The sequence below is a fragment of the Hyperolius riggenbachi genome, chromosome 9 (assembly GCF_040937935.1).
Source record: "Hyperolius riggenbachi isolate aHypRig1 chromosome 9, aHypRig1.pri, whole genome shotgun sequence".
NCBI classification, from domain to species: domain Eukaryota; kingdom Metazoa; phylum Chordata; class Amphibia; order Anura; family Hyperoliidae; genus Hyperolius; species Hyperolius riggenbachi.
The window spans coordinates 195,342,771-195,486,949 of NC_090654.1; the positions used below are offsets into that span (position 1 = coordinate 195,342,771).

At 45.2% G+C, this 144,179-nt stretch overlaps 1 protein-coding gene and 6 long non-coding RNA genes across 9 annotated transcripts; 1 reads left to right on the plus strand and 6 right to left on the minus strand.

Moving 5' to 3' along the window:
* Positions 1-2,676: 2,676 nt before the first annotated feature.
* Positions 2,677-4,152, plus strand: LOC137533587 (piggyBac transposable element-derived protein 4-like). The gene has a single exon (XM_068254943.1). The coding sequence runs from the start codon at positions 2,677-2,679 to the stop codon at positions 4,150-4,152; it is 1,476 nt and encodes a 491-aa protein (XP_068111044.1).
* A 4,458-nt stretch (positions 4,153-8,610) lies between these two features.
* LOC137531808 (uncharacterized) lies at positions 8,611-16,930 on the minus strand. The gene is made up of 2 exons (XR_011023766.1): positions 16,706-16,930; positions 8,611-8,841 (listed from the first exon to the last, which is right to left on the minus strand). It is a non-coding gene; the product is annotated as an uncharacterized lncRNA (long non-coding RNA).
* Positions 16,931-21,354: 4,424 nt separating this feature from the next.
* On the minus strand, positions 21,355-30,266 carry LOC137531809 (uncharacterized). Its single transcript, XR_011023767.1, has 2 exons — positions 30,059-30,266; positions 21,355-21,585 (listed from the first exon to the last, which is right to left on the minus strand). It is a non-coding gene; the product is annotated as an uncharacterized lncRNA (long non-coding RNA).
* Positions 30,267-34,662: 4,396 nt separating this feature from the next.
* On the minus strand, positions 34,663-44,046 carry LOC137531810 (uncharacterized). The gene is made up of 2 exons (XR_011023768.1): positions 43,892-44,046; positions 34,663-34,893 (listed from the first exon to the last, which is right to left on the minus strand). It is a non-coding gene; the product is annotated as an uncharacterized lncRNA (long non-coding RNA).
* Positions 44,047-56,828: 12,782 nt separating this feature from the next.
* On the minus strand, positions 56,829-65,295 carry LOC137532867 (uncharacterized). The gene is made up of 2 exons (XR_011024047.1): positions 64,869-65,295; positions 56,829-57,058 (listed from the first exon to the last, which is right to left on the minus strand). It is a non-coding gene; the product is annotated as an uncharacterized lncRNA (long non-coding RNA).
* Positions 65,296-69,393: 4,098 nt separating this feature from the next.
* On the minus strand, positions 69,394-91,065 carry LOC137532866 (uncharacterized). Of its 3 annotated transcripts, XR_011024045.1 has the most exons (3): positions 90,761-91,065; positions 82,816-82,976; positions 69,394-69,623 (listed from the first exon to the last, which is right to left on the minus strand). It is a non-coding gene; the product is annotated as an uncharacterized lncRNA (long non-coding RNA). The 3 variants fall into 3 exon arrangements; XR_011024044.1 differs by lacking the exon at positions 90,761-91,065 and having other exon boundaries at positions 82,816-83,080; XR_011024046.1 differs by lacking the exons at positions 82,816-82,976; positions 90,761-91,065 and adding an exon at positions 77,401-77,641.
* Positions 91,066-100,739: 9,674 nt separating this feature from the next.
* On the minus strand, positions 100,740-109,030 carry LOC137531811 (uncharacterized). Its single transcript, XR_011023769.1, has 2 exons — positions 108,783-109,030; positions 100,740-100,969 (listed from the first exon to the last, which is right to left on the minus strand). It is a non-coding gene; the product is annotated as an uncharacterized lncRNA (long non-coding RNA).
* Between the last annotated feature and the right edge of the window lie 35,149 nt (positions 109,031-144,179).

A 144,179-nucleotide genomic window follows, 5' to 3' on the forward strand; every position in this document is an offset into this window, starting at 1 on the left:
CGCGGAGGATGTGTTTCCGGCCGGGTAGCTGCCATGCTGTGGATGCCTCGAGCTGGTGACATATGGACACGTGCAGCCTTCTGTGCTGCTCACTGTGGCTCTCACTATTCATGTCAGTTCTCCTATAACTATGCTGCTGACAGTCTAGGATTGTTATATTACTGTATGTAAACACGTATATAGGGCTTGGATTCTCTTGATGCACTTGTTTTATACTGACCGACCACGGCGCTCATAATAAAGTTATTTATAATAGACTGGCACGGCGGGGTAACTTCTTTTTGGACAGTGCAGTGTATCCTGAGAACAACAGTTGTGCATTATATATTAGGGAATTAATTTTATGATTTCTATGCCAGGCATCAATATATATACAATACAATACAATAACATTTCTATAGCGCTTTTCTCCCATAGGACTCAAAGCGCTTAGGCTCTCTCAGATTCAGTAATTAGTAGGATGAAGTATTCACACAACAAAAGTTATATTTCTGCAAATGCCAGACTGAACAGGTGGGTTTTCAGTCTGGATTTAAACACATCCAGGGATGGGGCTGTCCTGATCTGTTGAGGTAAGTAGTTCCAAAACGTAGGGGCAGCATGACAGAAGGCTCTGGGACCAAAAGTTTCTAAGTGGACTCTGGGTATGACTAGATTATTAGAACCTGTGGATCTGAGAATGCGGGGATTGCTTCGCAGCTGTAACATATCTTTCATGTATCCAGGGCCTAGATTATTCAGGGATTTAAATGTCAGTAGGCCGATCTTGAATAGGACCCTCCATTCTATAGGTAGCCAGTGAAGGGAATGCAGGACTGGCGTTATGTGGCAGTGACGGGGTTGGTTGGTTAGCAGTCTGGCAGCAGTATTCTGTATCAGCTGTAGCCGGTACAAGGCCTTTTTTGGAAGGCCAGTGTAGAGAGCATTGCAGTAGTCCAGTCGGGATGTGATGAAGGCGTGGACTAAGGTTGGCAGATCTTCTGGGGGTATGAGGTGCTTGATTTTTGCAATGTTCTTCAGGTGAAAATATATATATTCTCCCATCTGGTTAAATCTAGAGATCCTGTAGCCACACCTTGATTTGTATTGTACTGTAGGTTTTTGAAATAAAGTAAAGTTTTGCTCAAGATACATCATATACAGTATATAATTACTGAATCTCTTGTTCATTAAGTAGGGATATTGTCCCTGCGTACACTGCCTCAGTGTCTCTGGGTTTGTGCTTCTGCGCATGTGTGCAGCACTGACCGTTGGGACAGGAGGACGGGGCCAGTCAGCGGGCGGCTGTGTGCACGGGCGGACTGCTGCGCGAATGCTCATGCGGCGGTTGCAAGCGCATGCGACGGTAATACACTAGAGCCCGTTTTTAAACGGGCTAAGGTGGCTAGTATATTATAGAACACATTTATTGGATATGATTTATTTGCTCCTTTTTTTTCCTTTAATTTCTTAGCTTAATTTGCGTGAAAACACACTTTTTAAATAAGTGTGCTAAGGGTAAAAACAGACACTTACCTGGGGCTTCTATCAGCCCCCTGTAGCAGTAATGTCCCCCGCTGTCCTCCGATCTGCCGTTCCCTGCCGCCGGCACCGGGCAATTGTTCGTCTAACACAGACGAACAATGCGTGCTCCCGTTTGCGTCATCGGAAGCTTACTGCGCAGTACGGAGGTTTCTTGTACTGCTCCTGCACAGTACGCTTCTGATGACGCGAGCGGAAGCTACAGGTGCATGGATGCGCAGCCGCAGTTGGAAAGCATGCCGCGCTAGACCGGAGAACAGCGGATCTGAGGAGGGTGGCGTGGGACATGACTGCTACAGGGGGCTGATAGAAGTCCTAGGTAAGTGTCTGTTTTTACCCTCAGCACCCACACACAGAACCCCTTTAACCCCCCTGGCGGTAACCCCGTCTCAGAGACGGGGTGGAAAGCCACAGCAAATAACGGCTCACCTCTCTCTGCCCAGCAGTGATCGGCGCTCCCCCCGCTGGCTCAATCTCCCGCAGGAGACATCAGCTGCAGCTCTGGCAGCTTCCCGTCCGTCCTCTCCCCGTTATGTCCCCGTTTTCTGCCCCCCCCCCCCCCCCTGCATGGGGTAGCAATGCGCTCACCTCCCTGGCTGGGGTAGCAATGCGCTCACCTCCCTGGCTGGCAGTGATCGGCGATCGGCGCTCCCCTCTCCCGCAGGAGACATCAGCGGCTGCTTCCCCTCCTCTCCCCATCTGCTGGCCGGTCTCCCCCGGTCTGATTGCCGCTCCTCCCTCCGATCGTGTGCCCCTGCCCCGCCGCGCATTGACGTCATCGGCGTGATGACGTCATCAGTGCCTGATCGGCACTTGTAACAAAAAAAAAAAAAATCAATAAAGAAAAAAAAAAAAAAGTTATATGAAAAAATGTAAATAAAATAAAAAAAATGTAAATAAAATAAACACCCCCCCCCCACCCCACCCACATACACACACATATATAAAATAAAGTAACACACACACACACACACACACACACACAAATAAAGCTACATACTTTCAATACAAAAAAAAAAAAAATGACCACACACACACAAAAAAAAACAATGTACACATAAATAAAGTTACATACAAGCTACACTTGTTACAAACTTACCTCAGAGAGATTTCAGAGATTTGATTTGATTCTCTCTGCTTCATTGATCTGCGTCCATGGCGTCCAAGCGTGCGTCCAGCGCAAAAGCTGTTCTTCAGCTGCAGGAAAGTGACAGCGAACTTGACGCACTTGATGCAAGCGATAGCGAATCCTGGCAAAGTTCGTCGTCTGATGCTGAAAGCGACAGCGGTGAGGATTCGTCGCTTGATGTCCGAGATGTGCGCACCTGGTGCGCAATTGATTGCAGTACGCCTCAAGCTCCGCCGCCGAGATTCCCATTCACTGGTTCATCAGGTTTGAAGGTGGAGGTGGAAGGCAGCGACCCCTTGACGTACCTGAAATTGTTTCTGACAGCTGACGTCATCGACAAAATTGTTTCTGAGACAAACAGGTACGCAGAGCAGCAAATGGCGACTTCACATCTGAGGTGTTCCAGAGTCAGAGCATGGGAACCGGTGACCTCAGATGTCATTTGGCAGTTCCTGTGCCTAATCATCTTACAAGGAGTTGTGGGGAAACCAATGCAGAAAATGTATTGGTCCACCAATCATTTACTGGCTACTCCTTTCTTTGGATGCGTCATGTCGGAATATAAATTTTCTTTGATTATGAAGTTCCTACATTTTACAAATAACGAGGAATATGACGAAAACACACATCCGGCACCGAAACTTCGTAAAATTTGGGATGTAAGCCAACTTATACTGAGGAACTTCAAGCAGACCTATGTGCCTGAGCGAGACATCAGCATCGATGAAAGCCTCATGGCATATAAAGGACGGCTCAGCTGGATACAATATATTGCGTCTAAAAGGGCACGATTTGGGATAAAATCTTATCGCCTGTGTGAATCCAGCTCTGGATATATATGGAATGCCGTTATCTACACAGGAAAGGGGACAACATTTAGCGAGACTTTCCGCAGCTATGGTCTGGCCACGTCCTCTGTCCTGACACTTCTCGAGCCACTTCTAAATCAGGGCTACTGTGTCACAACCGACAATTTTTATACCTCTCCTGAGCTAATTGAGGTCCTTTTGCATAACCGAACTGATTGCTATGGCACAGTTAGGCCTAACAGGCGCGACATGCCAACGTCATTTGGCGCCAAAAAGCTTAAGCCTGGAGACATTGTGGCCTGGCAAAAAGGCAAAATTCTGGCGCTGAGATGGCGGGACAAAAAAGACGTGTGTCTGATGAGCACCGTGCACAATACCGCCACAGTGACAGTCCACACAAGAGGTGGGAAAGAGGTCGTCAAACCACAGCTTGTGTTGGATTACAACAACACTATGGGAGGCGTGGACAAATCTGACCAGGAGACCACCTTCTATCCAGCGATGCGGAAACAACAAAAAAAATATTATAAGAAAATTTTTCGGCATCTTCTGGAGCAGTGTCTTTGGAACTCCTATGTGCTCTTCAAATTCATGCTGACTTTATTTGGAAAGTTGTGGAGTCCATATTTGTTACACACCAAAGTTCACCCACAGCGGCGAGGAGACCTGGACGTCATGGTGCTGGAGTGGTAAATCCAGAACGCCTAACTGCACGTCACTTTGTGGAATACGTCCCGCCGACAGAAAAAAAGGCAACACCAAGTCGGATGTGTGTCGTTTGCTGCTCAAAGAAGGACAGCAGTGGCAAAAAAATAAGAAAAGAAACCAGGTTCCACTGTCCTGACTGTGACGTGGGTCTTTGTGCAGTCCCATGTTTCAAAATTTACCATACCCGGGAGCTTTATTAGTTTTTTTTTTTTCTGATTAGCATTACATTCATTACATTGTATTATTTTATTTGTATTATTTTTTCATGCAAAAAAGTATGAATTTATTTGCATTACTCTTTCATGCTAAATTATCTGTGGGGATGTGCAGATATATTATATCCGGGAGCTTTATTAGCTTTTTTTCTGATTTGCATTATTTTTTCATGCAAAAAAGTATGAGTTTATTTTTATTACCCTTTCATGGTAAATTAACTGCAGTACTGTGTTTATGATCTTGTTATTTATTAATATGTCTGATTTTTATGTTGTGCATTTTTTGAAATGTAAGGTAGTTTATAAATCCTTGCATTGAAAAAAAAAGTAGTTGCGTCTGTCTATTTATTTATTTATATAAATTCTTAGCACTAGTTAAAATTAGATATGAGTAGGTTATTGCTATTTGCTAACAATTACAGGTCAAAAGAAAACTACACATTTCCATCACAAAAATTGTACCGCTTTTAGGAAGTAATTCCAGCAGTAATCATACCGCCAAGGAGGTTAAATTGTGTCGCATTGTAGTGATTGTGATTTCTATTGGATGGGAGGGGGGGCATTTTACTGTCATTAGCATTTTAAGGTGGCCACTAGCGTTACAATTTGCAGAACAATCGTTTACAAACAATTCTTTGTATGAATGATCGGAAATGATTGTTGGGACCACTAATGGACAAACCCCATACAAAGAATCTGATCAGATTGATGGGACCAATCCAAAAAACAGATGGATTTTACTAACCTGATTGGTTAGGAGATTTTTTCCTTCAGCGTACGTTTCCACTAGAGCAAATCTGCATGCGTTTCCTGCATGCAGATTCGCATAGACAATACAAGTGGATGGGACTGTTGCGGGATACTGTGTAGTTTGTCGTGGAGAAAAAATCTGCACGGCAGAACCATCAGAATTCGCACGCCGCACACCCGCACGCGATTCATTGGTAATGTAACTAAATAGGAAAACCGCAAGCATTTTAGTCTTGCGGTTTTCCCGCCGTTTCCGTGTGCGTTTCCTCTTAAAAACCCATGTCAATGCTTGCCAGCATTGACATGGTTAAAATCGCGTTGTGTAAACCGCGAGTGATTCCGCGTGAAAATCCGCATCGAAATGGCAACGAAACCACAATCACATGCGGATTCGTTGCCGCGATTTTCCCGTCGAAATCGCACAGCAGTAGTGGAAACGTACCCTCAGTAGTCACAAACGATCATTTCTAATCGCTCATAAAAGATCGTTCAGCAAATTGTATTGTTAGTGGCCACCTTTGCACTCTAATCACTCTCATGTCATCCTTAATGACAGGAGACAATGATTAAAGCGGCAATAAAGCATTAAAGGGTAAACTGGAGGAGGAGTACACTCCAAAGAACACAGTGTATCAGCCAAATTATAAATATATAAATTTTATTAGTGAAATCAACAATTTAAAAGGAAATAAATTCCAATAAAAGGCACTATGCCTGCACTGGGGCCGGCCGACCCTCCAACTCACCACATCCACCACTCATCCACACATGCAGCCGGGACAAAAATGGGAGGGACTCAAAAAAAGAGAGAGAAAAAGTACATCTGAAGTGATCACTAAACTCATATGTTCCCATGTAAGCCATGCAACTTCAATTTCTCCCGGCAAAAAACACGGTTAGTGTTCCTCATAAACCATGACGGCCACAGTAGTTGTTAGTAAAGCAACAGCAGTCCAAGCAATGCAGCAGAAGGAGGAAAAAGGCAGAGAAAGGCTCCAGTCGCAAGCCCAGTCAATAATGTACCTCGTAGAAGTAGCAACATAAGCGGCACAATGCACTATAAGTGGATATCATCATACTCTACCGGCTCCACGGTGTCAGCTTGGTGGAACAGTTCCAATGAAATTACTCCGTGCTGCAGATAATCCACATGAGGTTGCTGTGTAGCTGCGTAGCTGTCAATGAAAGCCTCCTGGCCGATGGTAATAAGTCCAGGAATTGCCGTGCTGTGGCTTAGGGATAGTGTTGGACCAAGCGCTTGTAGAGATCCAGCGGGTGCAGGGTGAAAGAGGTCCACACTGCAGTCCACAGTGCGGGAGGATGGAGGATGAGGAGTCCACGCTGCGCAGTGCAGCAAAGATGCAGTGAGGGTGTGTGGCGGCGGCGGCGGTGGAGGACGGCTCACCCCATGCAAGTCGTGCCAGAACGCCAGATACCCGACATGTTTCGCCGGTAGCTTCCGGCTTTCTCAAGGGGGCGTGTCAGTCAGCAAATTGTATTGTTAGTGGCCACCTTTGCACTCTAATCACTCTCATGTCATCCTTAATGACAGGAGACAATGATTAAAGCGGACCTGAACTCAAAACTCTGGTCTAAAAGAAACGCAACAGCATAATAGCCTTTATAGAAAAAACTTTCTTTGTTACAGCTGATAGAAATCCTAACATAAAACTGCACTGTTTCTACTTCCTGCTTTCATGGAAGCAGGCATTGTTAGCATCCTACACTTTCAAATGAGCTTATCTGCCTTTAGTAGTCAGCTGACACAGGGGAGAGGTCAAATTACAACTTGTGATTAGACACAGATAAGGGGGAATTAGGCTAAACTCTCTAAATAATGTACAGTGTGCATTTCTATGTTTTCCTTGTGTCCTGTGTAAGAGTTCAGGTCCACTTTAAGGTGTAATCACAAGCGCTGGAAAGCTCTCCTAGTGGGTCCCAGGCCTTATGAAGCAGGGATTGGACTGTAAGCTTTGGAGGTAAATGTTTGTGAATTGAAGGATTTAATGCGGAAATTAAAGCGGACCTGAACTCAGAACTTCTTCTCTGCTCTAAGAGATAGGCAACAGCATAATAACCTTTAAAGAAAAACATTTTTGTCACAGCTGATACAAATCCTGCAGTAAATCTGCAGTGTATCTACTTCCTGCTTTCATGGAAGTAAAGATATTGTTAACATCCTGTGATTTCAAATGGGCTTATCAACCGTGGTAGTCAGCTGACACAGGGGAGAGATCAAATTACAACATGTGATTTAGACACAGATGAGGGTGGAATTAGACAGCCTAAACTCTTTAAATACATACAGGGTGCATTTTTCCCTTCTGTCCTGTGCAAGAGTTCAGGTCCACTTTAAAGGTTGCCTAAACTGAAATGAATCTAGCCAGTTAAACTTACTTTGGGTGTCTCTCAGTCCGCTGTAGTCCTTCAGGTTCCTCATTGTCGTTGTGCTCTCATGCTTTTAGCAGCTGTGCCCCTCTGAAAGTTGGTCCACTGAGTAAGCACAGAACACCTCCAGCCACAGGAGCACGATCGATGGGGCACACTGCCCAGGGCCGTGCATGCAGGTTTTGGATGAGACAGCTGCTGAGTGGATCACAGGGAGGGACCAGCAGGACAACGGGGCTAGAAGAAATTCTAGGTAAGCTACATTGGCCAGATTTGTTTCACTTTAGTTTTCTTTTAGGATACTTTTACACTTGTGTGCTGTAGTAGTGGTGTGATTTGGAACAATCGCACTGCACCCAAAAAGTTGCACTGCGCGTTATAGCCATGGTGCAACCGATGATAAAATAACACAAATAACACAGCTCTTCAATGAGTCACAGCGTAACACACGGCAGCTTGTGCGTTACTTATGCGGTGCCCGGAACACTTTCATCGCATTTAGTCACACCGCAGGCAGTGTGTTATGCTTTATTGACTTAAATGGCCACTGGGGCGATCTGTGGTCAGGGAGAGTACGGGCACGTAATGTCAGGGCAGCCATCAGGGGGGACCACTGACACTGCAGTGAGGGGCCCAGGGCTTCTGGGGGCCCTGGGCCCCCCAAAGCACTGGAAGGGCCGCATGTGCTGGCTGCGGGCCTGTGGCTCACTAACCAGCACACCACGTTCCAGCACTGAGAGAAGAGTGACATCAATTATATATATGAAGTGGCCTAAGCTTTGAAACCTGCATTATGGCCTCTTTTTCATGGGCAGTTGAACTGTGTGCTCAGCAAGCAGTTGTCAGGTAGCAGGAAGCAGTTCTGAGAGTTTGAGAGACATTTCACTGCCTATCAACTGCCCATGGAAAAAAAGCCTTAAAGAGAATCTGTATTGTTAAAATCGCACAAAAGTAAACATACCAGTGCGTTAGGGGACATCTCCTATTACCCTCTGTCACAATTTCGCCGCTCCTCGCTGCATTAAAAGTGGTTAAAAACAGTTTTAAAAAGTTTGTTTATAAACAAACAAAATGGCCACCAAAACAGGAAGTAGGTTGATGTACTGTATGTCCACACATAGAAAATACAACCATACACAAGCAGGCTGTATACAGCCTACCTTTTGAATCTCAAGAGATCATTTGTGTGTTTCTTTCTCCCTGCAGTTCTCATGCACTGAAGTTTCAGGCTGCTCTTTTTTTCTCCTGCAAACAGCTTTGCCCTTGTCTGTAATTCTTCAGTATGTGAAAGCCCAGCCAGCTCAGAGGACGATTTATCCAGCTTGTAAAAGATAAGAGAGAAGAGAGAAGCTGCTCTAATCTAAATAATACACAGGCAGTGTGCATAGAGGGGCCTGGAAGGGGAAATTCATAGCAGAACCACAACACTGAAGAACTTGGCAGCCTTCCAGACACAGGCTGACAAGTCTGACAAGGGAAAGATACATTGATTTATTACAGAGACTGTGATAGCAGAAAGTGCTGCAGTAAGCCAGAACACATTAGAATAGCTTTTGGAACTTGTAGGATGATAAAAAACAGGATGCAATTTTTGTTACGGAGTCTCTTTAAGCCTGGTACACACCTTCAATTATGATTGACCAATCACTGACCAATTTTACCTCCTCCATGTAGTATGAGGATCAACAGATATTGAATAAGATGAGCAGATTTTAGTTAAACTCTCGTACTACATGGGGGTGGTAACATTGGTCAACGATTGGCCCATCATAATTGAAAGTGTGTATCAAGCTTTAGTCTGGTACACATTTTCAATTATGATTGACCAATCACTGACCAATTTTACCACCTCCATGTAGTATGAGGGCCTACCGACACAATCTGCTCATAGCATTTAACATCTGATGACCCTCATACTACATGGGAGTGGTGACATTGGTCAGTAATTGGCCAATCATAATCGAAAGTGTGTACCAGCCTGTAGGATTTAACCAAATTATGCAAATTGATCTCAGACAATGTTTTTTTTTTAAATGTAATTAACGGAATTAACGGAATCTATGTTACATTTTTAAGCTCAGAAAGAGCAAAAATATAATATAATTAAAGAGACTCTTTAACTTTAAAAAAAAACCTCTGGGGGATACTTACCTCAGGAGGGGGAAGCCTCAGGGTCTCAATGAGGTTTCCCCGACCACTGAAGACAGCAGGAATTCAGGCTGGCTTCCCCGAAACCCCCCACCCCCACAAGCTAAGATTTATTTACATCTCCGGGATCCAGCGCAGTCCCAGTAGCGACTCTTCCTTCAGGTGAGGCGGAAATAGCCAAACCCCATCGGATCCGCTCTACTACGCAGACGCAAAAGACTCGCGCCTGCTCAGTAGAGCGGATCCGATCTGGTTCAGCTATTTTCGCCTTCACCCAAACAGAAAGCCGCTAGTGCACCTGTGCAGGATCGCGGTAGGTAAATATTTACCTCTGGCCAAGTTGTACTCCAACTAGATGACCTAAACACACTGCTACTTGGTATGAATGTTGTATACTACCCCACCTCTTGTCCCCTCTCCCCCCATTTCCTTATATTGTAATCTCGCAAGGGCCGGGCTCTCTCACTCTTTTCTGTCTTGAAATTTGGTACACATTTATTTATATTAATTTTGACACTGTCATTACCAATTCTGTGTTTTGTACCAACTCTGTATTTCGTATATGCCTGTATACCGTTGTCTGTATTATTTTATACCCCATGATTGTTTCTTACTTTGTGCAACGCTATGGAATATGTTGGCGCTAAACGATTCAATGATAATAATAATAATAATAATCTATCTAAAATAATAATTCTGATGACTACAGCTTCCAGAGGTGCACCACAGCACAAAGACAGCTCCGGAGTAATCCTGGTGAAATCACAACATGGCATTGACTCTTCTAAGAGCGGTGCTCAAACTGCAGTGGTGCACCTGTGGGACCCCTGGAAGAGGTGATGTCCTCCACCCAGCTCCTCAATCACAGAGGGGTCTACAGAGGAGGTGGGCAGTCGAGGTAGCCTAACAGACGGTCACCTCTCCTCGCTGTAGGCCATCAGAGCAAAGTGGATGACTCCATATTTTTACTGCAGCAGTAAGCTCACACAGCTTTATTTGATTTCATTCAAACTAAATATATAAAAAACAATGACCAGTGCACCATGTATAGATGCAATCAAATATATTGTGATCAGCTTTCGTCAGCAAATTGTGAGAACAGAGAAGCGTACAGCATCAGGCTAATCAATATACAAAGCAATCGATATCATATAATAAAGCAACATAACGTACAGCTATATACAATGGTCTCATACAGTGGTGTATACAACATTAGATCACTCATAGATGTGGCTCATGAACATATATCTTCAAAGAGCAGCAGGATAATACGGTAGTCCTTATATTAGTACACAAGGAGCCAATGGGAACAAAGCATAAATGTCCAATCATGAACCAGGCAGAGTGATCAGTCAATAATGCAATCCAAGCACCCTGACAGCACTGTTTCGGATTACTACCTTTTTCAAAGGGTAAAGGATTCTCCTCTTTGGCTGCTGATTGGATTGCATTATTGACTGATCATTCTGCTTTGTTCATGATTGGACATTTGTGCTTTGTTCGCACTTGCTCCTTGTGTACTAATATAAGGACTTTTATCCAGCTTATCTTTGAAGATATATGTTCATGAGCCAAATCTATGAGTGATCTAATTTTATATACAGCACTGTATGAGACCATTGCATATAGCTGTACATTATGTTGCTGTAATATATGATATTGATTGCTTTGTATATTGATTAGCCTGTATATTGATTTGTACTCCTACTAGATAACCTAAACACACTGCTACTAGGTATGAATGTTGTATATACTACCCTACCTCTTGTCCCCCCTCCCCCCATTTCCTTATATTGTAAGCTCGCAATGGTCGGGCTCTCTCACCCTTTTCTGTCTTGAAATTTGGTACACATTTATTAACCACTTTACCCCCAGCGGTACGAATTTCTCCGTCCCTTTTTCCCCCCCTAAAAAAACAGGGACGGAGAAATCCGTACCTTCCGCGCTACCGCCGCTGTCTGCGCGCATCCGCCGCTCGCGCAAGCCGCCGCCCGCTCGCCCGGAGATCAATGAACGGGAAAATCTATTCCCGTTCGTTGATCTAGCCCCCGCAATGATCTGCTGCTTCTTTCAGAAACAGCGAGATCATTGTGAGTCTCCCAGCCTCCTACTGCTTCCTGTAAGCGTCCTTCCGGACGCTTACGGGTCGCATGTAAACAAACACTCTGTGGCCATCTTGTGGCCAAATAGTAAACTACACCCTAAAAGCATTTTACATATACAAACATTACATTTACACAATAAATTAACTCATTACCTCCCACACTCCCCAATTTTTATTTTTTTTTTGTAATTAAAAAAAAAAATACAATAAAAAAAAAACATAAAGTTACCTTAGGGACTGAACTTTTTAAATATTTATGTCAAGAGGGTATAACACTGTTACTTTATAAACTGCGGGCTTGTAATTAGGGATGGATGCAAAACTGAAAAAAATGCACCTTTATTTCCAAATAAAATATTGTCGCCAAACATTGTGATAGGGACATAATTTAAATGGTTTTATAACCGGGACAAATGGGTTAATACATTTCATGGGTTTTAATTACAGTAGCATGCTTTATTTAAAAACTATAATGGCCGAAAACTGAAAAATAATAATTTTTTCCCACATTTTTTCCTATTTCCCCATTAAAACACATTTAGAATAAAATAATTCTTGGCATAATGTCCCACCTAAAGAAAGCCTAATTGGTGGCGAAAAAAACAAGATATAGTTCATTTCATTGGGATAAGTAATAATAAAGTTATAGACGAATGAATGGAAGGAGCGCTGAAAGGTGAAAATTGCTCTGGTGGTCAGGGGGTAAAACCCCTCAGTGGTGAAGTGGTTAATATTAATTTTGACACTGTCATTACCAATTCTGTGTTTTGTACCAACTCTGTATTTCGTATATGGCTGTATACCGTTGTCTATATTATTTTTTGCCCCATGATTGTTTCTTACTTTGTGCAACGTTATGGAATATGTTGGCGCTAAATTATTAAATGATAATAATAATAATTATCTATCTAAAATAATAATTCTGATGGCTACAGCTTCCAAAGGTGCACCACAGCACAAAGACAGCTCCGGAGTAATCCTGGTGAAATCACAACATGGCATTGACTCTTCTAAGAGCGGTGCTCAAACTGCAGTGGTGCACCTGTGGGACCCCTGGAAGAGGTGATGTCCTCCACCCAGCTCCTCAATCACAGAGGGGTCTACAGAGGAGGTGGGCAGTCGAGGTAGCCTAACAGACGGTCACCTCTCCTCGCTGTAGGCCATCAGAGCAAAGTGGATGACTCCACATTTTTACTGCAGCAGGAAGCTCACACAGCTTTATTTGATTTCATTCAAACGAAATATATAAATGACCAGTGCACCATGTATAGATACAATCAATAATATTGTGATTAGCTTTCGTCAGCAAATTGTGAGAACAGAGAAGCGTACAGCATCAGGCTAATCTATATACAAAGCAATCGATATCATATAATAAAGCAACATAATGTACAGCTATATACAATGGTCTCATACAGTGGTGTATACAACATTAGATCAATCATAGATGTGGCTCATGAACATATATCTTCAAAGAGCAGCAGGATAATACGGTAGTCCTTATATTAGCACACAAGGAGCCAGTGTGAACAAAGCATAAATGTCCAATCATGAACCAGGCAGAGTGATCAGTCAATAATGCAATCCAAGTACCCTGACAGCACTGTTTCGGATTACTACCTTTTTCAAAGGGTGAAGGATTCTCCTCTGGCTGCTGATTGGATTGCATTATTGACTGATCATTCTGCTTTGTTCCTGATTGGACATTTATGCTTTGTGCTTTGTTCGCACTGGCTCCTTGTGTACTAATATAAGGACTATTATCCAGCTGCTCTTTGAAGATATATGTTCATGAGCCAAATCTATGAATGATCTAATTTTGTATACACCACTGTATGAGACCATTGCATATAGCTGTACATTATGTTGCTTTAATATATGATATTGATTGCTTTGTATATTGATTAGCCTGATGCTGTACGCTTCTCTGTTCTCACAATTTGCTGATGAAAGCTGATCACATTTTTTGCATCTATACATGGTGTGCTGGTCATTATTTTTTATATATTTCTGGCATACTAGGACCCTTGATGGTCCGGTTTACTAGATCAAGCACCCATTTTTGCTATTGTTCCTGTTGTTATTCCAGGTGTGCAGACTTTTTTTCTGATGGATTGCTATTCATTCAAACTAAACACATACATTGATTTAGCTTACTTTAAGTTACAAAGCTCTCCACAATCTCACTCCTTTTTACATCTCCTCACTAGTTTCCAGATACCAACCCAACCACAATCTCAGATCTGCACATGACCCTCTTTTTTTCTCCTCTAGAATCACCTCCTTGCATTCACATATACAAGATTTTTCACATGCTTTACCCCTCCTCTGGAATCCCCTGCCACAACACATCTGTCACTCTCCAACCTGTGATATCTTTAAACGTGCCCTCAAAACTAACTTTTTTCATCAAGTATACACTCTACCTTAGGCCAGTTCTCTTTTGACCTCTGGGCAAAATGTACTCCTACTAGATAACCTAAACACACTTCCACTAGGTATGAATGTTGTATTCCGCAAATCTGTTCTCAAGGCCCAGCAACAGTGCATGTTTTGTGGAAATCCACAGGTAAGTAATCAGCTCTGCTGAGACACTAATTACTCCACCTGTGCATGTTTGTGGTTTTCTGCAAAACATGTACTGTTGGTGGGCCTTGAGGACAGGCAGGGGTGCAGCTAAGGTTTTTGTGGCCCCAATCGGACTGCAGGAAGTGGCCTTATGGGCGTGGCTATTCCGCAGAAAGTGGGCATGGCCATGACATGTGGGTGGAGCGAAAGGGGGGGATGGAGGGTGTTTGAGGCGCGCGTAGTGTGCTGCGCCGAAAAATGGGCATGGCCATGACATTGTATGGGCGGAGCGTAACTGTAACCCCACATCAGCAAATATAGCCAACTATGACCATTAAATAATAAATGCAGCAACAGTTACCCCAGACACCAGAAAATAAGCGCAATGTGGGCAACATTTCACCAGAAAAAAAAACACAATTTGGGCAACATTTCAGCAGAAAACAAACGCAATTTGGGCAACATTTCAGCAGAAAATGCACGCAATTTGGGCCACATTTCAGCAAAAAAAAAACAAATGCAATTTGGGCAACATTTCAGCAGAAAATAAACGCAATTTGGGCCACATTTTAGCAGAAAACAAACGCAATTTGGGCCATATTTTAGCAGAAAACAAGCGCAATGTAGGCAAAATTTTAGCAGAAAACAAGCGCAATTTGGGCCACATTTTAGCAGAAAGCAAACACAATTTGGGCCACATTTTAGCAGAAAACAAACGCAATTTGGGCCACATTTCAGCAGAAAGCAAACACAATTTGGGCCACATTTTAGCAGAAAACAAATGCAATTTGGGCCACATTTTAGCAGAAAGCAAACGCAATTTGGGCCACATTTTAGCAGAAAACAAACGCAATTTGGGCCACATTTTAGGAGAAAACAAAAGCAATTTGGGCCACATTTCACCTGCAAAAAAGAATTTAATCAACTGACAGAAGTCCCCTCACCCGGCCGGCCTCTGAGGTGCAGCTGCCCAGACGATCCTCCTTCCTGCATATCTCCCGCGCTGAATTGCATAGCAGGGCTACGGGAAGATGGCGCCCGAAGCCCTGTACAAATAGTCTCCAGTACAGGGCTTCGGACGCCATCCTCCCGTAGCCCTGCTCTGCCTGCTGGAAGACCATGCAGGCAGGCTGGAGCGGGGCTGCGGCGCGGACAACAGTGTGACGTCACAATGACGTCATGGAGCCTATGAGGCCCCAAGTGGCTGCTTGGTCTGCTTGGTGCCTGGCGGCGCCCCTGGGAACAGGATTGGGGAGCTCTGTTGTATAATACCCAATAGGCCTGTACGATTTTAGGAAGAATTTAAATCGAGAGATTTCTGTATGAAATCACAATTTCAATTCACGATATCCTTCAAATAAAGCTGTTTTCCCTCTGTGCCTGTTTGTTCCCCCTTTGGGTTTCTCTGTCCCCCTGTCTCTCTTTGTGCACCCTCTGTCTCTCTTTGTGCACCCTCTGTCTCTTTTTGTGCCTCCTTTGTCTTTATCTGTGTCCCCTTTGTGTCTCTCTTTGTGCACCCTCTGTGTCTCTCTCTGTGCCCCTTCTGTGTCTCTCTTTGTGCCTGCTCTGTGCCCTCTCTGTGTCTCTCTAAGTGCCCGCTCTGTGTCTCCTCTCTACCTCTCTATGTGCCCCCTCTATGTCTCTCTGTACCCGCTCTGTGTCTCTCTATGTGCCCCCTCTGTCCCCCAAACGGCGGCAGTGCTGGACATACCATCCAGCACGTATCCAGCATTGCCCATCTATCCACTTTGTCTCCTGCATGCCCGGCATACCAGAAAGTATGTTGTGCACAAGATCCAGCAGATGGCGAGAGGACAGACAGGATAGCGTTTGACTTGTGTCAGAAGGTATGTTCAACACTGCCGATACTGCGGGACGCACACACCGGGGCTTGTGGGAAGTTTGACGCCACTTCTTCGAACTTCCCCATGCGGTAATGACGTCATAGCATAAATCGCCGCTTTGACGGTTATGAAATTGTGATCTTGGTGATAGTGATTTTGGTTTACATTCGATTTATCGTTCAGGCCAACTGTACAATCTTTATTAACTCCAAAATCAACAAGTAAAATAAAAATATTTGACAACAAAGCACCAGCAATGAATCCACGTGATTGTAATAATTAGGATCAATTCTGGTCACATATCAGGGGTAAGGGTGTCATAAATCCTGTGAAAAATACATAGCACCACAATCCATGTGGCAAAAACCAATAAGGTGCAGAAAAACAGGTGATGGCTATGAAGCAATGACAATACACGCCTTTAATATACATAAATAAAATATATCGCTAACTATCCCTAATTTGTATCTATTTTACGTGTAGGTAATGATATCTCATAATCCGCCGATAGGGGTGCCTACCTAATAATGTTTTTCACAGACGTGTCATATCTCTGACGGCCACAAGGTAGAGCTCCAGACACAGTTTCATGTCTGAGATGCGAGCTCATAGCTCTCTGCTCCGTGAGATGCCTGTAGGGAGTAGGCGGGGTCTTGCTGCTATACAGGAATGCCTGGGTAAGTCGGGACAGTGCGGAGACCCGTCCAGCTCTTGTGCTCAGCAATGTGCTGCCACCGCTGCTTGTCCTTCCACATAAATTGTTTACAGTTACCACAGCAACTGGGGTGACACGTGGCTGATGATGCAGTCAGGTGATGTACGGCATCCCATCCCCCGCGCCCAAAGTGCTGTATCTCACATTTTATATATATATATCTATTTCCCGATGCCGATTCTCTGCACCAGGCGGACGTCGACGTCGCTATGTATCTACACATTCAAAAAAAAAAAAACATAAACCACTTAGCACACAATAAGGTTTCTCTACCACGGCCACAAGGGGGTGCTGCGGACACAAGTAATGACGTCCTCTTGGCTAACAAACGGGCTGCTGGCTCCTCGATGCTGCGTGTGATGCTTTAATCGTCCCCGTCTTCTGCCCACAAATGTCGCCGGAGTAGAGACCAGACCAGAAACACGTTCATCACCTTCGCCCGCCTGTCGCTCGTGTGTCCGCGGAGGATGTGTTTCCGGCCGGGTAGCTGCCATGCTGTGGATGCCTCGAGCTGGTGACATATGGACACGTGCAGCCTTCTGTGCTGCTCACTGTGGCTCTCACTATTCATGTCAGTTCTCCTATAACTATGCTGCTGACAGTCTAGGATTGTTATATTACTGTATGTAAACACGTATATAGGGCTTGGATTCTCTTGATGCACTTGTTTTATACTGACCGACCACGACGCTCATAATAAAGTTATTTATAATAGACTGGCACGGCGGGGTAACCTCTTTTTGGACAGTGCCGTGTATCCTGAGAACAACAGTTGTGCATTATATATTAGGGAATTAATTTTATGATTTCTATGCCAGGCATCAATATATATTCTCCCATCTGGTTAAATCTAGAGATCCTGTAGCCACACCTTGATTTGTATTGTACTGTAGGTTTTTGAAATAAAGTAAAGTTTTGCTCAAGATACATCATATACAGTATATAATTACTGAATCTCTTGTTCATTAAGTAGGGATATTGTCCCTGCGTACACTGCCTCAGTGTCTCTGGGTTTGTGCTTCTGCGCATGTGTGCAGCACTGACCGTTGGGACAGGAGGACGGGGCCAGTCAGCGGGCGGCTGTGTGCACGGGCGGACTGCTGCGCGAATGCTCATGCGACGGTTGCAAGCGCATGCAACGGTAATACACTAGAGCCCGTTTTTAAACGGGCTAAGGTGGCTAGTATATTATAGAACACATTTATTGGATATGATTTATTTGCTCCTTTTTTTTCCTTTAATTTCTTAGCTTAATTTGCGTGAAAACACACTTTTTAAATAAGTGTGCTAAGGGTAAAAACAGACACTTACCTGGGGCTTCTATCAGCCCCCTGTAGCAGTAATGTCCCCCGCTGTCCTCCGATCTGCCGTTCCCTGCCGCCGGCACCGGGCAATTGTTCGTCTAACACAGACGAACAATGCGTGCTCCCGTTTGCGTCATCGGAAGCTTACTGCGCAGTACGGAGGTTTCTTGTACTGCTCCTGCACAGTACGCTTCTGATGACGCGAGCGGAAGCTACAGGTGCATGGATGCGCAGCCGCAGTTGGAAAGCATGCCGCGCTAGACCGGAGAACAGCGGATCTGAGGAGGGTGGCGTGGGACATGACTGCTACAGGGGGCTGATAGAAGTCCTAGGTAAGTGTCTGTTTTTACCCTCAGCACCCACACACAGAACCCCTTTAAATTGTGTCGCATTGTAGTGATTGTGATTTCTATTGGATGGGAGGGGGGGCATTTTACTGTCATTAGCATCTTAAGGTGGCCACTAGCGTTACAATTTGCAGAACAATCGTTTACAAACGATTCTTTGTATGAATGATCGGAAATGATTGTTGGGACCACTAATGGACAAACCCCATACAAAGAATCTGATCAGATTGATGGGACCAATCCAAAAAACAGATGGATTTTACTAACCTGATTGGTTAGGAGATTTTTTCCTTCAGCGTACGTTTCCACTAGAGCAAATCTGCATGCGTTTCCTGCATGCAGATTCGCATAGACAATACAAGTGGATGGGACTGTTGCGGGATACTGTGTAGTTTGTCGTGGAGAAAAAATCTGCACGGCAGAACCATCAGAATTCGCACGCCGCACACCCGCACGCGATTCATCGGTAATGTAACTAAATAGGAAAACCGCAAGCATTTTAGTCTTGCGGTTTTCCCGCCGTTTCCGTGTGCGTTTCCTCTTAAAAACCCATGTCAATGCTTGCCAGCATTGACATGGTTAAAATCGCGTTGTGTAAACCGCGAGTGATTCCGCGTGAAAATCCGCATCGAAATGGCAACGAAACCACAATCACATGCGGATTCGTTGCCGCGATTTTCCCGTCGAAATCGCACAGCAGTAGTGGAAACGTACCCTCAGTAGTCACAAACGATCATTTCTAATCGTTCATAAAAGATCGTTCAGCAAATTGTATTGTTAGTGGCCACCTTTGCACTCTAATCACTCTCATGTCATCCTTAATGACAGGAGACAATGATTAAAGCGGACCTGAACTCAAAACTCTGGTCTAAAAGAAACGCAACAGCATAATAGCCTTTATAGAAAAAACTTTCTTTGTTACAGCTGATAGAAATCCTAACATAAAACTGCACTGCTTCTACTTCCTGCTTTCATGGAAGCAGGCATTGTTAGCATCCTACACTTTCAAATGAGCTTATCTGCCTTTAGTAGTCAGCTGACACAGGGGAGAGGTCAAATTACAACTTGTGATTAGACACAGATAAGGGGGAATTAGGCTAAACTCTCTAAATAATGTACAGTGTGCATTTCTATGTTTTCCTTGTGTCCTGTGTAAGAGTTCAGGTCCACTTTAAGGTGTAATCACAAGCGCTGGAAAGCTCTCCTAGTGGGTCCCAGGCCTTATGAAGCAGGGATTGGACTGTAAGCTTTGGAGGTAAATGTTTGTGAATTGAAGGATTTAATGCGGAAATTAAAGCGGACCTGAACTCAGAACTTCTTCTCTGCTCTAAGAGATAGGCAACAGCATAATAACCTTTAAAGAAAAACATTTTTGTCACAGCTGATACAAATCCTGCAGTAAATCTGCAGTGTATCTATTTCCTGCTTTCATGGAAGTAAACATATTGTTAACATCCTGTGATTTCAAATGGGCTTATCAACCGTGGTAGTCAGCTGACACAGGGGAGAGATCAAATTACAACATGTGATTTAGACACAGATGAGGGTGGAATTAGACAGCCTAAACTCTTACATCCTAAACTCTTACAGCCTAAACTCTTACTCTTACAGCCTAAACTCTTACAATACATACAGGGTGCATTTTTCCCTTCTGTCCTGTGCAAGAGTTCAGGTCCACTTTAAAGGTTGCCTAAACTGAAATGAATCTAGCCAGTTAAACTTACTTTGGGTGTCTCTCAGTCCGCTGTAGTCCTTCAGGTTCCTCATTGTCGTTGTGCTCTCATCCTTTTAGCAGCTGTGCCCCTCTGAAAGTTGGTCCACTGAGTAAGCACAGAACACCTCCAGCCACAGGAGCACGATCGATGGGGCACACTGCCCAGGGCCGTGCATGCAGGTTTTGGATGAGACAGCTGCTGAGTGGATCACAGCGAGGGACCAGCAGGACAACGGGGCTAGAAGAAATTCTAGGTAAGCTACATTGGCCAGATTTGTTTCACTTTAGTTTTCTTTTAGGATACTTTTACACTTGTGTGCTGTAGTAGTGGTGTGATTTGGAACAATCGCACTGCACCCAAAAAGTTGCACTGCGCGTTATAGCCATGGTGCAACCGATGATAAAATAACACAAATAACACAGCTCTTCAATGAGTCACAGCGTAACACACGGCAGCTTGTGCGTTACTTATGCGGTGCCCGGAACACTTTCATCGCATTTAGTCACACCGCAGGCAGTGTGTTATGCTTTATTGACTTAAATGGCCACTGGGCGATCTGTGGTCAGGGAGAGTACGGGCACGTAATGTCAGGGCAGCCATCAGGGGGGACCACTGACACTGCAGTGAGGGGCCCAGGGCTTCTGGGGGCCCTGGGCCCCCCAAAGCACTGGAAGGGCCGCATGTGCTGGCTGCGGGCCTGTGGCTCACTAACCAGCACACCACGTTCCAGCACTGAGAGAAGAGTGACATCAATTATATATATGAAGTGGCCTAAGCTTTGAAACCTGCATTATGGCCTCTTTTTCATGGGCAGTTGAACTGTGTGCTCAGCAAGCAGTTGTCAGGTAGCAGGAAGCAGTTCTGAGAGTTTGAGAGACATTTCACTGCCTATCAACTGCCCATGGAAAAAAAGCCTTAAAGAGAATCTGTATTGTTAAAATCGCACAAAAGTAAACATACCAGTGCGTTAGGGGACATCTCCTATTACCCTCTGTCACAATTTCGCCGCTCCTCGCTGCATTAAAAGTGGTTAAAAACAGTTTTAAAAAGTTTGTTTATAAACAAACAAAATGGCCACCAAAACAGGAAGTAGGTTGATGTACTGTATGTCCACACATAGAAAATACAACCATACACAAGCAGGCTGTATACAGCCTACCTTTTGAATCTCAAGAGATCATTTGTGTGTTTCTTTCTCCCTGCAGTTCTCATGCACTGAAGTTTCAGGCTGCTCTTTTTTTCTCCTGCAAACAGCTTTGCCCTTGTCTGTAATTCTTCAGTATGTGAAAGCCCAGCCAGCTCAGAGGACGATTTATCCAGCTTGTAAAAGATAAGAGAGAAGAGAGAAGCTGCTCTAATCTAAATAATACACAGGCAGTGTGCATAGAGGGGCCTGGAAGGGGAAATTCATAGCAGAACCACAACACTGAAGAACTTGGCAGCCTTCCAGACACAGGCTGACAAGTCTGACAAGGGAAAGATACATTGATTTATTACAGAGACTGTGATAGCAGAAAGTGATGCAGTAAGCCAGAACACATTAGAATAGCTTTTGGAACTTGTAGGATGATAAAAAACAGGATGCAATTTTTGTTACGGAGTCTCTTTAAAGAGTAACTGTCAGGCTGCAGAAGCTAATTTAAACCTCTATTCTCCTGTGTTAAACAGTTTAGACAGAAGCCAAAAAGACATTACTAAAGATAAAGATCTCTCTTACATTTAATGTGTGCTTATCAGCACATCTAAGCTCCTAAGGAGGACGCAAGCCGCATTCCATACTGCAAAGCATTCTGGGGCCCTCCCCTCGGCTGCTAAGGAGAAGACGGGATCAAGTTTCAGCAGCTTCTAACGCAGTCCAGCCACAGCACAGATAAATCTCCGGGAAGATTACTTTGCAGGAGTCCGCTATTGTTCCTAGCCACATGGCTCATTAATATTCACTGCACACTGTGTTATTCTGTACTAGCTCCTCTGTGATCAGAAGCAGGCAGGACATGACGACACATTTGGCTTCACAAACATGGAACCTGCCATGGGCTGTCAGGAGCATCATTCTCTGCATATACTATATAAAAATTCTGTGAAATCCAAACGTGGACAGTGAAATGCATATGTAATGTAAGTACAGCCAATCTTTAGCTACTGATATATGTGTTTATTTTCTCTGAGACCTTATACCTAACAGCTCCTCTTTAAGCCTGGTACACACTTTCAATTATGATTGACCAATCACTGACCAATTTTACCTCCTCCATGTAGTATGAGGATCAACAGATATTGAATAAGATGAGCAGATTTTAGTTAAACTCTCGTACTACATGGGGGTGGTAACATTGGTCAACGATTGGCCCATCATAATTGAAAGTGTGTATCAAGCTTTAGTCTGGTACACATTTTCAATTATGATTGACCAATCACTGACCAATTTTACCACCTCCATGTAGTATGAGGGCCTACCGACACAATCTGCTCATAGCATTTAACATCTGATGACCCTCATACTACATGGGAGTGGTGACATTGGTCAGTAATTGGCCAATCATAATCGAAAGTGTGTACCAGCCTGTAGGATTTAACCAAATTATGCAAATTGATCTCAGACAATGTTTTTTTTTTAAATGGAATTAACGGAATTAACGGAATCTATGTTACATTTTTAAGCTCAGAAAGAGCAAAAATATAATATAATTAAAGAGACTCTTTAACATTAAAAAAAAACCTCTGGGGGATACTTACCTCAGGAGGGGGAAGCCTCAGGGTCTCAATGAGGTTTCCCCGACCACTGAAGACAGCAGGAATTCAGGCTGGCTTCCCCGAAACCCCCCACCCCCACAAGCTAAGATTTATTTACATCTCCGGGATCCAGCGCAGTCCCAGTAGCGACTCTTCCTTCAGGTGAGGCGGAAATAGCCAAACCCCATCGGATCCGCTCTACTACGCAGACGCAAAAGACTCGCGCCTGCTCAGTAGAGCGGATCCGATCTGGTTCAGCTATTTTCGCCTTCACCCAAACAGAAAGCCGCTAGTGCACCTGTGCAGGATCGCGGTAGGTAAATATTTACCTCTGGCCAAGTTGTACTCCAACTAGATGACCTAAACACACTGCTACTTGGTATGAATGTTGTATACTACCCCACCTCTTGTCCCCTCTCCCCCCATTTCCTTATATTGTAATCTCGCAAGGGCCGGGCTCTCTCACTCTTTTCTGTCTTGAAATTTGGTACACATTTATTTATATTAATTTTGACACTGTCATTACCAATTCTGTGTTTTGTACCAACTCTGTATTTCGTATATGCCTGTATACCGTTGTCTGTATTATTTTATACCCCATGATTGTTTCTTACTTTGTGCAACGCTATGGAATATGTTGGCGCTAAACGATTCAATGATAATAATAATAATAATAATCTATCTAAAATAATAATTCTGATGACTACAGCTTCCAGAGGTGCACCACAGCACAAAGACAGCTCCGGAGTAATCCTGGTGAAATCACAACATGGCATTGACTCTTCTAAGAGCGGTGCTCAAACTGCAGTGGTGCACCTGTGGGACCCCTGGAAGAGGTGATGTCCTCCACCCAGCTCCTCAATCACAGAGGGGTCTACAGAGGAGGTGGGCAGTCGAGGTAGCCTAACAGACGGTCACCTCTCCTCGCTGTAGGCCATCAGAGCAAAGTGGATGACTCCATATTTTTACTGCAGCAGTAAGCTCACACAGCTTTATTTGATTTCATTCAAACTAAATATATAAAAAACAATGACCAGTGCACCATGTATAGATGCAATCAAATATATTGTGATCAGCTTTCGTCAGCAAATTGTGAGAACAGAGAAGCGTACAGCATCAGGCTAATCAATATACAAAGCAATCGATATCATATAATAAAGCAACATAACGTACAGCTATATACAATGGTCTCATACAGTGGTGTATACAACATTAGATCACTCATAGATGTGGCTCATGAACATATATCTTCAAAGAGCAGCAGGATAATACGGTAGTCCTTATATTAGTACACAAGGAGCCAATGGGAACAAAGCATAAATGTCCAATCATGAACCAGGCAGAGTGATCAGTCAATAATGCAATCCAAGCACCCTGACAGCACTGTTTCGGATTACTACCTTTTTCAAAGGGTAAAGGATTCTCCTCTTTGGCTGCTGATTGGATTGCATTATTGACTGATCATTCTGCTTTGTTCATGATTGGACATTTGTGCTTTGTTCGCACTTGCTCCTTGTGTACTAATATAAGGACTTTTATCCAGCTTATCTTTGAAGATATATGTTCATGAGCCAAATCTATGAGTGATCTAATTTTATATACAGCACTGTATGAGACCATTGCATATAGCTGTACATTATGTTGCTGTAATATATGATATTGATTGCTTTGTATATTGATTAGCCTGTATATTGATTTGTACTCCTACTAGATAACCTAAACACACTGCTACTAGGTATGAATGTTGTATATACTACCCTACCTCTTGTCCCCCCTCCCCCCATTTCCTTATATTGTAAGCTCGCAATGGTCGGGCTCTCTCACCCTTTTCTGTCTTGAAATTTGGTACACATTTATTAACCACTTTACCCCCAGCGGTACGAATTTCTCCGTCCCTTTTTCCCCCCCTAAAAAAACAGGGACGGAGAAATCCGTACCTTCCGCGCTACCGCCGCTGTCTGCGCGCATCCGCCGCTCGCGCAAGCCGCCGCCCGCTCGCCCGGAGATCAATGAACGGGAAAATCCATTCCCGTTCGTTGATCTAGCCCCCGCAATGATCTGCTGCTTCTTTCAGAAACAGCGAGATCATTGTGAGTCTCCCAGCCTCCTACTGCTTCCTGTAAGCGTCCTTCCGGACGCTTACAGGTCGCATGTAAACAAACACTCTGTGGCCATCTTGTGGCCAAATAGTAAACTACACCCTAAAAGCATTTTACATATACAAACATTACATTTACACAATAAATTAACTCATTACCTCCCACACTCCCCAATTTTTATTTTTTTTTTGTAATTAAAAAAAACAATACAATAAAAAAAACATAAATAGTTACCTTAGGGACTGAACTTTTTAAATATTTATGTCAAGAGGGTATAACACTGTTACTTTATAAACTGCGGGCTTGTAATTAGGGATGGATGCAAAACTGAAAAAACTGCACCTTTATTTCCAAATAAAATATTGTCGCCAAACATTGTGATAGGGACATAATTTAAATGGTTTTATAACCGGGACAAATGGGTTAATACATTTCATGGGTTTTAATTACAGTAGCATGCTTTATTTAAAAACTATAATGGCCGAAAACTGAAAAATAATAATTTTTTCCCACATTTTTTCCTATTTCCCCATTAAAACACATTTAGAATAAAATAATTCTTGGCATAATGTCCCACCTAAAGAAAGCCTAATTGGTGGCGAAAAAAACAAGATATAGTTCATTTCATTGGGATAAGTAATAATAAAGTTATAGACGAATGAATGGAAGGAGCGCTGAAAGGTGAAAATTGCTCTGGTGGTCAGGGGGTAAAACCCCTCAGTGGTGAAGTGGTTAATATTAATTTTGACACTGTCATTACCAATTCTGTGTTTTGTACCAACTCTGTATTTCGTATATGGCTGTATACCGTTGTCTATATTATTTTTTGCCCCATGATTGTTTCTTACTTTGTGCAACGTTATGGAATATGTTGGCGCTAAATTATTAAATGATAATAATAATAATTATCTATCTAAAATAATAATTCTGATGGCTACAGCTTCCAAAGGTGCACCACAGCACAAAGACAGCTCCGGAGTAATCCTGGTGAAATCACAACATGGCATTGACTCTTCTAAGAGCGGTGCTCAAACTGCAGTGGTGCACCTGTGGGACCCCTGGAAGAGGTGATGTCCTCCACCCAGCTCCTCAATCACAGAGGGGTCTACAGAGGAGGTGGGCAGTCGAGGTAGCCTAACAGACGGTCACCTCTCCTCGCTGTAGGCCATCAGAGCAAAGTGGATGACTCCACATTTTTACTGCAGCAGGAAGCTCACACAGCTTTATTTGATTTCATTCAAACTAAATATATAAATGACCAGTGCACCATGTATAGATACAATCAATAATATTGTGATTAGCTTTCGTCAGCAAATTGTGAGAACAGAGAAGCGTACAGCATCAGGCTAATCTATATACAAAGCAATCGATATCATATAATAAAGCAACATAATGTACAGCTATATACAATGGTCTCATACAGTGGTGTTTACAACATTAGATCAATCATAGATGTGGCTCATGAACATATATCTTCAAAGAGCAGCAGGATAATACGGTAGTCCTTATATTAGCACACAAGGAGCCAGTGTGAACAAAGCATAAATGAACCAGGCAGAGTGATCAGTCAATAATGCAATCCAAGTACCCTGACAGCACTGTTTCGGATTACTACCTTTTTCAAAGGGTAAAGGATTCTCCTCTGGCTGCTGATTGGATTGCATTATTGACTGATCATTCTGCTTTGTTCCTGATTGGACATTTATGCTTTGTGCTTTGTTCGCACTGGCTCCTTGTGTACTAATATAAGGACTATTATCCAGCTGCTCTTTGAAGATATATGTTCATGAGCCAAATCTATGAATGATCTAATTTTGTATACACCACTGTATGAGACCATTGCATATAGCTGTACATTATGTTGCTTTAATATATGATATTGATTGCTTTGTATATTGATTAGCCTGATGCTGTACGCTTCTCTGTTCTCACAATTTGCTGATGAAAGCTGATCACATTTTTTGCATCTATACATGGTGTGCTGGTCATTATTTTTTATATATTTCTGGCATACTAGGACCCTTGATGGTCCGGTTTACTAGATCAAGCACCCATTTTTGCTATTGTTCCTGTTGTTATTCCAGGTGTGCAGACTTTTTTTCTGATGGATTGCTATTCATTCAAACTAAACACATACATTGATTTAGCTTACTTTAAGTTACAAAGCTCTCCACAATCTCACTCCTTTTTACATCTCCTCACTAGTTTCCAGATACCAACCCAACCACAATCTCAGATCTGCACATGACCCTCTTTTTTTCTCCTCTAGAATCACCTCCTTGCATTCACATATACAAGATTTTTCACATGCTTTACCCCTCCTCTGGAATCCCCTGCCACAACACATCTGTCACTCTCCAACCTGTGATATCTTTAAACGTGCCCTCAAAACTAACTTTTTTCATCAAGTATACACTCTACCTTAGGCCAGTTCTCTTTTGACCTCTGGGCAAAATGTACTCCTACTAGATAACCTAAACACACTTCCACTAGGTATGAATGTTGTATTCCGCAAATCTGTTCTCAAGGCCCAGCAACAGTGCATGTTTTGTGGAAATCCACAGGTAAGTAATCAGCTCTGCTGAGACACTAATTACTCCACCTGTGCATGTTTGTGGTTTTCTGCAAAACATGTACTGTTGGTGGGCCTTGAGGACAGGCAGGGGTGCAGCTAAGGTTTTTGTGGCCCCAAGCGGACTGCAGGAAGTGGCCTTATGGGCGTGGCTATTCCGCAGAAAGTGGGCATGGCCATGACATGTGGGTGGAGCGAAAGGGGGGGATGGAGGGTGTTTGAGGCGCGCGTAGTGTGCTGCGTCGAAAAATGGGCATGGCCATGACATTGTATGGGCGGAGCGTAACTGTAACCCCACATCAGCAAATATAGCCAACTATGACCATTAAATAATAAATGCAGCAACAGTTACCCCAGACACCAGAAAATAAGCGCAATGTGGGCAACATTTCACCAGAAAAAAAACACAATTTGGGCAACATTTCAGCAGAAAACAAACGCAATTTGGGCAACATTTCAGCAGAAAATGCACGCAATTTGGGCCACATTTCAGCAAAAAAAAAAACAAATGCAATTTGGGCAACATTTCAGCAGAAAATAAACGCAATTTGGGCCACATTTTAGCAGAAAACAAACGCAATTTGGGCCATATTTTAGCAGAAAACAAGCGCAATGTAGGCAAAATTTTAGCAGAAAACAAGCGCAATTTGGGCCACATTTTAGCAGAAAGCAAACACAATTTGGGCCACATTTTAGCAGAAAGCAAACACAATTTGGGCCACATTTTAGCAGAAAAGAAACGCAATTTGGGCCACATTTCAGCAGAAAGCAAACACAATTTGGGCCACATTTTAGCAGAAAACAAATGCAATTTGGGCCACATTTTAGCAGAAAGCAAACGCAATTTGGGCCACATTTTAGCAGAAAACAAACGCAATTTGGGCCACATTTTAGGAGAAAACAAAAGCAATTTGGGCCACATTTCACCTGCAAAAAAGAATTTAATCAACTGACAGAAGTCCCCTCACCCGGCCGGCCTCTGAGGTGCAGCTGCCCAGACGATCCTCCTTCCTGCATATCTCCCGCGCTGAATTGCATAGCAGGGCTACGGGAAGATGGCGCCCGAAGCCCTGTACAAATAGTCTCCAGTACAGGGCTTCGGACGCCATCCTCCCGTAGCCCTGCTCTGCCTGCTGGAAGACCATGCAGGCAGGCTGGAGCGGGGCTGCGGCGCGGACAACAGTGTGACGTCACAATGACGTCATGGAGCCTATGAGGCCCCAAGTGGCTGCTTGGTCTGCTTGGTGCCTGGCGGCGCCCCTGGGAACAGGATTGGGGAGCTCTGTTGTATAATACCCAATAGGCCTGTACGATTTTAGGAAGAATTTAAATCGAGAGATTTCTGTATGAAATCACAATTTCAATTCACGATATCCTTCAAATAAAGCTGTTTTCCCTCTGTGCCTGTTTGTTCCCCCTTTGGGTTTCTCTGTCCCCCTGTCTCTCTTTGTGCACCCTCTGTCTCTCTTTGTGCACCCTCTGTCTCTTTTTGTGCCTCCTTTGTCTTTATCTGTGTCCCCTTTGTGTCTCTCTTTGTGCACCCTCTGTGTCTCTCTCTGTGCCCCTTCTGTGTCTCTCTTTGTGCCTGCTCTGTGCCCTCTCTGTCTCTCTCTAAGTGCCCGCTCTGTGTCTCCTCTCTACCTCTCTATGTGCCCCCTCTATGTCTCTCTGTACCCGCTCTGTGTCTCTCTATGTGCCCCCTCTGTCCCCCAAACGGCGGCAGTGCTGGACATACCATCCAGCACGTATCCAGCATTGCCCATCTATCCACTTTGCCTCCTGCATGCCCGGCATACCAGAAAGTATGTCGTGCACAAGATCCAGCAGATGGCGAGAGGACAGACAGGATAGCGTTTGACTTGTGTCAGAAGGTATGTTCAACACTGCCGATACTGCGGGACGCACACACCGGGGCTTGTGGGAAGTTTGACGCCACTTCTTCAAACTTCCCCATGCGGTAATGACGTCATAGCATAAATCGCCGCTTTGACGGTTATGAAATTGTGATCTTGGTGATAGTGATTTTGGTTTACATTCGATTTATCGTTCAGGCCAACTGTACAATCTTTATTAACTCCAAAATCAACAAGTAAAATAAAAATATTTGACAACAAAGCACCAGCAATGAATCCACGTGATTGTAATAATTAGGATCAATTCTGGTCACATATCAGGGGTAAGGGTGTCATAAATCCTGTGAAAAATACATAGCACCACAATCCATGTGGCAAAAACCAATAAGGTGCAGAAAAACAGGTGATGGCTATGAAGCAATGACAATACACGCCTTTAATATACATAAATAAAATATATCGCTAACTATCCCTAATTTGTATCTATTTTACGTGTAGGTAATGATATCTCATAATCCGCCGATAGGGGTGCCTACCTAATAATGTTTTTCACAGACGTGTCATATCTCTGACGGCCACAAGGTAGAGCTCCAGACACAGTTTCATGTCTGAGATGCGAGCTCATAGCTCTCTGCTCCGTGAGATGCCTGTAGGGAGTAGGCGGGGTCTTGCTGCTATACAGGAATGCCTGGGTAAGTCGGGACAGTGCGGAGACCCGTCCAGCTCTTGTGCTCAGCAATGTGCTGCCGCCGCTGCTTGTCCTTCCACAGAAATTGTTTACAGTTACCACAGCAACTGGGGTGACACGTGGCTGATGATGCAGTCAGGTGATGTACGGCATCCCATCCCCCGCGCCCAAAGTGCTGTATCTCACATTTTATATATATATATATATCTATTTCCCGATGCCGATTCTCTGCACCAGGCGGACGTCGACGTCGCTATGTATCTACACATTCAAAAAAAAAAAAACATAAACCACTTAGCACACAATAAGGTTTCTCTACCACGGCCACAAGGGGGTGCTGCGGACACAAGTAATGACGTCCTCTTGGCTAACAAACGGGCTGCTGGGCTCCTCGATGCTGCGTGTGATGCTTTAATCGTCCCCGTCTTCTGCCCACAAATGTCGCCGGAGTAGAGACCAGACCAGAAACACGTTCATCACCTTCGCCCGCCTGTCGCTCGTGTGTCCGCGGAGGATGTGTTTCCGGCCGGGTAGCTGCCATGCTGTGGATGCCTCGAGCTGGTGACATATGGACACGTGCAGCCTTCTGTGCTGCTCACTGTGGCTCTCACTATTCATGTCAGTTCTCCTATAACTATGCTGCTGACAGTCTAGGATTGTTATATTACTGTATGTAAACACGTATATAGGGCTTGGATTCTCTTGATGCACTTGTTTTATACTGACCGACCACGACGCTCATAATAAAGTTATTTATAATAGACTGGCACGGCGGGGTAACCTCTTTTTGGACAGTGCCGTGTATCCTGAGAACAACAGTTGTGCATTATATATTAGGGAATTAATTTTATGATTTCTATGCCAGGCATCAATATATATTCTCCCATCTGGTTAAATCTAGAGATCCTGTAGCCACACCTTGATTTGTATGGTACTGTAGGTTTTTGAAATAAAGTAAAGTTTTGCTCAAGATACATCATATACAGTATATAATTACTGAATCTCTTGTTCATTAAGTAGGGATATTGTCCCTGCGTACACTGCCTCAGTGTCTCTGGGTTTGTGCTTCTGCGCATGTGTGCAGCACTGACCGTTGGGACAGGAGGACGGGGCCAGTCAGCGGGCGGCTGTGTGCACGGGCGGACTGCTGCGCGAATGCTCATGCGACGGTTGCAAGCGCATGCAACGGTAATACACTAGAGCCCGTTTTTAAACGGGCTAAGGTGGCTAGTATATTATAGAACACATTTATTGGATATGATTTATTTGCTCCTTTTTTTTCCTTTAATTTCTTAGCTTAATTTGCGTGAAAACACACTTTTTAAATAAGTGTGCTAAGGGTAAAAACAGACACTTACCTGGGGCTTCTATCAGCCCCCTGTAGCAGTAATGTCCCCCGCTGTCCTCCGATCTGCCGTTCCCTGCCGCCGGCACCGGGCAATTGTTCGTCTAACACAGACGAACAATGCGTGCTCCCGTTTGCGTCATCGGAAGCTTACTGCGCAGTACGGAGGTTTCTTGTACTGCTCCTGCACAGTATGCTTCTGATGACGCGAGCGGAAGCTACAGGTGCATGGATGCGCAGCCGCAGTTGGAAAGCATGCCGCGCTAGACCGGAGAACAGCGGATCTGAGGAGGGTGGCGTGGGACATGACTGCTACAGGGGGCTGATAGAAGTCCTAGGTAAGTGTCTGTTTTTACCCTCAGCACCCACACACAGAACCCCTTTAAATTGTGTCGCATTGTAGTGATTGTGATTTCTATTGGATGGGAGGGGGGGCATTTTACTGTCATTAGCATCTTAAGGTGGCCACTAGCGTTACAATTTGCAGAACAATCGTTTACAAACGATTCTTTGTATGAATGATCGGAAATGATTGTTGGGACCACTAATGGACAAACCCCATACAAAGAATCTGATCAGATTGATGGGACCAATCCAAAAAACAGATGGATTTTACTAACCTGATTGGTTAGGAGATTTTTTCCTTCAGCGTACGTTTCCACTAGAGCAAATCTGCATGCGTTTCCTGCATGCAGATTCGCATAGACAATACAAGTGGATGGGACTGTTGCGGGATACTGTGTAGTTTGTCGTGGAGAAAAAATCTGCACGGCAGAACCATCAGAATTCGCACGCCGCACACCCGCACGCGATTCATCGGTAATGTAACTAAATAGGAAAACCGCAAGCATTTTAGTCTTGCGGTTTTCCCGCCGTTTCCGTGTGCGTTTCCTCTTAAAAACCCATGTCAATGCTTGCCAGCATTGACATGGTTAAAATCGCGTTGTGTAAACCGCGAGTGATTCCGCGTGAAAATCCGCATCGAAATGGCAACGAAACCACAATCACATGCGGATTCGTTGCCGCGATTTTCCCGTCGAAATCGCACAGCAGTAGTGGAAACGTACCCTCAGTAGTCACAAACGATCATTTCTAATCGTTCATAAAAGATCGTTCAGCAAATTGTATTGTTAGTGGCCACCTTTGCACTCTAATCACTCTCATGTCATCCTTAATGACAGGAGACAATGATTAAAGCGGACCTGAACTCAAAACTCTGGTCTAAAAGAAACGCAACAGCATAATAGCCTTTATAGAAAAAACTTTCTTTGTTACAGCTGATAGAAATCCTAACATAAAACTGCACTGTTTCTACTTCCTGCTTTCATGGAAGCAGGCATTGTTAGCATCCTACACTTTCAAATGAGCTTATCTGCCTTTAGTAGTCAGCTGACACAGGGGAGAGGTCAAATTACAACTTGTGATTAGACACAGATAAGGGGGAATTAGGCTAAACTCTCTAAATAATGTACAGTGTGCATTTCTATGTTTTCCTTGTGTCCTGTGTAAGAGTTCAGGTCCACTTTAAGGTGTAATCACAAGCGCTGGAAAGCTCTCCTAGTGGGTCCCAGGCCTTATGAAGCAGGGATTGGACTGTAAGCTTTGGAGGTAAATGTTTGTGAATTGAAGGATTTAATGCGGAAATTAAAGCGGACCTGAACTCAGAACTTCTTCTCTGCTCTAAGAGATAGGCAACAGCATAATAACCTTTAAAGAAAAACATTTTTGTCACAGCTGATACAAATCCTGCAGTAAATCTGCAGTGTATCTACTTCCTGCTTTCATGGAAGTAAACATATTGTTAACATCCTGTGATTTCAAATGGGCTTATCAACCGTGGTAGTCAGCTGACACAGGGGAGAGATCAAATTACAACATGTGATTTAGACACAGATGAGGGTGGAATTAGACAGCCTAAACTCTTTAAATACATACAGGGTGCATTTTTCCCTTCTGTCCTGTGCAAGAGTTCAGGTCCACTTTAAAGGTTGCCTAAACTGAAATGAATCTAGCCAGTTAAACTTACTTTGGGTGTCTCTCAGTCCGCTGTAGTCCTTCAGGTTCCTCATTGTCGTTGTGCTCTCATCCTTTTAGCAGCTGTGCCCCTCTGAAAGTTGGTCCACTGAGTAAGCACAGAACACCTCCAGCCACAGGAGCACGATCGATGGGGCACACTGCCCAGGGCCGTGCATGCAGGTTTTGGATGAGACAGCTGCTGAGTGGATCACAGCGAGGGACCAGCAGGACAACGGGGCTAGAAGAAATTCTAGGTAAGCTACATTGGCCAGATTTGTTTCACTTTAGTTTTCTTTCAGGATACTTTTACACTTGTGTGCTGTAGTAGTGGTGTGATTTGGAACAATCGCACTGCACCCAAAAAGTTGCACTGCGCGTTATAGCCATGGTGCAACCGATGATAAAATAACACAAATAACACAGCTCTTCAATGAGTCACAGCGTAACACACGGCAGCTTGTGCGTTACTTATGCGGTGCCCGGAACACTTTCATCGCATTTAGTCACACCGCAGGCAGTGTGTTATGCTTTATTGACTTAAATGGCCACTGGGGCGATCTGTGGTCAGGGAGAGTACGGGCACGTAATGTCAGGGCAGCCATCAGGGGGGACCACTGACACTGCAGTGAGGGGCCCAGGGCTTCTGGGGGCCCTGGGCCCCCCAAAGCACTGGAAGGGCCGCATGTGCTGGCTGCGGGCCTGTGGCTCACTAACCAGCACACCACGTTCCAGCACTGAGAGAAGAGTGACATCAATTATATATATGAAGTGGCCTAAGCTTTGAAACCTGCATTATGGCCTCTTTTTCATGGGCAGTTGAACTGTGTGCTCAGCAAGCAGTTGTCAGGTAGCAGGAAGCAGTTCTGAGAGTTTGAGAGACATTTCACTGCCTATCAACTGCCCATGGAAAAAAAGCCTTAAAGAGAATCTGTATTGTTAAAATCGCACAAAAGTAAACATACCAGTGCGTTAGGGGACATCTCCTATTACCCTCTGTCACAATTTCGCCGCTCCTCGCTGCATTAAAAGTGGTTAAAAACAGTTTTAAAAAGTTTGTTTATAAACAAACAAAATGGCCACCAAAACAGGAAGTAGGTTGATGTACTGTATGTCCACACATAGAAAATACAACCATACACAAGCAGGCTGTATACAGCCTACCTTTTGAATCTCAAGAGATCATTTGTGTGTTTCTTTCTCCCTGCAGTTCTCATGCACTGAAGTTTCAGGCTGCTCTTTTTTTCTCCTGCAAACAGCTTTGCCCTTGTCTGTAATTCTTCAGTATGTGAAAGCCCAGCCAGCTCAGAGGACGATTTATCCAGCTTGTAAAAGATAAGAGAGAAGAGAGAAGCTGCTCTAATCTAAATAATACACAGGCAGTGTGCATAGAGGGGCCTGGAAGGGGAAATTCATAGCAGAACCACAACACTGAAGAACTTGGCAGCCTTCCAGACACAGGCTGACAAGTCTGACAAGGGAAAGATACATTGATTTATTACAGAGACTGTGATAGCAGAAAGTGCTGCAGTAAGCCAGAACACATTAGAATAGCTTTTGGAACTTGTAGGATGATAAAAAACAGGATGCAATTTTTGTTACGGAGTCTCTTTAAGCCTGGTACACACTTTCAATTATGATTGACCAATCACTGACCAATTTTACCTCCTCCATGTAGTATGAGGATCAACAGATATTGAATAAGATGAGCAGATTTTAGTTAAACTCTCGTACTACATGGGGGTGGTAACATTGGTCAACGATTGGCCCATCATAATTGAAAGTGTGTATCAAGCTTTAGTCTGGTACACATTTTCAATTATGATTGACCAATCACTGACCAATTTTACCACCTCCATGTAGTATGAGGGCCTACCGACACAATCTGCTCATAGCATTTAACATCTGATGACCCTCATACTACATGGGAGTGGTGACATTGGTCAGTAATTGGCCAATCATAATCGAAAGTGTGTACCAGCCTGTAGGATTTAACCAAATTATGCAAATTGATCTCAGACAATGTTTTTTTTTTTAAATGTAATTAACGGAATTAACGGAATCTATGTTACATTTTTAAGCTCAGAAAGAGCAAAAATATAATATAATTAAAGAGACTCTTTAACTTTAAAAAAAAACCTCTGGGGGATACTTACCTCAGGAGGGGGAAGCCTCAGGGTCTCAATGAGGTTTCCCCGACCACTGAAGACAGCAGGAATTCAGGCTGGCTTCCCCGAAATCCCCCACCCCCACAAGCTAAGATTTATTTACATCTCCGGGATCCAGCGCAGTCCCAGTAGCGACTCTTCCTTCAGGTGAGGCGGAAATAGCCAAACCCCATCGGATCCGCTCTACTACGCAGACGCAAAAGACTCGCGCCTGCTCAGTAGAGCGGATCCGATCTGGTTCAGCTATTTTCGCCTTCACCCAAACAGAAAGCCGCTAGTGCACCTGTGCAGGATCGCGGTAGGTAAATATTTACCTCTGGCCAAGTTGTACTCCAACTAGATGACCTAAACACACTGCTACTTGGTATGAATGTTGTATACTACCCCACCTCTTGTCCCCTCTCCCCCCATTTCCTTATATTGTAATCTCGCAAGGGCCGGGCTCTCTCACTCTTTTCTGTCTTGAAATTTGGTACACATTTATTTATATTAATTTTGACACTGTCATTACCAATTCTGTGTTTTGTACCAACTCTGTATTTCGTATATGCCTGTATACCGTTGTCTGTATTATTTTATACCCCATGATTGTTTCTTACTTTGTGCAACGCTATGGAATATGTTGGCGCTAAACGATTCAATGATAATAATAATAATAATAATCTATCTAAAATAATAATTCTGATGACTACAGCTTCCAGAGGTGCACCACAGCACAAAGACAGCTCCGGAGTAATCCTGGTGAAATCACAACATGGCATTGACTCTTCTAAGAGCGGTGCTCAAACTGCAGTGGTGCACCTGTGGGACCCCTGGAAGAGGTGATGTCCTCCACCCAGCTCCTCAATCACAGAGGGGTCTACAGAGGAGGTGGGCAGTCGAGGTAGCCTAACAGACGGTCACCTCTCCTCGCTGTAGGCCATCAGAGCAAAGTGGATGACTCCATATTTTTACTGCAGCAGTAAGCTCACACAGCTTTATTTGATTTCATTCAAACTAAATATATAAAAAACAATGACCAGTGCACCATGTATAGATGCAATCAAATATATTGTGATCAGCTTTCGTCAGCAAATTGTGAGAACAGAGAAGCGTACAGCATCAGGCTAATCAATATACAAAGCAATCGATATCATATAATAAAGCAACATAACGTACAGCTATATACAATGGTCTCATACAGTGGTGTATACAACATTAGATCACTCATAGATGTGGCTCATGAACATATATCTTCAAAGAGCAGCAGGATAATACGGTAGTCCTTATATTAGTACACAAGGAGCCAATGTGAACAAAGCATAAATGTCCAATCATGAACCAGGCAGAGTGATCAGTCAATAATGCAATCCAAGCACCCTGACAGCACTGTTTCGGATTACTACCTTTTTCAAAGGGTAAAGGATTCTCCTCTTTGGCTGCTGATTGGATTGCATTATTGACTGATCATTCTGCTTTGTTCATGATTGGACATTTGTGCTTTGTTCGCACTTGCTCCTTGTGTACTAATATAAGGACTTTTATCCGGCTTATCTTTGAAGATATATGTTCATGAGCCAAATCTATGAGTGATCTAATTTTATATACAGCACTGTATGAGACCATTGCATATAGCTGTACATTATGTTGCTGTAATATATGATATTGATTGCTTTGTATATTGATTAGCCTGTATATTGATTTGTACTCCTACTAGATAACCTAAACACACTGCTACTAGGTATGAATGTTGTATATACTACCCTACCTCTTGTCCCCCCTCCCCCCATTTCCTTATATTGTAAGCTCGCAATGGTCGGGCTCTCTCACCCTTTTCTGTCTTGAAATTTGGTACACATTTATTAACCACTTTACCCCCAGCGGTACGAATTTCTCCGTCCCTTTTTCCCCCCTAAAAAAACAGGGACGGAGAAATCCGTACCTTCCGCGCTACCGCCGCTGTCTGCGCGCACCCGCCGCTCGCGCAAGCCGCCGCCCGCTCGCCCGGAGATCAATGAACGGGAAAATCCATTCCCGTTCGTTGATCTAGCCGCCGCAATGATCTGCTGCTTCTTTCAGAAACAGCGAGATCATTGTGAGTCTCCCAGCCTCCTACTGCTTCCTGTAAGCGTCCTTCCGGACGCTTACAGGTCGCATGTAAACAAACACTCTGTGGCCATCTTGTGGCCAAATAGTAAACTACACCCTAAAAGCATTTTACATATACAAACATTACATTTACACAATAAATTAACTCATTACCTCCCACACTCCCCAATTTTTATTTTTTTTTTGTAATTAAAAAAAAAAATACAATAAAAAAAAACATAAATAGTTACCTTAGGGACTGAACTTTTTAAATATTTATGTCAAGAGGGTATAACACTGTTACTTTATAAACCGCGGGCTTGTAATTAGGGATGGATGCAAAACTGAAAAAAATGCACCTTTATTTCCAAATAAAATATTGTCGCCAAACATTGTGATAGGGACATAATTTAAATGGTTTTATAACCGGGACAAATGGGTTAATACATTTCATGGGTTTTAATTACAGTAGCATGCTTTATTTAAAAACTATAATGGCCGAAAACTGAAAAATAATAATTTTTTCCCACATTTTTTCCTATTTCCCCATTAAAACACATTTAGAATAAAATAATTCTTGGCATAATGTCCCACCTAAAGAAAGCCTAATTGGTGGCGAAAAAAACAAGATATAGTTCATTTCATTGGGATAAGTAATAATAAAGTTATAGACGAATGAATGGAAGGAGCGCTGAAAGGTGAAAATTGCTCTGGTGGTCAGGGGGTAAAACCCCTCAGTGGTGAAGTGGTTAATATTAATTTTGACACTGTCATTACCAATTCTGTGTTTTGTACCAACTCTGTATTTCGTATATGGCTGTATACCGTTGTCTATATTATTTTTTGCCCCATGATTGTTTCTTACTTTGTGCAACGTTATGGAATATGTTGGCGCTAAATTATTAAATGATAATAATAATAATTATCTATCTAAAATAATAATTCTGATGGCTACAGCTTCCAAAGGTGCACCACAGCACAAAGACAGCTCCGGAGTAATCCTGGTGAAATCACAACATGGCATTGACTCTTCTAAGAGCGGTGCTCAAACTGCAGTGGTGCACCTGTGGGACCCCTGGAAGAGGTGATGTCCTCCACCCAGCTCCTCAATCACAGAGGGGTCTACAGAGGAGGTGGGCAGTCGAGGTAGCCTAACAGACGGTCACCTCTCCTCGCTGTAGGCCATCAGAGCAAAGTGCATGACTCCACATTTTTACTGCAGCAGGAAGCTCACACCGCTTTATTTGATTTCATTCAAACTAAATATATAAATGACCAGTGCACCATGTATAGATACAATCAATAATATTGTGATTAGCTTTCGTCAGCAAATTGTGAGAACAGAGAAGCGTACAGCATCAGGCTAATCTATATACAAAGCAATCGATATCATATAATAAAGCAACATAATGTACAGCTATATACAATGGTCTCATACAGTGGTGTATACAACATTAGATCAATCATAGATGTGGCTCATGAACATATATCTTCAAAGAGCAGCAGGATAATACGGTAGTCCTTATATTAGCACACAAGGAGCCAGTGTGAACAAAGCATAAATGTCCAATCATGAACCAGGCAGAGTGATCAGTCAATAATGCAATCCAAGTACCCTGACAGCACTGTTTCGGATTACTACCTTTTTCAAAGGGTAAAGGATTCTCCTCTGGCTGCTGATTGGATTGCATTATTGACTGATCATTCTGCTTTGTTCCTGATTGGACATTTATGCTTTGTGCTTTGTTCGCACTGGCTCCTTGTGTACTAATATAAGGACTATTATCCAGCTGCTCTTTGAAGATATATGTTCATGAGCCAAATCTATGAATGATCTAATTTTGTATACACCACTGTATGAGACCATTGCATATAGCTGTACATTATGTTGCTTTAATATATGATATTGATTGCTTTGTATATTGATTAGCCTGATGCTGTACGCTTCTCTGTTCTCACAATTTGCTGATGAAAGCTGATCACATTTTTTGCATCTATACATGGTGTGCTGGTCATTATTTTTTATATATTTCTGGCATACTAGGACCCTTGATGGTCCGGTTTACTAGATCAAGCACCCATTTTTGCTATTGTTCCTGTTGTTATTCCAGGTGTGCAGACTTTTTTTCTGATGGATTGCTATTCATTCAAACTAAACACATACCGTATATACTCGCAAGCAAGCCGACCCGCATATAAGCCGACCCCCCCACTTTTAACTGAAAAAACAGGAAAAAATGATTGACCCTCATGTAAGCCGGGGGTAGGAAATGCTGGCCGTGTGATTCCCTCATGTGTGTCCCAGTATAGCTAGTATAGTGTCCATTATGGGTAGGTAGTGCCCTGTATAGCTAGTAAAGTGCCCAGTATAGCTAGTATAGTGCTCAGTATAGCTAGTATAGTGCCCAGTATAGTTAGTATAGTGCCCTAGTATAGTGCTCAGTATAGGTAGGTAGTGCTCAGTATAGCTAGTATAGTGCTCAGTATAGCTAGTAAAGTGCCACAGTATAGCTAGTAAAGTGCCACAGTATAGCTAGTAAAGTGCCCCAGTATAGCTAGTATAGTGCCCCCAGTATAGCTAGCATAGTGCTCAGTATAGCTAGCATAGTGTTCAGTATAGCTAGTATAGTGTTCAGTATAGCTAGTATAGTGTTCAGTATAGCTAGTATAGTGTTCAGTATAGCCAGTATAGTGTTCAGTATAGCTAGTATAGGGCCCAGTATAGCTAGAATAGTGCCCCAGTATAGCTATTATAATGCCCCGGTATAGCTAGTATAGTGCCCCAATGTAAGTAGATAGTGCCCAGTATAGCTAGTATAGTGCTCAGTATAGGTAGATAGTGTCCCGACCCCCCCCCCCCGCCCGCCGCTGCTGCTGCTATTATTAGCTTACCCGGCGGCTTCCCATATCCCTCCCTCCGTCTCCTGCACTGGCTTGTAAATAGTTCGCAGCAGCTCGCCCCACGGCGGCTGCTGTGTGATGACGGAGGAAGCTGTAGGCAGAGCGGCTTCCTGTACGGGCGATGTGTATCGCCGTTGCTATGGGAACCGCTCTGCCTACAGCTTCCTCCGTCATCACACAGCAGCCGCCGTGGGGCGAGCTGCTGCGAACTATTTACAAGCCAGTGCAGGAGACGGAGGGAGGGATATGGGAAGCCGCCGGGTAAGCTAATAGCAGCGGGGGGGGGGGGGGGGGGGGCTATAAGGAGCAAACATGACTCGCAAGCAAGCCGACCCCCCAACTTTTGGCCCACTTTTGGGGGGTCAAAAATTCGGCTTGCTTGCGAGTATATACGGTACATTGATTTAGCTTACTTTAAGTTACAAAGCTCTCCACAATCTCACTCCTTTTTACATCTCCTCACTAGTTTCCAGATACCAACCCAACCACAATCTCAGATCTGCACATGACCCTCTTTTTTTCTCCTCTAGAATCACCTCCTTGCATTCACATATACAAGATTTTTCACATGCTTTACCCCTCCTCTGGAATCCCCTGCCACAACACATCTGTCACTCTCCAACCTGTGATATCTTTAAACGTGCCCTCAAAACTAACTTTTTTCATCAAGTATACACTCTACCTTAGGCCAGTTCTCTTTTGACCTCTGGGCAAAATGTACTCCTACTAGATAACCTAAACACACTTCCACTAGGTATGAATGTTGTATTCCGCAAATCTGTTCTCAAGGCCCAGCAACAGTGCATGTTTTGTGGAAATCCACAGGTAAGTAATCAGCTCTGCTGAGACACTAATTACTCCACCTGTGCATGTTTGTGGTTTTCTGCAAAACATGTACTGTTGGTGGGCCTTGAGGACAGGCAGGGGTGCAGCTAAGGTTTTTGTGGCCCCAAGCGGACTGCAGGAAGTGGCCTTATGGGCGTGGCTATTCCAAAGAAAGTGGGCATGGCCATGACATGTGGGTGGAGCGAAAGGGGGGGATGGAGGGTGTTTGAGGCGCGCGTAGTGTGCTGCGCCGAAAAATGGGCATGGCCATGACATTGTATGGGCGGAGCGTAACTGTAACCCCACATCAGCAAATATAGCCAACTATGACCATTAAATAATAAATGCAGCAACAGTTACCCCAGACACCAGAAAATAAGCGCAATGTGGGCAACATTTCACCAGAAAAAAAACGCAATTTGGGCAACATTTCAGCAGAAAACAAACGCAATTTGGGCAACATTTCAGCAGAAAATGCACGCAATTTGGGCCACATTTCAGCAAAAAAAACCAAATGCAATTTGGGCAACATTTCAGCAGAAAATAAACGCAATTTGGGCCACATTTTAGCAGAAAACAAACACAATTTGGGCCATATTTTAGCAGAAAACAAGCGCAATGTAGGCAAAATTTTAGCAGAAAACAAGCGCAATTTGGGCCACATTTTAGCAGAAAGCAAACACAATTTGGGCCACATTTTAGCAGAAAACAAACGCAATTTGGGCCACATTTCAGCAGAAAGCAAACACAATTTGGGCCACATTTTAGCAGAAAACAAATGCAATTTGGGCCACATTTTAGCAGAAAGCAAACGCAATTTGGGCCACATTTTAGCAGAAAACAAACGCAATTTGGGCCACATTTTAGGAGAAAACAAAAGCAATTTGGGCCACATTTCACCTGCAAAAAAGAATTTAATCAACTGACAGAAGTCCCCTCACCCGGCCGGCCTCTGAGGTGCAGCTGCCCAGACGATCCTCCTTCCTGCATATCTCCCGCGCTGAATTGCATAGCAGGGCTACGGGAAGATGGCGCCCGAAGCCCTGTACAAATAGTCTCCAGTACAGGGCTTCGGACGCCATCCTCCCGTAGCCCTGCTCTGCCTGCTGGAAGACTATGCAGGCAGGCTGGAGCGGGGCTGCGGCGCGGACAACAGTGTGACGTCACAATGACGTCATGGAGCCTATGAGGCCCCAAGTGGCTGCTTGGTGCCTGGCGGCGCCCCTGGGAACAGGATTGGGGAGCTCTGTTGTATAATACCCAATAGGCCTGTACGATTTTAGGAAGAATTTAAATCGAGAGATTTCTGTATGAAATCACAATTTCAATTCACGATATCCTTCAAATAAAGCTGTTTTCCCTCTGTGCCTGTTTGTTCCCCCTCTGGGTTTCTCTGTCCCCCTGTCTCTCTTTGTGCACCCTCTGTCTCTCTTTGTGCACCCTCTGTCTCTTTTTGTGCCTCCTTTGTCTTTATCTGTGTCCCCTTTGTGTCTCTCTTTGTGCACCCTCTGTGTCTCTCTCTGTGCCCCTTGTGTCTCTCTTTGTGCCTGCTCTGTGTCTGCTCTGTGCCCTCTCTGTGTCTCTCTAAGTGCCCGCTCTGTGTCTCCTCTCTACCTCTCTATGTGCCCCCTCTATGTCTCTCTGTACCCGCTCTGTGTCTCTCTATGTGCCCCCTCTGTCCCCCAAACGGCGGCAGTGCTGGACATACCATCCAGCACGTATCCAGCATTGCCCATCTATCCACTTTGCCTCCTGCATGCCCGGCATACCAGAAAGTATGTCGTGCACAAGATCCAGCAGATGGCGAGAGGACAGACAGGATAGCGTTTGACTTGTGTCAGAAGGTATGTTCAACACTGCCGATACTGCGGGACGCACACACCGGGGCTTGTGGGAAGTTTGACGCCACTTCTTCGAACTTCCCCATGCGGTAATGACGTCATAGCATAAATCGCCGCTTTGACGGTTATGAAATTGTGATCTTGGTGATAGTGATTTTGGTTTACATTCGATTTATCGTTCAGGCCAACTGTACAATCTTTATTAACTCCAAAATCAACAAGTAAAATAAAAATATTTGACAACAAAGCACCAGCAATGAATCCACGTGATTGTAATAATTAGGATCAATTCTGGTCACATATCAGGGTTAGGGGTGTCATAAATCCTGTGAAAAATACATAGCACCACAATCCATGTGGCAAAAACCAATAAGGTGCAGAAAAACAGGTGATGGCTATGAAGCAATGACAATACACGCCTTTAATATACATAAATAAAATATATCGCTAACTATCCCTAATTTGTATCTATTTTACGTGTAGGTAATGATATCTCATAATCCGCCGATAGGGGTGCCTACCTAATAATGTTTTTCACAGACGTGTCATATCTCTGACGGCCACAAGGTGGAGCTCCAGACACAGTTTCATGTCTGAGATGCGAGCTCATAGCTCTCTGCTCCGTGAGATGCCTGTAGGGAGTAGGCGGGGTCTTGCTGCTATACAGGAATGCCTGGGTAAGGCCCGGTTCACACTTGCGGTTTTGCAAAAACCGCACCGGATGTCCGGACCGCACCGGAGCCGGATCGGACCTGAACCGTACGGTTCCTGTCCGGATCCGGTCCGGTTGCATACGGTTTCCGTGCGGTATGAACACGGTTGCGGTCCGGATCCGGATTCTTAAAGAGATAACAACCTGTATAAAAACAAAAAAAAATGTTGGGGTCTGGGAGGTCAGCAGAAGGGGGACCTGTGGAATCAGGCCCTCCGCTGTTTAGCACTCACCTCCACCTCCAACATGCTGCCAACATCTCCAGCTCGTGCTGCTCCACTCCAAAATGGTTGCCCATGTGTCCCCGATACAATATCGCCGCAACAATCCTCATAGGAAGTGGGGTAGAACATCCGGATTTTTTGCCAGTGTGTTGTGCGCTCTCCGGTTCTCATTGGTTTCCATTGGCCGGATGGTGCAGTCCGGCTCCGCCCCGGATACGGCTGCCGGAGGAGCCGGACCAAAAAATAGCGCATGTTGGAACGGACACCGGAGTCCGGATCCGGTCCGGCTCCGGTCCGGACGAAACGGACACATGTGAACCCTGGCATAGACTTACATTGCTATGCCGTGCGTCCGTTTCGTCCGGCCAGCATGCGGTGCGGCTCCGGCACGGCTATTCCGGATAGCCACCGCTAATGTGAACCGGGCCTAAGTCGGGACAGTGCGAAGACCCGTCCAGCTCTTGTGCTCAGCAATGTGCTGCCACCGCTGCTTGTCCTTCCACAGAAATTGTTTACAGTTACCACAGCAACTGGGGTGACACGTGGCTGATGATGCAGTCAGGTGATGTACGGCATCCCATCCCCCGCGCCCAAAGTGCTGTATCTCACATTATATATATATATCTATTTCCCGATGCCGATTCTCTGCACCAGGCGGACGTCGACATCGCTATGTATCTACACATTCAAAAAAAAAAAAAAACAACATAAACCACTTAGCACACAATAAGGTTTCTCTACCACGGCCACAAGGGGGTGCTGCGGACACAAGTAATGACGTCCTCTTGGCTAACAAACGGGCTGCTTGCTCCTCGATGCTGCGTGTGATGCTTTCCCCAAGTCTCCATGGCAGCACTACGGGTAATTGGCCCCCGCCCCCATTACCCCATAGGACCTTATGTGTATAAATGTCTGACCATCCCCCTTCCAGGTGTCTTTTTTTCCTGGTCCCACTCACCTCATAGGACTGGCAGGCGTTTGCCCTGCAGTAACTTTATTTATTTTTAACCCTCTTACCGCCCACGCTAAATTTTTGTGGTGTTCCTATGTACAGCCTAGACAATCTCCAATGGAGTTGTGGCTATAGTACCTTCACCCCTATTCTGCTGGTCTTAGGGGATCTTCTATGGCCTCTCTCGCTCCCCCTGCCTATACGGACTCTAAACGTGTTCAAAAGTTCTAGGGGGGCAGACTATGCGTCTGTGGAATTACCTGCTCCGGGCTAAAGGCTTGGCTGGGGCTGCATCCTTTCCTTCCTTTCCTCCCTGCTTGGTTCCGGATGCGTAGTCGGCGTGCGTTCCACCGCTCTGGGCACAGCTGATGGTGTTCCGCCCATTCGGATGGAGGTGGAACGCATGCGACGCTTTGTCCGCATGGACACATGCGATTGGTGGTCAGGCGGGCGCACAGTTATGACGCGGGCGGAACTATTTATTCCGAGAGGAGCGAGACGCCATGGCTGGCGTTACATTCGTGCTCCTGCTCGGATTCTCTTTCCTGGCCCAACGTTCCTGTATACAGGTCAGTTTTAATGCGGGGGGCATGTACATGAGTGTCATTTCCAAAAGCGGGGGGGTGGGGGGGGGAGGGGCGCGGTTACAGCGACTGGCACTACTCTCTTTCTCTCTCTCCCTATCTTTCCAGCGTGCCGCTGTTTATTCTTGGTGGCCTCTTATGGATGCAAGAAAGCCCTCAAAAGATCAGCAATATGGCTCTAGGTAAGAGGGGGAAGATCGGTAAGTGTACTTCAATTATTAGAAAGCACAGCGACTTACACTGCCTTTTAATGTCACTTTTAGCTCTCGAGGGCGAGACAAGGAGAGGTCGTCCAGAAGACATTCCAAGGAAAGATCGCCTTCAAAACACAGATCGCACAAGAATAAATCAAAGCGCAGCAAGTCACATAGATCAAGATCCAGATCTCCACATCGCGATCGGGGGGAAAAAGCCTGCTGGGCCTGCGCACAGCCTGTAATGCCGAACAAATTAGTTTGTGCCTCCTGCTTCCACGAAATAGCGAAAGACGACGTCGTAGCCCCCGTGGATGTCTCAGACATAGTCCAAAAAGCGGTGCAGGATTCATTGGAGAATTTTGTAGCCAGCATGGCCACCCAGCCATCACACAGTTTGGCCGACGGCCAGGATAGGCCATCTACTTCCGCTGATATTGAAGAGGAATATGAAGTAGGATTTAACTTCGCCAACGTTGAACCCTTCGTTAAAGCAGTAAAAACAGCTATCCAGTGGGAGGAACCGGAGGAAGATGAAAAACACGGGGCAAAACCCAAGAAGCTTTATTACAAACACCTAACAAAGGATAGGACAACATTCCCAGTAATGGAGGAAATTCAGGAAATAATCTATGAAGAATGGCAGAAGTTAGATAAAAGACTCCCGTTAACCAATAGGATATCCAAATTATATCCATTACCAGATACTACTATTAAGCCGTTAGACACAGCTCCACCAGTAGACGCGTCAGTCATGCGCCTAGCGAAGCATATTACATTGCCCATAGATGACGCTATATCCTTCAAAGACTCTTTGGAGCGAAAATTGGATTTGGATCTGAAAAAAATCTACACCATGTCGGGAGGAATTTGCAAGCCAGCGATAGCCCTAACGTCGGTGGGAAGGGCCATCCGCAACTGGACTGAAGGCCTGGAACAGGCAATTCTGGGAGATGCAGATAAAGAGACTCTAGTCTCATTTCTAGAGGATCTAAAGTTGTCAGGCGACTATGTGGGGGAAGCAGCCATAGATGTTCTACGCTCCTCATCCAGGAACATGTTTTTTTCGGTGACAGCAAAGAGGGCACTCTGGCTCAGGGCTTGGTCTGCAGATCCAGCTTCAAAGCTCCTCTGGTGTAAGATCCCTTACGATGGCAAAACACTATTTGGGGAGAAGATGGACTCGGCCATTAGTCGTGTCACCGGGGGGAAATCGGGCTTGCTGCCCCAGGATAGACGCCAAGGAAGACAGGGCTTTGTTCAACAGAATCAGTCTCAGTCCTCAAGATACAGGAATGCGAGGTCTTATAGACCCGGCAGAAATTTTAAAAGGAATTGGCAGACGAGCCAATCGACCTTTTCAAAAACTCAGAAACAGAAGACTACGCCCGTTTCTGCAAATAAAAAGTCTTTTTGACGGTGGCAATTTCCAGGAATGTCCGGTCGGGGCAAGACTCCAGTTATATTCTCACATCTGGAAAGAGAGAGTGTCCTCACCATGGGTAGTAAGGACAGTATCGACCGGTCACTTCTGGACCTTCAAAAGACAACCTCCTGCAAATTATTTCAGACGTACAAGAATGCCAACTGCAACACAGAAGGCCCAAATACTACAGGAATACCTGCAGGGCCTTATAGAAAAAGAAGCGATAAAACCAGTCCCGCTGGGCGAGGAAAGGAAAGGGTTTTACTCGAACCTCTTCTTCGTTCAGAAAAAGTCAGGCAAATGGAGGCCGGTTCTAGATCTGAAGTACCTGAACTCATTCATAATGCTGGAGAGATTCAAAATGGAGTCACTAAATACGATCATCTCAATAGTGGCCAGAGACGACTATTTACTTTCCATAGATCTGGAAGATGCATATTTGCACGTCCCCATACAAACATCATTTCAGAAGTATCTACGCTTCACAGTGGAGGAACAGCATTTCCAGTTTGTGTGCCTCCCCTTTGGCATAAATACGGCCCCGAGAACATTTACAAAGGTTCTAGTAGAGATCATCGCGATACTAAGACAGCAGGGGAGGCGTGCATTTCACTATCTCGACGATATTCTACTGTTGGGAGAGTCAAGGGAACAGATACTGAAACACAGAGAAGTCCTGATCCACACATTGACGGAGTTTGGCTGGCGGATAAATTTCCACAAGAGCCAACTGCAACCCACAAAAGACTTGGTCTATCTAGGGGCAAGATTCCGCACAGACCGGAACGAGGTGTGTCTACCGCAGGAAAAGATAGCGGTAATAAAACAGAGAGTGCTTCGAGTCGCCTTATCCCATCAGTTACAAGCGAGAGAGTGTCTGAGGGTTTTGGGGACAATGTCCGCAACTATACCCATGGTCCCCTGGACACGCTGGCACATGCGGAGTTTGCAACAGGGATTCCTGAGGCAATGGGATGGCATAACAATGACTCAGACTATACTGATAACTCCCATCATGAAGAAAGATCTGAATTGGTGGCTCTCAGATACCAACCTCAAGAAATCTCTCCCTCTGACTCCTTTACACCAACTCCTGGTAGCGACAGATGCCACTACCTCCGGTTGGGGAGCGACATGTGGGACTCAGATAGCCCAGGCTCAATGGCCCCCTCACATGAGACATTGGCCAGCCAACAGACTGGAGTTGAGAGCTGCTTACTGCGCTCTTCTTCATTTTCGCCACCAGATAAAGGATCGCTCAGTAGTTCTGAGAATGGACAACGTAACGGCAGTTGCCTACGTTCGCAACCAGGGTGGCACGCGCAGTCCTTCCTTGCTGAGGGAAGCGGAAAGGATTTTCAAGTTTGCTCTCCACAACCTTCAAGCCCTGACGGCAGTCCATATTCCGGGTATTCACAACACAGTCCCGGACTACCTGAGTCGCACCCTTATATCCAACAACGAGTGGTCGTTGAATTACAAGATCTTCAACATGATCTGTTCACAATGGGGCGAGCCACAGGTAGATCTTATGGCAACGAAACACAACAGGAAGTGTGCGAGGTACTTCAGCCGCTATGTCGAGGCGGAAGCAGAGAATGTGGACGCACTAACAGTGCCGTGGGATTTCCAGCTGGCATATGTATATCCGCCAGTGCCTCTCATTCTCCGTCTCCTGCTGAGGCTCAAAACGGAGAAAGTTACCTTAATAGCGATCCTACCAAACTGGCCCAGGCGGCCTTGGTACCCTATGATTCTTCAGATGATGATCTGCCAGCCGATAGAGTTACCAACATCACAGCACCTTCTTTCACAGGGCCCGCTGTATCATCCCAATCCGTCTCGGCTGAACTTGACGGCCTACAAGTTGAGAGGAGGAAACTAGAACAACTAGGATGTGATAATTCTGTGATACATACTCTGCTAAAATCCAGAACTTATTCTACTAATCAGACTTACCAGAGAATTTGGAAGATATTCTCGGACTATGCCAAAGACCACAATTTTGACCCGCTGCAGCCTTTGATACATCAGATACTATCGTTCCTTCAGACGGGTGTGGATAAGAAGCTATCTAGCTATTCGATCAAGGTCCAGATCTCAGCAATCTCGGCGTTCACAGGGCACAGGTGGGCACTACACCCTCTGACAAAACAGTTTGTGGCGGCAGTCATGAAAATTCGGCCACCCATAAAGCCAGTCTTTGCCCAATGGGATCTACCGCTGGTTCTGGACGTCTTAGCGAAAGCTCCTTTCTATCCTTCAGAAACCTGCTCATTAGAAGACCTTACGTTAAGGACGGTTTTTCTCATTGCCATTGCATCCGCGAGGAGGGTGTCTGAGATCCAGGCACTAAGCTGCAGGGAGCCTCACATACAGTTCTTCCCGAATAAAGTAATCCTACGTCCTGTACAAGTAGGGTTGCCAGGTGTCCGGTTTTACACCGGACAGTCCGGTTTTTGTGCGCTGTGTCCGGTGCAAAAAGGCATGCTAAACCGGACAATTAAGTTGTCCGGTTTAGAGCCCCCCCGCAGCGCAGGAGGAGAACAGCGCAGCAGAGAGAGAGCTGGGAGCAGCGGTGGAGAAGGGGGGCAATCTCCCCCCCCTTCCCTCACCTTAGGGTGCTCTCTCTCCCCCGCTGTCTCCTCCAGGATGATGTGCAGGCTGGCGAGTGGCTGCAGGCGGAACTTACCTCTGTGTCGCTCCAGCGCCGGAAGTTCGGGTCCCGCAGCCGCTGAGATTCGACTCAAAAAAGATCCGGATCAAAGATCCGATTCATTCATGAGCCGGACAACACTAATCAGTCTGAATAGTGTTGTCCGGCTCATGAATGATTCGAATCTTTGATCCGGATCTTTTTTGAGTCGAATCTCAGCGGCTGCGGGACCCGAACTTCCGGCGCCTGCGACACAGAGGTAAGTTCCGCCCGCAGCCACCCGCCAGCCTGCACATCATATTGGAGGAGACAGCGGGGGAGAGAGAGCACCCTAAGGTGAGGGAAGGGGGGGGAGATTGCCCCCCTTCTCCACCGCTGCTCCCAGCTCTCTCTCTGCTGCGCTGTTCTCCTCCTGCGCTGCGGGGGGGCGGGGGGCACCTGGCTACCTAACCTATTCTGGGCACATATAGCCCCTGGCTACCTATTCCGGGCACATATACCCCCTGGCTACCTATTCTGGGCACATATAGCCCCTGGCTACCTATTCTGGGCACATATACCCCCTGGCTACCTATTCCGGGCACATATAGCCCCTGGCTACCTATTCCGGGCACATATAGCCCCTGGCTACCTATTCTGGGCACATATAGCCCCTGGCTACCTATTCTGGGCACATATAGCTCCTGGCTACCTATTCTGGGCACATATACCCCCTGGCTACCTATTCTGGGCACATATACCCCCTGGCTACATATACTGGGACATATATACCCCTGCCTACGTATACTGGGACATTTACACCCCTGCCTACATATACTGGGACATATATACCCCCTGGCTACATATACTGGGCACATATATCCCTGGCTACATATACTGGGAACACTGGCTGTTTGTCATTATGTGCATTTAGTGGTGAAAAGCTGTCTCTTTTGTGCATTTACTGGTGAAAAGCTGTCTCTTATTATGTGCATTTACTGGTGAAAAGCTGTGTCTTATTATGTGCATTTACTGGTGAAAAGCTGTCTCTTGTGCATTTACTGGGGAAAAGCTGTCTCTTATTATGTGCATTTACTGGCGAAAAGGTGTCTCTTATAATGTGCATTTACTGGTGAAAAGCTGTCTCTTATGTGCAGTTACTGGTGAAAAACTGTCTCTTATGTGCACTGGACCAGTACTACTGGTGAGGACAGTTAGTGACATGGCTATGTACTCTGTAATGTGCTGCAGAAGATGTCAGTGCGATATAAATACTATAAAAAATTTTTTAAAAAAGCCCATTGCTTAGCCCCACTCTACATAAAAGTGCGCTTCTGACTCCGCCCCTAACTCCACCCCTAACTCCACCCCCTGTCCGTTTTTCTCCATCAGCCGACCTGGCAACCCTATGTACAAGGTTTTTTACCGAAGGTCTCAACATCATATCACCTGAACCAGGAGTGGTGTTTACCAGTGTTCAGAGAGGAAGACAACGAAGCCCTACATCCTCTAGATATAGCCAGTTCCCTAAAGGCATATATTCAGGCAACGGAGGACTTCCGGAAGACAGAGAGACTTTTCGTAAACCATTCAGGGTATAGGAAGGGGCAGGCTGTTTCATCTAGAACTATTTCAGCTTGGCTCATACGAATCATACGGAGAGCATATCTAGCCACAGACAAGGTTCCCCCTAGCACAATAACGGCCCACTCGACTAGAAGTGTCGCATCGTCATGGGCAGCGCAGGCAAAGGTGGCACCAGAAAGAGTCTGCCAGGCAGCAAACTGGACTAAAATAGATACCTTTATCTCTCATTACCGAGTTGATACACATGCTTCTGCAGCTGCAGAGTTTGGGAAGGCGGTACTGTCTTCTGCCTTCGAGTCTAAGTTAGATTAAAATATGTAATTAAAGTTACTTTGTGTGTTTCACCTGCAACAGTCTCCCTCCCGTTTCTTTGAGTGTCTAGTTAGTTCCCGTAGTGCTGCCATGGAGACTTGGGGAAAGCAGAAAATTGTATACTTACCTGACGGTAATTTTCCTTTCCCCATGAATCCATGGCAGCATAGGGTTCCCACCCTGTTTCGGTGAGTACTAGTTACAAAGACACCTGGAAGGGGGATGGTCAGACATTTATACACATAAGGTCCTATGGGGTAATGGGGGCGGGGCCAATTACCCGTAGTGCTGCCATGGATTCATGGGGAAAGGAAAATTACCGTCAGGTAAGTATACAATTTTCTGCTTTAATCGTCCCCGTCTTCTGCCCACAAATGTCGCCGGAGTAGAGACCAGACCAGAAACACGTTCATCACCTTCGCCCGCCTGTCGCTCGTGTGTCCGCGGAGGATGTGTTTCCGGCCGGGTAGCTGCCATGCTGTAGATGCCTCGAGCTGGTGACATGTGGACACGTGCAGCCTTCTGTGCTGCTCACTGTGGCTCTCACTATTCATGTCAGTTCTCCTATAACTATGCTGCTGACAGTCTAGGATTGTTATATTACTGTATGTAAACACGTATATAGGGCTTGGATTCTCTTGATGCACTTGTTTTATACTGACCGACCACGACGCTCATAATAAAGTTATTTATAATAGACTGGCACGGCGGGGTAACCTCTTTTTGGACAGTGCAGTGTATCCTGAGAACAACAGTTGTGCATTATATATTAGGGAATTAATTTTATGATTTCTATGCCAGGCATCAATATATATTCTCCCATCTGGTTAAATCTAGAGATCCTGTAGCCACACCTTGATTTGTATTGTACTGTAGGTTTTTGAAATAAAGTAAAGTTTTGCTCAAGATACATCATATACAGTATATAATTACTGAATCTCTTGTTCATTAAGTAGGGATATTGTCCCTGCGTACACTGCCTCAGTGTCTCTGGGTTTGTGCTTCTGCGCATGTGTGCAGCACTGACCGTTGGGACAGGAGGACGGGGCCAGTCAGCGGGCGGCTGTGTGCACGGGCGGACTGCTGCGCGAATGCTCATGCGGCGGTTGCAAGCGCATGCGACGGTAATACACTAGAGCCCTTTTTAAACGGGCTAAGGTGGCTAGTATATTATAGAACACATTTATTGGATATGATTTATTTGCTCCTTTTTTTTCCTTTAATTTCTTAGCTTAATTTGCGTGAAAACACACTTTTTAAATAAGTGTGCTAAGGGTAAAAACAGACACTTACCTGGGGCTTCTATCAGCCCCCTGTAGCAGTAATGTCCCCCGCTGTCCTCCGATCTGCCGTTCCCTGCCGCCGGCACCGGGCAATTGTTCGTCTAACACAGACGAACAATGCGTGCTCCCGTTTGCGTCATCGGAAGCTTACTGCGCAGTACGGAGGTTTCTTGTACTGCTCCTGCACAGTACGCTTCTGATGACGCGAGCGGAAGCTACAGGTGCATGGATGCGCAGCCGCAGTTGGAAAGCATGCCGCGCTAGACCGGAGAACAGCGGATCTGAGGAGGGTGGCGTGGGACATGACTGCTACAGGGGGCTGATAGAAGTCCTAGGTAAGTGTCTGTTTTTACCCTCAGCACCCACACACAGAACCCCTTTAAATTGTGTCGCATTGTAGTGATTGTGATTTCTATTGGATGGGAGGGGGGGGCATTTTACTGTCATTAGCATCTTAAGGTGGCCACTAGCGTTACAATTTGCAGAACAATCGTTTACAAACGATTCTTTGTATGAATGATCGGAAATGATTGTTGGGACCACTAATGGACAAACCCCATACAAAGAATCTGATCAGATTGATGGGACCAATCCAAAAAACAGATGGATTTTACTAACCTGATTGGTTAGGAGATTTTTTCCTTCAGCGTACGTTTCCACTAGAGCAAATCTGCATGCGTTTCCTGCATGCAGATTCGCATAGACAATACAAGTGGATGGGACTGTTGCGGGATACTGTGTAGTTTGTCGTGGAGAAAAAATCTGCACGGCAGAACCATCAGAATTCGCACGCCGCACGCGATTCATCGGTAATGTAACTAAATAGGAAAACCGCAAGCATTTTAGTCTTGCGGTTTTCCCGCCGTTTCCGTGTGCGTTTCCTCTTAAAAACCCATGTCAATGCTTGCCAGCATTGACATGGTTAAAATCGCGTTGTGTAAACCGCGAGTGATTCCGCGTGAAAATCCGCATCGAAATGGCAACGAAACCACAATCACATGCGGATTCGTTGCCGCGATTTTCCCGTCGAAATCGCACAGCAGTAGTGGAAACGTACCCTCAGTAGTCACAAACGATCATTTCTAATCGTTCATAAAAGATCGTTCAGCAAATTGTATTGTTAGTGGCCACCTTTGCACTCTAATCACGCTCATGTCATCCTTAATGACAGGAGACAATGATTAAAGCGGACCTGAACTCAAAACTCTGGTCTAAAAGAAACGCAACAGCATAATAGCCTTTATAGAAAAAACTTTCTTTGTTACAGCTGATAGAAATCCTAACATAAAACTGCACTGCTTCTACTTCCTGCTTTCATGGAAGCAGGCATTGTTAGCATCCTACACTTTCAAATGAGCTTATCTGCCTTTAGTAGTCAGCTGACACAGGGGAGAGGTCAAATTACAACTTGTGATTAGATACAGATAAGGGGGAATTAGGCTAAACTCTCTAAATAATGTACAGTGTGCATTTCTATGTTTTCCTTGTGTCCTGTGTAAGAGTTCAGGTCCACTTTAAGGTGTAATCACAAGCGCTGGAAAGCTCTCCTAGTGGGTCCCAGGCCTTATGAAGCAGGGATTGGACTGTAAGCTTTGGAGGTAAATGTTTGTGAATTGAAGGATTTAATGCGGAAATTAAAGCGGACCTGAACTCAGAACTTCTTCTCTGCTCTAAGAGATAGGCAACAGCATAATAACCTTTAACCCCCTTGGCGGTATGAAAAATACCGCCAGGGGGCTCGCTACATGATAGCCGCTACTCAGCGGCATCCCCCCGCCCGCTTCGATCGCCTTCGGCGATCACCGATCAGGAAATCCCGTTCAAAGAACGGGATTTCCTGGAGGGCTTCCCCCCGGGATGACGTCACCGACGTCAGCGACGTCGGGACGTCATTGGGAGACCCGATCCACCCCTCGGCGCTGCCTGGCACTGATTGGCCAGGCAGGGCTCGGGGTCTGGGGGGGGGGCCGCGCGCCGCACCGGATAGCGGCGATCGGGCGCGCGGCGGCGGCGATCGGGGTGCTGGCGCAGCTAGCAAAGTGCTAGCTGCGTCCAGCAAAAAAAAAATTAAGTAAATCGGCCCAGCAGGGCCTGAGCGGCACCCTCCGGCGGCTTACCCCGTGTCACACACGGGGTTACCGCCAAGGAGGTTAAAGAAAAACATTTTTGTCACAGCTGATACAAATCCTGCAGTAAATCTGCAGTGTATCTACTTCCTGCTTTCATGGAAGTAAACATATTGTTAACATCCTGTGATTTCAAATGGGCTTATCAACCGTGGTAGTCAGCTGACACAGGGGAGAGATCAAATTACAACATGTGATTTAGACACAGATGAGGGTGGAATTAGACAGCCTAAACTCTTTAAATACATACAGGGTGCATTTTTCCCTTCTGTCCTGTGCAAGAGTTCAGGTCCACTTTAAAGGTTGCCTAAACTGAAATGAATCTAGCCAGTTAAACTTACTTTGGGTGTCTCTCAGTCCGCTGTAGTCCTTCAGGTTCCTCATTGTCGTTGTGCTCTCATCCTTTTAGCAGCTGTGCCCCTCTGAAAGTTGGTCCACTGAGTAAGCACAGAACACCTCCAGCCACAGGAGCACGATCGATGGGGCACACTGCCCAGGGCCGTGCATGCAGGTTTTGGATGAGACAGCTGCTGAGTGGATCACAGCGAGGGACCAGCAGGACAACGGGGCTAGAAGAAATTCTAGGTAAGCTACATTGGCCAGATTTGTTTCACTTTAGTTTTCTTTTAGGATACTTTTACACTTGTGTGCTGTAGTAGTGGTGTGATTTGGAACAATCGCACTGCACCCAAAAAGTTGCACTGCGCGTTATAGCCATGGTGCAACCGATGATAAAATAACACAAATAACACAGCTCTTCAATGAGTCACAGCGTAACACACGGCAGCTTGTGCGTTACTTATGCGGTGCCCGGAACACTTTCATCGCATTTAGTCACACCGCAGGCAGTGTGTTATGCTTTATTGACTTAAATGGCCACTGGGGCGATCTGTGGTCAGGGAGAGTACGGGCACGTAATGTCAGGGCAGCCATCAGGGGGGACCACTGACACTGCAGTGAGGGGCCCAGGGCTTCTGGGGGCCCTGGGCCCCCCAAAGCACTGGAAGGGCCGCATGTGCTGGCTGCGGGCCTGTGGCTCACTAACCAGCACACCACGTTCCAGCACTGAGAGAAGAGTGACATCAATTATATATATGAAGTGGCCTAAGCTTTGAAACCTGCATTATGGCCTCTTTTTCATGGGCAGTTGAACTGTGTGCTCAGCAAGCAGTTGTCAGGTAGCAGGAAGCAGTTCTGAGAGTTTGAGAGACATTTCACTGCCTATCAACTGCCCATGGAAAAAAAGCCTTAAAGAGAATCTGTATTGTTAAAATCGCACAAAAGTAAACATACCAGTGCGTTAGGGGACATCTCCTATTACCCTCTGTCACAATTTCGCCGCTCCTCGCTGCATTAAAAGTGGTTAAAAACAGTTTTAAAAAGTTTGTTTATAAACAAACAAAATGGCCACCAAAACAGGAAGTAGGTTGATGTACTGTATGTCCACACATAGAAAATACAACCATACACAAGCAGGCTGTATACAGCCTACCTTTTGAATCTCAAGAGATCATTTGTGTGTTTCTTTCTCCCTGCAGTTCTCATGCACTGAAGTCTCAGGCTGCTCTTTTTTTCTCCTGCAAACAGCTTTGCCCTTGTCTGTAATTCTTCAGTATGTGAAAGCCCAGCCAGCTCAGAGGACGATTTATCCAGCTTGTAAAAGAGAAGAGAGAAGAGAGAAGCTGCTCTAATCTAAATAATACACAGGCAGTGTGCATAGAGGGGCCTGGAAGGGGAAATTCATAGCAGAACCACAACACTGAAGAACTTGGCAGCCTTCCAGACACAGGCTGACAAGTCTGACAAGGGAAAGATACATTGATTTATTACAGAGACTGTGATAGCAGAAAGTGCTGCAGTAAGCCAGAACACATTAGAATAGCTTTTGGAACTTGTAGGATGATAAAAAACAGGATGCAATTTTTGTTACGGAGTCTCTTTAAGCCTGGTACACACTTTCAATTATGATTGACCAATCACTGACCAATTTTACCTCCTCCATGTAGTATGAGGATCAACAGATATTGAATAAGATGAGCAGATTTTAGTTAAACTCTCGTACTACATGGGGGTGGTAACATTGGTCAACGATTGGCCCATCATAATTGAAAGTGTGTATCAAGCTTTAGTCTGGTACACATTTTCAATTATGATTGACCAATCACTGACCAATTTTACCACCTCCATGTAGTATGAGGGCCTACCGACACAATCTGCTCATAGCATTTAACATCTGATGACCCTCATACTACATGGGAGTGGTGACATTGGTCAGTAATTGGCCAATCATAATCGAAAGTGTGTACCAGCCTGTAGGATTTAACCAAATTATGCAAATTGATCTCAGACAATGTTTTTTTTTAAAATGTAATTAACGGAATCTATGTTACATTTTTAAGCTCAGAAAGAGCAAAAATATAATATAATTAAAGAGACTCTTTAACTTTAAAAAAAAACCTCTGGGGGATACTTACCTCAGGAGGGGGAAGCCTCAGGGTCTCAATGAGGTTTCCCCGACCACTGAAGACAGCAGGAATTCAGGCTGGCTTCCCCGAAACCCCCCACCCCCACAAGCTAAGATTTATTTACATCTCCGGGATCCAGCGCAGTCCCAGTAGCGACTCTTCCTTCAGGTGAGGCGGAAATAGCCAAACCCCATCGGATCCGCTCTACTACGCAGACGCAAAAGACTCGCGCCTGCTCAGTAGAGCGGATCCGATCTGGTTCAGCTATTTTCGCCTTCACCCAAACAGAAAGCCGCTAGTGCACCTGTGCAGGATCGCGGTAGGTAAATATTTACCTCTGGCCAAGTTGTACTCCAACTAGATAACCTAAACACACTGCTACTTGGTATGAATGTTGTATACTACCCCACCTCTTGTCCCCTCTCCCCCCATTTCCTTATATTGTAATCTCGCAAGGGCCGGGCTCTCTCACTCTTTTCTGTCTTGAAATTTGGTACACATTTATTTATATTAATTTTGACACTGTCATTACCAATTCTGTGTTTTGTACCAACTCTGTATTTCGTATATGCCTGTATACCGTTGTCTGTATTATTTTATACCCCATGATTGTTTCTTACTTTGTGCAACGCTATGGAATATGTTGGCGCTAAACGATTCAATGATAATAATAATAATCTATCTAAAATAATAATTCTGATGACTACAGCTTCCAGAGGTGCACCACAGCACAAAGACAGCTCCGGAGTAATCCTGGTGAAATCACAACATGGCATTGACTCTTCTAAGAGCGGTGCTCAAACTGCAGTGGTGCACCTGTGGGACCCCTGGAAGAGGTGATGTCCTCCACCCAGCTCCTCAATCACAGAGGGGTCTACAGAGGAGGTGGGCAGTCGAGGTAGCCTAACAGACGGTCACCTCTCCTCGCTGTAGGTCATCAGAGCAAAGTGGATGACTCCATATTTTTACTGCAGCAGTAAGCTCACACAGCTTTATTTGATTTCATTCAAACTAAATATATAAAAAACAATGACCAGTGCACCATGTATAGATGCAATCAAATATATTGTGATCAGCTTTCGTCAGCAAATTGTGAGAACAGAGAAGCGTACAGCATCAGGCTAATCAATATACAAAGCAATCGATATCATATAATAAAGCAACATAACGTACAGCTATATACAATGGTCTCATACAGTGGTGTATACAACATTAGATCACTCATAGATGTGGCTCATGAACATATATCTTCAAAGAGCAGCAGGATAATACGGTAGTCCTTATATTAGTACACAAGGAGCCAATGGGAACAAAGCATAAATGTCCAATCATGAACCAGGCAGAGTGATCAGTCAATAATGCAATCCAAGCACCCCAGTCAATAATGCAATCCAAGCACCCTGACAGCACTGTTTCGGATTACTACCTTTTTCAAAGGGTAAAGGATTCTCCTCTTTGGCTGCTGATTGGATTGCATTATTGACTGATCATTCTGCTTTGTTCATGATTGGACATTTGTGCTTTGTGCGCACTTGCTCCTTGTGTACTAATATAAGGACTTTTATCCAGCTTATCTTTGAAGATATATGTTCATGAGCCAAATCTATGAGTGATCTAATTTTATATACAGCACTGTATGAGACCATTGCATATAGCTGTACATTATGTTGCTGTAATATATGATATTGATTGCTTTGTATATTGATTAGCCTGTATATTGATTTGTACTCCTACTAGATAACCTAAACACACTGCTACTAGGTATGAATGTTGTATATACTACCCTACCTCTTGTCCCCCCTCCCCCCATTTCCTTATATTGTAAGCTCGCAATGGTCGGGCTCTCTCACCCTTTTCTGTCTTGAAATTTGGTACACATTTATTAACCACTTTACCCCCAGCGGTACGAATTTCTCCGTCCCTTTTTCCCCCCCTAAAAAAACAGGGACGGAGAAATCCGTACCTTCCGCGCTACCGCCGCTGTCTGCGCGCACCCGCCGCTCGTGCAAGCCGCCGCCTGCTCGCCCGGAGATCAATGAACGGGAAAATCCATTCCCGTTCGTTGATCTAGCCCCCGCAATGATCTGCTACTTCTTTCAGAAACAGCGAGATCATTGTGAGTCTCCCAGCCTCCTACTGCTTCCTGTAAGCGTCCTTCCGGACGCTTACAGGTCGCATGTAAACAAACACTCTGTGGCCATCTTGTGGCCAAATAGTAAACTACACCCTAAAAGCATTTTACATATACAAACATTACATTTACACAATAAATTAACTCATTACCTCCCACACTCCCCAATTTTTATTTTTTTTTTGTAATTAAAAAAAAAAATACAATAAAAAAAAACATAAATAGTTACCTTAGGGACTGAACTTTTTAAATATTTATGTCAAGAGGGTATAACACTGTTACTTTATAAACTGCGGGCTTGTAATTAGGGATGGATGCAAAACTGAAAAAAATGCACCTTTATTTCCAAATAAAATATTGTCGCCAAACATTGTGATAGGGACATAATTTAAATGGTTTTATAACCGGGACAAATGGGTTAATACATTTCATGGGTTTTAATTACAGTAGCATGCTTTATTTAAAAACTATAATGGCCGAAAACTGAAAAATAATAATTTTTTCCCACATTTTTTCCTATTTCCCCATTAAAACACATTTAGAATAAAATAATTCTTGGCATAATGTCCCACCTAAAGAAAGCCTAATTGGTGGCGAAAAAAACAAGATATAGTTCATTTCATTGGGATAAGTAATAATAAAGTTATAGACGAATGAATGGAAGGAGCGCTGAAAGGTGAAAATTGCTCTGGTGGTCAGGGGGTAAAACCCCTCAGTGGTGAAGTGGTTAATATTAATTTTGACACTGTCATTACCAATTCTGTGTTTTGTACCAACTCTGTATTTCGTATATGGCTGTATACCGTTGTCTATATTATTTTTTGCCCCATGATTGTTTCTTACTTTGTGCAACGTTATGGAATATGTTGGTGCTAAATTATTAAATGATAATAATAATAATTATCTATCTAAAATAATAATTCTGATGGCTACAGCTTCCAAAGGTGCACCACAGCACAAAGACAGCTCCGGAGTAATCCTGGTGAAATCACAACATGGCATTGACTCTTCTAAGAGCGGTGCTCAAACTGCAGTGGTGCACCTGTGGGACCCCTGGAAGAGGTGATGTCCTCCACCCAGCTCCTCAATCACAGAGGGGTCTACAGAGGAGGTGGGCAGTCGAGGTAGCCTAACAGACGGTCACCTCTCCTCGCTGTAGGCCATCAGAGCAAAGTGGATGACTCCACATTTTTACTGCAGCAGGAAGCTCACACAGCTTTATTTGATTTCATTCAAACTAAATATATAAATGACCAGTGCACCATGTATAGATACAATCAATAATATTGTGATTAGCTTTCGTCAGCAAATTGTGAGAACAGAGAAGCGTACAGCATCAGGCTAATCTATATACAAAGCAATCGATATCATATAATAAAGCAACATAATGTACAGCTATATACAATGGTCTCATACAGTGGTGTATACAACATTAGATCAATCATAGATGTGGCTCATGAACATATATCTTCAAAGAGCAGCAGGATAATACGGTAGTCCTTATATTAGCACACAAGGAGCCAGTGTGAACAAAGCATAAATGTCCAATCATGAACCAGGCAGAGTGATCAGTCAATAATGCAATCCAAGTACCCTGACAGCACTGTTTCGGATTACTACCTTTTTCAAAGGGTAAAGGATTCTCCTCTGGCTGCTGATTGGATTGCATTATTGACTGATCATTCTGCTTTGTTCCTGATTGGACATTTATGCTTTGTGCTTTGTTCGCACTGGCTCCTTGTGTACTAATATAAGGACTATTATCCAGCTGCTCTTTGAAGATATATGTTCATGAGCCAAATCTATGAATGATCTAATTTTGTATACACCACTGTATGAGACCATTGCATATAGCTGTACATTATGTTGCTTTAATATATGATATTGATTGCTTTGTATATTGATTAGCCTGATGCTGTACGCTTCTCTGTTCTCACAATTTGCTGATGAAAGCTGATCACATTTTTTGCATCTATACATGGTGTGCTGGTCATTATTTTTTATATATTTCTGGCATACTAGGACCCTTGATGGTCCGGTTTACTAGATCAAGCACCCATTTTTGCTATTGTTCCTGTTGTTATTCCAGGTGTGCAGACTTTTTTTTCTGATGGATTGCTATTCATTCAAACTAAACACATACATTGATTTAGCTTACTTTAAGTTACAAAGCTCTCCACAATCTCACTCCTTTTTACATCTCCTCACTAGTTTCCAGATACCAACCCAACCACAATCTCAGATCTGCACATGACCCTCTTTTTTTCTCCTCTAGAATCACCTCCTTGCATTCACATATACAAGATTTTTCACATGCTTTACCCCTCCTCTGGAATCCCCTGCCACAACACATCTGTCACTCTCCAACCTGTGATATCTTTAAACGTGCCCTCAAAACTAACTTTTTTCATCAAGTATACACTCTACCTTAGGCCAGTTCTCTTTTGACCTCTGGGCAAAATGTACTCCTAGATAACCTAAACACACTTCCACTAGGTATGAATGTTGTATTCCGCAAATCTGTTCTCAAGGCCCAGCAACAGTGCATGTTTTGTGGAAATCCACAGGTAAGTAATCAGCTCTGCTGAGACACTAATTACTCCACCTGTGCATGTTTGTGGTTTTCTGCAAAACATGTACTGTTGGTGGGCCTTGAGGACAGGCAGGGGTGCAGCTAAGGTTTTTGTGGCCCCAAGCGGACTGCAGGAAGTGGCCTTATGGGCGTGGCTATTCCGCAGAAAGTGGGCATGGCCATGACATGTGGGTGGAGCGAAAGGGGGGGATGGAGGGTGTTTGAGGCGCGCGTAGTGTGCTGCGCCGAAAAATGGGCATGGCCATGACATTGTATGGGCGGAGCGTAACTGTAACCCCACATCAGCAAATATAGCCAACTATGACCATTAAATAATAAATGCAGCAACAGTTACCCCAGACACCAGAAAATAAGCGCAATGTGGGCAACATTTCACCAGAAAAAAAACGCAATTTGGGCAACATTTCAGCAGAAAACAAACGCAATTTGGGCAACATTTCAGCAGAAAATGCACGCAATTTGGGCCACATTTCAGCAAAAAAAAAACAAATGCAATTTGGGCAACATTTCAGCAGAAAATAAACGCAATTTGGGCCACATTTTAGCAGAAAACAAACGCAATTTGGGCCATATTTTAGCAGAAAACAAGTGCAATGTAGGCAAAATTTTAGCAGAAAACAAGCGCAATTTGGGCCACATTTTAGCAGAAAGCAAACACAATTTGGGTCACATTTTAGCAGAAAACAAACGCAATTTGGGCCACATTTCAGCAGAAAGCAAACACAATTTGGGCCACATTTTAGCAGAAAACAAATGCAATTTGGGCCACATTTTAGCAGAAAGCAAACGCAATTTGGGCCACATTTTAGCAGAAAACAAACGCAATTTGGGCCACATTTTAGGAGAAAACAAAAGCAATTTGGGCCACATTTCACCTGCAAAAAAGAATTTAATCAACTGACAGAAGTCCCCTCACCCGGCCGGCCTCTGAGGTGCAGCTGCCCAGACGATCCTCCTTCCTGCATATCTCCCGCGCTGAATTGTATAGCAGGGCTACGGGAAGATGGCGCCCGAAGCCCTGTACAAATAGTCTCCAGTACAGGGCTTCGGACGCCATCCTCCCGTGCGCGGACAACAGTGTGACGTCACAATGACGTCATGGAGCCTATGAGGCCCCAAGTGGCTGCTTGGTCTGCTTGGTGCCTGGCGGCGCCCCTGGGAACAGGATTGGGGAGCTCTGTTGTATAATACCCAATAGGCCTGTACGATTTTAGGAAGAATTTAAATCGAGAGATTTCTGTATGAAATCACAATTTCAATTCACGATATCCTTCAAATAAAGCTGTTTTCCCTCTGTGCCTGTTTGTTCCCCCTCTGGGTTTCTCTGTCCCCCTGTCTCTCTTTGTGCACCCTCTGTCTCTCTTTGTGCACCCTCTGTCTCTTTTTGTGCCTCCTTTGTCTTTATCTGTGTCTCTCTTTGTGCACCCTCTGTGTCTCTCTCTGTGCCCCTTCTGTGTCTCTCTTTGTGCCTGCTCTGTGCCCTCTCTGTGTCTCTCTAAGTGCCCGCTCTGTGTCTCCTCTCTACCTCTCTATGTGCCCCCTCTATGTCTCTCTGTACCCGCTCTGTGTCTCTCTATGTGCCCCCTCTGTCCCCCAAACGGCGGCAGTGCTGGACATACCATCCAGCACGTATCCAGCATTGCCCATCTATCCACTTTGCCTCCTGCATGCCCGGCATACCAGAAAGTATGTCGTGCACAAGATCCAGCAGATGGCGAGAGGACAGACAGGATAGCGTTTGACTTGTGTCAGAAGGTATGTTCAACACTGCCGATACTGCGGGACGCACACACCGGGGCTTGTGGGAAGTTTGACGCCACTTCTTCGAACTTCCCCATGCGGTAATGACGTCATAGCATAAATCGCCGCTTTGACGGTTATGAAATTGTGATCTTGGTGATAGTGATTTTGGTTTACATTCGATTTATCGTTCAGGCCAACTGTACAATCTTTATTAACTCCAAAATCAACAAGTAAAATAAAAATATTTGACAACAAAGCACCAGCAATGAATCCACGTGATTGTAATAATTAGGATCAATTCTGGTCACATATCAGGGTTAGGGGTGTCATAAATCCTGTGAAAAATACATTAGCACCACAATCCATGTGGCAAAAACCAATAAGGTGCAGAAAAACAGGTGATGGCTATGAAGCAATGACAATACACGCCTTTAATATACATAAATAAAATATATCGCTAACTATCCCTAATTTGTATCTATTTTACGTGTAGGTAATGATATCTCATAATCCGCCGATAGGGGTGCCTACCTAATAATGTTTTTCACAGCCGTGTCATATCTCTGACGGCCACAAGGTGGAGCTCCAGACACAGTTTCATGTCTGAGATGCGAGCTCATAGCTCTCTGCTCCGTGAGATGCCTGTAGGGAGTAGGCGGGGTCTTGCTGCTATACAGGAATGCCTGGGTAAGTCGGGACAGTGCGGAGACCCGTCCAGCTCTTGTGCTCAGCAATGTGCTGCCACCGCTGCTTGTCCTTCCACAGAAATTGTTTACAGTTACCACAGCAACTGGGGTGACACGTGGCTGATGATGCAGTCAGGTGATGTACGGCATCCCATCCCCCGCGCCCAAAGTGCTGTATCTCACATTTTATATATATATATATATCTATTTCCCGATGCCGATTCTCTGCACCAGGCGGACGTCGACGTCGCTATGTATCTACACATTCAAAAAAAAAAAAAAAACATAAACCACTTAGCACACAATAAGGTTTCTCTACCACGGCCACAAGGGGGTGCTGCGGACACAAGTAATGACGTCCTCTTGGCTAACAAACGGGCTGCTGGCTCCTCGATGCTGCGTGTGATGCTTTAATCGTCCCCGTCTTCTGCCCACAAATGTCGCCGGAGTAGAGACCAGACCAGAAACACGTTCATCACCTTCGCCCGCCTGTCGCTCGTGTGTCCGCGGAGGATGTGTTTCCGGCCGGGTAGCTGCCATGCTGTGGATGCCTCGAGCTGGTGACATATGGACACGTGCAGCCTTCTGTGCTGCTCACTGTGGCTCTCACTATTCATGTCAGTTCTCCTATAACTATGCTGCTGACAGTCTAGGATTGTTATATTACTGTATGTAAACACGTATATAGGGCTTGGATTCTCTTGATGCACTTGTTTTATACTGACCGACCACGACGCTCATAATAAAGTTATTTATAATAGACTGGCACGGCGGGGTAACCTCTTTTTGGACAGTGCAGTGTATCCTGAGAACAACAGTTGTGCATTATATATTAGGGAATTAATTTTATGATTTCTATGCCAGGCATCAATATATATTCTCCCATCTGGTTAAATCTAGAGATCCTGTAGCCACACCTTGATTTGTATTGTACTGTAGGTTTTTGAAATAAAGTAAAGTTTTGCTCAAGATACATCATATACAGTATATAATTACTGAATCTCTTGTTCATTAAGTAGGGATATTGTCCCTGCGTACACTGCCTCAGTGTCTCTGGGTTTGTGCTTCTGCGCATGTGTGCAGCACTGACCGTTGGGACAGGAGGACGGGGCCAGTCAGCGACAGCGGGCGGCTGTGTGCACGGGCGGACTGCAGCGCGAATGCTCATGCGGCGGTTGCAAGCGCATGCGACGGTAATACACTAGAGCCCGTTTTTAAACGGGCTAAGGTGGCTAGTATATTATAGAACACATTTATTGGATATGATTTATTTGCTCCTTTTTTTTCCTTTAATTTCTTAGCTTAATTTGCGTGAAAACACACTTTTTAAATAAGTGTGCTAAGGGTAAAAACAGACACTTACCTGGGGCTTCTATCAGCCCCCTGTAGCAGTAATGTCCCCCGCTGTCCTCCGATCTGCCGTTCCCTGCCGCCGGCACCGGGCAATTGTTCATCTAACACAGACGAACAATGCGTGCTCCCGTTTGCGTCATCGGAAGCTTACTGCGCAGTACGGAGGTTTCTTGTACTGCTCCTGCACAGTACGCTTCTGATGACGCGAGCGGAAGCTACAGGTGCATGGATGCGCAGCCGCAGTTGGAAAGCATGCCGCGCTAGACCGGAGAACAGCGGATCTGAGGAGGGTGGCGTGGGACATGACTGCTACAGGGGGCTGATAGAAGTCCTAGGTAAGTGTCTGTTTTTACCCTCAGCACCCACACACAGAACCCCTTTAAATTGTGTCGCATTGTAGTGATTGTGATTTCTATTGGATGGGAGGGGGGGGCATTTTACTGTCATTAGCATCTTAAGGTGGCCACTAGCGTTACAATTTGCAGAACAATCGTTTACAAACGATTCTTTGTATGAATGATCGGAAATGATTGTTGGGACCACTAATGGACAAACCCCATACAAAGAATCTGATCAGATTGATGGGACCAATCCAAAAAACAGATGGATTTTACTAACCTGATTGGTTAGGAGATTTTTTCCTTCAGCGTACGTTTCCACTAGAGCAAATCTGCATGCGTTTCCTGCATGCAGATTCGCATAGACAATACAAGTGGATGGGACTGTTGCGGGATACTGTGTAGTTTGTCGTGGAGAAAAAATCTGCACGGCAGAACCATCAGAATTCGCACGCCGCACACCCGCACGCGATTCATCGGTAATGTAACTAAATAGGAAAACCGCAAGCATTTTAGTCTTGCGGTTTTCCCGCCGTTTCCGTGTGCGTTTTCTCTTAAAAACCCATGTCAATGCTTGCCAGCATTGACATGGTTAAAATCGCGTTGTGTAAACCGCGAGTGATTCCGCGTGAAAATCAGCATCGAAATGGCAACGAAACCACAATCACATGCGGATTCGTTGCCGCGATTTTCCCGTCGAAATCGAAATTAAAGCGGACCTGAACTCAGAACTTCTTCTCTGCTCTAAGAGATAGGCAACAGCATAATAACCTTTAACCCCCTTGGCGGTATGAAAAATACCGCCAGGGGGAAGCGCAACAGTTTTTAAAAAAAAAAAAAAAAATTTTTATCATGTAGCGAGCCGAGGGCTCGCTACATGATAGCCGCTACTCAGCGGCATCCCCCCGCCCGCTTCGATCGCCTTCGGCGATCACCGATCAGGAAATCCCGTTCAAAGAACGGGATTTCCTGGAGGGCTTCCCCCCGGGATGACGTCACCGACGTCAGCGACGTCGGGACGTCATTGGGAGACCCGATCCACCCCTCGGCGCTGCCTGGCACTGATTGGCCAGGCAGGGCTCGGGGTCTGGGGGGGGCCGCGCGCCGCACCGGATAGCGGCGATCGGGCGCGCGGCGGCGGCGATCGGGGTGCTGGCGCAGCTAGCAAAGTGCTAGCTGCGTCCAGCAAAAAAAAAATTAAGTAAATCGGCCCAGCAGGGCCTGAGCGGCACCCTCCGGCGGCTTACCCCGTGTCACACACGGGGTTACCGCCAAGGAGGTTAAAGAAAAACATTTTTGTCACAGCTGATACAAATCCTGCAGTAAATCTGCAGTGTATCTACTTCCTGCTTTCATGGAAGTAAACATATTGTTAACATCCTGTGATTTCAAATGGGCTTATCAACCGTGGTAGTCAGCTGACACAGGGGAGAGATCAAATTACAACATGTGATTTAGACACAGATGAGGGTGGAATTAGACAGCCTAAACTCTTTAAATACATACAGGGTGCATTTTTCCCTTCTGTCCTGTGCAAGAGTTCAGGTCCACTTTAAAGGTTGCCTAAACTGAAATGAATCTAGCCAGTTAAACTTACTTTGGGTGTCTCTCAGTCCGCTGTAGTCCTTCAGGTTCCTCATTGTCGTTGTGCTCTCATCCTTTTAGCAGCTGTGCCCCTCTGAAAGTTGGTCCACTGAGTAAGCACAGAACACCTCCAGCCACAGGAGCACGATCGATGGGGCACACTGCCCAGGGCCGTGCATGCAGGTTTTGGATGAGACAGCTGCTGAGTGGATCACAGCGAGGGACCAGCAGGACAACGGGGCTAGAAGAAATTCTAGGTAAGCTACATTGGCCAGATTTGTTTCACTTTAGTTTTCTTTTAGGATACTTTTACACTTGTGTGCTGTAGTAGTGGTGTGATTTGGAACAATCGCACTGCACCCAAAAAGTTGCACTGCGCGTTATAGCCATGGTGCAACCGATGATAAAATAACACAAATAACACAGCTCTTCAATGAGTCACAGCGTAACACACGGCAGCTTGTGCGTTACTTATGCGGTGCCCGGAACACTTTCATCGCATTTAGTCACACCGCAGGCAGTGTGTTATGCTTTATTGACTTAAATGGCCACTGGGGCGATCTGTGGTCAGGGAGAGTACGGGCACGTAATGTCAGGGCAGCCATCAGGGGGGACCACTGACACTGCAGTGAGGGGCCCAGGGCTTCTGGGGGCCCTGGGCCCCCCAAAGCACTGGAAGGGCCGCATGTGCTGGCTGCGGGCCTGTGGCTCACTAACCAGCACACCACGTTCCAGCACTGAGAGAAGAGTGACATCAATTATATATATGAAGTGGCCTAAGCTTTGAAACCTGCATTATGGCCTCTTTTTCATGGGCAGTTGAACTGTGTGCTCAGCAAGCAGTTGTCAGGTAGCAGGAAGCAGTTCTGAGAGTTTGAGAGACATTTCACTGCCTATCAACTGCCCATGGAAAAAAAGCCTTAAAGAGAATCTGTATTGTTAAAATCGCACAAAAGTAAACATACCAGTGCGTTAGGGGACATCTCCTATTACCGTCTGTCACAATTTCGCCGCTCCTCGCTGCATTAAAAGTGGTTAAAAACAGTTTTAAAAAGTTTGTTTATAAACAAACAAAATGGCCACCAAAACAGGAAGTAGGTTGATGTACTGTATGTCCACACATAGAAAATACAACCATACACAAGCAGGCTGTATACAGCCTACCTTTTGAATCTCAAGAGATCATTTGTGTGTTTCTTTCTCCCTGCAGTTCTCATGCACTGAAGTCTCAGGCTGCTCTTTTTTTCTCCTGCAAACAGCTTTGCCCTTGTCTGTAATTCTTCAGTATGTGAAAGCCCAGCCAGCTCAGAGGACGATTTATCCAGCTTGTAAAAGAGAAGAGAGAAGCTGCTCTAATCTAAATAATACACAGGCAGTGTGCATAGAGGGGCCTGGAAGGGGAAATTCATAGCAGAACCACAACACTGAAGAACTTGGCAGCCTTCCAGACACAGGCTGACAAGTCTGACAAGGGAAAGATACATTGATTTATTACAGAGACTGTGATAGCAGAAAGTGCTGCAGTAAGCCAGAACACATTAGAATAGCTTTTGGAACTTGTAGGATGATAAAAAACAGGATGCAATTTTTGTTACGGAGTCTCTTTAAGCCTGGTACACACTTTCAATTATGATTGACCAATCACTGACCAATTTTACCTCCTCCATGTAGTATGAGGATCAACAGATATTGAATAAGATGAGCAGATTTTAGTTAAACTCTCGTACTACATGGGGGTGGTAACATTGGTCAACGATTGGCCCATCATAATTGAAAGTGTGTATCAAGCTTTAGTCTGGTACACATTTTCAATTATGATTGACCAATCACTGACCAATTTTACCACCTCCATGTAGTATGAGGGCCTACCGACACAATCTGCTCATAGCATTTAACATCTGATGACCCTCATACTACATGGGAGTGGTGACATTGGTCAGTAATTGGCCAATCATAATCGAAAGTGTGTACCAGCCTGTAGGATTTAACCAAATTATGCAAATTGATCTCAGACAATGTTTTTTTTTAAAATGTAATTAACGGAATCTATGTTACATTTTTAAGCTCAGAAAGAGCAAAAATATAATATAATTAAAGAGACTCTTTAACTTTAAAAAAAAACCTCTGGGGGATACTTACCTCAGGAGGGGGAAGCCTCAGGGTCTCAATGAGGTTTCCCCGACCACTGAAGACAGCAGGAATTCAGGCTGGCTTCCCCGAAACCCCCCACCCCCACAAGCTAAGATTTATTTACATCTCCGGGATCCAGCGCAGTCCCAGTAGCGACTCTTCCTTCAGGTGAGGCGGAAATAGCCAAACCCCATCGGATCCGCTCTACTACGCAGACGCAAAAGACTCGCGCCTGCTCAGTAGAGCGGATCCGATCTGGTTCAGCTATTTTCGCCTTCACCCAAACAGAAAGCCGCTAGTGCACCTGTGCAGGATCGCGGTAGGTAAATATTTACCTCTGGCCAAGTTGTACTCCAACTAGATAACCTAAACACACTGCTACTTGGTATGAATGTTGTATACTACCCCACCTCTTGTCCCCTCTCCCCCCATTTCCTTATATTGTAATCTCGCAAGGGCCGGGCTCTCTCACTCTTTTCTGTCTTGAAATTTGGTACACATTTATTTATATTAATTTTGACACTGTCATTACCAATTCTGTGTTTTGTACCAACTCTGTATTTCGTATATGCCTGTATACCGTTGTCTGTATTATTTTATACCCCATGATTGTTTCTTACTTTGTGCAACGCTATGGAATATGTTGGCGCTAAACGATTCAATGATAATAATAATAATCTATCTAAAATAATAATTCTGATGACTACAGCTTCCAGAGGTGCACCACAGCACAAAGACAGCTCCGGAGTAATCCTGGTGAAATCACAACATGGCATTGACTCTTCTAAGAGCGGTGCTCAAACTGCAGTGGTGCACCTGTGGGACCCCTGGAAGAGGTGATGTCCTCCACCCAGCTCCTCAATCACAGAGGGGTCTACAGAGGAGGTGGGCAGTCGAGGTAGCCTAACAGACGGTCACCTCTCCTCGCTGTAGGCCATCAGAGCAAAGTGGATGACTCCATATTTTTACTGCAGCAGTAAGCTCACACAGCTTTATTTGATTTCATTCAAACTAAATATATAAAAAACAATGACCAGTGCACCATGTATAGATGCAATCAAATATATTGTGATCAGCTTTCGTCAGCAAATTGTGAGAACAGAGAAGCGTACAGCATCAGGCTAATCAATATACAAAGCAATCGATATCATATAATAAAGCAACATAACGTACAGCTATATACAATGGTCTCATACAGTGGTGTATACAACATTAGATCACTCATAGATGTGGCTCATGAACATATATCTTCAAAGAGCAGCAGGATAATACGGTAGTCCTTATATTAGTACACAAGGAGCCAATGGGAACAAAGCATAAATGTCCAATCATGAACCAGGCAGAGTGATCAGTCAATAATGCAATCCAAGCACCCTGACAGCACTGTTTCGGATTACTACCTTTTTCAAAGGGTAAAGGATTCTCCTCTTTGGCTGCTGATTGGATTGCATTATTGACTGATCATTCTGCTTTGTTCATGATTGGACATTTGTGCTTTGTTCGCACTTGCTCCTTGTGTACTAATATAAGGACTTTTATCCAGCTTATCTTTGAAGATATATGTTCATGAGCCAAATCTATGAGTGATCTAATTTTATATACAGCACTGTATGAGACCATTGCATATAGCTGTACATTATGTTGCTGTAATATATGATATTGATTGCTTTGTATATTGATTAGCCTGTATATTGATTTGTACTCCTACTAGATAACCTAAACACACTGCTACTAGGTATGAATGTTGTATATACTACCCTACCTCTTGTCCCCCCTCCCCCCATTTCCTTATATTGTAAGCTCGCAATGGTCGGGCTCTCTCACCCTTTTCTGTCTTGAAATTTGGTACACATTTATTAACCACTTTACCCCCAGCGGTAAGAATTTCTCCGTCCCTTTTTTCCCCCCTAAAAAAACAGGGACGGAGAAATCCGTACCTTCCGCGCTACCGCCGCTGTCTGCGCGCACCCGCCGCTCGTGCAAGCCGCCGCCTGCTCGCCCGGAGATCAATGAACGGGAAAATCCATTCCCGTTCGTTGATCTAGCCCCCGCAATGATCTGCTGCTTCTTTCAGAAACAGCGAGATCATTGTGAGTCTCCCAGCCTCCTACTGCTTCCTGTAAGCGTCCTTCCGGACGCTTACAGGTCGCATGTAAACAAACACTCTGTGGCCATCTTGTGGCCAAATAGTAAACTACACCCTAAAAGCATTTTACATATACAAACATTACATTTACACAATAAATTAACTCATTACCTCCCACACTCCCCAATTTTTATTTTTTTTTTGTAATTAAAAAAAAAAATACAATAAAAAAAAACATAAATAGTTACCTTAGGGACTGAACTTTTTAAATATTTATGTCAAGAGGGTATAACACTGTTACTTTATAAACTGCGGGCTTGTAATTAGGGATGGATGCAAAACTGAAAAAAATGCACCTTTATTTCCAAATAAAATATTGTCGCCAAACATTGTGATAGGGACATAATTTAAATGGTTTTATAACCGGGACAAATGGGTTAATACATTTCATGGGTTTTAATTACAGTAGCATGCTTTATTTAAAAACTATAATGGCCGAAAACTGAAAAATAATAATTTTTTCCCACATTTTTTCCTATTTCCCCATTAAAACACATTTAGAATAAAATAATTCTTGGCATAATGTCCCACCTAAAGAAAGCCTAATTGGTGGCGAAAAAAACAAGATATAGTTCATTTCATTGGGATAAGTAATAATAAAGTTATAGACGAATGAATGGAAGGAGCGCTGAAAGGTGAAAATTGCTCTGGTGGTCAGGGGGTAAAACCCCTCAGTGGTGAAGTGGTTAATATTAATTTTGACACTGTCATTACCAATTCTGTGTTTTGTACCAACTCTGTATTTCGTATATGGCTGTATACCGTTGTCTATATTATTTTTTGCCCCATGATTGTTTCTTACTTTGTGCAACGTTATGGAATATGTTGGCGCTAAATTATTAAATGATAATAATAATAATTATCTATCTAAAATAATAATTCTGATGGCTACAGCTTCCAAAGGTGCACCACAGCACAAAGACAGCTCCGGAGTAATCCTGGTGAAATCACAACATGGCATTGACTCTTCTAAGAGCGGTGCTCAAACTGCAGTGGTGCACCTGTGGGACCCCTGGAAGAGGTGATGTCCTCCACCCAGCTCCTCAATCACAGAGGGGTCTACAGAGGAGGTGGGCAGTCGAGGTAGCCTAACAGACGGTCACCTCTCCTCGCTGTAGGCCATCAGAGCAAAGTGGATGACTCCACATTTTTACTGCAGCAGGAAGCTCACACAGCTTTATTTGATTTCATTCAAACTAAATATATAAATGACCAGTGCACCATGTATAGATACAATCAATAATATTGTGATTAGCTTTCGTCAGCAAATTGTGAGAACAGAGAAGCGTACAGCATCAGGCTAATCTATATACAAAGCAATCGATATCATATAATAAAGCAACATAATGTACAGCTATATACAATGGTCTCATACAGTGGTGTATACAACATTAGATCAATCATAGATGTGGCTCATGAACATATATCTTCAAAGAGCAGCAGGATAATACGGTAGTCCTTATATTAGCACACAAGGAGCCAGTGTGAACAAAGCATAAATGTCCAATCATGAACCAGGCAGAGTGATCAGTCAATAATGCAATCCAAGTACCCTGACAGCACTGTTTCGGATTACTACCTTTTTCAAAGGGTAAAGGATTCTCCTCTGGCTGCTGATTGGATTGCATTATTGACTGATCATTCTGCTTTGTTCCTGATTGCACATTTATGCTTTGTGCTTTGTTCGCACTGGCTCCTTGTGTACTAATATAAGGACTATTATCCAGCTGCTCTTTGAAGATATATGTTCATGAGCCAAATCTATGAATGATCTAATTTTGTATACACCACTGTATGAGACCATTGCATATAGCTGTACATTATGTTGCTTTAATATATGATATTGATTGCTTTGTATATTGATTAGCCTGATGCTGTACGCTTCTCTGTTCTCACAATTTGCTGATGAAAGCTGATCACATTTTTTGCATCTATACATGGTGTGCTGGTCATTATTTTTTATATATTTCTGGCATACTAGGACCCTTGATGGTCCGGTTTACTAGATCAAGCACCCATTTTTGCTATTGTTCCTGTTGTTATTCCAGGTGTGCAGACTTTTTTTTCTGATGGATTGCTATTCATTCAAACTAAACACATACATTGATTTAGCTTACTTTAAGTTACAAAGCTCTCCACAATCTCACTCCTTTTTACATCTCCTCACTAGTTTCCAGATACCAACCCAACCACAATCTCAGATCTGCACATGACCCTCTTTTTTTCTCCTCTAGAATCACCTCCTTGCATTCACATATACAAGATTTTTCACATGCTTTACCCCTCCTCTGGAATCCCCTGCCACAACACATCTGTCACTCTCCAACCTGTGATATCTTTAAACGTGCCCTCAAAACTAACTTTTTTCATCAAGTATACACTCTACCTTAGGCCAGTTCTCTTTTGACCTCTGGGCAAAATGTACTCCTAGATAACCTAAACACACTTTCACTAGGTATGAATGTTGTATTCCGCAAATCTGTTCTCAAGGCCCAGCAACAGTGCATGTTTTGTGGAAATCCACAGGTAAGTAATCAGCTCTGCTGAGACACTAATTACTCCACCTGTGCATGTTTGTGGTTTTCTGCAAAACATGTACTGTTGGTGGGCCTTGAGGACAGGCAGGGGTGCAGCTAAGGTCTTTGTGGCCCCAAGCGGACTGCAGGAAGTGGCCTTATGGGCGTGGCTATTCCGCAGAAAGTGGGCATGGCCATGACATGTGGGTGGAGCGAAAGGGGGGGATGGAGGGTGTTTGAGGCGCGCGTAGTGTGCTGCGCCGAAAAATGGGCATGGCCATGACATTGTATGGGCGGAGCGTAACTGTAACCCCACATCAGCAAATATAGCCAACTATGACCATTAAATAATAAATGCAGCAACAGTTACCCCAGACACCAGAAAATAAGCGCAATGTGGGCAACATTTCACCAGAAAAAAAACGCAATTTGGGCAACATTTCAGCAGAAAACAAACGCAATTTGGGCAACATTTCAGCAGAAAATGCACGCAATTTGGGCCACATTTCAGCAAAAAAAAAACAAATGCAATTTGGGCAACATTTCAGCAGAAAATAAACGCAATTTGGGCCACATTTTAGCAGAAAACAAACGCAATTTGGGCCATATTTTAGCAGAAAACAAGCGCAATGTAGGCAAAATTTTAGCAGAAAACAAGCGCAATTTGGGCCACATTTTAGCAGAAAGCAAACACAATTTGGGCCACATTTTAGCAGAAAACAAACGCAATTTGGGCCACATTTCAGCAGAAAGCAAACACAATTTGGGCCACATTTTAGCAGAAAACAAATGCAATTTGGGCCACATTTTAGCAGAAAGCAAACGCAATTTGGGCCACATTTTAGCAGAAAACAAACGCAATTTGGGCCACATTTTAGGAGAAAACAAAAGCAATTTGGGCCACATTTCACCTGCAAAAAAGAATTTAATCAACTGACAGAAGTCCCCTCACCCGGCCGGCCTCTGAGGTGCAGCTTGCCCAGACGATCCTCCTTCCTGCATATCTCCCGCGCTGAATTGTATAGCAGGGCTACGGGAAGATGGCGCCCGAAGCCCTGTACAAATAGTCTCCAGTACAGGGCTTCGGACGCCATCCTCCCGTGCGCGGACAACAGTGTGACGTCACAATGACGTCATGGAGCCTATGAGGCCCCAAGTGGCTGCTTGGTCTGCTTGGTGCCTGGCGGCGCCCCTGGGAACAGGATTGGGGAGCTCTGTTGTATAATACCCAATAGGCCTGTACGATTTTAGGAAGAATTTAAATCGAGAGATTTCTGTATGAAATCACAATTTCAATTCACGATATCCTTCAAATAAAGCTGTTTTCCCTCTGTGCCTGTTTGTTCCCCCTCTGGGTTTCTCTGTCCCCCTGTCTCTCTTTGTGCACCCTCTGTCTCTCTTTGTGCACCCTCTGTCTCTTTTTGTGCCTCCTTTGTCTTTATCTGTGTCTCTCTTTGTGCACCCTCTGTGTCTCTCTCTGTGCCCCTTCTGTGTCTCACTTTGTGCCTGCTCTGTGCCCTCTCTGTGTCTCTCTAAGTGCCCGCTCTGTGTCTCCTCTCTACCTCTCTATGTGCCCCCTCTATGTCTCTCTGTACCCGCTCTGTGTCTCTCTATGTGCCCCCTCTGTCCCCCAAACGGCGGCAGTGCTGGACATACCATCCAGCACGTATCCAGCATTGCCCATCTATCCACTTTGCCTCCTGCATGCCCGGCATACCAGAAAGTATGTCGTGCACAAGATCCAGCAGATGGCGAGAGGACAGACAGGATAGCGTTTGACTTGTGTCAGAAGGTATGTTCAACACTGCCGATACTGCGGGACGCACACACCGGGGCTTGTGGGAAGTTTGACGCCACTTCTTCGAACTTCCCCATGCGGTAATGACGTCATAGCATAAATCGCCGCTTTGACGGTTATGAAATTGTGATCTTGGTGATAGTGATTTTGGTTTACATTCGATTTATCGTTCAGGCCAACTGTACAATCTTTATTAACTCCAAAATCAACAAGTAAAATAAAAATATTTGACAACAAAGCACCAGCAATGAATCCACGTGATTGTAATAATTAGGATCAATTCTGGTCACATATCAGGGTTAGGGGTGTCATAAATCCTGTGAAAAATACATAGCACCACAATCCATGTGGCAAAAACCAATAAGGTGCAGAAAAACAGGTGATGGCTATGAAGCAATGACAATACACGCCTTTAATATACATAAATAAAATATATCGCTAACTATCCCTAATTTGTATCTATTTTACGTGTAGGTAATGATATCTCATAATCCGCCGATAGGGGTGCCTACCTAATAATGTTTTTCACAGCCGTGTCATATCTCTGACGGCCACAAGGTGGAGCTCCAGACACAGTTTCATGTCTGAGATGCGAGCTCATAGCTCTCTGCTCCGTGAGATGCCTGTAGGGAGTAGGCGGGGTCTTGCTGCTATACAGGAATGCCTGGGTAAGTCGGGACAGTGCGGAGACCCGTCCAGCTCTTGTGCTCAGCAATGTGCTGCCACCGCTGCTTGTCCTTCCACAGAAATTGTTTACAGTTACCACAGCAACGGGTGACACGTGGCTGATGATGCAGTCAGGTGATGTACGGCATCCCATCCCCCGCGCCCAAAGTGCTGTATCTCACATGTTATATATATATATATATATATATCTATTTCCCGATGCCGATTCTCTGCACCAGGCGGACGTCGACGTCGCTATGTATCTACACATTCAAAATAAAAAAAAAAACCTAAACCACTTAGCACACAATAAGGTTTCTCTACCACGGCCACAAGGGGGTGCTGCGGACACAAGTAATGACGTCCTCTTGGCTAACAAACGGGCTGCTGGCTCCTCGATGCTGCGTGTGATGCTTTAATCGTCCCCGTCTTCTGCCCACAAATGTCGCCGGAGTAGAGACCAGACCAGAAACACGTTCATCACCTTCGCCCGCCTGTCGCTCGTGTGTCCGCGGAGGATGTGTTTCCGGCCGGGTAGCTGCCATGCTGTGGATGCCTCGAGCTGGTGACATATGGACACGTGCAGCCTTCTGTGCTGCTCACTGTGGCTCTCACTATTCATGTCAGTTCTCCTATAACTATGCTGCTGACAGTCTAGGATTGTTATATTACTGTATGTAAACACGTATATAGGGCTTGGATTCTCTTGATGCACTTGTTTTATACTGACCGACCACGACGCTCATAATAAAGTTATTTATAATAGACTGGCACGGCGGGGTAACCTCTTTTTGGACAGTGCAGTGTATCCTGAGAACAACAGTTGTGCATTATATATTAGGGAATTAATTTTATGATTTCTATGCCAGGCATCAATATATATTCTCCCATCTGGTTAAATCTAGAGATCCTGTAGCCACACCTTGATTTGTATTGTACTGTAGGTTTTTGAAATAAAGTAAAGTTTTGCTCAAGATACATCATATACAGTATATAATTACTGAATCTCTTGTTCATTAAGTAGGGATATTGTCCCTGCGTACACTGCCTCAGTGTCTCTGGGTTTGTGCTTCTGCGCATGTGTGCAGCACTGACCGTTGGGACAGGAGGACGGGGCCAGTCAGCGGGCAGGGGCGTAGCAATAGGGGGTGCAGAGGTAGCGACCGCATCGGGGCCCTTGGGCCAGAGGGGCCCCGAAGGGCTCTCCCTCATCTACATTATTACCTCTCTATTGGTCCTGTGCTCATAATAATCATTTCTATAGATGCTGTGAATAGTAGTAATCACTAACAAACTGTTTCCCAGCCTCTTCTTGCACCTCTGACACTGTAGTTGCCATTGGCAGGTTTTGGCATGCCGTATCAATTGTTATGTATAGAGTGCTTGGGGGGCCCCATGTAAAACTTGCATCGGGGCCCACAGCTCCTTAGCTACGCCACTGTCAGCGGGCGGCTGTGTGCACGGGCGGACTGCAGCGCGAATGCTCATGCGGCGGTTGCAAGCGCATGCGACGGTAATACACTAGAGCCCGTTTTTAAACGGGCTAAGGTGGCTAGTATATTATAGAACACATTTATTGGATATGATTTATTTGCTCCTTTTTTTTCCTTTAATTTCTTAGCTTAATTTGCGTGAAAACACACTTTTTAAATAAGTGTGCTAAGGGTAAAAACAGACACTTACCTGGGGCTTCTATCAGCCCCCTGTAGCAGTAATGTCCCCCGCTGTCCTCCGATCTGCCGTTCCCTGCCGCCGGCACCGGGCAATTGTTCATCTAACACAGACGAACAATGCGTGCTCCCGTTTGCGTCATCGGAAGCTTACTGCGCAGTACGGAGGTTTCTTGTACTGCTCCTGCACAGTACGCTTCTGATGACGCGAGCGGAAGCTACAGGTGCATGGATGCGCAGCCGCAGTTGGAAAGCATGCCGCGCTAGACCGGAGAACAGCGGATCTGAGGAGGGTGGCGTGGGACATGACTGCTACAGGGGGCTGATAGAAGTCCTAGGTAAGTGTCTGTTTTTACCCTCAGCACCCACACACAGAACCCCTTTAAATTGTGTCGCATTGTAGTGATTGTGATTTCTATTGGATGGGAGGGGGGGGCATTTTACTGTCATTAGCATCTTAAGGTGGCCACTAGCGTTACAATTTGCAGAACAATCGTTTACAAACGATTCTTTGTATGAATGATCGGAAATGATTGTTGGGACCACTAATGGACAAACCCCATACAAAGAATCTGATCAGATTGATGGGACCAATCCAAAAAACAGATGGATTTTACTAACCTGATTGGTTAGGAGATTTTTTCCTTCAGCGTACGTTTCCACTAGAGCAAATCTGCATGCGTTTCCTGCATGCAGATTCGCATAGACAATACAAGTGGATGGGACTGTTGCGGGATACTGTGTAGTTTGTCGTGGAGAAAAAATCTGCACGGCAGAACCATCAGAATTCGCACGCCGCACACCCGCACGCGATTCATCGGTAATGTAACTAAATAGGAAAACCGCAAGCATTTTAGTCTTGCGGTTTTCCCGCCGTTTCCGTGTGCGTTTCCTCTTAAAAACCCATGTCAATGCTTGCCAGCATTGACATGGTTAAAATCGCGTTGTGTAAACCGCGAGTGATTCCGCGTGAAAATCCGCATCGAAATGGCAACGAAACCACAATCACATGCGGATTCGTTGCCGCGATTTTCCCATCGAAATTAAAGCGGACCTGAACTCAGAACTTCTTCTCTGCTCTAAGAGATAGGCAACAGCATAATAACCTTTAACCCCCTTGGCGGTATGAAAAATACCGCCAGGGGGAAGCGCAACAGTTTTTTAAAAAAAAAAAAAAAATTTTATCATGTAGCGAGCCGAGGGCTCGCTACATGATAGCCGCTACTCAGCGGCATCCCCCCGCCCGCTTCGATCGCCTTCGGCGATCACCGATCAGGAAATCCTGTTCAAAGAACGGGATTTCCTGGAGGGCTTCCCCCCGGGATGACGTCAGCGACGTCGGGACGTCATTGGGAGACCCGATCCGCCCCTCGGCGCTGCCTGGCACTGATTGGCCAGGCAGGGCTCGGGGTCTGGGGGGGGGGCCGCGCGCCGCACCGGATAGCGGCGATCGGGCGCGCGGCGGCGGCGATCGGGGTGCTGGCGCAGCTAGCAAAGTGCTAGCTGCGTCCAGCAAAAAAAAAATTAAGTAAATCGGCCCAGCAGGGCCTGAGCGGCACCCTCCGGCGGCTTACCCCGTGTCACACACGGGGTTACCGCCAAGGAGGTTAAAGAAAAACATTTTTGTCACAGCTGATACAAATCCTGCAGTAAATCTGCAGTGTATCTACTTCCTGCTTTCATGGAAGTAAACATATTGTTAACATCCTGTGATTTCAAATGGGCTTATCAACCGTGGTAGTCAGCTGACACAGGGGAGAGATCAAATTACAACATGTGATTTAGACACAGATGAGGGTGGAATTAGACAGCCTAAACTCTTTAAATACATACAGGGTGCATTTTTCCCTTCTGTCCTGTGCAAGAGTTCAGGTCCACTTTAAAGGTTGCCTAAACTGAAATGAATCTAGCCAGTTAAACTTACTTTGGGTGTCTCTCAGTCCGCTGTAGTCCTTCAGGTTCCTCATTGTCGTTGTGCTCTCATCCTTTTAGCAGCTGTGCCCCTCTGAAAGTTGGTCCACTGAGTAAGCACAGAACACCTCCAGCCACAGGAGCACGATCGATGGGGCACACTGCCCAGGGCCGTGCATGCAGGTTTTGGATGAGACAGCTGCTGAGTGGATCACAGCGAGGGACCAGCAGGACAACGGGGCTAGAAGAAATTCTAGGTAAGCTACATTGGCCAGATTTGTTTCACTTTAGTTTTCTTTTAGGATACTTTTACACTTGTGTGCTGTAGTAGTGGTGTGATTTGGAACAATCGCACTGCACCCAAAAAGTTGCACTGCGCGTTATAGCCATGGTGCAACCGATGATAAAATAACACAAATAACACAGCTCTTCAATGAGTCACAGCGTAACACACGGCAGCTTGTGCGTTACTTATGCGGTGCCCGGAACACTTTCATCGCATTTAGTCACACCGCAGGCAGTGTGTTATGCTTTATTGACTTAAATGGCCACTGGGGCGATCTGTGGTCAGGGAGAGTACGGGCACGTAATGTCAGGGCAGCCATCAGGGGGGACCACTGACACTGCAGTGAGGGGCCCAGGGCTTCTGGGGGCCCTGGGCCCCCCAAAGCACTGGAAGGGCCGCATGTGCTGGCTGCGGGCCTGTGGCTCACTAACCAGCACACCACGTTCCAGCACTGAGAGAAGAGTGACATCAATTATATATATGAAGTGGCCTAAGCTTTGAAACCTGCATTATGGCCTCTTTTTCATGGGCAGTTGAACTGTGTGCTCAGCAAGCAGTTGTCAGGTAGCAGGAAGCAGTTCTGAGAGTTTGAGAGACATTTCACTGCCTATCAACTGCCCATGGAAAAAAAGCCTTAAAGAGAATCTGTAACGTTAAAACGTCCCCTGGGGGGTACTCACCTCGGATGGGGGAAGCCTCAGGATCCTAATGAGGCTTCCCACGCCGTCTGCCGTCCCTCGGGGGTCTCGCTGTAGCCCTCCGTACAGCGGTGACGTAATATTTACCTTTGCAGGCTCCTGCGCAGGCGCTCTGGCTGCTTTCGCTCCGAAGGAGGCGGAAATACCCGATCTCAGTCGGGTCCGCTCTACTGCGCAGGCGCAAGTCTCCGGCGCCTGCGCAGTAGAGCGGACCCGACTGAGATCGGGTATTTCCGCCTCCTTCGGAGCGAAAGCAGCCACAGCGCCCCCGCTGGAGCCTGCAAAGGTAAATATTGAATTGAACAGTCGGCACAGTCGCCGGCTGTTCGGAGGGCTGCAGCGAGACCTCCGTGGGACAGAGGACGGCGTGGGAAGCCTCATTAGGATCCTGAGGCTTCCCCCACCCGAGGTGAGTACCCCCCAGGGGATCTTTTTGTCATTACAGAGTCTCTTTAAAGAGAATCTGTATTGTTAAAATCGCACAAAAGTAAACATACCAGTGCGTTAGGGGACATCTCCTATTACCGTCTGTCACAATTTCGCCGCTCCTCGCTGCATTAAAAGTGGTTAAAAACAGTTTTAAAAAGTTTGTTTATAAACAAACAAAATGGCCACCAAAACAGGAAGTAGGTTGATGTACTGTATGTCCACACATAGAAAATACAACCATACACAAGCAGGCTGTATACAGCCTACCTTTTGAATCTCAAGAGATCATTTGTGTGTTTCTTTCTCCCTGCAGTTCTCATGCACTGAAGTCTCAGGCTGCTCTTTTTTTCTCCTGCAAACAGCTTTGCCCTTGTCTGTAATTCTTCAGTATGTGAAAGCCCAGCCAGCTCAGAGGACGATTTATCCAGCTTGTAAAAGAGAAGAGAGAAGAGAGAAGCTGCTCTAATCTAAATAATACACAGGCAGTGTGCATAGAGGGGCCTGGAAGGGGAAATTCATAGCAGAACCACAACACTGAAGAACTTGGCAGCCTTCCAGACACAGGCTGACAAGTCTGACAAGGGAAAGATACATTGATTTATTACAGAGACTGTGATAGCAGAAAGTGCTGCAGTAAGCCAGAACACATTAGAATAGCTTTTGGAACTTGTAGGATGATAAAAAACAGGATGCAATTTTTGTTACGGAGTCTCTTTAAGCCTGGTACACACTTTCAATTATGATTGACCAATCACTGACCAATTTTACCTCCTCCATGTAGTATGAGGATCAACAGATATTGAATAAGATGAGCAGATTTTAGTTAAACTCTCGTACTACATGGGGGTGGTAACATTGGTCAACGATTGGCCCATCATAATTGAAAGTGTGTATCAAGCTTTAGTCTGGTACACATTTTCAATTATGATTGACCAATCACTGACCAATTTTACCACCTCCATGTAGTATGAGGGCCTACCGACACAATCTGCTCATAGCATTTAACATCTGATGACCCTCATACTACATGGGAGTGGTGACATTGGTCAGTAATTGGCCAATCATAATCGAAAGTGTGTACCAGCCTGTAGGATTTAACCAAATTATGCAAATTGATCTCAGACAATGTTTTTTTTTAAAATGTAATTAACGGAATCTATGTTACATTTTTAAGCTCAGAAAGAGCAAAAATATAATATAATTAAAGAGACTCTTTAACTTTAAAAAAAAACCTCTGGGGGATACTTACCTCAGGAGGGGGAAGCCTCAGGGTCTCAATGAGGTTTCCCCGACCACTGAAGACAGCAGGAATTCAGGCTGGCTTCCCCGAAACCCCCCACCCCCACAAGCTAAGATTTATTTACATCTCCGGGATCCAGCGCAGTCCCAGTAGCGACTCTTCCTTCAGGTGAGGCGGAAATAGCCAAACCCCATCGGATCCGCTCTACTACGCAGACGCAAAAGACTCGCGCCTGCTCAGTAGAGCGGATCCGATCTGGTTCAGCTATTTTCGCCTTCACCCAAACAGAAAGCCGCTAGTGCACCTGTGCAGGATCGCGGTAGGTAAATATTTACCTCTGGCCAAGTTGTACTCCAACTAGATAACCTAAACACACTGCTACTTGGTATGAATGTTGTATACTACCCCACCTCTTGTCCCCTCTCCCCCCATTTCCTTATATTGTAATCTCGCAAGGGCCGGGCTCTCTCACTCTTTTCTGTCTTGAAATTTGGTACACATTTATTTATATTAATTTTGACACTGTCATTACCAATTCTGTGTTTTGTACCAACTCTGTATTTCGTATATGCCTGTATACCGTTGTCTGTATTATTTTATACCCCATGATTGTTTCTTACTTTGTGCAACGCTATGGAATATGTTGGCGCTAAACGATTCAATGATAATAATAATAATCTATCTAAAATAATAATTCTGATGACTACAGCTTCCAGAGGTGCACCACAGCACAAAGACAGCTCCGGAGTAATCCTGGTGAAATCACAACATGGCATTGACTCTTCTAAGAGCGGTGCTCAAACTGCAGTGGTGCACCTGTGGGACCCCTGGAAGAGGTGATGTCCTCCACCCAGCTCCTCAATCACAGAGGGGTCTACAGAGGAGGTGGGCAGTCGAGGTAGCCTAACATACGGTCACCTCTCCTCGCTGTAGGCCATCAGAGCAAAGTGGATGACTCCATATTTTTACTGCAGCAGTAAGCTCACACAGCTTTATTTGATTTCATTCAAACTAAATATATAAAAAACAATGACCAGTGCACCATGTATAGATGCAATCAAATATATTGTGATCAGCTTTCGTCAGCAAATTGTGAGAACAGAGAAGCGTACAGCATCAGGCTAATCAATATACAAAGCAATCGATATCATATAATAAAGCAACATAACGTACAGCTATATACAATGGTCTCATACAGTGGTGTATACAACATTAGATCACTCATAGATGTGGCTCATGAACATATATCTTCAAAGAGCAGCAGGATAATACGGTAGTCCTTATATTAGTACACAAGGAGCCAATGGGAACAAAGCATAAATGTCCAATCATGAACCAGGCAGAGTGATCAGTCAATAATGCAATCCAAGCACCCTGACAGCACTGTTTCGGATTACTACCTTTTTCAAAGGGTAAAGGATTCTCCTCTTTGGCTGCTGATTGGATTGCATTATTGACTGATCATTCTGCTTTGTTCATGATTGGACATTTGTGCTTTGTTCGCACTTGCTCCTTGTGTACTAATATAAGGACTTTTATCCAGCTTATCTTTGAAGATATATGTTCATGAGCCAAATCTATGAGTGATCTAATTTTATATACAGCACTGTATGAGACCATTGCATATAGCTGTACATTATGTTGCTGTAATATATGATATTGATTGCTTTGTATATTGATTAGCCTGTATATTGATTTGTACTCCTACTAGATAACCTAAACACACTGCTACTAGGTATGAATGTTGTATATACTACCCTACCTCTTGTCCCCCCTCCCCCCATTTCCTTATATTGTAAGCTCGCAATGGTCGGGCTCTCTCACCCTTTTCTGTCTTGAAATTTGGTACACATTTATTAACCACTTTACCCCCAGCGGTACGAATTTCTCCGTCCCTTTTTTCCCCCCTAAAAAAACAGGGACGGAGAAATCCGTACCTTCCGCGCTACCGCCGCTGTCTGCGCGCACCCGCCGCTCGTGCAAGCCGCCGCCTGCTCGCCCGGAGATCAATGAACGGGAAAATCCATTCCCGTTCGTTGATCTAGCCCCCGCAATGATCTGCTGCTTCTTTCAGAAACAGCGAGATCATTGTGAGTCTCCCAGCCTCCTACTGCTTCCTGTAAGCGTCCTTCCGGACGCTTACAGGTCGCATGTAAACAAACACTCTGTGGCCATCTTGTGGCCAAATAGTAAACTACACCCTAAAAGCATTTTACATATACAAACATTACATTTACACAATAAATTAACTCATTACCTCCCACACTCCCCAATTTTTATTTTTTTTTTGTAATTAAAAAAAAAAATACAATAAAAAAAAACATAAATAGTTACCTTAGGGACTGAACTTTTTAAATATTTATGTCAAGAGGGTATAACACTGTTACTTTATAAACTGCGGGCTTGTAATTAGGGATGGATGCAAAACTGAAAAAAATGCACCTTTATTTCCAAATAAAATATTGTCGCCAAACATTGTGATAGGGACATAATTTAAATGGTTTTATAACCGGGACAAATGGGTTAATACATTTCATGGGTTTTAATTACAGTAGCATGCTTTATTTAAAAACTATAATGGCCGAAAACTGAAAAATAATAATTTTTTCCCACATTTTTTCCTATTTCCCCATTAAAACACATTTAGAATAAAATAATTCTTGGCATAATGTCCCACCTAAAGAAAGCCTAATTGGTGGCGAAAAAAACAAGATATAGTTCATTTCATTGGGATAAGTAATAATAAAGTTATAGACGAATGAATGGAAGGAGCGCTGAAAGGTGAAAATTGCTCTGGTGGTCAGGGGGTAAAACCCCTCAGTGGTGAAGTGGTTAATATTAATTTTGACACTGTCATTACCAATTCTGTGTTTTGTACCAACTCTGTATTTCGTATATGGCTGTATACCGTTGTCTATATTATTTTTTGCCCCATGATTGTTTCTTACTTTGTGCAACGTTATGGAATATGTTGGCGCTAAATTATTAAATGATAATAATAATAATTATCTATCTAAAATAATAATTCTGATGGCTACAGCTTCCAAAGGTGCACCACAGCACAAAGACAGCTCCGGAGTAATCCTGGTGAAATCACAACATGGCATTGACTCTTCTAAGAGCGGTGCTCAAACTGCAGTGGTGCACCTGTGGGACCCCTGGAAGAGGTGATGTCCTCCACCCAGCTCCTCAATCACAGAGGGGTCTACAGAGGAGGTGGGCAGTCGAGGTAGCCTAACAGACGGTCACCTCTCCTCGCTGTAGGCCATCAGAGCAAAGTGGATGACTCCACATTTTTACTGCAGCAGGAAGCTCACACAGCTTTATTTGATTTCATTCAAACTAAATATATAAATGACCAGTGCACCATGTATAGATACAATCAATAATATTGTGATTAGCTTTCGTCAGCAAATTGTGAGAACAGAGAAGCGTACAGCATCAGGCTAATCTATATACAAAGCAATCGATATCATATAATAAAGCAACATAATGTACAGCTATATACAATGGTCTCATACAGTGGTGTATACAACATTAGATCAATCATAGATGTGGCTCATGGACATATATCTTCAAAGAGCAGCAGGATAATACGGTAGTCCTTATATTAGCACACAAGGAGCCAGTGTGAACAAAGCATAAATGTCCAATCATGAACCAGGCAGAGTGATCAGTCAATAATGCAATCCAAGTACCCTGACAGCACTGTTTCGGATTACTACCTTTTTCAAAGGGTAAAGGATTCTCCTCTGGCTGCTGATTGGATTGCATTATTGACTGATCATTCTGCTTTGTTCCTGATTGGACATTTATGCTTTGTGCTTTGTTCGCACTGGCTCCTTGTGTACTAATATAAGGACTATTATCCAGCTGCTCTTTGAAGATATATGTTCATGAGCCAAATCTATGAATGATCTAATTTTGTATACACCACTGTATGAGACCATTGCATATAGCTGTACATTATGTTGCTTTAATATATGATATTGATTGCTTTGTATATTGATTAGCCTGATGCTGTACGCTTCTCTGTTCTCACAATTTGCTGATGAAAGCTGATCACATTTTTTGCATCTATACATGGTGTGCTGGTCATTATTTTTTATATATTTCTGGCATACTAGGACCCTTGATGGTCCAGTTTACTAGATCAAGCACCCATTTTTGCTATTGTTCCTGTTGTTATTCCAGGTGTGCAGACTTTTTTTTCTGATGGATTGCTATTCATTCAAACTAAACACATACATTGATTTAGCTTACTTTAAGTTACAAAGCTCTCCACAATCTCACTCCTTTTTACATCTCCTCACTAGTTTCCAGATACCAACCCAACCACAATCTCAGATCTGCACATGACCCTCTTTTTTTCTCCTCTAGAATCACCTCCTTGCATTCACATATACAAGATTTTTCACATGCTTTACCCCTCCTCTGGAATCCGATGTCACAACACATCTGTCACTCTCCAACCTGTGATATCTTTAAACGTGCCCTCAAAACTAACTTTTTTCATCAAGTATACACTCTACCTTAGGCCAGTTCTCTTTTGACCTCTGGGCAAAATGTACTCCTAGATAACCTAAACACACTTCCACTAGGTATGAATGTTGTATTCCGCAAATCTGTTCTCAAGGCCCAGCAACAGTGCATGTTTTGTGGAAATCCACAGGTAAGTAATCAGCTCTGCTGAGACACTAATTACTCCACCTGTGCATGTTTGTGGTTTTCTGCAAAACATGTACTGTTGGTGGGCCTTGAGGACAGGCAGGGGTGCAGCTAAGGTCTTTGTGGCCCCAAGCGGACTGCAGGAAGTGGCCTTATGGGCGTGGCTATTCCGCAGAAAGTGGGCATGGCCATGACATGTGGGTGGAGCGAAAGGGGGGGATGGAGGGTGTTTGAGGCGCGCGTAGTGTGCTGCGCCGAAAAATGGGCATGGCCATGACATTGTATGGGCGGAGCGTAACTGTAACCCCACATCAGCAAATATAGCCAACTATGACCATTAAATAATAAATGCAGCAACAGTTACCCCAGACACCAGAAAATAAGCGCAATGTGGGCAACATTTCACCAGAAAAAAAACGCAATTTGGGCAACATTTCAGCAGAAAACAAACGCAATTTGGGCAACATTTCAGCAGAAAATGCACGCAATTTGGGCCACATTTCAGCAAAAAAAAAACAAATGCAATTTGGGCAACATTTCAGCAGAAAATAAACGCAATTTGGGCCACATTTTAGCAGAAAACAAACGCAATTTGGGCCATATTTTAGCAGAAAACAAGCGCAATGTAGGCAAAATTTTAGCAGAAAACAAGCGCAATTTGGGCCACATTTTAGCAGAAAGCAAACACAATTTGGGCCACATTTTAGCAGAAAACAAACGCAATTTGGGCCACATTTCAGCAGAAAGCAAACACAATTTGGGCCACATTTTAGCAGAAAACAAATGCAATTTGGGCCACATTTTAGCAGAAAGCAAACGCAATTTGGGCCACATTTTAGCAGAAAACAAACGCAATTTGGGCCACATTTTAGGAGAAAACAAAAGCAATTTGGGCCACATTTCACCTGCAAAAAAGAATTTAATCAACTGACAGAAGTCCCCTCACCCGGCCGGCCTCTGAGGTGCAGCTTGCCCAGACGATCCTCCTTCCTGCATATCTCCCGCGCTGAATTGTATAGCAGGGCTACGGGAAGATGGCGCCCGAAGCCCTGTACAAATAGTCTCCAGTACAGGGCTTCGGACGCCATCCTCCCGTGCGCGGACAACAGTGTGACGTCACAATGACGTCATGGAGCCTATGAGGCCCCAAGTGGCTGCTTGGTCTGCTTGGTGCCTGGCGGCGCCCCTGGGAACAGGATTGGGGAGCTCTGTTGTATAATACCCAATAGGCCTGTACGATTTTAGGAAGAATTTAAATCGAGAGATTTCTGTATGAAATCACAATTTCAATTCACGATATCCTTCAAATAAAGCTGTTTTCCCTCTGTGCCTGTTTGTTCCCCCTCTGGGTTTCTCTGTCCCCCTGTCTCTCTTTGTGCACCCTCTGTCTCTCTTTGTGCACCCTCTGTCTCTTTTTGTGCCTCCTTTGTCTTTATCTGTGTCTCTCTTTGTGCACCCTCTGTGTCTCTCTCTGTGCCCCTTCTGTGTCTCTCTTTGTGCCTGCTCTGTGCCCTCTCTGTGTCTCTCTAAGTGCCCGCTCTGTGTCTCCTCTCTACCTCTCTATGTGCCCCCTCTATGTCTCTCTGTACCCGCTCTGTGTCTCTCTATGTGCCCCCTCTGTCCCCCAAACGGCGGCAGTGCTGGACATACCATCCAGCACGTATCCAGCATTGCCCATCTATCCACTTTGCCTCCTGCATGCCCGGCATACCAGAAAGTATGTCGTGCACAAGATCCAGCAGATGGCGAGAGGACAGACAGGATAGCGTTTGACTTGTGTCAGAAGGTATGTTCAACACTGCCGATACTGCGGGACGCACACACCGGGGCTTGTGGGAAGTTTGACGCCACTTCTTCGAACTTCCCCATGCGGTAATGACGTCATAGCATAAATCGCCGCTTTGACGGTTATGAAATTGTGATCTTGGTGATAGTGATTTTGGTTTACATTCGATTTATCGTTCAGGCCAACTGTACAATCTTTATTAACTCCAAAATCAACAAGTAAAATAAAAATATTTGACAACAAAGCACCAGCAATGAATCCACGTGATTGTAATAATTAGGATCAATTCTGGTCACATATCAGGGTTAGGGGTGTCATAAATCCTGTGAAAAATACATAGCACCACAATCCATGTGGCAAAAACCAATAAGGTGCAGAAAAACAGGTGATGGCTATGAAGCAATGACAATACACGCCTTTAATATACATAAATAAAATATATCGCTAACTATCCCTAATTTGTATCTATTTTACGTGTAGGTAATGATATCTCATAATCCGCCGATAGGGGTGCCTACCTAATAATGTTTTTCACAGCCGTGTCATATCTCTGACGGCCACAAGATGGAGCTCCAGACACAGTTTCATGTCTGAGATGCGAGCTCATAGCTCTCTGCTCCGTGAGATGCCTGTAGGGAGTAGGCGGGGTCTTGCTGCTATACAGGAATGCCTGGGTAAGTCGGGACAGTGCGGAGACCCGTCCAGCTCTTGTGCTCAGCAATGTGCTGCCACCGCTGCTTGTCCTTCCACAGAAATTGTTTACAGTTACCACAGCAACTGGGGTGACACGTGGCTGATGATGCAGTCAGGTGATGTACGGCATCCCATCCCCCGCGCCCAAAGTGCTGTATCTCACATTTTTTATATATATATATATATATATATATCTATTTCCCGATGCCGATTCTCTGCACCAGGCGGACGTCGACGTCGCTATGTATCTACACATTCAAAAAAAAAAAAAAAAAACATAAACCACTTAGCACACAATAAGGTTTCTCTACCACGGCCACAAGGGGGTGCTGCGGACACAAGTAATGACGTCCTCTTGGCTAACAAACGGGCTGCTGGCTCCTCGATGCTGCGTGTGATGCTTTAATCGTCCCCGTCTTCTGCCCACAAATGTCGCCGGAGTAGAGACCAGACCAGAAACACGTTCATCACCTTCGCCCGCCTGTCGCTCGTGTGTCCGCGGAGGATGTGTTTCCGGCCGGGTAGCTGCCATGCTGTGGATGCCTCGAGCTGGTGACATATGGACACGTGCAGCCTTCTGTGCTGCTCACTGTGGCTCTCACTATTCATGTCAGTTCTCCTATAACTATGCTGCTGACAGTCTAGGATTGTTATATTACTGTATGTAAACACGTATATAGGGCTTGGATTCTCTTGATGCACTTGTTTTATACTGACCGACCACGACGCTCATAATAAAGTTATTTATAATAGACTGGCACGGCGGGGTAACCTCTTTTTGGACAGTGCAGTGTATCCTGAGAACAACAGTTGTGCATTATATATTAGGGAATTAATTTTATGATTTCTATGCCAGGCATCAATATATATTCTCCCATCTGGTTAAATCTAGAGATCCTGTAGCCACACCTTGATTTGTATTGTACTGTAGGTTTTTGAAATAAAGTAAAGTTTTGCTCAAGATACATCATATACAGTATATAATTACTGAATCTCTTGTTCATTAAGTAGGGATATTGTCCCTGCGTACACTGCCTCAGTGTCTCTGGGTTTGTGCTTCTGCGCATGTGTGCAGCACTGACCGTTGGGACAGGAGGACGGGGCCAGTCAGCGGGCAGGGGCGTAGCAATAGGGGGTGCAGAGGTAGCGACCGCATCGGGGCCCTTGGGCCAGAGGGGCCCCGAAGGGCTCTCCCTCATCTACATTATTACCTCTCTATTGGTCCTGTGCTCATAATAATCATTTCTATAGATGCTGTGAATAGTAGTAATCACTAACAAACTGTTTCCCAGCCTCTTCTTGCACCTCTGACACTGTAGTTGCCATTGGCAGGTTTTGGCATGCCGTATCAATTGTTATGTATAGAGTGCTTGGGGGGCCCCATGTAAAACTTGCATCGGGGCCCACAGCTCCTTAGCTACGCCACTGTCAGCGGGCGGCTGTGTGCACGGGCGGACTGCAGCGCGAATGCTCATGCGGCGGTTGCAAGCGCATGCGACGGTAATACACTAGAGCCCGTTTTTAAACGGGCTAAGGTGGCTAGTATATTATAGAACACATTTATTGGATATGATTTATTTGCTCCTTTTTTTTCCTTTAATTTCTTAGCTTAATTTGCGTGAAAACACACTTTTTAAATAAGTGTGCTAAGGGTAAAAACAGACACTTACCTGGGGCTTCTATCAGCCCCCTGTAGCAGTAATGTCCCCCGCTGTCCTCCGATCTGCCGTTCCCTGCCGCCGGCACCGGGCAATTGTTCATCTAACACAGACGAACAATGCGTGCTCCCGTTTGCGTCATCGGAAGCTTACTGCGCAGTACGGAGGTTTCTTGTACTGCTCCTGCACAGTACGCTTCTGATGACGCGAGCGGAAGCTACAGGTGCATGGATGCGCAGCCGCAGTTGGAAAGCATGCCGCGCTAGACCGGAGAACAGCGGATCTGAGGAGGGTGGCGTGGGACATGACTGCTACAGGGGGCTGATAGAAGTCCTAGGTAAGTGTCTGTTTTTACCCTCAGCACCCACACACAGAACCCCTTTAACCACTTCGGGACCACAGTCTTTTCGCCCCTTAAGGACCAGAGCCTTTTTCTCCATTCAGACCACTGCAGCTTTCACGGTTTATTGCTCGGTCATACAACCTACCACCTAAATGAATTTTACCTCCTTTTCTTGTCACTAATACAGCTTTCTTTTGATGCTATTTGATTGCTGCTGCGAGTTTTACTTTTTATTATATTCATCAAAAAAGACATGAATTTTGTCAAAAAAATGACTTTTTTAACTTTCTGTGCTGACATTTTTCAAATAAAGTAAAATTTCCTATACATTTGAGCGCGAAAGTTATTCTGCTACATGTCTTTGATAAAAAAAAAAACATTCAGTGTATATTTATTGGATTGGGTAAAAGTTATAGCGTTTACAAACTATGGTGCCAAAAGTGAATTTTCCCATTTTCAAGCATCTCTGACTTTTCTGCGCACCTGTCATGTTTCATGAGGGGCTAAAATTCCAGGATAGTACAAATACCCCCCAAATGACCCCATTTTGGAAAGAAGACATCCCAAAGTATTCAGTGAGAGGCATGGTGAGTTCATAGAAGATTTTATTTTTTGTCACAAGTTAGCGGAAAATGACAGTTTGTGACAAAAAAAAAAAAAAAAAAAGTTTCCATTTCTTCTAACTTGCGACAAAAAAAAATGAAATCTGCCACGGACTCACTATGCTCCTCTCTGAATACCTTGAAGTGTCTACTTTCCAGAATGGGGTCATTTGTGGGGTGTGTTTACTGTCCTGGCATTTGGGGGGTGCCTAATTGTAAGCACCCCTGTAAAGCCTAAAGATGCTCATTGGACTTTGGGCCCCTTAGCGCAGTTAGGCCGCAAAAAAGTGCCACACATGTGGTATTGCCGTACTCAGGAAAAGTAGTATAATGTGTTTTGGGGTGTATTTTTACACATACACATGCTGGGTGGGAGAAATATCTCCGTAAATGACAATTTTTTTATTTTTTTTACACACAATTGTCTATTTATAGAGATATTTCTCCCACTCAGCATGGGTATGTGGAAAAATACACCCCAAAACACATTATACTACTTCTCCTGAGTACGGCGATACCACATGTGTGGCACTTTTTTGCACCCTAACTGCGCTAAGGGGCCCAAAGTCCAATGAGTACCTTTAGGATTTCACAGGTCATTTTGAGAAATTTCGTTTCAAGACTACTCCTCACGGTTTAGGGCCCCTAAAATGCCAGGACAGTATAGGAACCCCACAAATTACCCCATTTTAGAAAGAAGACACCCCAAGGTATTCCGTTAGATGTATGGTGAGTTCATAGAAGATTTTTTTTTTTTGTCACAAGTTAGCGGAAATTGATTTTAATTGTTTTTTTTCACAAAGTGTCATTTTCCGCTAACTTGTGACAAAAAATAAAATCTTCTATGAACTCGCCATTCTCCTAACGGAATACCTTGGGGTGTCTTCTTTCTAAAATGGAGTCATTTGTGGGGTTCCTATACTGCCCTGGCATTTTAGGGGCCCTAAACCGTGAGGAGTAGTCTTGAAACCAAATGTGGCAAAATGACCTGTGAAATCCTAAAGGTACTCATTGGACTTTGGGCCCCTTAGCGCACTTAGGGTGCAAAAAAGTGCCACACATGTGGTACCGCCGTACTCAGGAGAAGTAGTATAATGTGTTTTGGGGTGTATTTTTACACATACCCATGCTGGGTGGGAGAAATATCTCTGTAAATGACAATTATTTGATTTTTTTTACACACAATTGTCCATTTACAGAGAGATTTCTCCCACCCAGCATGGGTATGTATAAAAATACACCCCAAAACACATTATACTACTTCTTCTGAGTACGGCGATACCACATGTGTGACACTTTTTTGCAACCTAGGTGCGCTAAGGGGCCTAACGTCCTATTCACAGGTCATTTTGAGGCATTTGGATTCTAGACTACTCCTCACGGTTTAGGGCCCCTAAAATGCCAGGGCAGTATAGGAACCCCACAAGTGACCCCATTTTAGAAAGAAGACACCCCAAGGTATTCTGTTAGGAGTATGGTGAGTTCATAGAAGATTTTTTTTTTGTCACAAGTTAGCGGAAAATGACACTTTGTGAAAAAAAAAACAATACATATCAATTTCCGCTAACTTGTGACAAAAAATAAAATCTTCTATGAACTCATCATACACCTAAAAGAATACCTTGGGGTGTCTTCTTTCTAAAATGGGGTTCCTATACTGCCCTGGCATTTTAGGGGCCCTAAACCGTGAGGAGTAGTCTTGAACCCAAATGTCTCAAAATGACCTGTGAAATCCTAAAGGTACTCATTGGACTTTGGGCCCCTTAGCACAGTTAGGCTGCAAAAAAGTGTCACACATGTGGTATCGCCGTACTCAGAAGAAGTAGTATAATGTGTTTTGTGGTGTATTTTTACATATAACCATGCTGGGTGGGAGAAATATCTCTGTAAATGACACATTTTTTTATTTGTTTTACACACAATTGTCCATTTACAGAGAGATTTCTCCCACCCAGCATGGGTATGTGTAAAAATACACCACAAAACACATTATACTACTTCTCCTGAGTATGGCGATACCACATGTGTGACACTTTTTTGCAGCCTAGGTGCGCTAAGGGGCCCAACGTCCTATTCACAGGTCATTTTGAGGCATTTGTTTTCTAGACTACTCCTCACGGTTTAGGGCCCCTAAAATGCCAGGGCAGTATAGGAACCCCACAAGTGACCCCATTTTAGAAAGAAGACACCCCAAGGTATTCCGTTAGGGGTATGGTGAGTTCATAGAAGATTTTATTTTTTCTCACAAGTTAGTGAAAAATGACACTTTGTGAAAAAAACAATAACAATCCAATTTCCGCTAACTTTTGACAAAAAATAAAATATTCTATGAACTCATCATACACCTAACAGAATACCTTGGGGTGTCTTCTTTCTAAAATGGGGTCACTTGTGGGGTTCCTATACTGCCCTGGCATTTTACGGGCCCAAAACTGTGAGTAGTCTGGAAACCAAATTTCTCAAAATGACTGTTCAGGGGTATAAGCATCTGCAAATTTTGATGACAGGTGGTCTATGAGGGGGCAAATTTTGTGGAATCGGTCATAAGCAGGGTGGCCTCTTAGATGACAGGATGTATTGGGCCTGATCTGATGGATAGGAGTGCTAGGGGGGTGACAGGAGGTGATTGATGGGTGTCTCAGGGGGCGGTTAGAGGGGAAAATAGATGCAATCAATGCACTGGGGAGGTGATCGGAAGGGGGTCTGAGGGGGATCTGAGGGTTTGGCCGAGTGATCAGGAGCCCACACGGGGCAAATTAGGGCCTGATCTGATGGGTAGGTGTGCTAGGGGGTGACAGGAGGTGATTGATGGGTGTCTCAAGGTGTGATTAGAGGGGGGAAATAGATGCAAGCAATGCACTGGCGAGGTGATCAGGGCTGGGGTCTGAGGGCGTTCTGAGGTGTGGGCGGGTGATTGGGTGCCCGCAAGGGGCAGATTAGGGTCTAATCTGATGGGTAACAGTGATAGGGGGTGATTGATGGGTAATTAGTGGGTGTTTAGAGGAGAGAATAGATGTAAACAATGGATTTGGGAGGTGATCTGATGTCGGATCTGCGGGCGATCTATTGGTGTGGGTGGGTGATCAGATTGCCCGCAAGGGGCAGGTTAGGGGCTGATTGATGGGTGGCAGTGACAGGGGGTGATTGATGGGTGGCAGTGACAGGGGGTGATTGATGGGTGATTGACAGGTAATCAGTGGGTTATTACAGGGGAGAACAGATGTAAATATTGCACGGGCGAATTGATAAGGGGGGGGGGTCTGAGGGCAATCTGAGCGTGTGGGCAGGTGATTGGGTGCCCGCAAGGGGCAGATTAGGGTCTAATCTGATGGGTAACAGTGACAGGTGGTGATAGGGGGTGATTGATGGGTAATTAGTGGGTGTTTAGAGGAGAGAATAGATGTAAACAATGGATTTGGGAGGTGATCTGATGTCGGATCTGCGGGCGATCTATTGGTGTGGGTGGGTGATCAGATTGCCCGCAAGGGGCAGGTTAGGGGCTGATTGATGGGTGGCAGTGACAGGGGGTGATTGATGGGTGGCAGTGACAGGGGGTGATTGATGGGTGATTGACAGGTAATCAGTGGGTTATTACAGGGGAGAACAGATGTAAATATTGCACGGGCGAATTGATAAGGGGGGGGGGGGTCTGAGGGCAATCTGAGCGTGTGGGCAGGTGATTGGGTGCCCGCAAGGGGCAGATTAGGGTCTAATCTGATGGGTAACAGTGACAGGTGGTGATAGGGGGTGATTGATGGGTAATTAGTGGGTGTTTAGAGGAGAGAATAGATGTAAACAATGGATTTGGGAGGTGATCTGATGTCGGATCTGCGGGCGATCTATTGGTGTGGGGGGGTGATCAGATTGCCCGCAAGGGGCAGATCAGGGGCTGATTGATGGGTGGCAGTGACAGGGGGTGATTGACGGGTGATTGACAGGTGATTGACAGGTGATTGACAGGTGATTGACAGGTGATCAGGGGGGATAGATGCATACAGTACACGGGGGGGGGTCTGGGGAGAATCTGAGGGGTGGGGGGGTGATCAGGAGGGAGTAGGGGGCAGATTAGGGACTTAAAAAAAAAATAGCGTTGACAGATAGTGACAGGGAGTGATTGATGGGTGATTAGGGGGGTGACTGGGTGCAAACAGTGGTCTGGGGGGTGGGCAGGGGGGGGTCTGAGGGGTGCTGTGGGCGATCAGGGGGCAGGGGGGGGGGAAATCAGTGTGCTTGGGTGCAGACTAGGGTGGCTGCAGCCTGCCCTGGTGGTCCCTCGGACACTGGGACCACCAGGGCAGGAGGCAGCCAGTATAATAGGCTTTGTATACATTACAAAGCCTATTATACACTGTTGCAGCGGCGATCCGGATGCCAGTAACCCGCCGGCGCTTCCGAACGGCCGGCGGGTTACGGCGAACGGGGGGCGGAGCCAGTCCCCGGCGGCTGATCGCGTCACGAATGACGCGATCGCCGCATAGCCACTCCCGCAGCCGCCCCCGCCGATGGGCGTATTGCGGTCGTTTGGGACCGGTCTTTGCCGCCGCCCATCGGCTGGGGGCGGTCGTTAAGTGGTTAAATTGTGTCGCATTGTAGTGATTGTGATTTCTATTGGATGGGAGGGGGGGGCATTTTACTGTCATTAGCATCTTAAGGTGGCCACTAGTGTTACAATTTGCAGAACAATCGTTTACAAACGATTCTTTGTATGAATGATCGGAAATGATTGTTGGGACCACTAATGGACAAACCCCATACAAAGAATCTGATCAGATTGATGGGACCAATCCAAAAAACAGATGGATTTTACTAACCTGATTGGTTAGGAGATTTTTTCCTTCAGCGTACGTTTCCACTAGAGCAAATCTGCATGCGTTTCCTGCATGCAGGTTCGCATAGACAATACAAGTGGATGGGACTGTTGCGGGATACTGTGTAGTTTGTCGTGGAGAAAAAATCTGCACGGCAGAACCATCAGAATTCGCACGCCGCACACCCGCACGCGATTCATCGGTAATGTAACTAAATAGGAAAACCGCAAGCATTTTAGTCTTGCGGTTTTCCCGCCGTTTCCGTGTGCGTTTCCTCTTAAAAACCCATGTCAATGCTTGCCAGCATTGACATGGTTAAAATCGCGTTGTGTAAACCGCGAGTGATTCCGCGTGAAAATCCGCATCGAAATGGCAACGAAACCACAATCACATGCGGATTCGTTGCCGCGATTTTCCCGTCGAAATCGAAATTAAAGCGGACCTGAACTCAGAACTTCTTCTCTGCTCTAAGAGATAGGCAACAGCATAATAACCTTTAACCCCCTTGGCGGTATGAAAAATACCGCCAGGGGGAAGCGCAACAGTTTTTTAAAAAAAAAAAAAAATTTTATCATGTAGCGAGCCGAGGGCTCGCTACATGATAGCCGCTACTCAGCGGCATCCCCCCGCCCGCTTCGATCGCCTTCGGCGATCACCGATCAGGAAATCCCGTTCAAAGAACGGGATTTCCTGGAGGGCTTCCCCCCGGGATGACGTCAGCGACGTCGGGACGTCATTGGGAGACCCGATCCACCCCTCGGCGCTGCCTGGCACTGATTGGCCAGGCAGGGCTCGGGGTCTGGGGGGGGGGGCGCGCGCCGCACCGGATAGCGGCGATCGGGCGCGCGGCGGCGGCGATCGGGGTGCTGGCGCAGCTAGCAAAGTGCTAGCTGCGTCCAGCAAAAAAAAAATTAAGTAAATCGGCCCAGCAGGGCCTGAGCGGCACCCTCCGGCGGCTTACCCCGTGTCACACACGGGGTTACCGCCAAGGAGGTTAAAGAAAAACATTTTTGTCACAGCTGATACAAATCCTGCAGTAAATCTGCAGTGTATCTACTTCCTGCTTTCATGGAAGTAAACATATTGTTAACATCCTGTGATTTCAAATGGGCTTATCAACCGTGGTAGTCAGCTGACACAGGGGAGAGATCAAATTACAACATGTGATTTAGACACAGATGAGGGTGGAATTAGACAGCCTAAACTCTTTAAATACATACAGGGTGCATTTTTCCCTTCTGTCCTGTGCAAGAGTTCAGGTCCACTTTAAAGGTTGCCTAAACTGAAATGAATCTAGCCAGTTAAACTTACTTTGGGTGTCTCTCAGTCCGCTGTAGTCCTTCAGGTTCCTCATTGTCGTTGTGCTCTCATCCTTTTAGCAGCTGTGCCCCTCTGAAAGTTGGTCCACTGAGTAAGCACAGAACACCTCCAGCCACAGGAGCACGATCGATGGGGCACACTGCCCAGGGCCGTGCATGCAGGTTTTGGATGAGACAGCTGCTGAGTGGATCACAGCGAGGGACCAGCAGGACAACGGGGCTAGAAGAAATTCTAGGTAAGCTACATTGGCCAGATTTGTTTCACTTTAGTTTTCTTTTAGGATACTTTTACACTTGTGTGCTGTAGTAGTGGTGTGATTTGGAACAATCGCACTGCACCCAAAAAGTTGCACTGCGCGTTATAGCCATGGTGCAACCGATGATAAAATAACACAAATAACACAGCTCTTCAATGAGTCACAGCGTAACACACGGCAGCTTGTGCGTTACTTATGCGGTGCCCGGAACACTTTCATCGCATTTAGTCACACCGCAGGCAGTGTGTTATGCTTTATTGACTTAAATGGCCACTGGGGCGATCTGTGGTCAGGGAGAGTACGGGCACGTAATGTCAGGGCAGCCATCAGGGGGGACCACTGACACTGCAGTGAGGGGCCCAGGGCTTCTGGGGGCCCTGGGCCCCCCAAAGCACTGGAAGGGCCGCATGTGCTGGCTGCGGGCCTGTGGCTCACTAACCAGCACACCACGTTCCAGCACTGAGAGAAGAGTGACATCAATTATATATATGAAGTGGCCTAAGCTTTGAAACCTGCATTATGGCCTCTTTTTCATGGGCAGTTGAACTGTGTGCTCAGCAAGCAGTTGTCAGGTAGCAGGAAGCAGTTCTGAGAGTTTGAGAGACATTTCACTGCCTATCAACTGCCCATGGAAAAAAAGCCTTAAAGAGAATCTGTATTGTTAAAATCGCACAAAAGTAAACATACCAGTGCGTTAGGGGACATCTCCTATTACCGTCTGTCACAATTTCGCCGCTCCTCGCTGCATTAAAAGTGGTTAAAAACTGTTTTAAAAAGTTTGTTTATAAACAAACAAAATGGCCACCAAAACAGGAAGTAGGTTGATGTACTGTATGTCCACACATAGAAAATACAACCATACACAAGCAGGCTGTATACAGCCTACCTTTTGAATCTCAAGAGATCATTTGTGTGTTTCTTTCTCCCTGCAGTTCTCATGCACTGAAGTCTCAGGCTGCTCTTTTTTTCTCCTGCAAACAGCTTTGCCCTTGTCTGTAATTCTTCAGTATGTGAAAGCCCAGCCAGCTCAGAGGACGATTTATCCAGCTTGTAAAAGAGAAGAGAGAAGCTGCTCTAATCTAAATAATACACAGGCAGTGTGCATAGAGGGGCCTGGAAGGGGAAATTCATAGCAGAACCACAACACTGAAGAACTTGGCAGCCTTCCAGACACAGGCTGACAAGTCTGACAAGGGAAAGATACATTGATTTATTACAGAGACTGTGATAGCAGAAAGTGCTGCAGTAAGCCAGAACACATTAGAATAGCTTTTGGAACTTGTAGGATGATAAAAAACAGGATGCAATTTTTGTTACGGAGTCTCTTTAAGCCTGGTACACACTTTCAATTATGATTGACCAATCACTGACCAATTTTACCTCCTCCATGTAGTATGAGGATCAACAGATATTGAATAAGATGAGCAGATTTTAGTTAAACTCTCGTACTACATGGGGGTGGTAACATTGGTCAACGATTGGCCCATCATAATTGAAAGTGTGTATCAAGCTTTAGTCTGGTACACATTTTCAATTATGATTGACCAATCACTGACCAATTTTACCACCTCCATGTAGTATGAGGGCCTACCGACACAATCTGCTCATAGCATTTAACATCTGATGACCCTCATACTACATGGGAGTGGTGACATTGGTCAGTAATTGGCCAATCATAATCGAAAGTGTGTACCAGCCTGTAGGATTTAACCAAATTATGCAAATTGATCTCAGACAATGTTTTTTTTTAAAATGTAATTAACGGAATCTATGTTACATTTTTAAGCTCAGAAAGAGCAAAAATATAATATAATTAAAGAGACTCTTTAACTTTAAAAAAAAACCTCTGGGGGATACTTACCTCAGGAGGGGGAAGCCTCAGGGTCTCAATGAGGTTTCCCCGACCACTGAAGACAGCAGGAATTCAGGCTGGCTTCCCCGAAACCCCCCACCCCCACAAGCTAAGATTTATTTACATCTCCGGGATCCAGCGCAGTCCCAGTAGCGACTCTTCCTTCAGGTGAGGCGGAAATAGCCAAACCCCATCGGATCCGCTCTACTACGCAGACGCAAAAGACTCGCGCCTGCTCAGTAGAGCGGATCCGATCTGGTTCAGCTATTTTCGCCTTCACCCAAACAGAAAGCCGCTAGTGCACCTGTGCAGGATCGCGGTAGGTAAATATTTACCTCTGGCCAAGTTGTACTCCAACTAGATAACCTAAACACACTGCTACTTGGTATGAATGTTGTATACTACCCCACCTCTTGTCCCCTCTCCCCCCATTTCCTTATATTGTAATCTCGCAAGGGCCGGGCTCTCTCACTCTTTTCTGTCTTGAAATTTGGTACACATTTATTTATATTAATTTTGACACTGTCATTACCAATTCTGTGTTTTGTACCAACTCTGTATTTCGTATATGCCTGTATACCGTTGTCTGTATTATTTTATACCCCATGATTGTTTCTTACTTTGTGCAACGCTATGGAATATGTTGGCGCTAAACGATTCAATGATAATAATAATAATCTATCTAAAATAATAATTCTGATGACTACAGCTTCCAGAGGTGCACCACAGCACAAAGACAGCTCCGGAGTAATCCTGGTGAAATCACAACATGGCATTGACTCTTCTAAGAGCGGTGCTCAAACTGCAGTGGTGCACCTGTGGGACCCCTGGAAGAGGTGATGTCCTCCACCCAGCTCCTCAATCACAGAGGGGTCTACAGAGGAGGTGGGCAGTCGAGGTAGCCTAACAGACGGTCACCTCTCCTCGCTGTAGGCCATCAGAGCAAAGTGGATGACTCCATATTTTTACTGCAGCAGTAAGCTCACACAGCTTTATTTGATTTCATTCAAACTAAATATATAAAAAACAATGACCAGTGCACCATGTATAGATGCAATCAAATATATTGTGATCAGCTTTCGTCAGCAAATTGTGAGAACAGAGAAGCGTACAGCATCAGGCTAATCAATATACAAAGCAATCGATATCATATAATAAAGCAACATAACGTACAGCTATATACAATGGTCTCATACAGTGGTGTATACAACATTAGATCACTCATAGATGTGGCTCATGAACATATATCTTCAAAGAGCAGCAGGATAATACGGTAGTCCTTATATTAGTACACAAGGAGCCAATGGGAACAAAGCATAAATGTCCAATCATGAACCAGGCAGAGTGATCAGTCAATAATGCAATCCAAGCACCCTGACAGCACTGTTTCGGATTACTACCTTTTTCAAAGGGTAAAGGATTCTCCTCTTTGGCTGCTGATTGGATTGCATTATTGACTGATCATTCTGCTTTGTTCATGATTGGACATTTGTGCTTTGTTCGCACTTGCTCCTTGTGTACTAATATAAGGACTTTTATCCAGCTTATCTTTGAAGATATATGTTCATGAGCCAAATCTATGAGTGATCTAATTTTATATACAGCACTGTATGAGACCATTGCATATAGCTGTACATTATGTTGCTGTAATATATGATATTGATTGCTTTGTATATTGATTAGCCTGTATATTGATTTGTACTCCTACTAGATAACCTAAACACACTGCTACTAGGTATGAATGTTGTATATACTACCCTACCTCTTGTCCCCCCTCCCCCCATTTCCTTATATTGTAAGCTCGCAATGGTCGGGCTCTCTCACCCTTTTCTGTCTTGAAATTTGGTACACATTTATTAACCACTTTACCCCCAGCGGTACGAATTTCTCCGTCCCTTTTTTCCCCCCTAAAAAAACAGGGACGGAGAAATCCTTACCTTCCGCGCTACCGCCGCTGTCTGCGCGCACCCGCCGCTCGTGCAAGCCGCCGCCTGCTCGCCCGGAGATCAATGAACGGGAAAATCCATTCCCGTTCGTTGATCTAGCCCCCGCAATGATCTGCTGCTTCTTTCAGAAACAGCGAGATCATTGTGAGTCTCCCAGCCTCCTACTGCTTCCTGTAAGTGTCCTTCCGGACGCTTACAGGTCGCATGTAAACAAACACTCTGTGGCCATCTTGTGGCCAAATAGTAAACTACACCCTAAAAGCATTTTACATATACAAACATTACATTTACACAATAAATTAACTCATTACCTCCCACACTCCCCAATTTTTTTTTTTTTTTTTGTAATTAAAAAAAAAAATACAATAAAAAAAAACATAAATAGTTACCTTAGGGACTGAACTTTTTAAATATTTATGTCAAGAGGGTATAACACTGTTACTTTATAAACTGCGGGCTTGTAATTAGGGATGGATGCAAAACTGAAAAAAATGCACCTTTATTTCCAAATAAAATATTGTCGCCAAACATTGTGATAGGGACATAATTTAAATGGTTTTATAACCGGGACAAATGGGTTAATACATTTCATGGGTTTTAATTACAGTAGCATGCTTTATTTAAAAACTATAATGGCCGAAAACTGAAAAATAATAATTTTTTCCCACATTTTTTCCTATTTCCCCATTAAAACACATTTAGAATAAAATAATTCTTGGCATAATGTCCCACCTAAAGAAAGCCTAATTGGTGGCGAAAAAAACAAGATATAGTTCATTTCATTGGGATAAGTAATAATAAAGTTATAGACGAATGAATGGAAGGAGCGCTGAAAGGTGAAAATTGCTCTGGTGGTCAGGGGGTAAAACCCCTCAGTGGTGAAGTGGTTAATATTAATTTTGACACTGTCATTACCAATTCTGTGTTTTGTACCAACTCTGTATTTCGTATATGGCTGTATACCGTTGTCTATATTATTTTTTGCCCCATGATTGTTTCTTACTTTGTGCAACGTTATGGAATATGTTGGCGCTAAATTATTAAATGATAATAATAATAATTATCTATCTAAAATAATAATTCTGATGGCTACAGCTTCCAAAGGTGCACCACAGCACAAAGACAGCTCCGGAGTAATCCTGGTGAAATCACAACATGGCATTGACTCTTCTAAGAGCGGTGCTCAAACTGCAGTGGTGCACCTGTGGGACCCCTGGAAGAGGTGATGTCCTCCACCCAGCTCCTCAATCACAGAGGGGTCTACAGAGGAGGTGGGCAGTCGAGGTAGCCTAACAGACGGTCACCTCTCCTCGCTGTAGGCCATCAGAGCAAAGTGGATGACTCCACATTTTTACTGCAGCAGGAAGCTCACACAGCTTTATTTGATTTCATTCAAACTAAATATATAAATGACCAGTGCACCATGTATAGATACAATCAATAATATTGTGATTAGCTTTCGTCAGCAAATTGTGAGAACAGAGAAGCGTACAGCATCAGGCTAATCTATATACAAAGCAATCGATATCATATAATAAAGCAACATAATGTACAGCTATATACAATGGTCTCATACAGTGGTGTATACAACATTAGATCAATCATAGATGTGGCTCATGAACATATATCTTCAAAGAGCAGCAGGATAATACGGTAGTCCTTATATTAGCACACAAGGAGCCAGTGTGAACAAAGCATAAATGTCCAATCATGAACCAGGCAGAGTGATCAGTCAATAATGCAATCCAAGTACCCTGACAGCACTGTTTCGGATTACTACCTTTTTCAAAGGGTAAAGGATTCTCCTCTGGCTGCTGATTGGATTGCATTATTGACTGATCATTCTGCTTTGTTCCTGATTGGACATTTATGCTTTGTGCTTTGTTCGCACTGGCTCCTTGTGTACTAATATAAGGACTATTATCCAGCTGCTCTTTGAAGATATATGTTCATGAGCCAAATCTATGAATGATCTAATTTTGTATACACCACTGTATGAGACCATTGCATATAGCTGTACATTATGTTGCTTTAATATATGATATTGATTGCTTTGTATATTGATTAGCCTGATGCTGTACGCTTCTCTGTTCTCACAATTTGCTGATGAAAGCTGATCACATTTTTTGCATCTATACATGGTGTGCTGGTCATTATTTTTTATATATTTCTGGCATACTAGGACCCTTGATGGTCCGGTTTACTAGATCAAGCACCCATTTTTGCTATTGTTCCTGTTGTTATTCCAGGTGTGCAGACTTTTTTTTCTGATGGATTGCTATTCATTCAAACTAAACACATACATTGATTTAGCTTACTTTAAGTTACAAAGCTCTCCACAATCTCACTCCTTTTTACATCTCCTCACTAGTTTCCAGATACCAACCCAACCACAATCTCAGATCTGCACATGACCCTCTTTTTTTCTCCTCTAGAATCACCTCCTTGCATTCACATATACAAGATTTTTCACATGCTTTACCCCTCCTCTGGAATCCCCTGCCACAACACATCTGTCACTCTCCAACCTGTGATATCTTTAAACGTGCCCTCAAAACTAACTTTTTTCATCAAGTATACACTCTACCTTAGGCCAGTTCTCTTTTGACCTCTGGGCAAAATGTACTCCTACTAGATAACCTAAACACACTTCCACTAGGTATGAATGTTGTATTCCGCAAATCTGTTCTCAAGGCCCAGCAACAGTGCATGTTTTGTGGAAATCCACAGGTAAGTAATCAGCTCTGCTGAGACACTAATTACTCCACCTGTGCATGTTTGTGGTTTTCTGCAAAACATGTACTGTTGGTGGGCCTTGAGGACAGGCAGGGGTGCAGCTAAGGTTTTTGTGGCCCCAAGCGGACTGCAGGAAGTGGCCTTATGGGCGTGGCTATTCCGCAGAAAGTGGGCATGGCCATGACATGTGGGTGGAGCGAAAGGGGGGATGGAGGGTGTTTGAGGCGCGCGTAGTGTGCTGCGCCGAAAAATGGGCATGGCCATGACATTGTATGGGCGGAGCGTAACTGTAACCCCACATCAGCAAATATAGCCAACTATGACCATTAAATAATAAATGCAGCAACAGTTACCCCAGACACCAGAAAATAAGCGCAATGTGGGCAACATTTCACCAGAAAAAAAACACAATTTGGGCAACATTTCAGCAGAAAACAAACGCAATTTGGGCAACATTTCAGCAGAAAATGCACGCAATTTGGGCCACATTTCAGCAAAAAAAAAAACAAATGCAATTTGGGCAACATTTCAGCAGAAAATAAACGCAATTTGGGCCACATTTTAGCAGAAAACAAACGCAATTTGGGCCATATTTTAGCAGAAAACAAGCGCAATGTAGGCAAAATTTTAGCAGAAAACAAGCGCAATTTGGGCCACATTTTAGCAGAAAGCAAACACAATTTGGGCCACATTTTAGCAGAAAACAAACGCAATTTGGGCCACATTTCAGCAGAAAGCAAACACAATTTGGGCCACATTTTAGCAGAAAACAAATGCAATTTGGGCCACATTTTAGCAGAAAGCAAACGCAATTTGGGCCACATTTTAGCAGAAAACAAACGCAATTTGGGCCACATTTTAGGAGAAAACAAAAGCAATTTGGGCCACATTTCACCTGCAAAAAAGAATTTAATCAACTGACAGAAGTCCCATCACCCGGCCGGCCTCTGAGGTGCAGCTGCCCAGACGATCCTCCTTCCTGCATATCTCCCGCGCTGAATTGCATAGCAGGGCTACGGGAAGATGGCGCCCGAAGCCCTGTACAAATAGTCTCCAGTACAGGGCTTCGGACGCCATCCTCCCGTAGCCCTGCTCTGCCTGCTGGAAGACCATGCAGGCAGGCTGGAGCGGGGCTGCGGCGCGGACAACAGTGTGACGTCACAATGACGTCATGGAGCCTATGAGGCCCCAAGTGGCTGCTTGGTGCCTGGCGGCGCCCCTGGGAACAGGATTGGGGAGCTCTGTTGTATAATACCCAATAGGCCTGTACGATTTTAGGAAGAATTTAAATCGAGAGATTTCTGTATGAAATCACAATTTCAATTCACGATATCCTTCAAATAAAGCTGTTTTCCCTCTGTGCCTGTTTGTTCCCCCTCTGGGTTTCTCTGTCCCCCTGTCTCTCTTTGTGCACCCTCTGTCTCTCTTTGTGCACCCTCTGTCTCTTTTTGTGCCTCCTTTGTCTTTATCTGTGTCCCCTTTGTGTCTCTCTTTGTGCACCCTCTGTGTCTCTCTCTGTGCCCCTTCTGTGTCTCTCTTTGTGCCTGCTCTGTGCCCTCTCTGTGTCTCTCTAAGTGCCCGCTCTGTGTCTCCTCTCTACCTCTCTATGTGCCCCCTCTATGTCTCTCTGTACCCGCTCTGTGTCTCTCTATGTGCCCCCTCTGTCCCCCAAACGGCGGCAGTGCTGGACATACCATCCAGCACGTATCCAGCATTGCCCATCTATCCACTTTGCCTCCTGCATGCCCGGCATACCAGAAAGTATGTCGTGCACAAGATCCAGCAGATGGCGAGAGGACAGACAGGATAGCGTTTGACTTGTGTCAGAAGTTCAACACTGCCGATACTGCGGGACGCACACACCGGGGCTTGTGGGAAGTTTGACGCCACTTCTTCGATGACGTCATAGCATAAATCGCCGCTTTGACGGTTATGAAATTGTGATCTTGGTGATAGTGATTTTGGTTTACATTCGATTTATCGTTCAGGCCAACTGTACAATCTTTATTAACTCCAAAATCAACAAGTAAAATAAAAATATTTGACAACAAAGCACCAGCAATGAATCCACGTGATTGTAATAATTAGGATCAATTCTGGTCACATATCAGGGGTAGAGGTGTCATAAATCCTGTGAAAAATACATAGCACCACAATCCATGTGGCAAAAACCAATAAGGTGCAGAAAAACAGGTGATGGCTATGAAGCAATGACAATACACGCCTTTAATATACATAAATAAAATGTATCGCTAACTATCCCTAATTTGTATCTATTTTACGTGTAGGTAATGATATCTCATAATCCGCCGATAGGGGTGCCTACCTAATAATGTTTTTCACAGACGTGTCATATCTCTGACGGCCACAAGGTGGAGCTCCAGACACAGTTTCATGTCTGAGATGCGAGCTCATAGCTCTCTGCTCCGTGAGATGCCTGTAGGGAGTAGGCGGGGTCTTGCTGCTATACAGGAATGCCTGGGTAAGTCGGGACAGTGCGGAGACCCGTCCAGCTCTTGTGCTCAGCAATGTGCTGCCACCGCTGCTTGTCCTTCCACAGAAATTGTTTACAGTTACCACAGCAACTGGGGTGACACGTGGCTGATGATGCAGTCAGGTAATGTACGGCATCCCATCCCCCGCGCCCAAAGTGCTGTATCTCACATTATATATATATATATCTATTTCCCGATGCCGATTCTCTGCACCAGGCGGACGTCGACGTCGCTATGTATCTACACATTCAAAAAAAAAAAAAAACAACATAAACCACTTAGCACACAATAAGGTTTCTCTACCACGGCCACAAGGGGGTGCTGCGGACACAAGTAATGACGTCCTCTTGGCTAACAAACGGGCTGCTGGCTCCTCGATGCTGCGTGTGATGCTTTAATCGTCCCCGTCTTCTGCCCACAAATGTCGCCGGAGTAGAGACCAGACCAGAAACACGTTCATCACCTTCGCCCGCCTGTCGCTCGTGTGTCCGCGGAGGATGTGTTTCCGGCCGGGTAGCTGCCATGCTGTGGATGCCTCGAGCTGGTGACATATGGACACGTGCAGCCTTCTGTGCTGCTCACTGTGGCTCTCACTATTCATGTCAGTTCTCCTATAACTATGCTGCTGACAGTCTAGGATTGTTATATTACTGTATGTAAACACGTATATAGGGCTTGGATTCTCTTGATGCACTTGTTTTATACTGACCGACCACGACGCTCATAATAAAGTTATTTATAATAGACTGGCACGGCGGGGTAACCTCTTTTTGGACAGTGCAGTGTATCCTGAGAACAACAGTTGTGCATTATATATTAGGGAATTAATTTTATGATTTCTATGCCAGGCATCAATATATATTCTCCCATCTGGTTAAATCTAGAGATCCTGTAGCCACACCTTGATTTGTATTGTACTGTAGGTTTTTGAAATAAAGTAAAGTTTTGCTCAAGATACATCATATACAGTATATAATTACTGAATCTCTTGTTCATTAAGTAGGGATATTGTCCCTGCGTACACTGCCTCAGTGTCTCTGGGTTTGTGCTTCTGCGCATGTGTGCAGCACTGACCGTTGGGACAGGAGGACGGGGCCAGTCAGCGGGCGGCTGTGTGCACGGGCGGACTGCTGCGCGAATGCTCATGCGGCGGTTGCAAGCGCATGCGACGGTAATACACTAGAGCCCGTTTTTAAACGGGCTAAGGTGGCTAGTATATTATAGAACACATTTATTGGATATGATTTATTTGCTCCTTTTTTTTCCTTTAATTTCTTAGCTTAATTTGCGTGAAAACACACTTTTTAAATAAGTGTGCTAAGGGTAAAAACAGACACTTACCTGGGGCTTCTATCAGCCCCCTGTAGCAGTAATGTCCCCCGCTGTCCTCCGATCTGCCGTTCCCTGCCGCCGGCACCGGGCAATTGTTCGTCTAACACAGACGAACAATGCGTGCTCCCGTTTGCGTCATCGGAAGCTTACTGCGCAGTACGGAGGTTTCTTGTACTGCTCCTGCACAGTACGCTTCTGATGACGCGAGCGGAAGCTACAGGTGCATGGATGCGCAGCCGCAGTTGGAAAGCATGCCGCGCTAGACCGGAGAACAGCGGATCTGAGGAGGGTGGCGTGGGACATGACTGCTACAGGGGGCTGATAGAAGTCCTAGGTAAGTGTCTGTTTTTACCCTCAGCACCCACACACAGAACCCCTTTAAATTGTGTCGCATTGTAGTGATTGTGATTTCTATTGGATGGGAGGGGGGGGCATTTTACTGTCATTAGCATCTTAAGGTGGCCACTAGCGTTACAATTTGCAGAACAATCGTTTACAAACGATTCTTTGTATGAATGATCGGAAATGATTGTTGGGACCACTAATGGACAAACCCCATACAAAGAATCTGATCAGATTGATGGGACCAATCCAAAAAACAGATGGATTTTACTAACCTGATTGGTTAGGAGATTTTTTCCTTCAGCGTACGTTTCCACTAGAGCAAATCTGCATGCGTTTCCTGCATGCAGATTCGCATAGACAATACAAGTGGATGGGACTGTTGCGGGATACTGTGTAGTTTGTCGTGGAGAAAAAATCTGCACGGCTGAACCATCAGAATTCGCACGCCGCACACCCGCACGCGATTCATCGGTAATGTAACTAAATAGGAAAACCGCAAGCATTTTAGTCTTGCGGTTTTCCCGCCGTTTCCGTGTGCGTTTCCTCTTAAAAACCCATGTCAATGCTTGCCAGCATTGACATGGTTAAAATCGCGTTGTGTAAACCGCGAGTGATTCCGCGTGAAAATCCGCATCGAAATGGCAACGAAACCACAATCACATGCGGATTCGTTGCCGCGATTTTCCCGTCGAAATCGCACAGCAGTAGTGGAAACGTACCCTCAGTAGTCACAAACGATCATTTCTAATCGTTCATAAAAGATCGTTCAGCAAATTGTATTGTTAGTGGCCACCTTTGCACTCTAATCACTCTCATGTCATCCTTAATGACAGGAGACAATGATTAAAGCGGACCTGAACTCAAAACTCTGGTCTAAAAGAAACGCAACAGCATAATAGCCTTTATAGAAAAAACTTTCTTTGTTACAGCTGATAGAAATCCTAACATAAAACTGCACTGTTTCTACTTCCTGCTTTCATGGAAGCAGGCATTGTTAGCATCCTACACTTTCAAATGAGCTTATCTGCCTTTAGTAGTTAGCTGACACAGGGGAGAGGTCAAATTACAACTTGTGATTAGACACAGATAAGGGGGAATTAGGCTAAACTCTCTAAATAATGTACAGTGTGCATTTCTATGTTTTCCTTGTGTCCTGTGTAAGAGTTCAGGTCCACTTTAAGGTGTAATCACAAGCGCTGGAAAGCTCTCCTAGTGGGTCCCAGGCCTTATGAAGCAGGGATTGGACTGTAAGCTTTGGAGGTAAATGTTTGTGAATTGAAGGATTTAATGCGGAAATTAAAGCGGACCTGAACTCAGAACTTCTTCTCTGCTCTAAGAGATAGGCAACAGCATAATAACCTTTAAAGAAAAACATTTTTGTCACAGCTGATACAAATCCTGCAGTAAATCTGCAGTGTATCTACTTCCTGCTTTCATGGAAGTAAACATATTGTTAACATCCTGTGATTTCAAATGGGCTTATCAACCGTGGTAGTCAGCTGACACAGGGGAGAGATCAAATTACAACATGTGATTTAGACACAGATGAGGGTGGAATTAGACAGCCTAAACTCTTTAAATACATACAGGGTGCATTTTTCCCTTCTGTCCTGTGCAAGAGTTCAGGTCCACTTTAAAGGTTGCCTAAACTGAAATGAATCTAGCCAGTTAAACTTACTTTGGGTGTCTCTCAGTCCGCTGTAGTCCTTCAGGTTCCTCATTGTCGTTGTGCTCTCATCCTTTTAGCAGCTGTGCCCCTCTGAAAGTTGGTCCACTGAGTAAGCACAGAACACCTCCAGCCACAGGAGCACGATCGATGGGGCACACTGCCCAGGGCCGTGCATGCAGGTTTTGGATGAGACAGCTGCTGAGTGGATCACAGCGAGGGACCAGCAGGACAACGGGGCTAGAAGAAATTCTAGGTAAGCTACATTGGCCAGATTTGTTTCACTTTAGTTTTCTTTTAGGATACTTTTACACTTGTGTGCTGTAGTAGTGGTGTGATTTGGAACAATCGCACTGCACCCAAAAAGTTGCACTGCGCGTTATAGCCATGGTGCAACCGATGATAAAATAACACAGCTCTTCAATGAGTCACAGCGTAACACACGGCAGCTTGTGCGTTACTTATGCGGTGCCCGGAACACTTTCAGCGCATTTAGTCACACCGCAGGCAGTGTGTTATGCTTTATTGACTTAAATGGCCACTGGGGCGATCTGTGGTTAGGGAGAGTACGGGCACGTAATGTCAGGGCAGCCCTCAGGGGGGACCACTGACACTGCAGTGAGGGGCCCAGGGCTTCTGGGGGCCCTGGGCCCCCCAAAGCACTGGAAGGGCCGCATGTGCTGGCTGCGGGCCTGTGGCTCACTAACCAGCACACCACGTTCCAGCACTGAGAGAAGAGTGACATCAATTATATATATGAAGTGGCCTAAGCTTTGAAACCTGCATTATGGCCTCTTTTTCATGGGCAGTTGAACTGTGTGCTCAGCAAGCAGTTGTCAGGTAGCAGGAAGCAGTTCTGAGAGTTTGAGAGACATTTCACTGCCTATCAACTGCCCATGGAAAAAAAGCCTTAAGCCTGGTACACACTTTCAATTATGATTGACCAATCACTGACCAATTTTACCTCCTCCATGTAGTATGAGGATCAACAGGTATTGAATAAGATGAGCAGATTTTAGTTAAACTCTCGTACTACATGGGGGTGGTAACATTGGTCAACGATTGGCCCATCATAATTGAAAGTGTGTATCAAGCTTTAGTCTGGTACACATTTTCAATTATGATTGACCAATCACTGACCAATTTTACCACCTCCATGTAGTATGAGGGCCTACCGACACAATCTGCTCATAGCATTTAACATCTGATGACCCTCATACTACATGGGAGTGGTGACATTGGTCAGTAATTGGCCAATCATAATCGAAAGTGTGTACCAGCCTGTAGGATTTAACCAAATTATGCAAATTGATCTCAGACAATGTTTTTTTTTTTTAATGTAATTAACGGAACTTTGCACACATTGCACACAACTTTGCACACATAGAAGTTTTTATTTTTTTGTCACAAGTTAGCGGAAATTGATTTTAATTGTTTTTTTTCACAAAGTGTCATTTTCCGCTAACTTGTGACAAAAAAATAAAATCTTCTATGAACTCACCATACTCCTAACGGAATACATTTGGGTGTCTTCTTTCTAGAATGGGGTCATTTGTGGGGTTCCTATACTGCCCTGGCATTTTAGGGGCCCTAAACCGTGAGGAGTAGTCTTGAAACAAAAATGACCTGTGAAATCCTAAAGGTACTCATTGGACTTTGGGCCCCTTAGCGCAGTTAGGCTGCAAAAAAGTGCCAATCATGTGGTATCGCCGTACTCGGGAGATGTAGTATAATGTGTTTTGGGGTGTATTTTTACACATACCCATGCTGGGTGGGAGAAATATCTCTGTAAATGACAATTGTTTGATTTTTTTTTTTACACACAATTGTCCATTTACAGAGAGATTTCTCCCACCCAGCATGGGTATGTGTAAAAATACACCCCAAAACACATTATACTACTTTTCCTGAGTACGGCGGTACCACATGTGTGACACTTTTTTGCAGCCTAGGTGCGCTAAGGGGCCCAACGTCCTATTCACAGGTCATTTTGAGGCATTTGTTTTCTAGACTACTCCTCACGGTTTAGGGCCCCTAAAATGCCAGGGCAGTATAGGAACCCCACAAGTGACCCCATTTTAGAAAGAAGACACCCCAAGGTATTCCGTTAGGTGTATGGCGAGTTCATGGAAGATTTTATTTTTTGTCACAAGTTAGTGAAAAATGACACTTTGTGAAAAAAAAACAAAAATCAATTTCCGCTAACTTTTGACAAAAAATAAAATCTTCTATGAACTCGTCATACACCTAACAGAATACATTGGGGTGTCTTTTTTCTAAAATGGGGTCAGTTTCTGGGGTTCCTATACCGCCCTGGCATTTTACGGGCCCAAAACCGTGAGTAGTCTGGAAACCAAATGTCTCAAAATGACTGTTCAGGGGTATAAGCATCTGCAAATTTTGATGACAGGTGGTCTATGAGGGGGCGAATTTTGTGGAACCGGTCATATGCAGGGTGGCCTTTTAGATGACAGGTTGTATTGGGCCTGATCTGATGGATAGGAGTGCTAGGGGAGTGACAGGAGGTGATTGATGGGTGTCTCAGGGGGTGGTTAGAGGGTAAAATAGATGCAATCAATACACTGGGGAGGTGATCGGAAGGGGGTCTGAGGGGGATCTGAGGGTTTGGCCGAGTGATCAGGAGCCCACACGGGGCAAATTAGGGCCTGATCTGATGGGTAGGTGTGCTAGGGGGTGACAGGAGATGATTGATGGGTGTCTCAAGGTGTGATTAGAGGGGGGAATAGATACAAGCAATGCACTGGCGAGGTGATCAGGGCTGGGGCCTGAGGGCATTCTGAGATTGTGGGCGGGTGATTGAGTGCCCTAGGGGCAGATAGGGGTCTAATCTGATAGGTAGCAGTGGCAGGGGGTGATTGATGGGTAATTAGTGGGTGTTTAGGGTAGAGAACAGATATAAACACTGCCCTTGGGAGGTGATCTGACGTCGGATCTGCAGGCGAACTATTGGTGTGGGTGGGTGATCAGATTGCCCGCAAGGGGCAGGTTAGGGGCTGATTGATGAGTGGCAGTGACAGGGGGTGATTGATGGGTGGCAGTGCCAGGGGGTGATTGATGGGTGGCAGTGACAGGGGGTGATTGACAGGTGATTGACAGGTGATCAGTGGGTTATTACAGGGAAGAACAGATGTAACTAATGCACTGGCGAATTGATAAGGGGGGGTCTGAGGGCAATCTGAGCGTGTAGGCGGGTGATTGGGTGCCCGCAAGGGGCAGATTAGGGTCTGATCTGATGGGTAACAGTGACAGGTGGTGATAGGGGGTGATTGATGGGTAATTAGTGGGTGTTTAGAGGAGACAATAGATGTAAACACTGCGCTTGGGTGGTGATCTGATGTCGGATCTGCGGGCGATCTATTGGTGTGGGTGGGTGATCAGATTACCCGCAAGGGGCAGGTTAGGGGCTGATTGATGGGTGGCAGTGACAGGGGTTGATTGATGGGTGGCAGTGACAGGGGGTGATTGATGGGTGATTGACAGGTGATCAGTGGGTTATTACAGGGAAGAACAGATGTAAATATTGCACTGGCGAATTGATAAGGGGGGGTCTGAGGGCAATCTGAGCGTGTAGGCGGGTGATTGGGTGCCCGCAAGGGGCAGATTAGGGTCTGATCTGATGGGTAACAGTGACAGGTGGTGATAGGGGGTGATTGATGGGTAATTAGTGGGTGTTTAGAGGAGAGAATAGATGTAAACACTGCGTTTGGGTGGTGATCTGATGTCGGATCTGTGGGCGATCTATTGGTGTGGGTGGGTGATCAGATTGCCCGCAAGGGGCAGGTTAGGGGCTGATTGATGGGTGGCAGTGACAGGGGGTGATTGATGGGTGATTGACAGGTGATCAGGGGGGATAGATGCATACAGTACACTGGGGGGGGGGGGGTCTGGGGAGAATCTGAGGGGTGGGGGGGTGATCAGGAGGGGGCAGTGGGCAGGGGGGGAGATAAAAAAAAATAGCGTTGACAGATAGTGACAGGGAGTGATTGATGGGTGATTAGGGGGGTGATTGGGTGCAAACAGGGGTCTGGGAGGTGGGCAGGGGGGGGGGGGGGGTCTGAGGGGTGCTGTGGGCGATCTGGGGCAGGGGGGGGAGAAATCAGTGTGCATGGGTGCAGACTAGGGTGGCTGCAGCCTGCCCTGGTGGTCCCTCGGACACTGGGACCACCAGGGCAGGAGGCAGCCTGTATAATACACTTTGTAAACATTACAAAGTGTATTTTACACTTTGTATACGGCGATCGCGGGGTTAACATCCCGCCGGCGCTTCCGTATAGCCGGCGGGATGTTGCGGCGGGCGAGCGGTGACAGGCGCCGGCGGAGGATCGCGTCACGGATGACGCGATCGCTCCGCCCATGCCCTTACAAGGACTCTGTGGGTGAGCCGGTCCTTAAGGGCTCCACTTCCCGGCCGCCCCTGTGCGTTAGGAGGTCGGGAAGTGGTTAAGTTACAAAGCTCTCCACAATCTCTCTCCTTTTTACATCTCCTCACTAGTTTCCAGATACCAACCCAACCACAATCTCAGATCTGCACATGACCCTCTTTTTTTCTCCTCTAGAATCACCTCCTTGCATTCACATATACAAGATTTTTCACATGCTTCACCCCTCCTCTGGAATCCCCTGCCACAACACATCTGTCATTCTCCAACCTGTGATATCTTTAAACGTGCCCTCAAAACTCACTTTTTTCATCAAGTATACACTCTACCTTAGGCCAGTTCTCTTTTGACCTCTGGACAAAATGTACTCCTACTAGATAACCTAAACACACTTCCACTAGGTATGAATGTTGTATTCCCCAACTCTGTTCTCAAGGCCCGGCAAGAGTGCATGTTTTGTGGAAATCCACAGGTAAGTAATCAGCTCTGCTGAGACACTAATTACTCCACCTGTGCATGTTTGTGGTTTTCTGCAAAACGTGTACTGTTGGTGGGCCTTGAGGACAGGCAGGGGCGCAGCTAAGGTTTTTGTGGCCCCAAGCGGACTGCAGGAAGTGGTCTTATGGGCGTGGCTATTCCGCAGAAAGTGGGCATGGCCATGGCATGTGGGTGGAGTGAAAGGGGGGACGGGGGTTGTTTGAGGCGCACGTAGTGTGCTGCACCGAAAAATGGGCATGGCCATGACATTGTATGGGCGGAGCGTAACTGTAACCCCACATCAGCAAATATAGCCAACTATGACCATTAAATAATAAATGCAGCAACAGTTACCCCAGACACCAGAAAATAAGCGCAATGTAGGCAACATTTCACCAGAAAAAAAACGCAATTTGGGCAACATTTCAGCAGAAAAAAAACAAATGCAATTTGGGCAACATTTCAGCAGAAAATAAATGCAATTTGGGCCACATTTTAGCAGAAAAGAAACGCAATTTGGGCCATAGTTTAGCAGAAAACAAACGCAATGTGGGCAAAATTTTAGCAGAAAACAAGCGCAATTTGGGCCACATTTTAGCAGAAAGCAAACACAATTTGGGCGACATTTTAGCAGAAAGCAAACGCAATTTGGGCCACATTTTAGCAGAAAGCAAACGCAATTTGGGCCACATTTTAGCAGAAAACAAAAGCAATTTGGGCCACATTTTAGCAGAAAACAAACGCAATTTGGCCCACATTTCACCTGCAAAAAAGAATTTACTCACTTGACAGAAGTCCCCTCACCCGGCCGGCCTCTGGGGTGCAGCTCCCCAGACGATCCTCCTTCCTGCATATCTCCCGCGCTGAATTGCATAGCAGGGCTACGGGAAGATGGCGCCCAAAGCCCTGTACTGGAGACACAAATAGTCTCCAGTACAGGGCTTCGGACGCCATCCTCCCGTAGCCCTGCTCTGCCTGCTGGAAGACTATGCAGGCAGGCTGGAGCGGGGCTGCGGCGCGGACAACAGTGTGACGTCACAATGACGTCATGGAGCCTATGAGGCCCCAAGTGGCTGCTTGGTCTGCTTGGTGCCTGGCGGCACCCTGGGAACAGGATTGGGGAGCTCTGTTGTATAATACCCAATAGGCCTGTACGATTTTAGGAAGAATTTAAATCAAGAGATTTCTGTATGAAATCACAATTTCAATTCACGATATCCTTCAAATAAAGCTCTGTTTTCCCTCTGTGCCTGTTTGTTCCCCCTCTGGGTTTCTCTGTCCCCCTGTCTCTATTTGTGCACCCTCTGTCTCTTTTTGTGCCTCCTTTGTCTTTATCTGTGTCCCTTTTGTGTCTCTCTGTACGCCTGTCTCTCTTTGGGCACCCTCTGTGTCTCTCTCTGTGCCCCCTCTGTGTCTCTGCTTTGTGCCTGCTCTGTTTCTCTCTGTGTCTGCTCTGTGCCCTCTCTGTGTCTCTCTAAGTGCCCGCTCTGTGTCTCCTCTGTACCTCTCTATGTGCCCCCTCTATGTCTCTCTGTACCCGCTCTGTGTCTCTCTATGTGCCCCCTCTGTCCCCCAAACGGCGGCAGTGCTGGACATACCATCCAGCATTGCCCGTCTATCCACTTTGCCTCCTGCATGCCCGGCATACCAGAAAGTATGTCGTGCACAAGATCCAGCAGATGGCGAGAGGACAGACAGCGTTTGACTCGTGTCAGAAGGTATGTTCAACGTTGCCGATACTGCGGGATGCACACACCGGGGCTTGTGGGAAGTTTGACGCCACTTCTTCGAACTTCCCCATGCGGTAATGACGTCATAGCATAAATCGCCGCTTTGACGGTTATGAAATTGTGATCTTGGTGATAGTGATTTTGGTTTACACTCGATTTATCGTTCAGGCCAACTGTACAATCTTTATTAACTCCAAAATCAACAAGTAAAATAAAAATATTTGACAACAAAGCACCAGCAATGAATCCACGTGATTGTAATAAATAGAATCAATTCTGGTCACATATCAGGGGTAGGGGTGTCATAAATTCTGTGAAAAATACATAGCACCACAATCCATGTGGCAAAAACCAATAAGGTGCAGAAAAACAGGTGATGGCTATGAAGCAATGACAATACACGCCTTTAATATACATAAATAAAATATATCGCTAACTATCTATTTTACGTGTAGGTAATGATATCTCATATTCCCGATGCCGATTCTCTGCACCAGGCGGACGTCGACGTCGCTATGTATTTACACATTCAAAACAACATAAATCACTTAGCACACAATAAGGTTACTCTACCACGGCCACAAGGGGGTGCTGCGGACACAAGTAATGACGTCCTCTTGGCTGACAAACGGGCTGCTGCTGGCTCCTCGATGCTGCGTGTGATGCTTTAATCGTCCCCGTCTTCTGCCCACAAATGTCACCTGAGTAGAGACCAGACCAGAAACACGTTCATCACCTTCGCCCGCCTGTCGCTCGTGTGTCCGCGGAGGATGTGTTTCCGGCCGGGTAGCTGCCATGCTGTGGATGCCTCGAGCTGGTGACATATGGACACGTGCAGCCAGGGGCGTAGCTAGAAATGACTGGGCCCCATAGCAAAATATTTTTATGCCCCCCCCCCCCCCCCGACCTTCCAACCCCATGGACCTCGGACCTCCCACACAAACATTCCTCCAGGACCCTCCACCCCAACATTCCCACACCCCTCTAAGTACAGTATAAGTAGCCAGGTCTATAGATGTCCCCAGAATAGGTGGCCAGGGGGAGAGATGTCCCCAGAACAGGTAGCCAGGGGTAGAGATGTCCCCAGAGCAGGTAGCCAGGGGTATATGTGTCCAGTATATGTAGGCAGGGGTACAGGGCCGGTTCTAGACTGGCACATATGAGGGGGCAGTCAGAAATGGGTAGGGGCAACATGTAGTTATACTAGCTAGTGTAGTTACATTAAAAAAAAATGACGTAAATGCACATAATGACAGACAGCTTTTCACCAGTAAATGCTCATAATAAGAGACAGCTTTTCACCAGTAAATGCACATAATAAGAGACAGCTTTTCGCCAGTAAATGCACATAATAAGAGACAGCTTTTTGCCAGTAAATGCACATAATAAGAGACAGCTTTTCACCAGTAAATGCACATAATAAGAGACAGCTTTTCACCAGTAAATGCACATAATAAGAGACAGCTTTTCACCAGTAAATGCACATAATAAGAGACAGCTATTCACCAGTAAATGCACATAATAAGAGACAGCTATTCACCAGTAAATGCACATAATAAGAGACAGCTTTTCACAAGTAAATGCACATAATGACAAACAGCCAGTGTCCCCAGTATATGTAGCCAGAGGTATATGTGCCCAGTATATGTAGGCAGGGTTATATGTGCCCAGTATATGTAGTCAGGGGTATATGTGCCCAGTATATGTAGTCAGGGGTATATGTGCCCAGTATATGTAGTCGGGTATATGTGCCCAGTATATGTAGTCAGGGGTATATGTGCCCAGTATATGTAGTCAGGGGTATATGTGCCCAGTATATGTAGTCAGGGGTGTATGTGCCCAGTATATGTAGCCAGGGGTATATGTGCCCAGTATATGTAGCCAGGGGTATATGTGCCCAGTATATGTGCCCAGTATATGTAGCCAGGGGTATATGTGCCCAGTATATGTAGCCAGGGGTATATGTCCCCAGTATATGTAGCCAGGGGTATATGTCCCCAGTATATGTAGCCAGGGGTATATGTCCCCAGTATATGTAGCCACTGGTATATGTCCCCAGTATATGTAGCCACTGGTATATGTCCCCAGTATATGTAGCCAGGGGTATATGTCCCCAGTATATGTAGCCAGGGGTATATGTAGCCAGGGGTATATGTCCCCAGTATATGTAGCCAGGGGTATATGTCCCCAGTATATGTAGCCAGGGGTATATGTCCCCAGTATATGTAGCCAGGGGTATATGTCCCCAGTATATGTAGCGAGGGGTATATGCCCCCAGTATATGTAGCGAGGGGTATATGTCCCCAGTATATGTAGCCAGGGGTATATGTCCCCAGTATATGTAGCGAGGGGTATATGTCCCCAGTATATGTAGCCAGGGGTATATGTCCCCAGTATATGTAGCCAGGGGTATATGTCCCCAGTATATGTAGCGAGGGGTATATGTACCCAATATATGTAGCCAGGGGTATATGTCCCCAGTATATGTAGCGAGGGGTATATGTCCCCAGTATATGTAGGCAGGGGTATATGTCCCCAGTATATGTAGCCAGGGCTATATGTCCCCAGTATATGTAGCGAGGGGTATATGTCCCAGTATATGTAGCGAGGGGTATATGTCCCCAGTATATGTAGCGAGGGGTATATGTCCCCAGTATATGTAGGCAGGGGTATATGTCCCCAGTATATGTAGTCAGGGTTATATGTCCCCAGTATATGTAGCCAGGGGTATATGTCCCCAGTATATGTAGCCAGGGGTATATGTCCCCAGTATATGTAGTCAGGGTTATATGTGCCCAGTAGATGAAGCCAGCAAGTCCCCCGGGCCGGGCAGCTCCCATTTCCACCCACCTCCGTCCACTGCTGCAGGCAGCTCTGCTCAGTCACGCCTTGCGCGTGGGGTCGGTGCTCCGCTCCTCGCAGCCTCGTCACAGGCTCGCAGCTCTCCTGGTCGCAGGCTCGCAGCTCGAGTCCTCCTCCTTCCTTCTACCTCCCTGGCTGGCCGGAACTATAAAGTAAGTGTCGGTCCGGCCGCCAGGGAGGATCAATGCGCCGCCACATAGTCCTCCTCCTCACTAGCCACCTTATCAGAGGAGGGGGGCCGGGGGAGCGTGGTGCTATTGTAAAATTAGTCGGGGGGCCCGGGGGGAGGGGGAGGCGGATGGGCGGACGGCATGATAATTAAGAAAAATTTTAAAAAAAGTCCCCTGACTCGCACGGGCCCCCTGTGGCGTAGGGGCCCCGTAGCAACGCTATGGTGGCTATAGTGAATGCTACGCCAGCCCGATGTGCTGCTCATTGTGGCTCTCACTATTCATGTCAGTTCTCCTATAACTATGCTGCTGAGCTGACAGTCTAGGATTGTTATATTACTGTATGTAAACACGTATATAGGGCTTGGATTCTCTTGATGCACTTGTTTTATACTGACCGACCACGGCGCTCATAATAAAGTTATTTATAATAGACTGGCACGGCGGGGTAACCTCTTTTTGGACAGTGCAGTGTATCCTGAGAACAACAGTTGTGCATTATATATTAGGGAATTAATTTTATGATTTCTATGCCAGGCATCAATATATATTCTCCCATCTGGTTAAATCTAGAGATCCTGTAGCCACACCTTGATTTGTATTGTACTGTAGGTTTTTGAAATAAAGTAAAGTTTTGCTCAAGATACATCATAGACAGTATATAATTACTGAATCTCTTGTTCATTAAGTAGGGATATTGTCCCTGCGTACACTGCCTCAGTGTCTCTGGGTTTGTGCTTCTGCGCATGTGTGCAGCACTGACCGTTGGGACAGGAGGACGGGACCAGTCAGCGGGCGGGTGTGTGCACGGGCGGACTGCTGCGCGAATGCTCATGCGGCGGTTGCAAGCGCATGCGACGGTAATACACTGGAGCCCGTTTTTAAACGGGCTAAGGTGGCTAGTATATTATAGAACACGTTTATTGGATATGATTTATTTGCTCGTTTTTTCCCTTTAATTTCTTAGCTTAATTTGCGTGAAAACACACTTTTTAAATAAAGAAAATGTAAAGAGGTTCTGTGGGGGTGTGCTGAGGGTAAAAACAGACACTTACCTGGGGCTTCTATCAGCCCCCTGTAGCAGTAATGTCCCCCGCTGTCCTCCGATCTGCCGTTCCCTACCGCCGGCACCGGGCAATTGTTCGTCTAACACAGACGAACAATGCGTGCTCCCGTTTGCGTCATCGGAAGCTTACTGCGCAGTACGAAGGTTTCTTGTACTGCTCCTGCACAGTACGCTTCTGATGACGCGAGTGGAAGCTACAGGTGCATAGATGCGCAGCCACAGTTGGAAAGCATGCCGCGCTAGACCGGAGAACAGCGGATCTGAGGAGGGTGGCGTGGGACATGACTGCTACAGGGGGCTGATAGAAGTCCTAGGTAAGTGTCTGTTTTTACCCTCAGCACCCACACACAGAACCCCTTTAAATTGTGTCGCATTGTAGTGATTGTGATTTCTATTGGATGGGAGGGGGAGGGGGCATTTTACTGTCATTAGCATCTTAAGGTGGCCACTAGCGTTACAATTTGCAGAACAATCGTTTACAAACGATTCTTTGTATGAATGATCGGAAATGATTGTTTGGAACCACTAATGGACAAACCCCATACAAAGAATCTGATCAGATTGATGGGACCAATCCAAAAAACAGATCGATTTTACTAATCTGATTGGTTAGGAGATTTTTTCCTTCAGCGTACGTTTCCACCAGAGCAAATCTGCATGCGTTTCCTGCATGCAGATTCGCATAGACAATACAAGTGGATGGGACTGTTGCGGGATACTGTGTAGTTTGTCGTGCAGGAAAAATCTGCACGGCAGAACCATCAGAATTCGCACGCCGCACACCCGCACGCGATTTATCGGTAATGTAACTAAATAGGAAAACCGCAAGCATTTTAGTCTTGCGGTTTTCCCGGCGTTTCCGTGTGCTTTTCCTCTTAAAAACCCATGTCAATGCTTGCCAGCATTGACATGGTTAAAATCGCGTTGTGTAAACCGCCAGTGATTCCGCGTGAAAATCCGCATCGAAATGGCAACGAAACCACGATCGCATGCGTATTTGTTGCCGCGATTTTCCCGTCGAAATCGCACAGCAGTAGTGGAAACGTACCCTCAGTAGTCACAAACGATCATTTCTAATCGTTCATAAAAGATCGTTCAGCAAATTGTATTGTTAGTGGCCACCTTTGCACTCTAATCACTCTCATGTCATCCTTAATGACAGGAGACAATGATTAAAGCGGACCTGAACTCAAAACTTTTTCTCTGGTCTAAAAGAAACGCAACAGCATAATAGCCTTTATAGAAAAAACTTTCTTTGTTACAGCTGATAGAAATCCTAACATAAAACTGCACTGTTTCTACTTCCTGCTTTCATGGAAGCAGGCATTGTTAGCATCCTTCAGTCAAAAATAGCAGCGCCAGCAGAGTCCGCCTGTAACCTCCGCAGAGCTTAAATATAAGCAGAAACAGACGGGAGCCCTCATAGCGAGTAACGCCTTAAACGCAACACCCTTGTGCTCAAAAAGGTAACTGAAGTGATCAGGGCTGTTACCGATAGGATAGGAGGAATACACACTCCCCCCCGTTTTACCCCGCTCACCAGATCACTGCTTGGTAGGTAGCGTATCAAATCCCAGCATCAAAGACAGCTTCTATAAAGTATAGGGAAAGCAACCTTGCATAGTGTAAAACAGTTTAATAAGGCGCCCACGGCCCCCTTTAAAATCCACGTACATAAAAAACTCATTCAACAAAGCATATCATAGTTACACATCCAGGTACAGCTCCGGTCGCCTCCTGCGCGTCCCCGGCCGGTGTCCTGTGTACAGCATGCGTGTGTCTCCTAAGCTCCGCCCTACGCGTTTCGTCACGACTTGTGACTCATCAGTGCCCCTTATGGGTCACAAGTCGTGACGAAACGCGTAGGGCGGAGCTTAGGAGAAAAATATGGAGGCTGCCATATTTATTTACTTTTAAACAATACCAGTTTCCTGGCAGCCCTGCTAATCTGTTTGGCTGCAGTAGCATTTGAATCACACCAGAAACATTCATGCAGCTAATCTTATCAAATCTGACAATAATGTCCAGAACACCTGATCTGCTGCATGCTTCTTCAGGGTCTGTGGCTAATATTAGAAGCAGAGGTTCCGCAGGCTAGCCAGGCAACTGATATTGCTTAAAAGGAAATAAATATGGCAGCTTCCGTATGCCTCTCGCTTCAGCTGTCCTTCACACTTGTAATGAATGATTGTGACTATACAACAATCATTCACTGTTATACTGGTGCATGAGCGGCAGTGACGGGGGAGCACACATGCGCGCGTGGAATGCCGCGTGTATGCGCACAAGCGTGCAGTGGTATCAAGTGCAGGATGTGAGTCTGGCGTCCTGGAATCTTTAGGAGCGCAGATTACCATGTGAATCACGTCCAAGAATCTTAAATGGTACAATAGCCCCTTTTCTCCTAAGAAATACACTTTCATCTTGTGTTTACAATAACTTCTCAGCACTCTGCAACTGAAAGTACCAAAAAGTAGGTGAAAAAGTAGTGTCAACATTGTTCTGAGTATTTTCTTGCTTGCTGGTGAGTTAAAAGGCATTTTATGATATGATGTGAAAATATAACTTAGGAGAAAACCTAGGAGAAAAAATAAATAGTAAATTGGATCAGGCCCAATGTGCGTTTAGGCAGCTTAGCAGAAGTAGAGCATTGGGCCATATACCCATAGAGCAGCAGTATCAGAAGGGCTCCAGTGCATTGTAAGTAGTGTTGTCTGGATCATGAACGATTCGGATCTTTGATCCGAATCTATTTTGTGAGTCGAATCATCTGAATCATCAAAATGAGTGATTCGGATCGCGAAGGGGGGCGGGGCCAGGAGCGACACGCCCCCCTCTCAGCGGGCAGCGGGGTCCTGGAAGCAGAGCAGAGATGGATCGCTCTGTTGAAGGGGAGGCAGCCTTGCACAGCCAGAGGTAGATGAGAGAGAGGGGACATGGGTGCCACTGCCAGATATGTGTAGAGCACACATACTGGCTGAAATGTGCTGCTCATTATAGGCTGTCTGGTTCAGTTGTGCATAGTGAACACATTGGAAACTTTTGGCACAGCTCAGTAACGTTACAGGCAGCATGCTGGGCTAGGACAGGGCAGGCACTGTTATTGCTGTGCAATATGATCCTCCTGCACTGCTCTAAACAGCTGCACTTTACTTCTGGGAATGCTTTGGGGAATGGGAGTTGGGAGTATACAGATGAACATATAGGTGAAATATATGTAAAGCATATGATTGCAGCATGTGGGTATTGTGTGCAAACAAACATTTCTGCTCTCTGCTCGTCCCTCCTCCCTTCTCTGTCCACTCCCTGCCCTCTGTCCATCTTCTCCCCTTCCCTGTGTGTCCACCCCCCTCCATTTCTCCTGTCCTGCTAGTCATTTCACCCCCAAATGCTTCCCTTGTAAAATGATCCGAGATTCGGATCAAAGATCTTTTCTGAGCGCTTTGTGATTTTAAAAGCTCCTGCTAATGTTATCCTATGTGAGTGTGCACAGCGGAGCAATGGGCATTGCATTAGCAAGAGCTTTCAAAAGCGCATTGGAAAAAGAAGGTCATTCTGTCATCTAAAACATATCTATTTTATTAAATCCATACAGTATCATAACAGTGCATATCATATACAATTCTTTAAAAAAAACAAATAGGTGTTCATAGTGGGTTCCATACAAATATTGTAAATGCGTATATGGCCTATACTGATACAAATAAACCCCTCAAATTATTAGGAGGTATTTTTAAAGCTTTAGCTCCTGGGTCACACAGAACATGACCACTTCGCAGTGGCTCTAAATCACTCCAACATGGGTGCAATGTCACAGCCCTGGTAAAATTGGTCTTAAAGGATACCAGATGTGAAACAAGCTAGAGAAAAGGGGGGGGGCATATACTGTCACATGTGCTGATGCCTATCGCTTCCCCTGTTCTCCTTTCTTCCCCCGCATTCAACCTAAATGCCAATCTGGCAGCCTCTTCGTGGTCGCCGGCACTACTGCGCAGGCGCTGACTGGGCATCATGCCTCCTACAGCACGCAACCATGGTCAGGAGCACACTGCGCATGGGGGGTATCAGATGCCTGACAGCTGTTTCGCTGGTTTAAACCAGCTTCTTCAGAGGCAGATTGTAGGTACAATCTGCCTCTGAAGAAGCTGGTTTAAACCAGCGAAACAGCTGTCAGGCATCTGATACCTCCACTGCTATGTACCTGCTATTTCTCCCACCGGAATAAAGGGATTTTAAAAAAGCGGGGCCTCCTCCTTTGCTTTCTACTACATATAATTGAAAGTGTGTATCAAGCTTTAGTCTGGTACACATTTTCAATTATTATTGACCAATCACTGACCAATTTTACCACCTCCATGTAGTATGAGGGCCTACCCACACAATCTGCTCATAGCATTCAATGTCTGATGACCCTCATACTACATGGGAGTGGTGACATTGGTCAGTAATTGGCCAATCATAATCGAAAGTGTGTACCAGCCTGTAGGCTTTAACCAAATTATGCAAATTGATCTCAGACAATGTTTTTTTTTTAAATGTAATTAACGGAACTTTGCACACATTGCAAAGAAGGGTTTTTTTTTTGGCACCTTGTCAAAGAATTGAAAAAAACATGATACAAAGTAGAATTCTTCTTCAAGCTTACTTTTATATTGCAGAATCTGTCTGTTCATTGTGACTCCCTTCTAGCATTTTGAGACCTTGCCTGCAAGGCTGATGGCTTGATTGAGGTCTGATGGGTTACTTGGGACAGTAAAAGGTTATCACTGCTTCTGCAGTTTGCTTACATTACAGCTCAAGGCCGGACACTCAGGCAGCCTTGTAGATGTCTTTGTAGAGCTCACAGAGAGTACAATGGATTAATATCTCTTGGAAGGAGGTACATAACTGCAAACAAAAAATAGGAATGGAAGGACTTTGCAAACAAAAGCAGTGGCCATGTTCTGCTCACAAATGAGGTTCAAAGCTAAGCTATATCATAAGTGGCTTCCACCACAAATTAGTGTGGTAGGGAAAAACATTATGAGCCATTTTAAGAGACTTGAGCTATAAGAAAAAAAATGTTATAAAGAATGAAAAGGGAACCTGTCTGAAAAAGTATAAAGAAAAACTGCCCACATGTGATGACCTATGTGGGTATGATTCACAAAGCTTTTTCACCTGTTTTCACCTTATCTATGTTACATTTTTAAGCTCCGAAAGAGCAAAAATATAATATAATTAAAGAGACTCTTTAACTTTAAAAAAAACCCTCTGGGGAATACCTACCTCAGGAGGGGGAAGCCTCAGGGTCTCAATGAGGTTTCCCCGACCACTGAAGACAGCAGGAATTCAGGCTGGCTTCCCCGAAACCCCCCACCCCCACAATCTAAGATTTATTTACATCTCCGGGATCCAGCGCAGTCCCAGTAGCGACTCTTCCTTCAGGTGAGGCGGAAATAGCCAAACCCCATCGGATCCGCTCTACTACGCAGACGCAAAAGACTCGCGCCTGCACAGTAGAGCGGATCCGATCTGGTTCGGCTATTTTCGCCTTAACCCAAACAGAAAGCCGCTAGTGCACCTGCGCAGGATCGCGGTAGGTAAATATTTACCTCTGGCCAAGTTGTACTCCAACTAGATAACCTAAACACACTGCTACTTGGTATGAATGTTGTATAGTACCCCACCTCTTGTCCCCCCTCCCCCCATTTCCTTATATTGTAATCTCGCAAGGGCCGGGCTCTCTCACTCTTTTCTGTCTTGAAATTTGGTACACATTTATTTATATTAATTTTGACACTGTCATTACCAATTCTGTGTTTTGTACCAACTCTGTATTTCGTATATGCCTGTATACCGTTGTCTGTATTATTTTATACCCCATGATTGTTTCTTACTTTGTGCAACGCTATGGAATATGTTGGCGCTAAACGATTCAATGATAATAATAATAATAATCTATCTAAAATAATAATTCTGATGACTACAGCTTCCAGAGGTGCACCACAGCACAAAGACAGCTCCGGAGTAATCCTGGTGAAATGACAACATGGCATTGACTCTTCTAAGAGCGGTGCTCAAACTGCAGTGGTGCACCTGTTGGACCCCTGGAAGAGGTGATGTCCTCCACCCAGCTCCTCAATCACAGAGGGGTCTACAGAGGAGGTGGGCAGTCGAGGTAGCCTAACAGACGGTCACCTCTCCTCGCTGTAGGCCATCAGAGCAAAGTGGATGACTCCATATTTTTACTGCAGCAGGAAGCTCACACAGCTTTATTTGATTTCATTCAAAGTAAATATATAAAAAACAATGACCAGTGCACCATGTATAGATGCAATCAAATATATTGTGATCAGCTTTCGTCAGCAAATTGTGAGAACAGAGAAGCGTACAGCATCAGGCTAATCAATATACAAAGCAATCGATATCATATAATAAAGCAACATAACGTACAGCTATATACAATGGTCTCATACAGTGGTGTATACAAAATTAGATCACTCATAGATGTGGCTCATGAACATATATCTTCAAAGAGCAGCAGGATAATACGGTAGTCCTTATATTACTACACAAGGAGCCAATGTGAACAAAGCATAAATGTCCAATCATGAACCAGGCAGAGTGATCAGTCAATAATGCAATCCAAGCACCCTGACAGCACTGTTTTAGATTACTACGTTTTTCAAAGGGTAAAGGATTTTCCTCTTTGGCTGCTGATTGGATTGCATTATTGACTGATCATTCTGCTTTGTTCATGATTGGACATTTGTGCTTTGTTCGCACTTGCTCCTTGTGTACTAATATAAGGACTTTTATCCAGCTTCTCTTTGAAGATATATGTTCATGAGCCAAATCTATGAGTGATCTAATTTTATATACAGCACTGTATGAGACCATTGCATATAGCTGTACATTATGTTGCTTTAATATATGATATTGATTGCTTTGTATATTGATCAGCCTGTATATTGATTTGTACTTTTACTAGATAACCTAAACACACTGCTACTAGGTATGAATGTTGTATATACTACCCCACCTCTTGTCCCCCTTCCCCCCATTTCCTTATATTGTAAGCTTGCAATGGTCGTGCTCTCTCACCCTTTTCTGTCTTGAAATTTGGTACACATTTATTAATATTAATTTTGACACTGTCATTACCAATTCTGTGTTTTGTACCAACTCTGTATTTCGTATATGCCTGTATACCGTTGTCTATATTATTTTTTGCCCCATGATTGTTTCTTACTTTGTGCAACGTTATGGAATATGTTGGCGCTAAATTATTAAATGATAATAATAATAATTATCTATCTAAAATAATAATTCTGATGGCTACAGCTTCCAGAGGTGCACCACAGCACAAAGACAGCTCCGGCGTAATCCTGGTGAAATCACAACATGGCATTGACTCTTCTAAGAGCGGTGCTCAAACTGCAGTGGTGCACCTGTGGGACCCCTGGAAGAGGTGATGTCCTCCACCCAGCTCCTCAATCACAGAGGGGTCTACAGAGGAGGTGGGCAGTCGAGGTAGCCTAACAGACGGTCACCTCTCCTCGCTGTAGGCCATCAGAGCAAAGTGGATGACTCCACATTTTTACTGCGGCAGGAAGCTCACACAGCTTTATTTGATTTCATTCAAACTAAATATAAAAATGACCAGTGCACCATGTATAGATACAATCAATAATATTGTGATTAGCTTTCGTCAGCAAATTGTGAGAACAGAGAAGCGTACAGCATCAGGCTAATCTATATACAAAGCAATCGATATCAAATAATAAAGCAACATAATGTACAGCTGTATACAATGGTCTCATACAGTGGTGTGTACAACATTAGATCAATCATAGATGTGGCTCATGAACATATATCTTCAAAGAGCAGCAGGATAATACGGTAGTCCTTATATTAGCACACAAGGAGCCAGTGAGAACAAAGCATAAATGTCCAATCATGAACCAGGCAGAGTGATCAGTCAATAATGCAATCCAAGCACCCTGACAGCACTGTTTCGGATTACTACCTTTTTCAAAGGGTAAAGGATTCTCCTTTGGCTGCTGATTGGATTGCATTATTGACTGATCATTCTGCTTTGTTCCTGATTGGACATTTATGCTTTGTGCTTTGTTCGCACTGGCTCCTTGTGTACTAATATAAGGACTATTATCCAGCTGCTCTTTGAAGATATATGTTCATGAGCCAAATCTATGAGTGATCTAATTTTATATACAGCACTGTATGAGACCATTGCATATAGCTGTACATTATGTTGCTTTAATATATGATATTGATTGCTTTGTATATTGATCAGCCTGTATATTGATTTGTACTCCTACTAGATAACCTAAACACACTGCTACTAGGTATGAATGTTGTATATACTACCCCACCTCTTGTCCACCCTCCCCCCATTTCCTTATATTGTAAGCTCGCAATGGTCGTGCTCTCTCACCCTTTTCTGTCTTCAAATTTGGTACACATTTATTAATATTAATTTTGACACTGTCATTGCCAATTCTGTGTTTTGTACCAACTCTGTATTTCGTATATGCCTGTATACCGTTGTCTATATTATTTTTTGCCCCATGATTGTTTCTTACTTTGTGCAACGTTATGGAATATGTTGGCGCTAAATTATTAAATGATAATAATAATAATTATCTATCTAAAATAATAATTCTGATGGCTACAGCTTCCAGAGGTGCACCACAGCACAAAGACAGCTCCGGAGTAATCTTGGTGAAATCACAACATGGCATTGACTCTTCTAAGAGCGGTGCTCAAACTGCAGTGGTGCACTTGTGGGACCCCTGGAAGAGGTGATGTCCTCCACCCATCTCCTCAATCACAGAGGGGTCTACAGAGGAGGTGGGCAGTCGAGGTAGCCTAACAGACGGTCACCTCTCCTCGCTGTAGGCCATCAGAGCAAAGTGGATGACTCCATATTTTTACTGCAGCAGGAAGCTCACACAGCTTTATTTGATTTCATTCAAACTAAATATATAAATGACCAGTGCACCATGTATAGATACAATCAATAATATTGTGATTAGCTTTCGTCAGCAAATTGTGAGAACAGAGAAGCGTACAGCATCAGGCTAATCTATATACAAAGCAATCGCTATCATATAATAAAGCAACATAATGTACAGCTTTATACAATGGTCTCATACAGTGGTGTATACAACATTAGATCAATCATAGATGTGGATCATGAACATATATCTTCAAAGAGCAGCAGGATAATACGGTAGTCCTTATATTAGCACACAAGGAGCCAGTGTGAACAAAGCATAAATGTCCAATCATGAACCAGGCAGAGTGATCAGTCAATAATGCAATCCAAGTACCCTGACAGCACTGTTTCGGATTACTACCTTTTTCAAAGGGTAAAGGATTCTCCTCTGGCTGCTGATTGGATTGCATTATTGACTGATCATTCTGCTTTGTTCATGATTGGACATTTATGCTTTGTGCTTTGTTCGCACTGGCTCCTTGTGTACTAATATAAGGACTACCGTATTATCCAGCTGCTCTTTGAAGATATATGTTCATGAGCCAAATCTATGAATGATCTAATTTTGTATACACCACTGTATGAGACCATTGCATATAGCTGTACATTATGTTGCTTTAATATATGATATTGATTGCTTTGTATATTGAATAGCCTGATGCTGTATGCTTCTCTGTTCTCACAATTTGCTGACGAAAGCTGATCACATTTTTTGCATCTATACACGGTGTGCTGGTCATTATTTTTTATATATTTCTGGCATACTAGGACCCTTGATGGTCCGGTTTACTAGATCAAGCACCCATTTTTGCTATTGTTCCTGTTGTTATTCCAGGTGTGCAGACTTTTTTTCTGATGGATTGCTATTCATTCAAACTAAACACATACATTCATTTAGCTTACTTTAAGTTACAAAGCTCTCCACAATCTCACTCCTTTTTACATCTCCTCACTAGTTTCCAGATACCAACCCAACCACAATCTCAGATCTGCACATGACCCTCTTCTTTTCTCCTCTAGAATCACCTCCTTGCATTCACATATACAAGATTTTTCACATGCTTTACCCCTCCTCTGGAATCCCCTGCCACAACACATCTGTCACTCTCCAACCTGTGATATCTTTAAACGTGCCCTCAAAACTCACTTTTTTCATCAAGTATACACTCTACCTTAGGCCAGTTCTCTTTTGACCTCTGGACAAAATGTAATCCTACTAGATAACCTAAACACACTTCCACTAGGTATGAATGTTGTATTCCCCAAATCTGTTCTCAAGGCCCAGCAACAGTGCATGTTTTGTGGAAATCCACAGGTAAGTAATCAGCTCTGCTGAGCCACTAATTACTCCACCTGTGCATGTTTGTGGTTTTCTGCAAAACATGTACTGTTGGTGGGCCTTGAGGACAGGCAGGGGTGCAGCTAAGGTTTTTGTGGCCCCAAGCGGACTGCAGGAAGTGGCCTTATGGGCGTGGCTATTCCGCAGAAAGTGGGCATGGCCATGGCATGTGGGTGGAGCGAAAGGGGGGGATGGAGGGTGTTTGAGGCGCGCGTAGTGTGCTGCGCCGAAAAATGGGCATGGCCATGACGTATGGGCGGAGCGTAACTGTAACCCCACATCAGCAAATATAGCCAACTATGACCATTAAATAATAAATGCAGCAACAGTTACCCCAGACACCAGAAAATAAGCGCAATGTGGGCAACATTTCACCAGAAAAAAAACACAATTTGGGCAACATTTCAGCAGAAAACAAACGCAATTTGGGCAACATCTCAGCAGAAAATGCACGCAATTTGGGCCACATTTCAGCAAAAAAAAAACAAATGCAATTTGGGCAACATTTCAGCAGAAAATAAACGCAATTTGGGCCACATTTTAGCAGAAAACAAACGCAATTTGGGCCATATTTTAGCAGAAAACAAACGCAATTTGGGCCACATTTTAGCAGAATGCAAATGCAATTTGGGCCACATTTTAGCAGAAAACAAACGCAATTTGGGCCACATTTCAGCAGAAAACAAACGCAATTTGGGCCACATTTTAGCAGAAAACAAAAGCAATTTGGGCCACATTTCACCTGCAAAAAAGAATTTACTCACCTGACAGAAGTCCCCTCACCCGGCCGGCCTCTGGGGTGCAGCTCCCTAGACGATCCTTCTTCCTGCATATCTCCCGCGCTGAATTGCATAGCAGGGCTACAGGAAGATGGCGCCCGAAGCCCTGTACTGGAGACACAAATAGTCTCCAGTACAGGGCTTCGGACGCAATCCTCCCGTAGCCCTGCTCTGCCTGCTGGAAGACTATGCAGGCAGGCTGGAGCGGGGCTGCGGCGCGGACAACAGTGTGACGTCACAATGACGTCATGGAGCCTATGAGGCCCCAAGTGGCTGCTTGGTCTGCTTGGTGCCTGGTGGCGCCCCTGGGAACAGGATTGGGGAGCTCTGTTGTATAATACCCAATAGGCCTGTACGATTTTAGGAAGAATTTAAATCGAGAGATTTCTGTATGAAATCACAATTTCAATTCACGATATCCTTCAAATAAAGCTGTTTTCCCTCTGTGCCTGTTTGTTCCCCCTCTGGGTTTCTCTGTCCCCCTGTCTCTATTTGTGCACCCTCTGTCTCTCTTTGTGCACCCTCTGTCTCTTTTTGTGCCTCCTTTGTCTTTATCTGTGTCCCCTTTGTGTCTCTCTGTACGCCTGTCTCTCTTTGTGCACCCTCTGTGTCTCTCTCTGTGCCCCTTCTGTGTCTCTCTTTGTGCCTGCTCTGTTTCTCTCTGTGTCTGCTCTGTGCCCTCTCTGTGTCTCTCTAAGTGCCCGCTCTGTGTCTCCTCTCTACCTCTCTATGTGCCCCCTCTATGTCTCTCTGTACCCGCTCTGTGTCTCTCTATGTGCCCCCTCTGTCCCCCAAACGGCGGCAGTGCTGGACATACCATCCAGCACGCATCCAGCATTGCCCATCTATCCACTTTGCCTCCTTCATGCCCGGCATACCAGAAAGTATGCCGTGCACAAGATCCAGCAGATGGCGAGAGGACAGACAGGATAGCGTTTGACTTGTGTCAGAAGGTATGTTCAACACTGCCGATACTGCGGGACGCACACACCGGGGCTTGTGGGAAGTTTGACGCCACTTCTTCGAACTTCCCCATGCGGTAATGACGTCATAGCATAAATCGCCGCTTTGACGGTTATGAAATTGTGATCTTGGTGATAGTGATTTTGGTTTACATTCGATTTATCGTTCAGGCCAACTGTACAATCTTTATTAACTCCAAAATCAACAAGTAAAATAAAAATATTTGACAACAAAGCACCAGCAATGAATCCACGTGATTGTAATAATTAGGATCAATTCTGGTCACATATCAGGGGTAGGGGTGTCATAAATCCTGTGAAAAATACATAGCACCACAATCCATGTGGCAAAAACCAATAAGGTGCAGAAAAACAGGTGATGGCTATGAAGCAATGACAATACACGCCTTTAATATACATAAATAAAATATATCGCTAACTATCCCTAATTTGTATCTATTTTACGTGTAGGTATGATATCTCATAATCCGCCGATAGGGGTGCCTACCTAATAATGTTTTTCACAGACGTGTCATATCTCTGACGGCCACAAGGTGGAGCTCCAGACACAGTTTCATGTCTGAGATGCGAGCTCATAGCTCTCTGCTCCGTGAGATGCCTGTAGGGAGTAGGCGGGGTCTAGCTGCTATACAGGAATCCGGAAAACTGTATACTTACCTGAGTAGTTTTCCTTTCCTAGTGTTTGTCCATGTCAGTATACTACTGGGCAAAGCCCCGCCTCCCTTTGCCCCAATAGGACAATCTATATATATAATAGACTATGTGCCTCAACCTTCAAACAAGAAGAAGAAGTACTTTGCATGAGAAAATTTATGCGTGCTCAAACACCAAGTTTAAGGCCTCTTTTCCACGGACTGTTGAGCTGTGTGCTCTGCAAGCAGTTACCAGGCAGCAGTGAGCAGATACCAGGCAGCAACAAGCAGTTACCAGGCAGCAGCGAGCAGTTACCAGGCAGCAGTGAGCAGATACCAGGCAGCAACAAGCAGTTACCAGGCAGCAACAAGCATTTACCAGGCAGCAGTGAGCAGATACCAGGCAGCAGTGAGCATTTGTGAGAGTTTGAGAGGCATTTCACTGCCTATTCACAGTCCATGGAAAAGAGGCCTTACCCTAGCAAGTCTGACATTGCAAATCTGGCCTAATTGGCTATTCATGAGACAATGCTCATGCAAATGCATGCACAAACCAATACCACAAAGCATTCACCCTGCTACATGCTACATTAGCACTATCCGGCTTAGTGCACACCAGAGTGGTTCGGCAGCGTTTTGCGATCCACTTGCGGCTGCGGATACGCTTGGGTAATGTATTTCAATGGGCTGGTGCACACCAGAGCGGGAAGCGTTTTGCTGAAACGCATCCTCCCGAGGTGAGGCATTTTTTGGATTGCGGAGGCGTTTCTGCCTCCAATGTAAAGTATAGGAAAAACGCAAACCGCTCTGAAAAACGGCAGTTCAGAGCGGTTTTGCAGGCGTTTTTGTTACAGAAGCTGTTCAGTAACAGCTTTACTGTAACAATATATGAAATCTACTACACCAAAAACGCTTTACAAAACCGCAAAATGCTAGGTGAAATGCTACAGAAAAATAAGAAAAAGCGTTTCAAAATCTGCTAGCATTTTGCGGGTCTGCTAGCAGTTTTTGGTGTGCTCCAGGCCTCCAGGAGCGCCACGGAGAGGATTCCCAATGCCCCCTTTTTATACAACTGGGGGGACCGCAGGGTCCCAGGCTCTCTCACTGCCTGGAAACCACAGCGGCACCCCGGAGGGGGAGGCTGGGTGGCGTAGATGACCCCCCCCCCCAAGTGTGGCCAGCGCCGGGGAGAGCCGTCTGCACCCACCTCCCAATATTAAAAACAGGCACTTACTTTAACGTCCATTGCGTTCTGCTACATGCGCATTAATTTGGGGGCACCACATGAGAAAGGAGAGAAGCATGGGTCACCCCGAGCTTTAGAGCTCAGGGCTGGCTCACATACAGCACTCCAGAGGGGGGGGGGGGAGGACAGGCGCCCTCACTCCAGGGTTCACACCACCGGAGCAAGCCATCCACCACCTGCCTCCAAAGGATAAAAACTGCACAAAATGCTTTCCATGACAAAATTTATGCGCATGTAGCAGAACCCAATGGACGTTAAGGTAAGTGGCTGTTTTTAATATTAGGAGGTGGGTGCGGACGGCTCTCCCCAGCGCCGGCCACGCTTGGGGGGGGGGCGGCTGCGCCACCCAGCCTCCCACTCCGGGGTGCCGCTGTGGTTCCCAGGCAGCGAGAGAGCACTTTGCAGTATTGTTTTTTTGACCCTGCATAGTTTGGCATGCGAAAGCAAATGCATATTTGCATGAGCATTGCCTCATGAATAGCCAGCCAATTAGGCCGGATTTGCAAAGCCAGACTTGCTAGGGTTAAACTTGGTGTTTGAGCACGCATATATTTTCTCACGGAAAGCCTACTTCTTCTTGCTTCAAGGTTGAGGCACGTACTCTATTAGATAGATAGATAGATGCGGCGTATGCTACGACGCGGGTTGGCTAGTAAATTTATAAAAGGTCTCCCACACCCCATGCCACCATTCCATGTTATTAGCACGAGCCGACAGCATAGGGTGGGGCCGTATACTGACATGGACAAACACTAGGAAAGGAAAACTACTCAGGTAAGTATACAGTTTTCCTGGATTCCCTAGTGTTTGCCATGTCAGTATACTACTGGGCAATAACTAGACAACTCAAGGGTGGGTATGCTGCACACAAATTTAATATAAGTTCACCCATAAACAAACATTATACTGCATCCTTTACAGCAGAGGAAATAATTCTCTTTCCAAACTGAATAGTTGAGAGTGCAGCCGGCTCCACACAATAATGTCTCAAAAAGGTGTGATCTGTAGACCAATTAGCTGCCTTACACACCGTCATCAATGGCACTTTGTTCAGTGCTGCCCATGAAGAAGATACAGTATACTTCTTGTTGAGTGGGCATTAATGTCCTGCGGGGGCTCCAAGCCACTTGACTTATAGGCCGCCTGAATCAATTTAACAATCCAACAAGCCAACGTTCTTGTGGATGCCATTTTCCCTTTTCTATATCCCGAAGGGTCTACGAACAGTCTGTCTGAGTCTCTTATACTCTCAGTTGCCTGAAGATATGCTTTAATTGTAGACGGAATATCTAACGAATGAGGCTTAGATGGATCCTCCTGTGATTTAAATGACGGAAGAGTCCATTCCTGATTTAGATGAAGTGAAGATGTACATTTTGGAAGGAAGGATTGAACTGGGTATAACACTACTCTATCTTGATAAAACTCCAAATATGGCTCCTTATGAGACAAAGCTTGCAACTCAGAGATTCTCCTACCTGATGTAATTGCTATCAAAAATACCGTTTTCCATGTAAGGCCTTGCAATGTAACTGTTTCATTTTGAAATTGCTCAGATGATAAAAAATCTAGGACTAGAGGCAGATCCCACTTAGGAAATCTTGGTTTAAACGGAGGTCTTAGTTTTATTGCCGCTTTAAAGAACTGTTTCACCAACGGATGAGATGACCAAGATATCCCTGAAAAAGATGAAATAGCCGACACATGTCTGCGTAACGTTGAATAGGATAAGTTAAGATCCAGTCCCTTCTGTAAGAATGACAATAGATTACATGGTTTTATATTAGATGGTGAGAACGCCTGATTTTTTGCAAATTCACCAAAAGCTTTCCAGACTCTATTATAAGATATGACTGTTGTAGGTTGCTTTGCTCTAAGTAATGTCATAAATTCCGTTTTGTCTAGGTTTAGTTTCAGGAACCTAGCGGACATCCAGGAGGAGATGGCTGATAGACAGGAGGAGACCTTGTCTCTTTAGTTTAGTTTAGCTCTAAGTAATGTCATAAATTCCGTTTTGTCTAGGTTTAGTTTCAGGAATCTAGCGGACATCCAGGAGGAGATGGCTGATAGACAGGAGGAGACCTTGTCCATGGTAGTGGTGGATATGTCAGGGGTGTGGAGGTAGATCTGGGTTTCATCTGCATACAGATGATAGTTAAAACCCATGGAGGAGATAACCTTGCCAATGGAGGATGTGTATAGGGTGAACACTAGGGGGCCAAGGACTGAACCTTGGGGAACTCCCACCGAGAGGTGGTTGGGGGTGGACGAGGACTCATTGAAGGTGGTCGTGAAGGAGCGGTTGGAGAGGTAGGATGAAAGCCAGGACAGGGCAAGATCGTGAATGCCTATGGACTGGAGGGACTGGAGGAGTAGGGGATGATCTACTGTGTCAAACGCTGCTGAAAGGTCAAGGAGGAGTAGAATGGAGTATTTACCTTCAGCTTTAGCTAAGGCAAGGTCATTGACCACTTTGGTGAGAGCAGTTTCGGTTGAGTGGGCAGGCCGAAATCCAGATTGCAGTAGGTCTAGCAGTGCGTTGGCATTGAGGAAATGGGTCAGGCGTTTGTGAACCAGACGCTCAAGGAGTTTTGAGGCAAAGGGGAGGAGGGAGATAGGACGGTAGTTGGAGGGTAGCGAGGGGTCGAGGGAGGATTTCTTGAGCAGGGGTAGTTCAGTGGCCTGCTTGAAGTCTGAGGGGAAGGTGCCTGTGGATAGGGAGAGGTTGAACAGGGTAGTGAGGACTGGGGCCAATTCCGTGAAGTGAGGCTGGAGTAAATCAGAAGGGATGGGGTCAAGGGGGAAGTAGTGGTATGGGAAGTCTGCAGTAGGTGGATGACTTCCTCGGTGGTAGTAGGAGTGAAGGATGTGAGGGGAGGATAGGGTGAAGGAGGAGCTGGTTGGGAGGTGAAGATTTGAGATTGAATATTTCCTGGCGGATGGAGACAATTTTGTTGGTGAAGTGGGTGGCTAAATCTGTGGCAGAGAGGGAGGAAACGGAGGGTGGGGGTGGGGGGTGGGTTTAAGCAGGGAGTTGAACGTGGCAAAAAGACGCCGGGGGTTGGAAGCTTGTGCTCCGATGAGCTTGGTAAAGTATTCCTGATTCGGATAAGCAAGGGCAGTGTGGAACTGCAGCAGGTTGGTCTTGTACTGTAGGAAATCCTGGTTAAGTCTAGTTTTCCTCCATTTCCGTTCAGTGGCGTGTGTTCTCCTCTGGAGGTTGCGAGTATGGGTAGTGCGTCAGGGCTGGGGGTTAGGGGTCGGTTGCGGCGAAATATTGGTGGAGCAGCTTTCTCTAGGGCTGATGAGAGAGTTTGGCAATACTGAGCTGCAGCAAGATTAGGACAGGTTAGGGTGGGGAGAGTGGAGGAGAGGGCATGGAGGGGGTCAGCAAGGGCGCTAGGGTTGAGCTTGCGTAGGTCTTGCTGCCATCGACCAGGTGGGTGGGCGGGTAGTTTGGAGGTGCCTTCCGTGAGGAGGTTGAAGGTGAGAAGGTGATGGTCTGAGGGTGGAAAGGGTGCGATTTGGAGGTCTGCAATGGTGGTGGATTTAGTGAATATAAGGTCGAGAGTGTGACCTGCAGTGTGAGTAGGGGTGTTGGAGTGTTGTACTAGTCCAAGTGAGTTGGCAATGGTGAGTAGCCAGGTCACAGCGGAGTTCTGGGCTTCATCGATGGGAATATTGAAATCCCCAAGGATGACGGTGGGGAGGTCAGAGGAGAGGATGTGAGGGAGCCAGGAGGCAAGGTGGGGTGGAGCCCGGAGGACGGTATAAGACCGCAACAATGGCAGGGAGGGGGTGGCCGAGGCGGATGGTGTGGGCCTCGAATGATGTGAACTGTAGGGATATAGGTGGGGTGAGGACACAGAAGGTGCATGATGGGGAGAGGAGCAGACCCACCCCTCCCCCGGTCCTGTTGTCTGGTCTGGGGGTGTGACTGAGGTGAAGCCCCCCGTAGGAGAGGGCAGCCTCTGCGGCAGAGTCAGAGGGGGTGAGCCATGTCTCAGTGAGTGCGAAGATGGTGAGGGATTTGGAGAGGAAGAGGTTGTGGACTGCTGTAAGTTTGTTGCAGATGGATCTGGCATTCCAGAGACCGCAGGGTAGGGGAGTATGTGTTTGTGGGTGGGATGGATGGAAATAAGGTTGGAGCGAGGATGGGTGTTGAGGTTATTTGTGGACAGAGGGCTGTGAAGTGTATGAAGCAGGTCAGCAGGGGATGCTTGTCTGGCAGCAGCTGTGGCCCAGGATTGGGTGATATATCACCAGCTGCAAGTAAGAGTAGAAGGGAGAGAGTAAGCAAATGTGAATGGGATTTAAATGTTTGTAAGGTTTTTGAGCTGCTGGAGGGAGAGAGAGATTTCAGGAGAGCTAACAGTTCATGAGAAGCTGAGTAAGGCGAGGAAAGCAGAGCAGGTGAAATGAATATGGAGTGTGGTACACTGGGAGGATGCATATTGCAATGCAACTTGTAGATGGTTGCAGACAGGCAGAACATAAGAAAAAGTGCAGTAAACATAGTAATGGTCTCTGATTATAACCAGGAAGTTTCCAACCACTAAACAGTTTATATGTGTATGCAGTTAGTGCAAGCAAACCTGTGTAAATAAAGGAGCAGAGTCTACTTGGCTGCAGGGCCGGATTTGTACCTTTTACCGCCCAAGGCCCTCTATGACCAGCTGCCCCCCCCCCCCCCCCATCTCGAGCCCCCCAAACTTATACACACTTTTTTCCCCGAGGAAAAAGTCTTAAAGGAAACTCTGCACAAAATAAAAAAAATAAAAAAGAAAAGAAAAGATCCTCCCGGTGTCCACTGTTCCTTCACTGGGACCCTCTGACTATATTCAAACCCCTCACTGCAGCCTGGGATCCTCTTCTTCCTTGTGACTGCACTCCCGTCTGTGTGCAGCTGTACCGGATCTGTGTGACTATGGTCCGCACATGCCCAATAGCTCAAACACTTTTGTGCATGACTGTTTCCTCAGTGCACAAGTAACTTTGGACTAATGGGAATGTGAGGACCATACTCGTGCATGTCCATTACAATTGCACTTGTACATGGGAGTGCAGCCATGAGAAAAGCTAGTCCCTGGCAGCATTGGGGGGCTGAATATGTTCATGACCCCCCAGTACAGGTAGCCATATATTATGTCCACCCCTTTAGTATAGTTAGTCAGGTGCTGTCTTCCTTTACCCCCCCCCCTTAGTATAGGTAGCCTAATGTGGTCCCTGGTCACCCAGCCCCTTTAGTATAAATAGTCAGATGCTGTCCCCTCCATTGCCCCCCCTTTAGTATAGGTAGCCAGATGCCTTCCCCTGTCACCCTCCCCCCCCCCCCCTCCTTTAGTATAGGTAATCAGATACTGTTTCCTTGCGCCACCCCCCTTTTTGTATAGATAGTCAAATATTGCCCCCCATCCCCCTTAGTATAGGTAGCTAAATGCTGTGCACCCTCCCCCTATAGGTAGGTAGACAGACCTTGTGCTCCCCCTCCCCTTAGTATAGTCAGATGCTGCCCCCTCCCCCCCTTTTAGTATAGGTAGCTAAGTGCTGCCCCCCCTCCCCCTAAATTAGACAGCCAGATGCTGCCCCTTCCCCCCTTTAGTATAGGTAGCTAAGTGCTGCCCCCCCCCCCCCCCAAAAAAAAATTAGACAGCCAGATGCTGCCCCTCCCCCCCTTTAGTATAGGTAGTTAGCTGTTGTCCCACCTGCCCCTCCCCTTTACTATACATAGCTTAAAGCGGTATCGTCACCATAAAAAAATCAAATTTCAACAGCAACTGGTCTGAGTGTATTAAGTGATAAAGATGCTAATCCTGCATTCAAAAAACTCAAAACTTTTTTCTGCTGTTATGATTTGGAGTTATCACATACTTAAGGAGCAATGGCCCTTTAGTAGTCGTGCCAAAGAATTGCATGCTGGGGGTTCTTTTTATCTATCTTTTTATCTATAATCTATTCCTCCTCTTCCCTTTATTTACCTGCCTGCTGCTTATCTGAAACTTGATCCTCTACTCACTTGTGTTTACAAGCAAGGCTGAGGTGACTCAGCGATTGGAGGAGACAAGAAAAAAAGTAAAGGGCAGAAATGACATCACGAGTTAGCCTTAACTGTGGGTTAAAGACATGGCCCCCACCAGGAACAGAATTCACTTCATTTACTATATAACATTCACTGAAATCAAAACGTGGACAGTATAATACATGTGTTATGTAAGTAGATCAAGTATTTATCTACTTATAGATGTGTTTTTTTCCCTGGCATAGTATGGCTGATCCTACTGCTTTAATATTGTGTTCTCTCTCCCCCCCCCCCCCTCCGCACTTAGCATAGGCAGGCAGCCAGATACTCCCCTCCACACAGGCTTTAGTATAGGTGTTTAGACCCCTCCCCCCCCCCCCCCCCCCCCCGCGGCCGCAAACAGACACTACCGTCAAAAAAAAAAAAAAAAAAAGGTTGAATCCAGTGTGGATAACCTTGTCCTCATCCCCATTGCCTTCCTCTCTGAGCGGCTGCGGGTACACCTCACTCCAGACTTCCAGCGCCGAAGCTTCCTCTGCCAGCCGCCGCTGGTGCTTTTCTATCTCCTGCTGTCGATCGCCACCATGTGACTCGCTGGCACATTACCGGCGAGTCACATGACGGGGATCGACAGCAGGAGATAGAGATGCACCAGCGGCGGCTGGCAGAGGAAGCTTCGGCGCTGGAAGTCTGGAGTGAGGTGAGTGACTCTGTACCCGCAGTCGCTCAGAGAGGAGGGGGCGCCGGGGCAGCCGCCAACAGCCTCTCTTCTAAAATGAGCTGCTCGTCTGCTAAGCCTGGTCTCTGGATTACTGCTGCTGCTGACTCGCCTCAGGCCAGTGAAGGGGCGATTGCATCTGCAGACTATTACAGAGCAATTCCTGGTGACAGGTGCAATCAACCTGTCACCACCCGCCCCTCAAACTATGTTGAATTCCGGCGCCCTAGGAACGTGCCTTGGGGGCCTTTCCCCAAATCCGGCCCTGCTTGGCTGTGCAACATATATCAATTGATTGATTCACTTTTGGTTTTTCTTCCACTTGCCATGCACTTGTATTGACAAATCTGTCCTATTATCTTGTACCTGTCTGACAGTAAAAGCCTGTCTTCTTAGGTTTGGTTCACACTTGCAATCGACCGGTAATCATATCCGTTTTCACTGATCCGTTTGCCACTAT

Coding starts and splice junctions, on each gene's coding strand:
- LOC137533587 (XM_068254943.1), top strand. CDS start 2,677: ATGGCGTCCAAGCGTGCGTCCAGCGCAAAAGCTGTTCTTCAGCTGCAG.